The 144,179-nt window shown below is 35.4% G+C and overlaps 4 protein-coding genes and 2 long non-coding RNA genes across 6 annotated transcripts; all 6 read left to right on the top strand.

Moving 5' to 3' along the window:
• Positions 1 to 28,730: 28,730 nt before the first annotated feature.
• Positions 28,731 to 32,889, top strand: LOC146136988 (uncharacterized). Its single transcript, XR_014501563.1, has 4 exons — positions 28,731 to 28,863; positions 30,367 to 30,496; positions 31,094 to 31,161; positions 32,736 to 32,889. It is a non-coding gene; the product is annotated as an uncharacterized LOC146136988 (long non-coding RNA).
• A 1,037-nt stretch (positions 32,890 to 33,926) lies between these two features.
• On the top strand, positions 33,927 to 43,998 carry LOC146136987 (receptor-type tyrosine-protein phosphatase alpha-like). The gene is made up of 13 exons (XM_083396307.1): positions 33,927 to 33,932; positions 34,300 to 34,393; positions 34,465 to 34,529; positions 35,658 to 35,792; positions 36,241 to 36,384; positions 37,461 to 37,609; positions 39,270 to 39,405; positions 40,128 to 40,231; positions 40,781 to 40,887; positions 41,944 to 41,984; positions 42,345 to 42,464; positions 43,062 to 43,199; positions 43,864 to 43,998. Exons 1-13 carry the CDS (start codon positions 33,927 to 33,929, stop codon positions 43,996 to 43,998), a joined length of 1,374 nt encoding a protein of 457 aa, XP_083252433.1.
• A 594-nt stretch (positions 43,999 to 44,592) lies between these two features.
• On the top strand, positions 44,593 to 46,148 carry LOC146136986 (uncharacterized). The gene is made up of 2 exons (XR_014501562.1): positions 44,593 to 44,720; positions 45,942 to 46,148. It is a non-coding gene; the product is annotated as an uncharacterized LOC146136986 (long non-coding RNA).
• Positions 46,149 to 48,331: 2,183 nt separating this feature from the next.
• LOC146136985 (uncharacterized) lies at positions 48,332 to 52,349 on the top strand. Its single transcript, XM_083395162.1, has 7 exons — positions 48,332 to 48,485; positions 49,188 to 49,296; positions 49,926 to 50,072; positions 50,445 to 50,536; positions 50,832 to 50,970; positions 51,509 to 51,574; positions 52,217 to 52,349. Exons 1-7 carry the CDS (start codon positions 48,369 to 48,371, stop codon positions 52,306 to 52,308), a joined length of 762 nt encoding a protein of 253 aa, XP_083251288.1. The 5' UTR covers positions 48,332 to 48,368; the 3' UTR covers positions 52,309 to 52,349.
• A 20,212-nt stretch (positions 52,350 to 72,561) lies between these two features.
• Positions 72,562 to 125,567, top strand: LOC146136984 (uncharacterized). Its single transcript, XM_083396306.1, has 44 exons — positions 72,562 to 72,660; positions 75,318 to 75,384; positions 76,239 to 76,261; positions 76,444 to 76,498; positions 84,593 to 84,781; positions 84,854 to 84,928; positions 85,458 to 85,646; positions 89,224 to 89,367; positions 91,443 to 91,706; positions 93,493 to 93,765; positions 95,314 to 95,580; positions 95,773 to 95,887; positions 96,168 to 96,358; positions 96,439 to 96,553; positions 96,628 to 96,809; positions 97,385 to 97,496; positions 98,496 to 98,680; positions 98,867 to 98,984; positions 99,312 to 99,502; positions 100,343 to 100,454; positions 100,531 to 100,721; positions 102,206 to 102,505; positions 102,890 to 103,063; positions 103,610 to 103,714; positions 104,375 to 104,589; positions 104,824 to 104,991; positions 105,281 to 105,464; positions 106,991 to 107,120; positions 107,720 to 107,787; positions 109,382 to 109,551; positions 111,737 to 111,830; positions 111,903 to 111,967; positions 113,097 to 113,231; positions 113,675 to 113,818; positions 115,137 to 115,285; positions 116,465 to 116,600; positions 117,321 to 117,424; positions 118,470 to 118,576; positions 119,573 to 119,613; positions 120,572 to 120,691; positions 121,055 to 121,192; positions 122,102 to 122,232; positions 123,245 to 123,380; positions 124,639 to 125,567. Exons 1-44 carry the CDS (start codon positions 72,562 to 72,564, stop codon positions 124,714 to 124,716), a joined length of 6,249 nt encoding a protein of 2,082 aa, XP_083252432.1. The 3' UTR covers positions 124,717 to 125,567.
• A 1,145-nt stretch (positions 125,568 to 126,712) lies between these two features.
• LOC146136983 (uncharacterized) lies at positions 126,713 to 131,004 on the top strand. Its single transcript, XM_083395894.1, has 7 exons — positions 126,713 to 126,861; positions 127,563 to 127,671; positions 128,301 to 128,447; positions 129,091 to 129,182; positions 129,470 to 129,608; positions 130,124 to 130,189; positions 130,807 to 131,004. Exons 1-7 carry the CDS (start codon positions 126,745 to 126,747, stop codon positions 130,896 to 130,898), a joined length of 762 nt encoding a protein of 253 aa, XP_083252020.1. The 5' UTR covers positions 126,713 to 126,744; the 3' UTR covers positions 130,899 to 131,004.
• The last annotated feature ends 13,175 nt before the right edge of the window (positions 131,005 to 144,179 follow it).

The following is a 144,179-nucleotide window of genomic DNA, read 5'->3' as shown; positions in this document are numbered from 1 at the left end:
ATTTTCAGAAAACCAGTCTGTTTCTAGTCTCAGCCTTGCTACACCAATCGGAGTTTCTTGTGCAGTAATAATACTAATTGGAATGGCCGTTCTTGTTTACATCAAGAGGTGGGTATTCCAAGCCCCTACAGCCATTTTGTGAAATATATTTGTGTTTTTGTCAAATATATAAGTTAATATATTTGTGCTTTTTTCATTCAGAAACCAAATTTTGGCGAAACTCGAAAAACGGAAAAGTGACAATCGTTCTCCACCCCAAGCAGGTAAATATACTGTAAACATCTTGGTGTCTGATATTAACAAAATATGTCTTGTAATTTGAAAAATTTTCATGTGTATAAAATAAAATCTTGTGCCTAAGAATATTTTATATTTTTTTCAACGCTTTATTTTATTCTAGGTCACGACCCTAAGTCCACCAACTCTGAAGATCAATCTCGAGGACAATGCAACAACTACGTCAACACTAGCTTTGCTGCTCATCCCAGCTATGACGTCACCAACCATCCGTCTGACGACGGTGATTACGTCATTCCTGTTGCCTACGTATCAGCCAATGGCGAGTCGCCTGGTCAAGCTTACAGCGTCCCAAGGTTTGCTGCAAGTGAAGACACAGCATACGAGCAGTTTGGTATTGGTAACGCTGCTGCTGGTCAATCAGTGTACGAGAGAGCTTATTAGGGTTTTTACACAATTAATTTAACAAACACATTTGGATATTGTGCAGTGTGGACAGTACTTTTGTTCACACTGCACAAAATGTCATGCTATGCATGGCACCTTTTTGGTCCTCAAAGAATTAAAATAAACTAGAAACAAAAAAAAAAACTTGAAATATTAAAAACAAGAAAGTAGGAAGTTAACAAATTGCATTAAAACTCTATAGATTGTCTGTTTTGAAGTTCACAATGTTACCCCATGGTAAATATTCCATGATTCCAATATGTTATTTTCTTTTAATCATGACTTACGTGATATAACGCTGCATTTCTTAAACTGGTCAATGGTTCGCCCCAGCGTGAATAATTTTTGCAATGGTCAACCACCACATAGGGTTAAATGGAGGATAAATGATTAAACATACTGATTTTCATGAAGACAAAATGCAGATCGGAATAATTTTTTCAAACTTACTTGAGCAGAAAACGAATAACACGAAAAGCGTTGAATTCTTGCAACTCTTTAACACAGTGGTTGCCAAGCTGTGGGTCGCAAGATGTTTTCTGGGGTTTCCGTGAACTTAGGGCTAAACAAAAAAATTGTCTTTTTATTATGTTGTTCAAGTTCTATTACGAGTTTATGGAAATTAAACTTTCCATTGCTCCGTCGTAAGTGCACATTATATTTTTCTTATTTTCGACTGTCGTTAACAAATCCTTTAAGCGTAACTTTTAGTGTTTGTGCATGCTGAAATCAAATTCCTTTCTTCCATTTTGCATTGTTTTTTATTTCACAAGTTAACGTTCTCCGCAATCATAGGGCATTATAACTTAAAGCATTTTACACATGTGTATAATATTCCACTCGGGTTAGCCATTTGGGAAATCGCAGTAGCTAACCATGACGGCTCAGTGTTAATAAATACCCATCGCCAAGTAGCGTTAGTAACTAAATCGACAGGCTGCAGTATTGCTTCCTGTATTTTCGTGTAGAACCAAGTCAACAGGCTGGCTCCAAAAATATGAAAACAATCGTAAAACACTGCTAAGTTGACTTGTACGTGAATTACATTTGTGTTTTCGCTAAATATTTTCATCGTGAGTTTTGACGTGACATTCGCACTGTAAAGCCCCCATTATGTTTATTTATGGACAATAAATTATATCTAATTCGCCAATTAATCTCATAATAAATGCGAATGGGTAAATACTTGTTTGCTAATTTTTATAAAAATGTTTTAGCATACTTTTCACACTAAAAAATCACAAAAAAGTTTTGCCGACCGATGAGTAATAAATTAAAATTCTTGGTTTCAACTGGGAGAATAAAAATGCCGTTGGACAAAGTGGCATTTTTATGAAAATCCGAATTAAAATAGAACTAGAATTAGAGCACACAAGCAATTCACAAACTACATTAGAATTAAAATTAGCCGCATTTTGGTCTGAATTAATTCAATAAGATAACTAGAATTGTTTATAGTTGTCCAAGCCTGCTTGGGTGCCACTATTAACATGGTCGTTTTCAGTTTAATTAAAATCGCTTGATTTGGAGTGGGAATTGATTCTTCTTCCGAATTTGTTCTAAAAACTTCTTTGAAACAAACGATCACGATCTGATAATACTGGGATAATGATATGCACAACATATGGGCGAAATCTTAACGGAAGCTACGGAAGCTGTGTTGTTTAAAACAGTATGGCAGTTTTCGTTAAGAGGTTGGTCATAAGACGATTATTTTTGTCGTTTGATTCCTACAGCGTGCTAGGCAACATAAGGAGTATTCGATGTTTGTTTGAAGTCTGACAACGAGAATAGCGCAATTTATTACAATGTCGTCCAATATCTTAAAAACATTATACTCTTTCTATTCTATACCTTCGAGGATTGTCTTAATACACAAATCGCCCAAAGATTTTAGTTCGAAAGCAGTTTGAGGAAGTAGAACTAAATTGGTTGAAATTAATTATTTTGCTAACTCGGTGCAGCCTGAGCCATTGCTAAATAACTTAAATGTCCGAAGACAAGCGACGTGTTTCATTCCATATGTCCATCTAATTTTTATGTAGGATTTCTATATTATTGGAAGATCCTTAAAAAATCGTCAAACACGTCATTATATTTGGGACCATAAAGGATATAATCGAGGCCGATAAATAGGAAAAGCAAAAATTATTAACAAAATGTGATGTTTTGTTAAACTAGTCATAGTAAGTGCTTTTTTTACTCATGGTGTGGGTTCACTTTCAAGAAAACAATTTTTTCATCGGTAATTGACGTAACGCTGAAACATTTGATGACTGCTGTTGTTGTGTACACATTTCAGCAAATTAAGTTTGTCGCCGGAGACAATATGACAAATGTCAGCCAGTATTTCACTGACTTTAGTCGATGACTTTTGTAAAGGCTTAAATCAACGCTTTCCATTTATTTGATTTGACTTGGGTTTTTGAGTCAAACGACGTGACTTGCTCCAATTAAGATTTGGCAACTGATGACCTGGACTGGGACTTGACTTGAATTGAGTGGATTTAAGTCATTTCAAATGACTTGTTTGCGAAACTGATGTCAGCTATAAAAAAAAAAAAAAAATGAGACAAGAAAAGCCAGTAGTCAACATTTGTTCCATGCGAGCGTATGGGTTGGATAAAGCTGTAGAAAGGGAAGGAAATACGGATGTAATTCGGTGATTATTATGCGTCATAACACGTTGTCGTTTGGTTAGGTTTCAGAACGGAAAGAAATCTCTATTAAAGATGTTGACTTGCGTTTATGGAAACATCCTTGCCATACGACACGCTTAGCAACTTCTTTCCTGTGTGAAAGCGGCATATTAATGGAATAGCGTGTTTAATTATGTGACTTATCTGGGTAGTTCTAAAGATCTAATTCCTGGTCTCGGTAAATTCCCATTATTTTTGCATTTGGTTAAAACAGTGTAAAACTGAAAAATTAACGTATAAAAAGCATTTTCGTGCCTAAAGAAAGGTGCATCCGCACTTTGACCATTTAAACACTAATCACATGTTACCAGCATTGTACAACCTTCTTCCTGAAGCCGCATGTTATAACCGATAATTAAAAAAAATATATTCAACATCAACCAAATTGCAACGTTTTGTGCTTTTTAAAATGGAGCTGCTAAACACACAACCTTGGCTAAACACGTCTCGCATATTTTGCATAACGAAAACCCGTGACATATGTCGATTAAAAATGATTAACAAACGTGAAAATTCGTTGAAGCAATTGTTCAAATTGCGCGAAATTCAAGCAAATACGTAATCCCGGTAGGTACCATACTGCATCCAATTAAACAAAATCTTGTTTGAAAAGTAAATTTGCTTAGTGTTCAAACCGCTGCAATAAACGTGATATTTAGCAAACTTAATCCAAATGTTGTGTAGGTTATACTCGGCTTGCTGTACGTTGTCTGTGTAAGTGTCCTAATGCCTCATGTAAGAATGTTATGGAAAATGCTGCAATATAACGCAATATTTTGCGAACTTAGGCTCCATTTACGTGGTTAAACAAACTGCAAAAAGCTATTAAACATAAAAGTAGAAATTTTTCCACATGAAATTTTATTTTTACCAAGGCAATGGATTTTACAGTCACGCAGGTTTTTGCCCTATAAATGCTTGGAAACCTTTTAATATACGTCATGAGGTCTTGCGAGAAGTTGCACGCGCGCCATTTGTATTTAACATGCAGACAAAGTACAATGCTGCGTGATGTTTTCAAAATGGCACGATAAAATAATCGACTATATCACACATCACTTGGATAAGCATATTATACATCATTTGGGCAACGAAACCCCGTAACATTTGTCAATTGAGAATAACTCTCAGACGTAAAACTTTAGGTTGTAGCAGCAATTGTTTAGACCTGCTGGATTGCGTGATATACGTGATCCCAGTGCTAAACTGCGTCAAACGTCAGAAAACTTCTCATTGAAAATACAAATGCGTACTGTTAAACTGATACAATGAAGGGGTGAGTGTTATTTCTTCTAACAAATTTTATTCCAAAAAGTTTTTTAAAATATCTCACCATCTGATAGTAGTGGAATAATACGACAAACAACGTATGGACGAAATCTTAACGGAACCATCGGAAGCTCTGTTGTTTAAAACCGTATGGCAGTTTTCTTAGGTTGGTCATAAAACGATTAATTTTGTCTTGTGGTCACCACATTTTGGCGAGTTAAACGACGAAAGGATTATAAGTCTGTAATCGACTGTAGCGCAATGTATTACATCGTCGCCCAATATCTACAACAACGCACTAAATTGTTGCTACTGGATACCTTCGTGGATTCGTGGATGGATTAAAACAGTGGATCCTAACCGTTTTCCTTGCTGCACCCCTTTCAAATCACCAACCAACTCTCGCACCCCTTTCTAGAATTGCTTAAGTAAACAAAAAATTGTAATTGTATTTGTATACAAGTTACTGATAACACAATAATACAATTCCAAAATGTGAGTTAGTTTCATATTTAACTGAGCAAAGAAATAGATTGCAGTAATACAATTTTGACTTGTTTACAATACTGATGTTTGCTATAAAACGGATTGATGAGAAAAGCTCTACACCCCAAACTTATGTAGATTGTCAGCATTTTCTCTAGTGGACAACATGACAAGCGTATGTGCTGAATAAAGCTGTGAAAAGGGAAGGAAATACGGATGTAATTCTGGTGATTATTAAACAGCATAACACATTTTTTTTTGCTTTTTTTATGTAATTCTGGTGATTATTATGCGTCATAACACGTTTGGTCAGGCCTAGAAGGGAAAGAAATCACTAATAAAGATTGTGACTAGCGTTTATGGGAACATTCTTGCCTTACGGCACGCTATGCAACTTCTTAAGTCACCGAGCTAATGCTTAGACCTATAAACAGTACATTAGTGAATTGGTTCAAAACTGTTGTTCACGTCATACGCAAAGAACGCGAGCAGCCTTCAGATTCTATGCGTCGTTTAGGATATTACTGCAAATATATTGCGACTGTCGAAAGTTATATTCTCTCATTGGCGCATTAAGTCGAACTGTAATCGTAAATCTGCGGCTTCCAACGATATTTTTGATTCATGAATTTCGTCATAAACCGAAGAAAAGTTTGAATTAAATGGTTTATTTGTAAATTTTGTGGTAAGCAGCGACAGTAGAAGTGCACTGAGTGGTACGCACCCAGAAAATGTTGACTGAATTCGTGCAAAGGATTTCACCGCAATCGACTCATCCGTAACGACTGTATCGTTGATTTCTCACACTTAAGTCCTTGCTTTTCAGTTTGTGTTAATTCACTGCAACTCACAATGAACTCTAGGCTGCTTTTGGTCGTGCTTTTGATGACTTGTCTGCTTCTGTCGGGGACAGAGGCGGGTAGAAGACGGAGGGTTTTCGGAGGTAGAAGAAGGAGATGGTGCACTGGTACGTGGTGCAGGTAAGTGCAATAACCAAATTATTGGCAACGGAGGGTATTTTAGTTGTATATAATTGTACCAATCAAAGTTGGGTCAATTTCAATAATTCATTTTAATTGCAATTACAATTACTCCCTTAAATGTTTCAATTTCATTACAATTACAATTACATTAAAACATTTAATTAATTACATCAATTACAATTTTCGGCATTGTAACTTCAATTTTCTCAATATCAATTGATTGAGCCAAAATTTTAGCAAATTACCATTACAATTAGAATTACACAGAATGAAAGTGCCACAATTACGTTACAATTACAATTACATTAAAACCTATAATTAATTACATCAATTACAAATTACAATTGATCCAACTCAAGGTGTGCTTCTATGCACTGTAATTAAGGATGTTTGATAATATCGGATGAAAGCCGATACCCGATACCAACTGGTAGTATCGGTAGTTGCCCGATACTAGTGTGGTATCGGTGCCGATCCGATACCAAATTATTGTAACGATTTTACCAATGATTTGCATTCCAATCAAGTCATTTCTACATTTTATGATGCATTTATCAAAAAACAAGAGATTAACAACTCTATGTATTTAACTTGGTAACATTAAAGCAAATTTCAAAAAATAAAACATTTCATCAAATTTGCTTGTTTAAGCATAGAAATGACGTCATTATTGCTATCTAATCGCAATACTTTTTGTCCAAATTATTTGGTATCTGCATCATAATAAATTGTATCCGACAATCCTAGTTGTAGTAATAAAATACACAATCGTTGTTTTAATTTATCTGTTACAAATCAATTGTAATAACACTATATTTTTTTTCAGGGATCAAAGTCAAAATCTCGAAGGTAATGCATGAATTTTGCTTTTTTATTTAAATGTGATTGATAAAAATAATTTATATGTGTACTAGAGTATACCTATTCTGGTTATTTTAATTTAATGTTTATAATGCTAATACCATAAGCCATTTCTTTGGGATAAAAGTTTTAATCAAACTAACCGCGAAGTGCGTTATTATTGTTTTTAGGTTTGGAAGACTTCGATGCAGATGAAGTTGTATTGAATCCAGAGGCTTGAACGCGGTAACAACAAAATAAAATATTTTTTTGTGGGGACAGTAACAAAACTTAAATTTGAACTTTTTCCCACCTGTAACTAAAGCTAAATAAACAAAAAGCCAGTGTTTTTTATAAAATTCGCTAAACCACGTTAACTAATCAACAATGAAATTCAAAGTTTGAAACCCAAGTAACACCAGGATTAGCCATTTTTTGAACGTTACCTTCAGGTCCATTTATTGTTTAAAAAAACAATTTAGCTAAAAAACATAATTTCTGTTCTCCAACGCCGTTAAACGTATTGTTTTTGGACTGTGTTAAATTTGAATTAGGTAATAACTAAAATGCCTATTCCCATTAAATAATCCTATATCGGCTATTATGTAGAGTTGTGTAACTACATAAATAAAGACATTTGGTTACAAACCTTGATTTTTAGGCTTGTCTTTCGCCGGGATGGAAAGTAAATAAAAGATCATACTTGAAAAGAATTTGTGTCTGTTTCTTTATGATTGTATAGGAACAAGTTGCGTTAGCAAGATGGTCAATTCAAAATAACATGCCGAACATTAACCTATTAATAAAATATACTGCGTTAAAAACAAACAACTAAATAAAATATCCTGGCATCTTAGGGAGTCTAACATATAAAATTAAATTTCCAGCACTAAATTTATTTTTCCAATTTATATACATTTTGCTAAAAGCCATTTAATCTAAGCGTGAAAATCAAAAACACTGCAGCTATAATTCTACGTATTTTCCTATATCAGTTTTATGTTGCAGATATTAAGGATGCTTTTAACGAAATATAAATATTTATCTGTTTGGAATTTCCGCTTTATGCGTTACTGTTATTGGTGATGCTTTTAGCTAAATTTATAACAATTATGGAATAGCTGAATATTTTACTAAGCCTAATTGATTTGTATTAAAATCTGGAAACAGAATTGTTTCCGTTGTTTAGCAAAATGTCAATTTATATAAAAATATAAGTTGGTATCAGTCTGCACTTTCTAATATAGGGATATTTGTAAAATATGTATTACGAACTTATTTCAAATATTTAACCTGGGTGCTTAAGTTGGTTACTTTATTCTATTTATGTTATTCAAATAAATTGTAAACTATACATGATTGCAAATTTGATTCAAATACATAACCTTGTATTTTAACCTGATTAACCTTAAGTAAATATCCAAGGAAGCAACCGTAGTGATCAATGGAAATATCGATTTTAGCCGTAAACCTCAAAAACAAACTAGATTTTTTCCATAAATATTTTGGCTTTTTGCATTGTAAGCCGTCAAAATTAAACTTTAATATACAAGGTTGGGAAAATAATGGTTGCAGGTTGTAGTAGGAAGCAATAAGAATATCAAAGCCCATGCGGCAGTAGGTATCATTTTGAACGTTTTAAATATGAATGGTGTTTTCTAATTGTACAGCCATGTTTTTCCAAAGTACTTCAATGCGATTCGCCTAGTTTTTCGCCCTATGGTGTAAATTTTGCTGCATCGGACACAAGACATTTGCAACTGCTATGGCCATTAGTGAGATCGGTTAAAAAACAATTGCGCTTTATTTTGCAACTCTCGGTATGACGGAAGTAAATATATTGAAGCTTATGCCATTTCTTCAATCCGTCACTTCATGTCTGAATTTTAAGCCATATTTGTTGTCGCTTAACGGCCTGTCTCTAACCTCGTGTACAAATATAATTAAATTAACAAACTTTATTATTGAACGCCTGGTTCTCTTCTTGAGCGAATGCGCGAACGCTAGCTGGCTTGCTCCTAAATTAGTGTCCATCTCACACCACAACTAGAACAAGACTGCCCTCGTGTACGCATATAACCAAACTAGGAAACTTTATTATTAGGAAAAGGCAGCGTGGCGCGTCCACAATTTTGAATTAATTCTTAGACTTAAATTGTTATTTTTGTTAAATTAAAAAAATTAGTATTTAGTTAATGCTACTAAATAAAGGCAATTTTTTTTTTGAAAAGTGTTTCTAAAAATTAAATATGGGGAAAAAACTTTTGTTAACGAGTCACCTGACTCAACATACTTTTTTAATTGACGCAAAGCTATTGGCCTCTTAGTATTCATTTGATTTCCTCAAGCTGCATTTTTACCTGCCAACGCTGGCTCTTTTTCGAGCTACTTCAGCTAACAGTAGCTCGCTTGCTCCTAAAATAGTGTCCATCTCACACCACAACTAACACAAGACTGCCTTCGTGCTATAAAACGATTTGCATTGCAAACGATACAATGTTCCTTCAGGGCTAAAACAAAAGTGGAAAACAATGAGTGATTACAAATGAAAACGTAAAGGTGTAACGGCAAGAACCGACATAAGACAACAAGTGAATTTCAATTAAGCAAAGCAAAATTGAACAAAAGGAAACTAATAACAATAGAACAACATAAACATATTATAAGTTTCAAACAAAATTATCGGCAAGAAACGAGAAAAGACGAGACGTGGAGTGCAATCAGCCGAAGCAAAGCGAATCATATTAAACAAAACGAAACCAATAGCAAATTGCACAACATGAACCTATTATGAGTTTCAAACAAAATTATTCCTAAGTGGTTTATTTTACGAAGAAAATTTCGCAAATGCATAACAATTTTAAAACCATCATATTGCCAGTCGTTTAAATTATCTCGCATAGGTTGCATTGTATTTGTATTACAAATTTTACCTTTAGATTTAGCCAGATAAATTTACTTTTTTGAGATAGATTTAAATTTATTTCGGATAACGGTATACATGCAAAACAATGAAATTGAAAAAGCGTCCGTGTTCCCAGGGGGCGGCGAAAAACTGTAACTGTATACATTTCAACAAAAAAACACATCTTTGAAAGCGAGGAGAATCAAAAAGACCTAAAGAAAGCAACCTAGTGTTACTTTATACTTATGCCTGTGCCATTTCAACTGCACGAAATTTTACATATTTTTTCTAAAAAATAATATAGTCTTATTATTACATATCTTATACTGCAGTCTACAATGCTTTTTTGCCTATGTAGTGAACTGCATATTATTTATTAGGCATTTTAAATACCCCTGATGTGTAGTTTACCTTCCAATTTGATCGCTTAACTCTGAACATCAGTCAAAGTAATTAACCGCACTTAACGTAAATACATGTGCTTGTGTATAATGTTATAGTAAAGCAGTGGTCGGCAAATGTGGGCTGCAGAGCCATTTTTAATGGGCCGCAGGAGACTTGTTAATAGCTTAGTTCTATCATGTAGTTGTGGGCTGCGTGATAGCTCTACAAGTGTACATTCATTGCACTTTATTTTAAAAGTTTTTTTTATATTGTCTTAGCGTCGTTCAGACTCACGTGCCAAATGTGGTCCTGAGAGCCTGTCGAACTATAGTTTTGCTAACTTTAAATGAATGTAAACGCAAAACAATTCTTTTATTATAGTATGTTTTTGCATTATGGCGTGGCAATGTTTTGGCCGCCAGACGCCGTGTGATATTTCACCTCAAAAACAAATATCCTGAATCCGCCTGAAAGCCGCTGTTTAGTAATGGTTTGATCTAGTTGGCCTTCAATAGCTCTAAAAAGAGTACTTGGGCCGCGACAAAAAAGTTTGCCAACTACTGTAGTAAACTATACCTTATGTTTCATGTTACCTGCAACCTTCGCAAAAATTTACGAAACCCAATGAGAATTCCCCTTTACAGAAATATAATTTGTGGGTACCAACCGAAAACAAACTTTGTGTGGTTAATACTTTGACTTCTGCGCAATGTGTTTATATTGTATTAGCAATTTTCTTATGTGTTGATTCTCAGAACCAATCTCAAATCATCTGAACTTGTGAACTACCTTCATCGGCGACCAAATCAAAGCTGACGGTCGCCTATGGGTGAAGAAACACCGACTTAGGGAACAACAGAAAATAAATCTTCTTTTACAGTCCTAAGAATAAATGAAAAATGGTCAGAAAATAAATGAAAAATGCTCAGAAAACATTGTTTCAGCAACTAGTGCTTTTCACTTTATTGAAAATCTTATTGTGACGAACACTAAAGGAATTTCAGAGGACAACCTTGGTTGTAGCTATCTTATAAAAATAGGTACCAAGTCAACAAAATATTGGTTGGATATCGGTATTTTCATAATGAAAGGACAACACGTATTTCTGTGCCGCGCATTGTTTCGTGAAGTTGTTTTGTGATTGATAGCCAGCCTATAATAAAACATTTTTTAACGTTCGGCCTGGTTGCAGAAATAAACAACATTATTTAAAAACGGTACTTAAAATGTTATTGATTCTGCCCTCCTATTTAAAATTAGTTCGCCTCCTTCTAATATCTACCAACGTAATGAGACTCCCGTTATAATTATAGGAATGCTATACCAATATAGAACATTGTGTTTGTCTTGTACAATATGTGGGATGTCTAACGTTATGCCAGTATGAAGCCTGCAAAGTCTATTTGTATCCCTGGAACCGTTTTCTGTATGGCTATTTCATAAGTCACAGACCTATGTGAAGTATTATACCAACGAAAACAAAACATGCGTTTTTTCCAAATTTTAATGTTTCTATATCGAAATTATTTATTTATGTTTTGTTTAACTTACTGCTGTTATATTTTCAACAAGTTCGTTGGTGTATAATAGAGGTGGTCGACCAGTAAAGACCAAGAGCAGCATTTATTACTTGGTTAACCTCAAAGAGTCACACCTTACACATTGGCAGAGATAAATATTCCCTGTTTCTTCCTGTCCCTTTTTTCAAATATAGATTTCTTATAAATATTGCACTCTAACAATATTATGTATAGGCTACATTAAGCAATTTTTTTCATTCCTACTGAAGGACTTTTTAAATTAATTCCATAAGGCTGTCAAATTTTATTGTCAACAGAGATGGATCCGGTAATTTTGGAAAGGACGTTGTAAAAACGTTACGCCGTAACATAAGTCTCCTTCAGAAATGTGCAACAAAAAATTCAGCGTTTTATTCTACGGGGATTTCTCAAAACTTTCAAAGACGTGTTGGAAAGTTAAAACGATTTTGGCGATGAAACCTGAACGTAAGATGTGGCTCGCGAGGTGCGTGTTGGCCACCCCAGGTATATAGGATGTCCGTTACTTTACGTTTCATCCCGGTACCTGATTTAAACGTTTGTCCAGCTATTAAGCAAAATTTGTTTTAGTGGCGCATATCTGCTTTAGGAAGCCTAACATTTCGTTAGAAATAAACTCATTTAATCACGAAAAAATGCTGATATGCACAAATTGATTGGTAGGATCGTCACCGATACCATCCATAGTGTCGGACTTGCACCGATTCGGTATTGTTGGACATATCTTATAGTTGATATAGTAAAGTACAACATACTTATGTTTTTACTTATTTTGATTCAACCGATGAAACGCATTAATAGAAGGAGGTTAGGTTTTGCGTAAACGGCTTAGCATTTGTCTGCAAGTTATATATTTCAGCAAACAGGTCTTTAATTGCACGATAATTAGGCGAAGCTAACGTTTTAAAAAAAGGAAACACTACACACGGATTCAGTAATACTATAGCCAAATGTTTTTATAGTAGATCACGAATGTTTTTCTTCGTTCAACAAGATGTTATTTCATTCTAAAAATACAAACCAAGGCGCACAAGCGGGTTCTCCCAAGATTTGTGTTTCTAACAAAGATCAACCAGATGACGGGCACGAGTTTAAGAGTTGAACTTATAATAGTTTATTCAAACAGAAAAGTGTTCTATTTGACAGTTTCGTTTTGACTCCAACTTCAAAAGTTCGTATCTAACTCGCCACAAGACGTTCTGGTGATTAGAATTGCATTAGTTGACAAACGAACAACCAGTTTCAAACTATGGATCGGCGAAACAATCAACGCTGTAAACAGTACAAGTCGATGGCTAAGAAGAAGTTAGTTTTTAAGCGGATAGCGGTCTTACGTACACAAATCCAAATGCTGACCGCACAGAGACAATGCCGAACAAACCGTTAAGCACTTCACACTTTGGTGCGAGTAGACGTAGACAATAATTCTCTCACATAAGCCGATACAGCGTAAATTGAACCGTAAACACAAAAGCTCTTAGCCGGTAATAAATCATCAACTCTGCAAATTGTTTTGTCAGTCTATTTGAAAACCTAACTGTTATAGCACACTTTATGCGTGTTATCTGTACAACCTTGCAGCTGTTGGTTCAACGCGCCCCCACAACTTGTAAATGCCAATATACCGAGTAATTAACATATTTTATCTGTTCGTAGTGCATCACACCTTGGCATTTTAAACCAAATAGCCGCAAATTTTTCTCGCCTTTTCTTAAAATTTGACTTCAGTCACATTTGCGCACATCTACCAACGTAAAAACAAGATTCTTCAGTAAGCTTACTTGTTTTATAGAGCCACAATATGACGTCATATTGGGTGTATTGGAAATCCTGTTTTTTGCCCGGCCGGTCACAACATTTTCTGTTTCTTATGCGGCTCCGTAAAAAATAATTTCCCACCCTGATCTAGTGGGAAGTTATATATTTCCATTGTTTTCCTGTAAATTTGGTTGGCATAAAAGATTGTCTATACGACGATAGGTATACCCTTACTTTAGGAGTGCGGCCCTTAACTATATTGGTACACAAAATTAAAAAAATAGCTTTTTGAGCTAGGGTGTAGCATATGCTTTTTCAGTTTGTTTAGGCAATATGTAATAAGTTGCTGATATTAAAATCGTCCGATGGGTGGTTATAAAAACTGTGGTAAACCAACGTGGTTAACGCCGTTCTTTGTAGGTTTTGCTTTCGTCATAGTCACTTAGAAACACTGTAGGATTCTAAACGCCTCGTTCTTCTACCTACATATTTGTTTATTCGCCTGCTTGCTTGCTTGGCCACCATACGACCTTTATTCATAAGGTTAGTTTGTTTTGGATCAGCAAGGATAGCAGCGCTTAAACTATTCAGGCTTTCTCATCAAACAGTTTCCTTCATGTTTTACCCGATGTTCATCTTATCTTTGATATTGGTAACCGTCGTAGGAATCGACAAATCAGGTTTGTATTATTGTGTTTTTTACTAAAGTTTTAACAACGTTTACATTATTATTTTAATAAAGTGTATTTACCACAGTTGCAAGTCCAATACAGAGTAAACTAAGCATTTTTTTGTTTATCGCGATACAAATTCATGCAATCGAATTAAGCTTGTATGCTATGCAAGAAAAAAAGGTAGGCTCCGACCCATGATGAACCAACATGTCAATCAAATAGTCATAGACGACTCTATTATTTTTGAAAAATACGCACTCTTCATAAAAAACTATCAATGCTTTAAATTGGTGCAGTTTTCCCGCGGAAAACACGTCTACTGCAGTGCTCCGCAACCGGTATGCCTATATGTCAGGTGTGCCGCGACATTCTTGGAGGTGTCAGGAGTATAAATATACAGCCATTGTTTTTAAACTCTACACCAAAGTGGAAAGGGAGATTATTGGCATTTTTATTTGGTGAAATTAATCTTGACTACTGCTGCAAAAAAAAAATGGCAAAAAGTAAGCAGAATTGTCAGGGTCATTTTTCGAATATGCTATAAAAGCCCTCAATGTTTTCTGTTCAGGATTACAAGGGGTACAATTTACAGGACATTCTCCGGGAACACGCAATAGATTTACAAAAGCCGCAGGAATAAGCCTTAAATTCATCGGAATACGGCCTAAATAGGCAAAATACCGTCTGAAACTGTAGAACAAGGGGTATAGGACGATCGGGGGTCATCGGTCAGCATCAGATGTTTTTTTTTGCGGTGCTTTAATTTGGATGCCGTTGGTGCGCCGCTGTTTTGTTATTGGGTTGTTTGTCCTTGTTTGGGGCTAGTGTTTGGTAATGTGTGAGTTTATAAATTAAGTTTAGGTTGGAATTATAGGAGATTTAGAGATAAAGTTAGGAATATGGTTTGTAGTCAGGCAAAAGGTTAATGTAAAACATCCAATTTTCGGCGCCTTTATTCTTAATTAGCTACTTTTTTCTGAGCAGCCTAGGATAGTTGCTTTTTTGTTTATTGTCGATCGTTATATATTTTGTAAGTGTATCACCGAATTTTTTATAGGGCTTTTGGTTTGCCGCAAGTGAAAAAAGGTTGCGGAGCAATGGTTTATCGGCCGAAATGTTGTTGTATTGTATTTTAATATCTGTGATTTGATTTTTTTTATTTCGCGCATTTTGGTTTTGTCAAATGGCATCACATTTTTACCAATCGTCGAACTTAATTTTGGTTAAAACCTTCTATATATAGTTAGATTCGGTTGGCAAATATTCAGGCAAATTCAGCTTAGAGCATTATGTCTTGTTATAGACGCTACAACATGCAAGGGAAGGAACTTTGTGCTTTCAAGTGGCACGGCAAATCAAGCAGCCGCCAAATCGGCTTGTGGAGGTGGTAACTTGGCAAGTATTCCTGACGAAGCAACACAAAACTACCTCAGCACTCTCGCAAGTAACAAGGTTGGAAACGGGTGGACCGGAGGTTCAAATGTTTGTAAGTATACAACAAACATCGACAATTTGGCTGATATTAATTATTGCAACTGTTCAAACAAATATTTGTTTCAGATGCTTTCATCGGCGGGAAAAAGGAGGGAAATGACTTCAAGTGGCCAGATGGGACAATATTTGCAACCGACTCAGGTTTTTACTAAATATTCGCTTCAAACGTTTTCCCGCGGGAGGATTATGTAGCTCGATATGTTAGCCCAACTTGTATGTTACATAAAATTATAATGATATGTTTAATATTACAAAGTTTGGTAATTTACAACAAAATCAACCAGCCTGCTTTCATTTATTTATTCGCAGAAAAACTAGGAAAGAAATTTCTGTTATCCGAATTGAAGTTACATGAGGCAATTAAACAAATAGAACGATTTGCATTAGCTTTGTTACCGTATGGATTTTAAACAGATTCGTTTTTGTCAGGAGTCAAATGTATACTTAAAGAATCATATGATGTCATTATAGTATTTTTATATTAAATAAAGAAATTTTACAAATTACAAATGTATTAACTAAATAAAGTAAAACACAACAAACACTCTACAGAGGATATTTGTGCAAAACAGTGCTTATTTTACTACATTTTTTTTTTGTTCACGAGTTCTGATATTCATTCGAGTGCTCGGATTTTGTAACCCAATTAAACCTCCAGCCTTTGTTTAAACAGGAGGCAGCACCTGGTCAACACCGGGATACAACGGATGGACAGTTGGAAGTGGACCTGGAGGCAGTGGAACATGTATGGTGTTTGCTGGAACACGATCCGGCAGTTACACTTACACTTGGAAGTGGGGAGATGCGGCGTGCACTGGCACACACTACTACATCTGCGAATATCAAGGTAACGTAATTAAAATAAGTGTATAGTCATGTGAAAAAAAATATTGCGGTAATTGATGTTAACCGCTGTATACCTTTTGATGGTTTATAAGCAAAATATAAAGATTATTGGCCTTGTTTTTCCGTTTGAACAGAAATTAAGCTTTGTTGTTTGCAAGTTCAGGTATAGGCATATTTTTCGTACAATTTTGCAAAAAAATATTCAAACATTTTTTTGTTATGTAGAAGCATTTAAAAAATATAAAAAACTTAAAAGTCACGATATGTATGCAGAGAACGTTATAAAAAGTGATGTTATATTATTTACGTTTTTACGGTTACAAAGGGCGTTATCACACGGTTTAGTCCAGTGATGCTAGATATGTAAAGCGTAATTTATGTTTGATAAAATTGATAGTAATCTATCGCATATGGCATTGTTTGCGTAATATCGCCACTGCAGTTTATAAATTAACAACACTATGTAAGCTCATTGCCTCCCAGAGCTAAAAGAGGCGTTTATAGGGATTCTATCAGTCTAAATGTTTATACAAAGGGCCTACACATCATGAAATTTTAGAACCACTTTGCTGAAATCTATTTATCCGACGTTGTCTAAAAGTTTTACATAAACGCATTGTAAAACGTTTAAGAAACAAATATGATTGATTTGAATAGCAGCTTTCTTCCATTGTAGGAATCGACTTAATGCCCAATTTTCATGTGAAATTACTAACATGTAACCTGTAAATCACGAAGCGCTATATTGTGGTTTAAAGTCAACGATCTGTTGTGCATGGAAAATTTAAAAAAGTTTTTTAAAGTGGTTGGAATCACTAGAAATTTGGCAAAGCATGGTAAACGCAGAGTCGCAGATGATGGAAACATTTTCGTAAGGCTGGGGACATTTATTGTGCTTTCAGTGAGTTGTCACAGTCGTAAAACTTGTCTACATTAGCACCAACGTTTGTTAGTTTAATTCCAGCTAGAAATATTCACTGCGATCACCCATTGCGGTGCTTTGTCGCTAAGTCAGAGCTTGTGTTATTTTACGCAGGCGTATATGTCAGTATTTTGATCATGCGGCATCAGTTACTTCATTTTAATACTTGCATGATAATTGCAGACATTGACGTAAAAGAGAACCAAGTTTCGCACTGGTTAATAAACTGCAAACACCTAACTGTTTGTAGATTTTTTTTATCAAAGGTATTCATTTGACAAAAAAATTGTTTTAATCTTCTTAACGCAGTGGACCGCAACTTGGCTGTGACGTCATCAACCAGCAAACCAACAATGGGAAGCAGTTTGACATTCAAAGGAACCATCTCTGGCTTTTACAACGAACCTCTTAACGTGGTTGTTGCTCATGGTGGAACAAACACCAACGTTAAAAGTAATTTCGTTGGAACGAGTTTTACTTACGTCATCAACCCCGTAACCTCGTCACACAACGGAGATTTCGTGTTCACTGCAAGCAATAATGCTGGGACTTGTTCTGGTTCAACAACTGTTCAACTTACAGTCGGTAAGTCGCGTTTTTCAGTTTGAATGAATATATGTTAAAAGTTTAGGTCGCGGTACAAAATCGTATCAAACTCTAACCAATTATAACAACAATTTGATAAGGAAAACGAACAAACGTTTCTATTGCCTCTGCAAAAACGGTAAACATTGTTTCAATAAACGCAATTTCTTTTAAAAGAAAATGTGAAAAAAAGCTTAAAAAAAGGTAGCCCATGTACGCAAATAACTAAATGTTTATTTATCTTATGTTTAAATTAAATATTCTGTTCCCTAAAAATCGTTCAGTTAATCCAACAAGACCGAGTTCCGTGACATTAACCCCTTCAACATCTGGTGGATCATCAGAAATACAAGTGACTTGGACGGCTGTTACCGGTGTGACAGGGTACAGGGTTTACTGGAACCATTTTGGTGCTCAGCAAAGAGACGTTGGCTCTGGCACAACTACAACCACCATCACTGGTTTAACACCTGGACAAACATACACCGTTGATGTGCGATCTAAAGGCGGAACAGCAGTAAGTGGTGCCACTTCAAAAACCACAACAACAGGTTAGTGTAAAATGTATAAAAGACGTTTACAATTTATCATGTAGTGTTTTATACTTTTGTTTGATGTGGAAATCCTCTAAATAAACTATTTTGACCAATTCTGATTAACTATAGACTGAGCTGAGGTAAATTAAAATACAATTTTGTTATTTTTTAATACCTTAATTATACTGTTTCATCCTTTATACTTATAAGCATCCTGTTGGGGCACACGAAAAGCGATTGAAATTATTTAGTTTATTGCCTGGCTTCCTGCTTAACACGGGAAGATCTGCGGTGTCTATAACTGTCATTGATTTTTGGCATAATTGGAATAGTTAGTCGTTTCGTCCATAAGGCTGAACTATTAAGATTGAGGTCACTAATTTATGGTCTGTAGGAAATTTTTTTAACCTTTGTTGCATGTAATTTAGATCCATCCATTCCGAGCACTGTAACACTGATGCCGTCAACCACTGGTACAAGTTCTCAGGTCACAATTACCTGGAGCGCTGTTGCTGGGAATGTAGTGACAGGATACAGAGTGACTTGGAGTCCAACTGGTGGTTCACCCACACAACCTTTAGATGTTGATTCAACTGTTACAACCACAACAGTCAGTTCTTTAAATCCTGGTCAAACTTATACGTTTCAAGTTCTAGCAAAAAGTGGAGCAGCTTTAAGTAGACCTGCCTCGAGCGACACAACAACAGGTATTCTGCTTCAATGGTATTGAATTTAGTGAGTGACATTTCCGTCCGGTTAAACCAGGGGTTGGGAAACTTTTTACACAAGAGAGCCATGTAAGCCAAATATTTTTGGTTGTATTTTCATGAAAGCCATACAGGCCATACTTTCTCAACTTCTAGATAGGTTGGCAAAAAATAGTAAATTGAACAAAGCCGTTCATTTTGTTCTCTTTAAAACGACAACACATGCTACCAAAAACTAATTAGCTAAGTTTGCGCAACTTTTGCAATTAGATCCGTTAAAAGAATAGTGCCTTTTGGATATGGAAAGAGTCCTTCAAACGAGATAACAGTCTCGAAAACAAATAGAGTTCGCGCAAAGCGCCGAAAACTTTTGTGTTAAAAAAGGAAAAATAAAGTTTGGAAACCGTCCGCGTCCGTGGTCGCGTGCAGTTTTATTTGAGATCATGCTGAGAAATGATAGCTTAGATTTTTCTGCAAGCAAGATTTTTTCACAAAAAGAGCCATACGGCGTCACGAAAAGAGCCATATATGGCTCCCTAGTCATAGGTTGCCGACCACAGGTATAAACCGACGAACCAATTATAGGGGAAACTAGAAATTTTTACTTAAATTTGGGGTAATTTCGTGTCAAATTTTATCTCTATTGTAGCGATTCAAACTTAACCTACAATGGCAGTTTACATTTTCATCCTTGACCTAAGGTAGGCCTATTAGTTAACCACGTAAATTATAAAGTGCAACACTATTCCAGCAGTTCATATATTTTAGCAACGATCAAATATACACTTTGGAATTCAATTTCCCTCTGGAATGCCCATTATACTCTGTTATTTTATATATGGGTTATTGAGCAAGAACATCGTTCGTTTAGCAGGCTAAATAGATGTGCTTTTTTAGTGTTATTGCCGCCAAGTTCTCTCACGTTGACCAAATTAACCAGCGGTGGAAAGTCAAAAATCACAGTTAAATGGACAACTGTTAGTGGAGCTACATCTGGATATTCGGTGACGTGGACTCCAAATGGTGGATCCGCCCAGTCTAGAAATGTTGCTGCTGAAACAACTACAACCACCATCAGTGATTTAACACCTGGACAAACATACACCGTTGATGTTAGGGCTAAACGCGGAGCAGCAACTAGTGTCCCTACTACAAAGAGCATAACAACAGGTCAGTCTGGTGTATCGGTAATCGTAGCATCCATACCAAACTGAAACTTGGTAAAATAACTATTTTAGACGCAAATCCATAAAAAGAGGTTTTGACTAAGATAGGTTATGACTAATTCGAGTATTTTTGACTTATAAAGAGTTAAAAAATTCCGAAAATTACACACGTTTAGTCAAAGCTTGATAAAATCATTTCTAAGTGAAAATTACTTGCAAAATGCATTTTAAGGGTGTTGTAGATTCTGCTTAGCCGCGTATGCATTGTGCAAGTTGATTATAGTTTTGATTTGTATAGCCTTGGTTTAAACTCATATTTCGTTTTGCTTAAGGTGTTCGTGAATCGTTAACTTGACCAAATGTTTTGAACATGTTTTGCAGTTTCTTAGCTGCAAATTTTGGTACACTGTTGAAATTACTTAACATTATATTTCAAAATGTGCTATGTCTGTTTTGTATTTTTGTTATTATTTTTACCTTGTATACAGTATTTATTTAAACTGTTTACTCAGCAATTTTCCAAAATATTTTGCCTATCACATTTTCTTAAATTATTTTAATAGCTGTTTGCCTTTTTTTTTCTTTTCAAAAATACCAATTATAAGCATGAAAACTCAGATTTACGTTTCGAAAGAGTTTTGCATATCTTATAATAACAATACATCTGCTACAAGCATTTTGAAGCGGAAGGCGAAAAAACCAAAGAGACTGCCGACATGTAGACACTAATATTTCGTTTTAAAATAAATGTGTTTTAAATAGATCAAAACTTCGCGAAAAAAACGTTTTTTTAAGTTAAATTTGTAACAATAGTTACTTTTTAGATCAAAATGTTTCTTTTTTAGTACAATTATTTTTGAATTTCGAAAGCCGCATTTTATTTTGTGCCTTTAGTTTTACTTGTCCTGCGGGTATGTTGTACATTAATAGGCTCGGGACGCAGTAGTCGTTAAACTGGCAAACGTAAAAAACAATAGACTAGGATTATGGGCATAATATACCTTTTTACAATACCAATCATTACAGTAAAATAAGTTTTTCAATGCGTACAACCGACAACCTTTTTTTACTACCGAATCCGTTCCTAATAAATTTCCTGCCAAATTTAAAAATCCCCCTTTAGGGGCCGAGCTCCTTAAAAAACACTGCCTTGAACCATTTTTTTAACCAAAGTATTTTTTATGTCAATGATTATATTTTTATTTCTGCAGCTCCCTCGCCTCCTAACAATGTGAAGTTGACACCTTCACAAACACAAATCATTATAAATTGGACAAAAGTTCCTGGTGAAGTTGTTACTTCATACTTTGTTTACTGGAGAAAAACAACAACTACTGTAGGATCTGGTTCTTATACAGTTAATTCACCCACAACTATTCATACGATCACTGGGTTGACTTCAATGATAAATTATAAAGTACAAATTACGAGTTTTAGTGGTTCAGCTAGCAGCACAATAGTTTCATTGACGACTTCAACAGGTATATTTTCAGTCGAGTGAAGTTGTTTAAAACAGGGAGTCGAATTGTAGCCGAAGCGGAACTTTACGAACCGGTTCTTGGCTAATTTTATTTCGAAACGTAACCAACCTGAACCACGTCAACAAACTTCAAATAGCAGTTGACATTCGATAATTATGCCCTACATTTATTGACCCACATTTGTAGGTTTAACGCAAATAACATTACATTCGAACTGGAACTTTAAAAACCGGTTTTTGAGAATAAATTTAGTCGAACCGGAACTATTAAATTGCCCCGAACCGAAATCGGAATCGAAATCGGAACTGAACTGGATTTCGAAAAAAATCTTGAACCCGAACCGAACCTGATCCGGAAAAGTTAAATGGTTCGACTCCCTGGTTTGAAATAAATTACAATAATATGTTAGGGAGCTTTACTCTGCTGCTCATTTATATTACGTAAATATTTAAATATTTAACTTTTAACTTAGCTTGTGCAATCATTTTACTATCACAGTGTTTCACATATATACCTGAGTTTAAATTGGATTTCAGGTTCAGTTGCTGTCAGTTTTTCCAGCACTTCACCTCTAACAGTAACTTTTGAAGCGGCCACATCTGTAACTTGCACTTGTTCGGGATATTACGATCCTCAATGCAAATGGTTCAGGTATTACTGATTTTAAGTGCATTATTACCAGTTGCAAATTAATCGTACGACTGTTAATAGCATTAATTTTTTCTGTATTTTAATTTTAAAATCGAAACAAGTGAAATAGTTATCAAAATAAATTGAACCTATCATTTGTCAAATAACTGCAACATATTCATTTATTTGTAAACAATGTGTCATATCGATAAATGGCGCTATAAATAGAAAATTACTGTCTCATTTGAAAACCTAAGTGCATTAAAACACACATTTTGTTGAATTACAACAGAAGCAACGTCGAGCAAACCACAGTTACTTCGGCACAAATTTACCAAACCTCCACCACAGCAAGTGGAAGTACGTCAGGAACATCTACACTTCACATCAACATTGCAGATCCAAGTTACGCGGGTCATTACGAGTGTAAGGCCACCAACTGGGATGGAAGTGGAACGAAAACTAAAACTTTAACCATCTATGGTAAGTAGTAGAAACTATTAATAAATCTGTTTGGTTGTCACGAAACATTTGTTTAAAACGTTGCTTGTTTTTTTCAAACAGTAAGGCCAACTATTGCAACAAGTAGATCCTCTATTGATTTTCCTTCATACAACACTCCACAACAAGTTTACTGCGAATCGCAAGGGCACATTATATAGTGTTACTAAGACTGCTGTCGCCTATTTGATGCTGCTTAGTATAAACAACATACATAACGAAATCAATGCTGAGTATATACATAACGAAAAACAATCTGTCAGCCTTTACTTAAATGTCCGCACCTAAAATGCAAGATTAGAAAAGTGTATGCTCAAGGCGAGATTAAAACTTTTACTCAACGGACATTGCTTTAAATACAGCATCTATTTTTACTTAAAGATTATTTACCTGTTTAAAGCATTTGTAAACAACAAGTACCATAAATCGAATTAAAGTTAAACCATCATTTAAGTTTAATTTGTTTAAAATGTTTGCTTGCTGTTTTTGTTGTAGCTAAGGCCAACATTTCCTTATCGAAGACAACGGTGTCGGTGACACATGGCGCCAGGTCACAAGTTAATTGCACATCGTTCGGATTTCCACAACCAGAAGTATATTGGACAAAGTAAGGCACCCTTAAACTTTGCAGCAAATAGATAACGAGATTAACATACAATAAAACTAAAATGTGATTTTAACAGAAATTCGTTGAACGTATCAACCAATACTGGCGATGGTATATACCAAACAGTCTACAAAAAGACAGCCTTCAAGATTGTGGCGTCTTTGGAATTTTTGAAGCCTTCGCCCAATACAACAGGAAGTTTCGTATGTCACGCCAGCAACACAGTCGGTGAAAACAATTCAACCTCACTGCAAGAAACTTTAACGGTTGCTGGTAAGTTGTACATAATACACACTTTAGCCCCAACCTAATTAAGTGGATATTATGCAGCCGGAATCTTCACGAACGACACTTGAATTAATATGTGTATATTGCAGGTGAACTATAGTTTTGCAAACACCGCGCTGTTTAGCTTTCACAATATTAAAAACATTCAAAAGAAATTCCGTGAGCTGTATTTGTTTGTGTAAAAAAGATGTTATAAGAACTATCTGGTATTACAGTAAAATATGACAATCTAAACAATTGAGCAATGTATACAACATGTGTTATTGTTCAGAGGCCTACACCCAAGCTACGATCAAATCTTTTCTGTCGCACCAAGCCCAATAACAAATGTCCGATCCTTGACACTTTGTTCCGCTACCGAAACCTGATATTATGAACAAAAAGCGATCGGATACTAAGCTATGTCATTACTTCAATCAAACGAGCAAAAAAGACATTACAACGTCCCAAGCGTGTTTTATGTTATTTAGCCACAATTTGCCTTAAAGTTACCTTCAGTTGTTATATTAAAATTAGTTTTTATAAATGTACCGCTTGAGATAGAAATCACGGCGTTTGATCGCAAATTACGACCGAAATTTCGATACCACCCTAGTATCGGGCTAGTACCGATACTACCAGTTGGCATCGGGTATCGTCCTCGATCCAATATTTTATCGGCCCTGTCTAATAACCATATACAAGTCAGATAGGATGCTCTCGGCCACAACAAGTTTACCGGCTTACCAAGGATTTCCGTTCAAGCAAGGTCAGCTCAGAATAACTAGGCTTTACTGATTGTGAGATTCGAACTCACTACCTGGTACGAACATGAACAGGTTGCAACAGACAACGGTGATATAAAATGTCAGTTTTTTCGCATTTAACCTGCGTTTACATAGTTAGTTTGGAGTTCTCAACCTGTTAGACTACACACGAACAGTTTTCCAGTCACATACGATGGCAAAATACAACCGACGCAGGCGTAGTCGTAATACTGTTGCGGCCATATTAAGCTGTAATCAAAAACCAAAACTCCTAGTTCAGTGATTCTTAAACTGTGCGCCTCGATAGATTCTCAAGTGTGTCGTGAATTTGTTTGTAAGTAAGGAATGTAATCTGTTTAACTTAAAAATAGAAACTAAGACAAGTATGCGACACTTGGAACACACTTTAAAGTAGAAAAATGATCACAAAATTTTATTTACTTGATGCTTTGTCGTGTATTAAAAGCGAGTTTCATGTTATGTTATGATATATTTATAAAGTAAGTCGCAAATTGTTTTGTATTTTTGTTGTGTCCCACAAGCTGAAAAAGTTTGAGAAACACTGCTCTTATAGGTGGTACCCAGTCAAAAAAAAGTTTCATAGACTGTCGTTATCCCAATTTTATTGAATGAAATATATCCTGTTGTCATATACCTAACTTTATTGAAATACTTGATGCTGCTCCGTTTAATACAGATGCCATTTTTGAACATTTCAGTTGCCCCAAGGTTTCTTAACGCGTCATCACCAGCTGCAGAATTTAGCCAATCACAAACGTTGAATTGCACGTTTGCCGCCGACCAGTCGACCACCTTTCACTGGACAATCAACGACCAAAACGTCACAATCAACAGCGACGCGTCACCAACCTACGTCACGAACCACAGGACAAACAACATAGTGACGTCACAATTAATCGTCAATGCATCCGTGATATTTGGCGCCAACGCAACTGCGAAGTGTTGGGCAAAAAATGAAGCTGGAAGATCAGAAAATGCAACCATAGTCTTAAACACAGGTAGCGTGTTAGCATCATTTTCTTTCCAATTAAAGAATCATCCTGAATTCGATTGGTGAAAAACGATTTTGATTGCACGTTAATTGATAAAGATCTAACTAAGTGCAAGACTCAGAAAACCGATTACGTTTCCTTGCTTTACGATTTTGTTTCGTGTTTTGTTACTGATGATGCTCATAAAAGTTCAATATATTTATTGCGTAACTTTATAACAGACTAATGTTCGGTTTTAAGTGTTTTACATTTTTTGTTCTCTTATGGGTGGCATACTAGCATTTAACTACTTGCATCTATTTTAGCTACAAACAATGCATATTATGATATTTTACCGCTGTAGTCGTGCTCTTAATTAACATTTTGCCTATTTCACGTTGTTTCACGTAGATATTCAATTTCTTGGCGGTCATTATTACAACACTCCCCCAAGCGAGCTCGACTACCCGAACGCAAACAAGTACTGCACAGATCACGGCGGGGAACTACCATCAGCTACCTACGTCACAAACAACTTTCTCCCTTCCATCATTGCTGCTCTTCCAAATGGAGTTTGGGTTCAAGGTATACGAATCGGGAAGCTAGTCTGTAAACCACCAAACACACAGCGTATGCTATACTTAAACGCCGTGGCTGTTAAAATAGTTGAATTCGCATCTGTATTACCCTTTGAGTTTGTCAATTGTCTAGTGGCGTTACCCTTTATCTGAAAATATACCCCTTTCTGAAAATGGTAAAGGCATAACCTGCAATTAACTATCAGATAAACAGTGTATGATAACCGAATAGTTTTCATTTCAATATTCATTTAAACTTAATGATTTAACAGTATGCTAAACTTTTTTTTATTTTCAGCGATAAAAGATAAGATCCAGGAATACTATCGAACTTACCCCCTTAACATTTATAAATTACCCCTTTAAGATTATTTTCCCATTAAGAAATATTGCTTTATGTCATCATTAAAGGTGTGTAATTTTGGGCTTATGTATAATTAACCTGTTGGCTGTAAGTTCAATAAAACGTTTTGAAGCAAAATATGTACTGGACATGAATCTCCTTAAAGCAGGGCAAATATAGTTTGAGGTGTAACCAATATTTTGCGTGTATTGTGGATTTGGCACAATTTTCACTACAGGCAGTCTGTTGTTTTTTACTTCCAATGCTTATTTTGATCTATGCTGTTCTAAACTTGCCTTAAATTGTCAGGGAACGACTCAGTGGCGACTCACACACCTTGCCTTAAGGCCGATAACACCTCAATTTACGCAGCAGCGTGCATTGGAAACGCTTCCTTCGGCTGCGTTTTTCCAGGTAAAAAAGCTAATAACGTATTTTCAAGGTTATCAGGAGTTTTGTAGGCCGCTCAGTTCTTCAAGTCAATGTGACACATTTTTTGCGTATTTAAACGATTTTATTTTAATTACAATTTGTTGATTGAGTTGCTTCTTATGTGTTACAATTTGCCGTACAGTAATTCTAAGCTGAGGATTTTGCTAGCCACTTAGTTCTCTTCTAAGCCCATGTGACAGATTTTTTTAGCGTATTTAATCGATTTGGACATAATTGCAATTTCTTACTTGAGTTTCTTCTCTTGTATTACAATTTAACGTACAGTAATTCTAAGCTGAGGATTTTGCTCCGACCCAAAATATATATATTTTTACGATGGCCATTGTATGTCGCAAAATGTCCACTTCCTGCCAATCTATTATTTTGGAATATCTTGTGAGAAATGAATTATTTGTTAAAAAAAGGTTATCCTAATAGACCATTTATGAGTGACTGCATATTTTAGTGTATTCGGTTCTATGGGTTTGTATGATAATCTCTATCACCGCCAACGCATTATTTTTTTTCTTTTGGGCACGGAGCTGTTGCAAAACAAGGGTTTAACCCTTAAGCTGTACATGTTTAAGATCAGTATTTTTAAGCAATGCAATGATTTCAGTTATTGAGATTTTGGAGGTAAGCAACTGCCATCCAGACAGCATCGAACTGAAATGGAAAGATAAAGCGAAGCTGCAAGCCGGTATCCCTTACCGCTTCACTGCTAAGAACGGAAACACTGGAGAATCCCACATTGACATTAATACCACTGAACACTCTCCAACCAATTCGTATTCAGCCAAAATTGGAGGCTTAACATCTGACGTTCAATACACATTACAGGTCAGTGCAACGAAATATAGTTTTTCAATTGGTAATTCAATAGGCTCATTAGGGCAACTACAGGCTAAGCCCAATTTTTTATCAAATATAAATGTTGATGCTAAGCCGATTATTAAATCAAATAGAAAGTTTTCGAGATTCGTATAACAGATAAGGGCTGTTGATGTTAACTCCAAACCCTTAAATTTCTTGGTTTGCCTTCTTTCCTTAAAGCGAGCTATTTTCCCGCTTAGTTGGAGCTGTTTCCTGCCATTTCGAAATTTCCAGAAGGTTCAACGACAAACGGTTCGACTTCCAGCATATTCCAAAGTGTCACTGGCGAAATGAATATTCAAGGAGACGAGTGTGTTGTCACAATCACAATTCCTGACAAGCTTCTCACTGATATTACAGATATCAAGGTCAGAACAAGTTATAGAAAAACAATTTGGGCTATAATTTGGGTTAGTTTGACGTAGTACAATCACTGAAGGATATATGTAGTGTACTGCCTTGCAGCAATAGCTTATTTCATAGGATATGTGGTTTGACCTTTTTAACCGCAGTTCCTTGTTTTTGTTTTTTATTTCATTGGTCCTTACACTAAATTAAGTGTACAATAATAAGCTCAACATATGATGGAGATTGCCGTGGTATTTCAACATGCCATATAAATAAAATTACAAAAACATACACTGATATTAAGACCTATGAAAGCATTTCATAACCTAGGAAAAGTTGTATAATTTAATTTTTACTTTACAGCTGGTTATTGAAGGGCCTGGTGCCGAAACCCCGGGAAATGTAACTGAAATTTCTAAATCTCCCGCGTCCTCAGTGGAGCACAGGGTCAAGGTGAACGAAGGAGAGTCCGTCAAGGTCAAATTTCAGCCGGTTACTTCAAAATGTCAAGCAACCAACTTGCAAGTATCTGGAACTTGCCAAAGAGGTATGTTTCACAGAGAGCAAAATATAATGTTCCATAAATTCGTTTTTTACTCACTTTGGTTGATAGCAGGATGAAATATAATGTGTCCCAGTTTTGTAAACAAGTTACTTCAAAATGACTTAAGTCGGGCCATTTAAAAAACAACTAAAGTCAAGTCGTTTGCTGAAATACCACGTCAAGTCTTAAGCAATTGGTTTTGATAGCAAGTCAACTTCAATGCATATAATTGACATAAAAATAAAACGTTAAACGATTAAATTGGGAAATTCGCCCGAGTATGTGAAATAGCTTAACTAAGAATAGCTAAACGCAATATACAGCAAGAAATTTGTATTTTACATGCAGACATTGAAATAAAAATCCATTTTTGGTCAAAGTCATTTTAGTCAAATTACTTAAGTCAAGTCATGTCATTTAAAAAAAATGACTTAAGTGCAATTGAATGAAGTTATTTTACTTAAGTCAATACTAATATCTCCAACTCAGAAAGCTAAGGAATATTTCCTAAGGTAAATGGTTTGGAATAAAACATTAAAAGAACAACGCTAAATAAATACTTGCATATATGATTCTCTACTGATTTTACATGCACCATAGCATAAGGTTAAACTAATACGTCCAACCCTTAAGAAAACCTGTGGTTATTTGTTGAGGCATAATGTTTAATTTATTAACTTAGGAAACGCTGTGAGTCATTATTCGTTGGAGTAACGCTTATTCATGCTTGGCAGCAATTATATAGCGCTGTACCAAACCACAGGCCAGCTTACTTCCTTTATTACACCCACGCAATGCTTTAGTTCCTTGCTCCATTGGTTTTACGCTCTATACAATGGTTTTTGAATTCGAATTGTAGCCGAAGAGCACGAATTACAAATCTTTCCAAAATGGGGGCAAATCTGTATAGGCTTCGAGCAAAGAGTTTAGGGTTTACGAGTAGGCCTCAATTTGACACAACGTGCTACATTTATATAAATCCTGTGTTTTTTGATGCTCAAACGTGCTCACCCAAAAGTGCAATAGACTCAACTTATGCAAACAATGTTTCTAAATAATGTCCCGTAATAAAATGATTTATTATTTTGCTGTTCAGACAGAAAACTTTTTGAAAAAACGTATGGATTTCAATTAGTTCATTGAAAAATGTTGTAATAAAAGAAAAATGTTGTAATAAATTTTCCTTCACTGAGCATTTGTTGCCCGTCCGCTACAAAATTTCAGTTTTAAACCAGTACGCAGTGCAAAAAGGTTGTCGAGCCCTGTAATATCACTAATCAATTCAAAGTTAAACCTTCCGAGTTCAATATTGAATATGTGTTTGTGTACAACTGTACAACAACTTTGCAACAAGAAAAAATATAGAATACACTTTGTCTATATTACAACAAAACAGTTTTTACAGTACGGTTTATTTTGGTTTGGGAATACCGGTATTGCATTCGACCCATATTTGTTAGAAATGATAAAAAAAAAGATTTACTGTATTTTTCTTATTATTTTCAGCAATTTCGGTGACGCCCACCACTGACCAGCCTAATCCACCAAGCAGCTTACCATTAGGCGCCATAGGTGGAGGTGTAGGAGCCTTTGTGTTACTTATCATCGTAGTCGTAGCATTGCTCGTGTTTAACAGGTATGTAGGACTTTTAAATAAACCCATCAGTAATGGTTTTAAAACAACACGATATATTATAAAATAAATACATCAGTACCGGTAATGGTTTCGATCAACGCACTATAAGAGACGTAAGCCAAAATTGGCAGCATTCCTTGGTTTAATTTAGTGAGAGAGAAGATGTTGTTGTCAAAAGAGCCACATATGGCTTAAGTTCCCATGTGCGGCTGAGGACCAATACCGCCCAGGGTTTATGATTCAATTAAACCAAGGAACGTTTTAAAAAGGGACAAACAAAACGTATGCAGCCAGTATATTAGACTAATAAAACATCAAAACTGGTTAAATAAGCAATTCCGCTGCGAGTTTTCACAGATATTTTTCTCTTTGCACACACAAAGGCCTGGTATATTATCATGTTGTTTTGCCTTGTGTTAAATTTAATACCTTGTCACCTTCTTAACGTGTAATGTTTCTATTAATTATGTGAACAAATGCATTGGTTGTTAGCTTATTAAGTTATTGACACTGGTGCTTGTCTTTACTTAATGTGGGTAGGCTACATTACAACACACCGAACAATTTAATACGATGAATATTATGTCATTAAAACAGGTCTACCGTTAGATCGTGGTCAATTCGACGAAGGAAAACTCACGATAATGAACTGCAGCCAATTCAAGGTACATACGCAAATGTATTTTAATTGCTTTAAGTTTTAAGCGGGTTCACGGGTAAAATTAATACTATATCAATGCATACATAACGTTGAACGGTTTGATCTGTATCATAATTGAAAACACAGTTGTTCATTGTATGCAGCTGAATTGTGTTCAGTATATTGGAGTGGTATAACAATACAAGTCAATAACTTGAACTTGCACTTAAGTAACTGTTTTAAAATGACACAACTTGCGTTAAGTAATTTGGGTACTATGACTTACATTGAACTTAAATGTTTTTTACCTGAACTAAAGTCATTTTGTCTTAAATGATTGAAAGGGTTAAGTTACTTCCAAAAAACTTCTTTTCACCTCTACGGTATAGTGTTGTGTTATTATTGGATCATCCCTGCCCAGATTACACTTTATGCTTACACATTACATTGCGCAAACATCCCAAACATAACAAGTGGATGTCGCGACCGGGGTATCTTTGTTGTATTAATAACTATTGCGTGTTAACTATAGCGAGGCGTTTCCGCTCTTGTATTGCCGCGTGCACCACCCACAACTCTTCCAGTTAGTTGCTGTGCATAGTACAGACTTGGACAAGATAATTCGAGTTTTCTTATTCATTGAATGAGAGCAAAATGCGGCTAATTCTAATTCGAATCTAATTCGGATTTAACCAAAAATGCTACTTTGTCCAACGGCATTTTTAGTCTCTCAGTTCAAACACAGAATTTCAATTACATTTTTTTGGTTGGAACGACTTGTATGTAATTTTTTTTACATCTAAAAAGCATAAAAAATAGCACACATAACAATAAACTGCGATTAAAATTTAAATTGGTTGTAAATAATTATATGTGATTCTTGTTCAAATTCTAGTTAAAATTTGTTTTTTTAGCAATTCGGTAATTCTACTCTAGTTTGAGAAAATTCAAAACGATCTAATTCTAATTCTAATCTAATTTGGAGAAACTAAAATGCTCTAATTTTAATTCCAACCTAGTTTTTGAAAAGCTATAATAAATCTAGTTGTCCAAGTCTGACATAGGATTGAACAAGTTGAGTTTTTAACTTTTTCTTCAATATGCTTCATCTGTAAAAACATAATAGTAACAAGTGTGGTAAATAAGTCATTTTTAAATAACCTTAGTCCCAGCTAAGGCATTTGTAAAATAACTTAATTGTTTAAGTCAAGACGTTAATATTCGTTTTCCACAGCCGTGAACAGTAATATAGTTGACCATAAATCTTTTTGACAAAAAATGTGTTATATTTCAACAGTAAAGATGAATTGCTTAATACAAAATTTTACTTGATAATAAATTGTTAAGCCAAATAGTTCGAGTAGATCGACATCATCTTGATTAAGACGTTTCGATACGAGCTTGAATCATCTTCAGTTACTGTCATTAACGAAAAGTTTCAATAATAAATCAAGATGATGTCGATATACTCGACCTTTTTAGGTTTACAATTTATTATTAAGGTTCATTACAGATCCGTGCACAGTGTACTAAAATTTTTCCCTGTATTTCAAAAAGTATTGTATCTCCCAAACAAACTGTTCCCATTTTCCTGTACAGCGAGACGCGAATCCGTCAACAGCTTCAGCGAAGAGGAAAACCCCTACGGTGACGTAGGCGTTGTCAAGGCCCCTGATGACGACACAACCCGCATAGCGGTGACGTCACTGAAGGGAGCGTACCTCGACAGCATCGATTCGAATCACGCGAACCTGAACCAGCAGTTTTCGGTAAGTTTAGGCAGCTCGCCTTTACCTTTAAGTGTAATGCCTTAATCCAGGGATGTTCAACTAAAACACGTCGACGTGTCAGTTTTTATCTTATAACTTCATCCCGTGCCAAAGTTTAGTAACTAATTCTTTCTAATGTTAAAAGCGCTTTTTTACAAAAAATAAAACGGTTTATTTACACAGGAAAATCATTTGTTTATTTAATCAAGCAAACCATTTATGATTGACCAAAACTGCTTCTTTGCAAACGTCTGTTTTCAGCCACACTGTGAAGATTGGCCTTAACTGTGTAGTAGCAATGCGCATTACTGCATCCAAGGTCCGTCGGTGAGCTGAATTTTGCTTCATACCAAGCCACATAAATATGTGAATGTTAGCCTCCACTACAGTATAATGCTTGCGTGCCATTTTTGTTAGGTCGCGTGCCACATTTGGACACCCCTGCCCTAATCCAATGGTATTTCAAACGTGATCCCCTTGTAAAAGTGTGTTGATCTTGCGACGCACCCAGCGATAGGAATTTTATTATTTTGTGTTATAAACACGCACAAGTACCATAGGTTAAGCAGTGGGGTAACCAGCTGTAAATTGAGGGGGGGGGGGTGGCAAAAAGTTTAAACGTTTTTGTTTAGATTCTGCCATTGTATGAACTGTCGTATCGAACAAAAATAAATATGCTAGCAAACCGTTTCGAACAGCAACTGACTGAGTTTTAACGCAATACAAAAAAACATTCAAATAGCAAAATCAAAATGACAAAAAGTCGTAAAACTACATCAATAAGTATAGAAAACTTAATAATACCTACATTGTTTGTTACGTAACAGTGCATGACAATTGAAGATGTGACATGGGGTTACGAAACACTGACTTAACGTATCATGTGACGCAACTACAAGCAAAACAGGGTGAACAGATTAAATCAACAGATAACTGTTTATATGACATTGTATTTCATTGAGCAACAGAGCCAAGCAAAATACGTGAATCAGTTACATCAACATTACAGTTGTAATTCAGGATGCTTGTAGGTTAAAAGTATGTCCAACCATTTACTTACTGCGGGCTAATGCTTTGTGAAAACCTATACGCGGGCCATAATTTACTTTAAGGCAGTCCACGGTGTTCAATAGTAATTCTAGTTATGTTATATTATTTTCAAGTTACCTAGCTGGAATTTTAACTATGCGACCCATAAATGAATTTATCTCCAGTGTTGTTCCGTTAGTTGTTATGCTACCACTAATCGAAAACATTGTGTATTTAACCGAAATATATAATTGTCAACCAACTGTTACTTGATAACGTCAAAACGAACCAAATAATTTTATCGGAATCTTTCACTTTATTTAAGCCGTTCGAATTTATGATTTGCATTATATTTCAATGTACAGGTGATCAAAACCTCGACAGTCGATCTCTCTAGCAAATCAGTCGCAAAAAAAGAGGAAAACGCCAAGCGAAATCGGTACAAGAACATCATTCCGTGTATGTCACATATTGCCATTTTTCATTTTTACCATTTTAGATGTATTTAAGTCTATATATTTTTTTCGCAGATGACAACAACTTCGTACACCTGCAAAATACTGACAACTCTTACATAAACGGTTCTTTCATAAAGGTGAGGCATTGCTCATCCATATTTTGGTTGCAATGGCAGCTTTCACTTTATTGTTTGTTTGGAATTCGCCAAACAACAGCGTTCCCTAAAACGTGTATTTACCCTATCTATTTTTTAATTAGCATCACGTTTATATGTAACTTTAAAATGCATGCGTTGCAGCCTTCGTGACTCTATTAAAAAAAGCTTATAAAAATAATAAAACTTGATGTATAGACTTATTCAGGGAACATTAACGCAAATTGACAAAAAAGGCAGTCATGAATTTTTCCTTAATGCAGCGTTTCTCAACCGGTGCGCCGCGAGCGAAAGAAAAAAACATGTCGAAATAAGTCCAAAATTAATCGGATTAAGATTTTAATGGACAAAATAACGTTTTCAGTCTTATAGGCTGGAAGTCATTTTAAAGATATGCAACTATAAAACCCATATAATAAAAAATGCAGGCAATTTAAGAGAAGTACCGATACACCTAAAAATTTCGCTTCGCTTCTCTCACAAGGTGCGCCGCCACGTTTTCATACGTCTTTAGGTGCGCCCCTAAGTAAAAAAGGTTAAGAAACACAACCTCAATGAATAAAAAGTTTAAGGAAAAGTATATTTTAAACCATATAGTTTGAGCTTTGTACAGTTGCAATTTGTCCAATTCCCCAAAGTACTTTTGTTCCTTTCTATTGTATTCCCGTTTATTTAAGTTAGGTTTTCTAAATCTTTTTTCGCTAACCGTAAATATAACGCAAATTTCAGCGAGCCCATTTGTTTCACTGAATCATTTATAGGTGAGCAAAATATGATAAAATAAATGGCATAAATTAATTTGAATTTGATCAATATGAGCCGTGTCTTTGTATTTCTCTAACAAGAGTTTTGTAAAATAGTAAAGAATTCCTGTTTTAGATCTACCCTTCTAATAAATCTGACCATATGTAAACTACTGCAATCAAAACAAATTAAATAGCCACTAAATTTTGGATCACGGCCCATGGGTTAAAAACAGTGATTTAAGCAATACGACGTAACTAGTTTACTTAACCAATGTGGACTTTACCCCCTATAACCAGTTAACCACCTGCAATGAATGTCGCGTTTTCCAAATAAAAATTTACCATTTTATTCTGCTTGTTTTAGGATTACCAAAAAAGGAATAAATGGATTGCTACCCAAGGCCCGACTCAAAACACAGTGAATGACTTTTGGATGATGATTTGGCAACAAAAGACTGGAGTTATTGTCATGTTAGCTAATCTCTTCGAAAAAGGAAAGGTGAGTGTTATCCTTAATATTTCAGTTCTGTTTCACCGTGTCTGTTAATTAAACTATTTTAAACGTCCTTTTTACGAGTTCTCAATATGAGATCATTCATTATACGAAGCAGCTTCTGTCAGAGTTGTAATATTTGTTTGTGAGAATGGCGCCTATTAGCATGGTTTGTTTGCTGTTTAGCTTCAAATCTAAATAATAACCTAAAATAAGACCATATCTTGGTCAACAGCACAAGTTTCATATTTCTTTTTTTTTCAAGAAAAACAGTTGACCGTTATTTGAAATGGTATATAAATTCATAGATTTCAGTCCCTCTATATTCTTTATTGAATTCAAGTTTTGTTATGCAGCCAAATGCCACGGATCATATTATTCTTTCCTAAAAACTTAAGTTAAAAAAATCATTCTGAGAAATGTTAAGAAAAAAGAGTTTTATCATTCTTTGCAGAGTAAATGTGCTCAATACTGGCCTGAGCTCAGCGAATCCAGCGAATACGGGGAATTCACCGTCAAAACTACTGACGTCTTAAACAAGGGCTGTTACGTCATCAGAAGGATAACCCTGGAGCAGTCGGAAAACGCCTATGCAAATGTAAGGAGTTTTAACTGTTCGTTGTTTTGTGACTCTGTCACTTTTTTAGGGTTGATCAGTTCCAAACAGAGTGTAAATATAAAAATATATTGGACATAAGGATTCGATAATATTGCAGCGAAAACGATATACAATTTTCAGTTGTACTATCAATACTCGTTCGATCCTCGGGCCATCTCACTACCGATCCGAACTGTTTAAATTAAAGCATTTAAACTGTATTATTTGCGATCTATTTGAGCGTTTCCAATTTTGAAAGGTATTTGGGTACACCATGCACGGATTTATAATGTATCTTGATGATGAATTGCAGAGCAAGATAGGTCGAGTAGATCGACATCATCTTGATTAAGACATTTCGCTACGAGCTTGTATCATCTTCAGTTACTGTGACTGAGAAGCAATTCAAACATTACCTATAAAAGGTTCGCGTCCCACCTTTTATAAGTGAAGCTTGAATTACTTTTTAGTCACATTAACTGAAGATTATAAACGGTAATTGTTTTTATGAAATTGCATAAAGTCAAAGTTTTCAAAGCATTTTTTCTTAACAACCCGGAAAATTTCACGTTTACAAATATGATTTAATTAGCGGTATCAAAATAAATGAAACGTCCGCATTCAGTCCATAAATTTGTTAGTATTTACAGCCATTTTAAAGCTAATTGAAAAAAAAATGTCAGTAATGTGCATGCTCCAATAGTAATCTTTGCCTTCCGACAGTTTTAAGCAGTGTTTTAATGACTCGGAGTGTTTTAATGACTTGACTTATGTGCAATTAAGTCACTGTTTTTAAATGACTTGACTTAAGTCTTTCGGGAAAATTACTTGATATGACTGAAGTCTTTTTCGGGGGTTTAAATGAAGGGTTTTCAGTGGGCATTTTTTTACAAAATTTGATTGCTTGTCTAAAAATGTAGGACAGAACAGGAAACAACTTTTTGTTCGGAGATGTCTGATATAGGAATTTGCATAGTGCTCCTAATATTGTTCCCAATTTCGGTCCGCGAAAACAAAGTTTTTTCGATTTCTCATGATATAAACCTGTGGTAAATCCAATTCCTACTTTACTGCAGGAACTTCGCACAATCACCCAGTTCCACTTCACAGCCTGGCCTGACCACGGGGTACCAGCCACGACCAGCGGATTACTGCGTCTTCACCAAGACGTCAATGACCAGTTGAAGGACTTTGAAGAGATTCGGCCGACCGCCGTACATTGCAGGTTAACTGCTGGAGAGCGCGTACAGTCGTATAGTCATAGTAGTCTGCTATTTTTATAAAGGAAACGCCCACGGGACCCATGGTCTGTTTTTAACTGGATATACGTACTACGTTTGTGAATCGTCGGCAGTTGCTGATGGCTGTATTTCCGTACAACCATAAAGCCTACTCTGCGATTAACTTTTTTGCTGCGTTGTAGATGGGATACGCAGGACAATAGGACATGTCCACCACCTCTTTATTAATAACGCCTACTACCTTTAATTAAACTTTTTTGTCTTTGGGCGTCAGACAACAATATATTGCAAACCTCTTACTCACAATGTTAGGTGGTTTACTGTAATGTCACAAACAAATAATTGCACACCTAATGTGCACGCTGTTATATATTGTTTGATTTATTGGACTCTTACTGTAGAAATCAAGCTTTGCAATAAGAAGCACTTCTTTCTATTATTGCTTGCGTCTACAAGGACAATAGCGAACGTACAATTTTCGCACGGTACAAATCAAAACAGTAGAGAAATCGGTGCAGGTTTTCTGTAAGGCGAAAGAGGAAATTGTTTAGCGTAAAATACTTCATAGACAAACAAAAAAGGTTACGAAATAAAACATACCAAAGTTTGATGTCTGGCGTGTATAGTGTCTTCAGTAATGATGCTGGTGGTGACTGCACCAAGCACCGCAAAACAAAATTTTTATATATCAACTAAATTGGCCCCAAAGGCTAGAAGCTAGTTGCATTCTTTACGTGAGAGGCGCGCACTACCACGCCTAATTAAGTGAGTGTGCGTATGCGATGCGTCGCGCCATTATGCGCGCGCAAAAACAAGAAATGGAGCAATAGCGAAAGGCAAAAAACTAACACCTACCATACAACAAAACAACAATATTTATGAGCTGAACAACTAAATTAGAATCTTGAAGACCAAAAATCATAGTTTGCAATCCTTGTCCGTTAGAAACAGTTGGTAACCATTGCCCTAAGGAAATATATAAATTGCAACTTTAGTTTACCAAGGCGTTAAAATTAATGTTTTTTATAAAACTATTTTTCTCGTGAGTACAAGACTAACAACAACATCCAAGGGAATTTTAATATATCTGCAAGGCAAATTCCGTTTGGCAAAAATAAAACTACTTTATTTAACATTTTATTTTGCAAATGCTTCATAAAGCCGCGGTATCGTTGCTGATGACATGTTTCCCATAAACCTACGCTTTACTGCTGATTAATCGAAATTGGGCTCTGCAGTGCATCTTGTGGTCATTTTAACCAGATTCTGTAGGATAACTTATAACTCGTAAAACAGAAAATGCCTGAAGTGTGGGCTGAAAAGTGTTACGACAGTTGTCAGCAGTGTTCTATTGACTTAATTCAATGACTTGACGTAGGGATCTGGGGCAATATACTAGGTCTAGTATATACATTACACAAGAATGTTATTGACGATATGTTTTTATTTTCTAAATAATGTGTAAATTCGTAAATTGCAGTTATCTAAAAGTATAAAAATTGTGTAGTTTACTCCTGTTCATATTTTTAATTGCCAAAATATATACAGCGCCACGGAATTCTTGTATGTGCTTTGTGGGTCTTAGAAAACACTGAAGTTTTTTTAAACCATTTTAAAAGTGGATTGTTGCTTATTTTCTTCCAGTGCCGGAGCGGGGAGAACAGGGACCTTCATCGGACTCGATTACTTGCTGGAGGAGATGAAGACCACATCAAGCATCGACGTCTACCAAGCTGTCTTGGAAATGAGAGATCAGAGGATGGAAATGGTTCAGACTGTGGTAAGATATTCACTTGAGCTTGAATACGAAAACATAGTAACCGAAAACTAGCCTAAATCCTACAGTTGGAAGCTGCAGATAGATTGAGTTTCTCGTGCTAAAAATGTCCTATTTTCACTCTAAAAGCAAACAAATCGCAGCAAAAATAGCTTATTCATTAATGTCATATTCATTTTATAAAAGTTAAATAAAACTAGACTAAGATTTGAACTCACGACCTTTGCCAATTTGATACCGTTACGTTATTAAATTGGCATTTCAAGCTGAGTGGTGACGGATAACCAACCTTTGTGTATGTCTTCTCTTTCATGTCAGCAGGGTGAAGATAAAAAATAACTAAGATTTAAACCTACACCAAGCATTTGCTGCAGGTGAATTATTATGTTTTAATTAGCATTGATTAATGAACTTCAAAAAGGCAAAAACACAGATATACAGTTACTCGCATTAGTTCCCCCACAAATAGCCTAAGTATATATTTGTGTTGACCTTAGACTGTAAACAAAAAGCTGCCAAATTATTTGAAGGACGTATGATAGATTTCATTTCAAAAATATGCTTATAAATGTTATGCTGTTTTTTTCGGCTTGTTGGTTTCAAAATAATACAGCTTTCAACCAAATAAAAGAAATCCCTTTTAATTTCAATGAGACTCCAGATCAACACTTGACAGTGCATTTAACTTCAAATTAAATGTTATTACTAGCTTGTTTCTTTTTCAGCTTCAGTACGTCTTTCTGCACAAGCTTCTCTACGAAACCCAAGTGCTGGGAGTTTCCGACAAGGATGTACCTGCCTTTATGGAAGAATACAACGAAATGGAAGAGTAATTTGTATAGGACATGAAATATAATAATTACTTAAATTTTAATGTCATATGAGTGAGGCAACAGCCAAGCATAGTACACATGGAAGTTTAAATTCGTTTAAATTGGGTGATGCACGATATGAACCTTTGTTTTTTTTGTAGATCAAATTATATTTAATTATTTTAATGTTGTTGCCACGTAACGAATTTGGACCATGAGTTCAACATTTTAAAGTAATTTGTGAGCCTGTGTGATACTCCATATTTTTATCATATTACGAGACTCTAACGAATTATAATCTTATTATTAAATATAATGCTTAATTTACCTCTACTAAATAAAATGCATTACATATCGTTTAAACCTAAATCGACGCTTTACATATAGTTTAAATCCTACTTTGGTTCGCTAATGTTGCTTGACATGTTTCATAGTGAACGTTATTTCGTATTTTGCCTACTAAAAATCACCTAAACTGCTTTATTTGGCAGTAAACTGGACACCCATGCCGTTCATTCAATTCGTTTTCCATTTAAAGTTGCAAATGCTTTTTACTTATTACACAGATCGCTGAAAAACAACGCGATCGACAACGAATTTAAGAAGCTTGAATTGGCCAAGAGCGACCGCCCAAACCAGCCACTCTTAGTGAAGAATCAGCGCCTTGCCCGATGTAAGTAAAGGACTTTTACACTACAGCTGCGCTGAGCTAAGCTGGTTGTTAAAATTGCGTTTTTACTATGGCTGCGTTGAGCCTAATGTTTATAATAGTCACATGATTTATCAGCTGTTTATTTTAACTTTAATTTGATTGGAGCCTGGTACATTAAATATTAAAATAACTGGCATAGGAAATAAACAACCGTCCAAACTCCAAACCAAACCATATTAGTAACGTATAAGCGCCTTTCCCGATGTGAGTAAGAGAACGTTTATTAGGGTCGCCTTTATTTCACTAAACATTCTTCGGTTACACTGTTAATGAAAAAGTTCAGTGTTTTTTAAACACAACATGTTACTAGTGTTTAGTGTTTTTTGTTTATATCGTTTGGTTGCCTATAGCATTCTACAGAAGTTTCACCATGAAACATTAGCCGTGAAAAGCACAGCAAACATGTATTTCGGTAGGAGAGTAAGCTTTGTAGATATGCCCAGAGCATTCCTTAGGTTCCAAAGTAATACATATTATATAGGTTTTGGCCCTAAAGTGTCAATATAGATTGGGCGAAAGTCGACACCCTTTTCTGGGGATTGTGTATTGTTTCGCTTTGCTTTCAGTGAAACTTCATTTGATTTGTTTCTGCTTATTGTAAATCATGCATATTCTATAGCTAACGGTGATTTAAAAGCGACAATAGGAGTTTCATTCTCAGTTTCTTACTATTCTAAATGTTGTTAATTGAAGGCAACGTTATGCATTAAAGGACTTTTTGTTTCCCAAATTAATATTTTACATTCTACTGCTAAAGGTATTTCAGTAAAACAATACAGGACTTTTACTTTTACTTATGTGCTATTCTTAATGGCTTAGTTAAATCTTAAATGGTTTAGCAAAATAAAAAAGCAACTTCATTCGTAGTAACACTGACACCGTGCGACAAAAGCAGTTCAACAAATTTTCACTTTCGTTTTCGTGTTTTCCGGAAAGATAATTTAATGATATGTTCCTATAATGCTAGTTAACAAACATTTTAAAATCCACCATTAAATATAAACCCTTCTGTCACAGATGCACCGAACGCAGACGTCCTTTCTGCATATGCTGTCGAGGTAAGAATTAAGCGGTTACTCACCTAAATCAATGTTGTATAGTGACTCAAGTGAATGAATTGACTTAGGTGCACTTAAATCACTGTTCTTAAATACTGTGACTTGGTTCAAGTCTTTCCCCAGAATTATGTTACTTAGACTTAAATCATTGTGTCAAACGCCTTGTATGTATATATACTTCAGTGATTTGATTTAATTATGGTTAAATTTTAGGTAGTTATCTCTTAATTCCTGCTTGTAAAACTGAATTTCATTAAAGTTAACTATTATATAATTTGATATGATTTGTTGCAAATTACTTATGACTTGTTTGGAATGCGTGAATTTTGAATCATACACTTTATCTGTTAACAATTTCAGGCGTACAACAGTGTGGACGAACTCATTGTTTCTACTCAGCCCAACAAGGAAACAGCGGAGGAATTCTGGTCGATGATAGTCGAGAAGAAAATATCGACTATCATTATGTTGAAATCAAAGGTGTATTTTTCACTGAGATGCCCTTTATTTTTTGTGTTTCAATCTTAACAATTGATATTTTTTATTCTTGTGTAATGAAGAGGATATATCATCTCTATGGTAAACATACATAAGCGTTTTTTTTTTCAAAATATTTATTTCGGTTTAATGTTCTGGAAAAGCAGTAAGCCCAATTCACTAATTTAGCATTGTTGGTGGTCTACGTGACACTTGTCCGGTAACTTTAGTAAACGATACATGAAGTAAATGATAAACTACATTATACTAGCTGTTTATTTTTAGGCTCTTTCGGCTTGTGTTAGAGCCATAAGGGGTTGCCAAATAAGGGAAATAATTAAGGGAAAAATAAGGGAAATAATTATTCAAAATAAGGGAAATAATTATTCAAATCACTAAGCTAACAATTTTGATGGCACCAATGATTCTACGCGAGGCTTGATGACATATACGCCTCAAAAATTGTTTTTCTCCAGTTTTGATTTTCACGGAAAGGCTTGAATTCAAAGCAAATTTCAATCGAGGGCCAAAAATTAATAGTTTTATGAAAAAGCTTATTTTTTCTGTTAAATAAATCTTTAACCCAGTCGTAATTTGCAGAACGATTACTGCTACTGGCCCACGTCGTTGGACGAGGAAGATTACGGCGACATGGGGGTCGCAAAAACTTCGGAGAACATCGGACATCCGGTAACACAAAGAAACTTCACCATAGGTTCCAAACGTGGTTCTTTCAAGGTAAAATTATTTACTGAATAAAATTATTCTGAATTCTTTTGCATGCTTCTGTACATTTTTATGTAGAAAAAGGTCGCTCGAAGGCTTTCTGTTTTTACAGGGTATGCAACCTACCGCCCACAGAGCGAAAATTCAAACCCAGCGATAGCCTCTATTTTAGATCCGTGACTCACAGGGCAGGATAGACAGGGACAGGGCCCTAAGCACCTTTAAGACTTTGGTGCCGCATGTGTGTCAATCAAAATATAAACACAATCACAAAGATATTATCCATCTGAATAAATTAAAACTAACAGTAAGAAATAAAAACAGGGTATTTTTTAGAGGTTTGAGTGGTCTGAGACCAACTCGAATTATTTCATTGAATCATAATAAAATCACCATTGAAAATTCAAGTGGCGCCCTCTTTCCTTGGTTCCCTAAGCTCATAGTTATCTTGCTTTATGATAAATTCAGACCTGCTGACATGAATATTCTGGCTGGTAGTTTTCAAGCCTATTTTTTTAAAAACGAAGTAACCGAATTAGTAGGTAAGATTATAATCCAAGATATTTTGCAAATACACCGCGAAGAATGACACTTTACTAATGGTGTTTGATATGCGGTCGCTCAGTTCAAAACTGCTTTGATATATGGCCCTTGTGACTATTTGTTATTTGTTTAGGTTTTTCAACTGGAATTAAGTGACTGGTCAGAGAATGACGTGCCGAAAGAAGATTTAATCACTGAACTATTATCGGTCATCGACCTACACCTGACCGATAGCACAAACAAGAATATGGTCGTACTAGCCAAGTAAGTATAATAGGTATACTTGTCTATTTAGTAAAGGTCCTGGAAACGTTCAAATCACGTTTAAAGTGCTTAGTATTTTGTAGATTCGGCCAACACAAAACCCATTGTTGTAGACCAAGTAGATACTCACAGGAATCATTGCAATGCACTGCGTTTCACATCTAAGATGTTCTGTCAGTAGGCCTAATGCAATTTCAAGCAGTTTGGTGCAGTTGTACAAAATTATAGGCTCTTGTAAATAGCGAACTCTAAATAAAATGTTACAGTCGACCTAAAATAAAATTAGGTATTCATACATAAACACATTTAGGTTAATTTTCGGCGCTCTCGCATAAGGGGAGGACCCAGGATTTTTTTGCGGGCCTATTAGTCACAGGGCGCATGAATCCATAGTAACCACATAACGCCTTTGGACTAATTGTTTTTTTTAAACGGACAAAAACATTAAAGCACACAATAAAAATCGCGCTTTGACCAGTTGACAAATATAGTCTAGGGCTGCATGGGCCCATGGTACTGTCCGTTCTCACCTCTTTCTACCCTTTATTTAAATGGTATTAACGATCTTGTGTTGTATTTTCTGTGCGTAGATCTGATCTCACTCGTCCTGCCATGTTTTGTATCTACTGGAACTTGGTGGCTAGGTACAAAGCTGAGATGATGGTGGACGTTTATCGGGCATTCAAAGACACTAAGGATTGCTTGCCAGGAGTTGATTTTACAAAGGTAAAAAAACTGTAACGTTTTTGACATGGTGCGGGGAAAAATGTAATTTCGATACCTATCCTCAGGACTGGATTATGCTTTGTTGAGGGTGCTCTATAATATTATTCCTACAAACACTTAGAGGAGTTTAAAGATGACACTTGACAAAGAAAACCAGACACATTAACCAGATCTTAAAAGATATATAATTTATTTTAAGATCTGGTTAATGTGTCTGACCTGAATTGTTAGCTTTGCAACATTATTTTGCTGTTACTGATCAGAAATTAAGGTCGATATTTATCTTGCAAGGGTCAAGGTGATTTCTATTACTCACATATTTAGTGCAATGTTGACATAGAAAATATGCAAAAGTTTATTTCGTCTGGCCCGTTATTTAGGTCTGAGTCTGGCCTATAGTTGAAATATTTCATTAAACACTGCATTTAGAAAAAACATGCATTAGAAAATTCGGCTATGAAAATTTCTATGTTGCCTCCCTTCGATCGGTGTCCTAAGCACGTGCTTGTTTTGCCTAATTGTTAATCCAGCTCTGTCTATACCTTATACTTTGAGTACAAAACTATAGCTGACAGATCAAATACCAAATGGCGTCAATGCTGCGGTCATATAAGCATATCTGTTTTAAAACCAAACGTTTCAAGGTCACACCTCACCGCGCATGATGCCAAATTTTGCTCACTACGTTCTATCGTTCCTATAGCTGCCTTAAATCGTTATATACCATTTTTTTAAATTCAACGTTTAAGGCAGAAACGCACCTTAAAATCACAAGGTATTACTGAAATGCCTAATTTTGTCAGTTCAGTTTCGCATAGACATAGCACCGGCAGCAATTTAGTATTAGACGAATATACCGATACTCTCACCAACGATCGGTTATCGGTTTAAATTTGATAATATCGAACGTATACCGTAATTGCGAGTGGCAGATTTCGTGGTTCCAACAAAACATACTTCAAACGTTGTTTTTCTCCAAAATTAATTACAAATAATACGGTAATAAATTTAAAACTACTTTTCTAGTCTTAAAACGACCTTCACCATTAAACCTTTTTTTAATCAAAAGGAAAGGCGTAAGTACGATATGTGTTCCATTTTCCTTGTGTTAAACATGAGGAAATAACAAACAGCTTTACGTAGAAGCATAAAGGCTGCAGTTTAATAAATTTTAATGCTTCTTATTGTGGGTCATTTTAATGACATTGTTTTGTTGTTCAGGCTCTTTACAAATCCAGCTACGATTTGATGAAGCATTACATCGGCTTATTTTCCAACTACGCCAATGTTACCAATTAAAACTGGGGTTTGGTAACGGTTAATAAAAGTCCATTTAGCGTGACTAATTCTAAAGAAAATAATTATTCTTTTCATATTGTCAATTTTTTGCTGAGATGTTTGTATCACATGTATGTGTGGATTAAAGTATTTTGCTTTTTATTTTATTATTTTTACGTATGATATTACTTGTGTTGTTTCATTTGTGTTTTTAAAATTAGTAGTTTGAAGTTAATTTTTTTAAAGACTAGGGATTTATAACTTGGTGTTCATGGACCCCTAACTGTCCATATAAAAGGTCCATAAGATTTTAGTTTAAAATATTGCTTGTTATTCTGAGCCGTGATAAAAGTTATGCTGTTTATAAAACAGCTACTGTTTATTTCCTTGCTTGTCTATAAATCAATGTGCAGTTTTGGTATTCGCATTAGCCTACATATGTTGCTCTGGGTATATTGGTTCTATTTCTATATGTTGTGACTTAAGTAGGCCGGCAGGGTTATATCTGACCCAACTTGGCGACCCACGAATGATAATTTTATTTGATATATACCCTGCACTATATATCAATAATAGTTTTTTTGTCGTATTTAATGAAATTTGCTTTAGGCTATGTGCTGCTTTATTACTCTTCATTTCTTTAAACATTGTTTTAAAACGTAGCTCATTGAATCTCAGGTTCCGAAGTTCTAATTTCATTACTTGCACTTAGCTTAATTGCTGTCATTTATTCCCCAAAATTACCTTTATATTCGCTACTTTAGATTGTAAAGGTCTATGCACTTGTTTATTTTTTAGAAATTTGTTTGATTTTAGCACACATCCTATACAAGTTTCGGCGAATTTGTTCGCTTTAAAATCCACTGTTATTTTGCTACTTTATAAATGCTTTTCTTAAATTTGTGTTATTTAGCACTTTTCTGTGAGTTATATACACAAAATACAATCAACATTATATAAAAAAGAAGTTTTGCTAAAAATAAGCGTCCACTTAAGTACTTAATACTAAAATATCAAACTATGAACTTTACCCGTTTAAAAAAATATTCCACGGTCCATTGAACAGTTGCTACGTTCCAGTTTAGGGGAAGCCACTTGATAAAATTAACTTTAAAGTATTTTGTTTGTTGAGGCTAATTGCGTTCTTTACCAATTATAGTCTTGGTTTACACGCTACGAAGCTCTTAATTGTGGTTTTGCAGAAATAAACCTTTGTGTGTCAGTGCTAGTAGATATGTGTACTAAATATTGTTATCCAAAAACAAAAATAGCGATTTCTTTTAGGAAAGGAAATTTGACCGAAACGCTCTTTTACGCTTGCTGAAAAAACACGTGATAATTTATTGATTACGGTTAGGTTCGGGGTCTTGTTTTATTCGAGTTTTACGGAATTACCTTTGAATTACTTCGTTAGCCGGGTAAATAGCCTCTGCGGTATGCATCTCAGTGTTGTCCTACTTAACTAAAGGCCCGTTTACACTACAGCTGCACTGAGCTGCGCATTGTGGCGAGCGTTTCACGCTTAGCTAAACTCAAGCCCCGTGCAGCTGGAAATAAATACGCTTTGGAGCGATTTCCACGCTTAGCTAAACTCAAGCCCCGTGCAGCTGGAAAAAAATACGCTTTGGAGCGATTTCCACGCTTTGCTAAACTCAAGCCCTGTGCAGCTATAGAAAAACATCACGTCGCGATTTTTACGCCCAGCGCAGCTCACTGCAGCTGTAGTGAAAACAATTTCACGCCCGGTGCAGCTCAGCTCAGTGCAGCTGTAGTGTAAACGGGCCTTAAGTGTTTGTAAAATAATTAATCAGACTTTATTCGTTCAGACAAATGACTTTACCTGGACTTAAGTCTTAGCGGTGTCGTTATTTCGTTAAATCATTACATTTTTGGTAAAATTCAGTAGGATTTCAATCAGATAGCTGCAACCTTGACAAACAAATTGTCGCTGTATTAAAAGTCATTCACAAAGGACTTATTTACAATATCAATATTTCCAACCTGTGTGACACAGACACATGTTAAACAATTTATGTTGATTTGTTGGGGTTAAAGTTTGGGTGGACATAATTATTAAATTAAACTTTCTGAGTTGAAACTAGTTTGTTAGTTCTCATTTATCTCGTCAGTGAGAAAGAAGACATTTTATTTGTGTTAAATTGATAGGTTGAGTTGTTATTAAAAAGACAAAGACTAGTAAAACTAGTTTGACTTGGCCAATTAAGTTAGTTTCGCTTGTTTATTTAATGATGGATATTTGTTACATAATTACTATTACTTAATTTAAACTTCATTGATTTTCCTTCATTTCATTTTACAAATGAAAGGTTTAGTTGAATTTCATTTGACTTTAATTTCCAATCATAAGTGATGGAATTTCAAAGTAGTAGAGAGCGTTTAAAGAAAAACAGTCAATCTGTACGAAGATCTTCAAAACTGCCACTGAATGAAGAGAGTAAAAAAAGACCAATTAGCAAGAAAGAAAAGGTAATCTCACTTAAACAGGTTAACTGCCAAGCCTAACTAAAAATTTACCAGGTAAAATCGTGATGTTTTAATCAAGTGTATTTTAGATGCAAAACATTTGGTTAAATTGCCTTTGTAGACTGCTCACTATCAAGCCAAAAACTTGTGTTTTTTTTGTCAAAATACATTTGTTAATTACTTTAGACAATGTTTTCGAAATCTCTAGCAGAGTGATACAGCTTTTAGACAAATAATAACCTTTTTTCTAAAAATGACTTGCTAAATCAACTGTAATTTCATGGCGGCTAAATGTTTAGTGTAGTGGCTCGGATAAATATTATTGACTTTCATGCACGGAATAGAAAAAATGGCAATATTACTGTGTAGTAATTAGATGGCTAATCGTATTAGTACTAGTCCGATTGGATTGTGGTATCGGTGCCAATCCGATCCCAATAATTTGTAAATTCAAGCTTTGTATTAATTAACGGTATTTTAAATGCATTGCATTTAATTATAGACTGCTTACTGTAAAGTCAAAAACTTATTTTACATTAAAATTACTTTTTTTGTACATAAGACACTTATCGGAAAGCTTCAGTAGTTGGCATATGTTTAGGTTGATATAATACAGATTTTAGACAACTAATAACTGGTTTTCTGAACAAAATTTTCTAAAAAAGAAAGCTTATTTGTATTGATACATGCTTTTATTTTTTCTAGGCTACTGCAGACATCAAATCATTGATTAAATCGCGTCAGCAAGCCGTCTACCATAAATCTGGGTTTACTGTTTCAAGCCTAAATGAAACAAACCAAGTAGCTGCCATATGTAAGCCATATATAATATTTATTGTAGAATTTATTTATTAAATATAACTTTTTATTATATTGATCTTTGTCAGGCATTAACATTAGCATATCATAAATAGTTGGTTTGACCCAGTGGTTCCTAAACTGGACACAGCAATATAAAATTAAAAAAACAGTGGTTTTGTCAAACGTAGAGTACAGCATAGAAATTGTGACTTTATGTCAAACTTACTATACTATATTTAGGTCACACTGTTTTAGTTTTGATTGTAGTTTTGTGTTATGTACTAAACAATAAAGGCCTGAATTGAATTTTTGTTTTAGAGTGTAAATGCATCATATTGACCTTTTAAATGTTGGTTCATATTAAACAAAATGATATGTCAGAATAAACCCTATGCTATAGTATTTTGGAAAACTTAAGGCGCACAAAACTATAATGCTCACCCTTGAAACTTAAAAGCAAATGTTAGCTTTTCTTTGTTACATCTCGAAAAAAGGCTGCCTTTAATATTAGACCAGTACAGTAATTCAACATAATTTAAATGTTATCAATTCCGCATTTGTTTTTATCTTAAAAGCATTTTAGTTAGTTGATCCATGACATTTTTTCAACATCATTCAGTTGAAATGTTGCTAATTCTGTAGGTGAAGAGTCAACAATGTGTCGTATTTGCCAATCGACCGGTGACTCATTGGACAACCAGCAGGTTACACCATGTGCGTGTTCCGGATCACTACGTTTTGTTCATATGCAGTGCCTCAGACAATGGAGACAAACAAAAAAAGCTAAGGGTGAGTTTGTATTTATAATTATACTGCTAACTGACCTTTTTCCAAAAGAATTTAATATTTTTTACATGGAAATAGCATCAATTTTTGTCTCTTTTTATTTGTATTGAAACTTTGTACACATATAAATGTAATATTGCCAAGTTTTGTGTAGTTGGGCTTGTTTAGGGTCCGCAAAGAAATTTTATCTTAAATCTAGCTGCCGTTTATCTGCCGTAGTTGCACAAGTAGGCTATATTTTTGAAGACCGTTGGAAAAAAAGCTTATAGACTGTTTGTTTGCTCATATTGTCTTGAAAAGAACTGTTTTTTACCACATGCAGCTAAGTCTTTAAAGTTGTTTTTATGTGTTTTTAAAGTTGTTTTTCTGTGCCAGGTGCTGATGTTTCATGTTGCGAGCTCTGTAAGCAGCCTTACAATGTACAACTGCTTGGTTCAACAGATGTTACTGCAGACAGAATTTTAAAGGTACTACATAACGGCTTTCTACTACTTATATTATGGAACCACTTAAATTTGTTTTACTGAACAGTTGTTGATTTGTAGACTATTTTCTTATGGCCAATTTTTAAAAGTAGTGTTAAATAGAAAACACATTTTGGCTTGAAAACCTACGAAAATTTCTAGGAAAGTTTCAAATTCATCTTGTTTCGCTTGGTCCTACATAGTACTTTTGGTCCGAAATTTTGGGTATCGTTATCAAAATAAAATGTCAAGTGTCGGACATTCCTATTCGAAGTGGTACAAACGTGTGATTTCTCAGATGCAGGAAGACTTACGTCAACTTGTGCGTTCCGGCATCTACCTCATGCTTTTGATGCGATCTTGGAAGAACGAGATGGCACAGAGCAGCAATCCACAGCCACCGGATGTTAGCAAAATATCTGCAGCGAACAACAAGTGTAAGTTTTAAGTGTGATTACAGGGCCTTTGAATGTTAAGCTTACTGGCTCGAATACATTTTTTTGACTACAGTGCACGAGACAAAAAAGCTGTCAATATCCCTGGGTTGTAATTATATGCCTCAGTACATGCCCGATACTACGGTGGTATCGGTGCCGATCCGATACCGAGTATTTTGTGAATTTCAGTGTTGTTTTGCTGTCCAGAGTAGACGTACTATCTTGAAAGTTTAATTTTATAGAAGATGTTACACTAAAAATAAAAGATAGATCAACGTTTTAAAGCAGTAGCAAATTTTAATAAAATATTCAAAAAACAACACCAATACCATGTCATTTCACGATGATGCCGGAAATTGTATATAAAAAAGTGGATTGTCGGGTATATTTATAGCAGAGTAAGTAAAAAGACGAATTTCAAGGTTTTATCGGGAATTCTGTATATTGTAAATCTATACCAATTTTAGAAATGCCAGCTTTGAAGTTTCTTTGTGTATTTACCAAACACAATTGAAGTAATCTCAAAATGTGATTTCAGCCAATCTTGAAGGAATCAATCCAAGAATAACATTGCGAGGAGAATCCAGCAGTTCTTCTTGCGACGGTAAGTTGAAATAAAATTAAGTTATAAATAAAATTTCACAAACGGTAAAAATTCATACCTCGGTAAAATGTAACGTTTATTTTTAGCTTCAGACATTTTTTTACTCTGTACCATGTCGTTTGTTTCCATGCCATAACATATAACTATCACTATCGTTGAATCAATCCTTTAGCAAATTACTGCCATCCGATAAGACCTCTAACCATTTACTTTACTAATTAATTCACCCTGTTAAAGGCGATCTGCAGTATTATAATGACTTAAGTTAATGACTTGAATTAAGTGCACTTAAGTCACTGTTTTCAAATGTCTTGACTTGACTTAAGTTTTTTCTTCAAATGACGTTTTTTTTTATTGTTTCCATAAAATATTTTTGATCAAAATCAGGTTATATATTTGTACGTAAAACAATTTGTATCCTGTATACTGCATTTTTGCTAGTTGAGGTTTAGCTCATAATCGGGGATGAGTTTACCAATTTTATTAGTTTGACGTTTAAGTTTTATGTCCATGACTTGACTTGAAGTTGACTTTCTCTTGCAATGACTTGACTGGGGCTTGACGTGGGAAACTGATGATTTGGGCTTGCAAGCGTCATAGTAAAAGTTGTTTATCCTTCCTATACTTTTCGTTTTTGGTCAGAAAGCAGCAGCGAAAATGACGAATACGTTTCACGCCAGAGCCTCAAACAAAAAAGCAAATCTTTGAAATCGAGGAGAATCAAAAAGACGTGAAGGAAGCAACCTTCTGTTACTTTATACTTATGCTTGTGCCACTGAACGAAATTTTCCACATTTTTTTTTAAGAAAAAATAATTTAGTCTTATTATTACCTATCTTATGTTGCAGTGTGCAATGTTTTTTGCCTAGCAAATGTGCATAATATTTATTAGCCCTTTTACATCCCCATGATGTATAGTTCAAGTTCCAATTTGATCGCCTAATTCTAAAGACTAGTCAAAGTAATCGGCTGCGCTTACGTAATTACAAGTGCTTGTGTATAATGTTATAGTAAAGTATAATTAATGTTTCATGTTACCTGCAACCTCTGCAAAAACCCAATGAGAATTGGTTTTCACAGAAATAATTTCCCGGTGCCAACCGAAATATACTTTGTGTGGTTTATTAAACGCAAACGTATAGTCTCTGTTTCTATACTTTATCTTAAGTTTAAGAATGAACTGCATGTTGATTCCTTATATGCGTACGTTGACGCTATTTCATCAACTCGGTATCCTTTTTATAGCAACCGGCATTATCGTGTTAACAAATATAAAATGGTTAGAAATCAGTGTTTCAGCAATTCGTGTTTTTTTACTTTATCAAAAATATTACGGTGACGAACACTGGAGGAAATTCAGGGCACATCCTTACGTAGCTTTCTTATCTATATTTAACCCAAGTCCGCCAAATATTGGTGGGATTCAGTTATTCTATTATTTGATTTGTGAAGCCTACCTCCACCAACGGTCATTTCATTCCTCTATTTCCCTATAGGCTTTTGCAACCCTTAATCACAATATTAACCCTATATTTGCCTTTGTGGTATATGCGTTTAAAAAAAACAAACACGTGAGCTACTAAAATCAAAGTATGGAGTAAGATGCAAAAATCTATTGACAGTAACCAGTAATGCTAACCGGTTCGCTGATCTTATAAAATTCCGCGAGACGGTTTTACAGAACCGGTGCGAACCGGCTGAATCCCACCACTGGATATAAGGTATGTCACTTCGTTGTTAAAAGATTTGCCATAAAATACCTTACCGACAGTGTTGTAAATACGGCAGAATGAAATGGTTCAAGTCCCAGTCAAGTATTTCCCAAACAACGGTGGTTCATGTCGAATCATACCGTGCCTATCTATTGCGACGCTAGCAGTGACCGTAAATGAAAGTGTCTTCATCTGGATCAAGAAAAATGATGGCGATCTTTCGTCCAATCTTAACTAATTTAGTGTGTAGCGGGTTTTTGGGAAGTTTTATTTTTTTTCTTCTATTACTTAGTATGTTTTATAAAAAGTGAAGTTGTTTTGTGATTGATAGCTATAATAAAACTATTGTTTACGTTCGGCCGGGTTGCAGAAATGAACAAAACAAACAGTATTTAAAAGCTATTTAAAATGTTATTAGTTCCGCCCTCCTATTTAAAATTAGTTCGCCTCCTTCTAATATCAACCAACGTACTGAGACTCCCGTTACAATTATAGGAATGCTATACCAATATAGAACATTGTGTTTGTCTTGTACAATGTGTAGGATGAATAACGTTATGCCAGTATGAAGCCTGCAAAGTATATTTGTATCCCTGAATGACTATTTCATCAGTCAAAGACCCAAGCGAAGTATTATATAATAATGAAACAACTTACATGCGTTTTTTCCCATTTTAATGTTTCTAAATCGAAATTATTTATTTATTTATGTTTTGCTTTAATTAACTGCTGTTATATTTTCAACAATTTCGTTGGTATATAGTAGAGGTGGGCGACCAGTAAGAGACCAAGAGCCGCATAAGTCACTTGGTTAACCCCAAAGAGCCACACTTTACACATTGGCAGAGACATACATCCCCTGTCTCTTCCTACCCACTTTTTCATATATAGATTTATTATATGTTGCACACTAACAGTATTATGTAGTCTACATTAGGCGATTTTTTATTTGAACTGCAGGACTTTTACAGTCAGCAGAGATGGATCCGGTAATTTTGTGAAGGACGTGGCGAAAACCAGGATTTATAGTTACTGATATTAAAATGGTATGAGGGGCAAATACTTGCTAGAAGCCATTCTTCAGTTTTGTTCGAGTCATACAAGACACTTTAAAACAATATTTAAAACGCCTCGTTTGTCTACCTACGTATCCTCACCTGCTATATGCTTGGCCCACATTAACCGGTGGTCAGAAGTTTAGTTTGTTTCGGATCTGCAAGGATCGTCAGGGATTAAAGAATTCAAGCTTTCTCGTCAAACGTTTCATGTTTTACCCGATGTTTATCTTATCTTTGATATTGGTAATTGCCGTTGGAATCGACAAAACAGGTTTGTAGAATTGTGTTTTTTACCAAATTTTTTAACAAATTATTTAAATAACTATTGCTGCCATGCCTAATATATATAACCGGTTGTTGCTCATCTAGCAGTACTATATAATTAATCGACATTGTTTTTATAAGGAATCTGTTTTGCGTGATATGCCAGTATCCTGATGAAGACGTTCTGTATAGGACGTCGAAACGTCGATTGTTTATGCAATACTGCTGGATTAACAACACTCGGTTTAAATTATTTTAATAAGTTATCATTTATCACAGTTGCAAGTTTAATACAGAGTGAACTAAACATTTTTTTGTTTATCGCGATAAAAATTCATACAATCGAAATAAGTTGGTTTGGTACGCAATAAAAAAATTAAGTTGGTTTGGTACGCAATAATATATAAAGGTACGACAATGCTAAACCAACATGACAATAAGCAGTTTTATAGACTAGGGCAGGGGTGGGCAAACTGCGGCTCGCGAGACACATGCGGCTCTCCGACATCTGTTTTGTGGCTCTTTTAGTCAAACCGCAATATTCCAAAATAATTGCAAAGGCTACCAAGAATACCGTTTATGAAAGTTTACCTGTTTTTATTTTCGTTATTTAGACAAGCATTTCGTTTATAGACATAGAATCTGAAGAAGAAGGGAACAAAAGACTGATATTGATAAATACTATGCGTAGTATTTTGTTATTATCGTTATTACTATTGTGTTAATTATTACCGTTTTAACAGTTTTGAGGCTCTCTGGTACTTGTTATTTCTGTCTATGGCTCTTCCATTGAATAGATTTGCCAACCCCTGAACAAAGGTTTTCCAAACTGTGGTCCGCGACAATATGTCAAGAAATTAAAAATTCAAACATATACGTTGTACCTATCATTTCAATAACCGCAGTTATTCACAACTTAATGCTTTCGAATGCTTCTGCTCTCCAGTATCGTAAATCTTACTTGTTGCGGGTAGATTGGTGAGTAAAAAGTTTGTTGTGTGAGGCAGAGTTGAGAAAGGAAGTGAAGTTATAGGATAATTTAATTGTGTAAATACACTGCCATTAAATTAGTTGTTAAGTTCAGCAACTTAACTGTAATTATATTGCGGTCCGCGAAAATAACAATTTTACAAATACTGGTCCGTGATCCAAAAAAGTTTGAGGTGCCAGGAGTATAAATAGACAGCAATTATTTTGTTAATATCTAAAGATTAATAGTATCAAGACCACAAACATTATAAAGCTATAAATATGCAGTAATATCAGTGACAGAATGACATCTAAAATTGTCTCAAACAGACATACACCTGACGGAATAAGCCTTAAATTCATCAGAATATGGCCTCAATAGGCAAAATATCGCTTTTGATGCCGTGGGAGCTTCGCTGTTTTGGCATTGGGTTGTTTGCCCCTGTTTGCGGTTAAATTTTGGGTAATCTGTGGGGTTAGAAATTAAGTTATGGTTGGAATTATAGGGGATTTAGTGATAAAGTTATTGTTTTGAAGTGATAAAGATATTGTTTGAAGTGATAAAGATATTGTTTGAAGTTAGGTAATAGGTCCTATAAACCTTAGGTTATATAAAACGTCAAATTTCGGGCGCCTTTAATCATAATTAGCTATTTTTTCCTGAGCAGCCTAGGATATTTGCTTTTTTGTCTATTGTCGACCGTCATAAGGTTAGGTCTACCATATTTTCTCTTTTAGGAGGATTTGTCCTCTTTTTTTGGGGAAAAGTGAATGGTCCTCCGAGGACGCTCAAAAATGTTCAAATGTCCTCTTTTTTCGCATTTCGAGTTAGTTGCTTATACTTTTAACAAGAATTTTAGGCGAGACGTTGTATTTATTTCCGAAAAAAATCGGTAGCCATAAAACATGTTAAACTGCTGGGAAAAAAGTTTTTCGACTTGCCCTACCAGCCCTAACTTCTTGATTGTTATTGCAAAATTGTTGCCTTTATTGCGCAACAAAAACTGTTAGAATCGCGCAATTTTTCTTTATCTTTGATGCAGCTACGATGGTGCAAAGAAAGAGACAGTCCAGTGTAGTTGGATCAGTTTCGAGCATTTTGACAGTCGTTATATAATTTCAATAACATATCGTGTAAATAGTTTCACTATCTTGTTAAAAGTGATCATTCCTTATCAAAAATTTAGGGAACCCAAAGTATTCATGGGCTGAATCTGACCAATAAATTTAATCTGTTGTTTTGGTGTCTGTTTTTGTAACTTTTGCTTTTCTTTGTTTTTGTAACTTTTGCCTGCAATAACAAGGAATTGTAAAACATCATTCAACTCATACGTTACAATTCTCATTTCGTTTTACTTGCCGGCAAAAAATGTATTCTTTTGGGTGCTGAAAATATGGTAGCCCTACATAAGGTGTGTTTTTATAGGTCTGTTGGCTCGCCGCAAGTGAAAAAAGGTTGCGAAGCACTTGTTTATCGGTCAATATGCTGCAGTTGTATTTTAATGTATGTGGTTCGATTTTGGTATTTCGCGCATTTTGTTGATGGTTTTATCAAATGGCATCACAATTTTGACGATCATCGTGTATCCATTTTGGTTAAATGCTTTTATATATAGTTAAGTTCAGTCGAAAAACGTGAATGCAAATTCAGCTTAGAGAATTACGTGTTACTTTAGGCGCTACCACATGTAAAGGAAGGAACTTCGTGCTTTCAAGCAGCAAGGCAAAACAACCAACCGCCAAGTCAGCTTGCATTAGTGGAGGTGGCAACTTGGTAAGTATTCCTGACGAAGCAACACAAAATCACCTCAGCACTCTCGCAAGCAACAAGGTTGGAAACGGATGGACTGGAGATTTAAACGTTTGTAAGTATATAACAAACATCGACATTGTGCCTAAATTGTTTATTGGAACTGTTAGAACAAATATTGTGTCAGATGCTTACATCGGTGGGGAACGTACGGGAAACGACTTCAAGTGGCCAGATGGAACGACATTTTCAAGCTATTCAGGTAATTGTGTTACCATAAGAAAGTCAACCCACAATTGTCGCACGCTTTAACTTTACTTATCGGTTGAGCATGTTATTTAAGGATGATGTGTTTTACATAAAATCGTGAAACATTGTTTCTTTTTAAATCCAAAGTCTGAACAACCTACTCAAGTCTGTATTTTAAGGGTTACATAAACCGAATGCTGTAACGTACAATGTGTAAAATGAAGAAACGTTGAACAAAAATAACTACTAGTGGAGCTATTTGTTTAATATTATGCGAAAGTTTACATATAACTTGTCATTGAAGGTCGTCGCAACTATTGGTTTTATTACGGGGAAATTTGCACGCTAAAATATATTATGTTGAAATATATATTTTGTTGTAATGGTTGTGTATACAAAAGTCTGGAACGTTGCGGTAAAAGAAGTATGTCGTATAAAATAGTTAATTTATCTACTGTGTTGACAGTTCATTATACAGGATACCGTAGGCGTAGCACATCAACAAAGACTTTGCCGACGCTATCTGTATTGATCTTTATGTTCAAACTTGAGGACAATATGATAAATTCAGAATGTATATGCATCAAATGCTTGACATTTCCAATTTAGAAGTCAGTTGGGCCGGCTTTGTGTAACCCATGGTTTACCAAATCACTGACCGCGACTTTTTGCGAAAATAGAGTTCAAATACGATTGGAATTTTGCAAAATACAACCTTTATATAATAGAACTATTAAACTGAGAGATAATTTCATAAGGTTTATGACAATTTTTATTAAATTATATAGATATATATTTTTTTCTAAATTGTTAAAGTATGAAAAAATTATGCTCGGCCTCGATGCTCAGGCAATACAGTTCTTTCTCCAGAAAAAAGTGTATAGTTATCCCTGATTCCAACCTGTCGCTCTTTAAAAGTGGGCTTTGTTTTCCTCCTCAGTCATTCTATGTTGTTTATGTTGGTTTAGTCAAATGAGAAAGCGATGGTGGTAAGATGTCATGGGTGCAGCGTTTTCTCGGTAAACAAAATTCTGTCAAGAGCAAAAAAACACAAACTTGGAAAAAAACAGGCAACAAACGATACCGATATGCTTACATGCATGCGAAATATGAAATAATTTGTTGTGGCATTAAATCGCTTAAAACAGGAGGTACCTGGTCCACACCGGGATACAACGGGTGGATAAGTGGAAGTGGACCATCAGGCAGTGGAACATGTATGGTGTTAACTGGAACACGATCCGGTTCACCAGGAAGTTATACTTACACTTGGAAGTGGGGAGATGCGTCGTACTTTGCTTCATTGTACTACATCTGCGAATATCAAGGTGAATTGCTCTGATCGGAATAACTACAAACTAAGGAAAGTATCTCTTGCACCTCTCTTTTAGAATTTGAGAGCTTCTAATATTCTGCGTGATGTGTTTACTGCAAAAAAGCTTTTTCACTCCACCCCCGTTCGGTGTCCAATTTAACAACATTAGTACTTGAAAACAATAAAACAGTTTTGATGAGCAATTAGTTTAAACTTTAATAAAATTTTGCCAGAAAGACAATTGTACAATTGAAACAATGCCTGGCAATAGCATATTCGATTAGTTTAAAGTTATTGAACATAAAACTGACGGCTCTACAAGACTATTGATTTCTGTATACGACAGTGGTTCTAAATAAAGTAGCATTTTAGGCCATCGGTGGTCGGCAAACTTTTTTTGTCGCGGCCTAAAGTGGTCTATTCAGAGCTATTGAAGGCTCACTACGTGAAACCACTACGAAAACAATAGCAGATTAAGGATATTTGATTTTAAACTAAAATATTACACGGCTCCTTGATTGCCAAAACACTGCCATGCCATATAAACAACATATTATAGAATGAAGAATATACGCGCGCTGTTTTAGGCCCTCATCCAAACATAAGGGTTCGCTAGAGGTAAAATTGGTTTGCGCAGCTTCAATTTAAATTTGACAAACTATTTGACTGTGGTAAATATATATACGATTGCATCAAACACACTTCTTTGGTTTTGTCTTATTGAATTGAACTATTGCTTTATTGATATTTTTTTAGAAGGATATGCATGAATTGAAATAAAATTTATATTTCATTTCAAGCCAACATTTGTTTAAGACCAAATTGAATAAAAATCAATATAATTTACACTTTGTTTCCGTGTTCGATAGGTGTTCACAAAATATAAATTTATGTCGCGCATATAGAAGTTTACGAACCAGTGATATGTAACATAGACGGTTTTAGAAGTTGTACCATACTTTATCCAGCGATGGTAGTTAAGATTCACAATTTCGTATGCCATTACATTGATTCTGCAAGGGCAAATTTGGATTTGAGTTTTACAGCCCCTTTGATAAACATTTAATTCGTAAATTTAAGATCATACAAATAAAAACAAACAATACGGCAGAACTAAGCTAAAGATAAATTTTATAACCAATAGAAAATGAATAATGCTGTTATGATGACATGCTGGATTTTTAACGCAGTTTCCCGCACCTTTAATGTGATGTCATCAACCAGCACACCAACATTGGGAAGCAGTTTGACATTCACAGGAATCATCTCTGGCTTTTACAACGAACCTCTTAACGTGGTTGTTGCTCATGGTGGAACAAACACCAACATTAAAAGTAATTTCGTTGGAAAGAGATTTACTTACGTCATCAACTCTGTCGCCTCGTCACACAACGGAGAATTCGTGTTCACTGCAAGCAATAGTACTGGAACCTGTACTTCCGTTGCCACGATCAAGATTGTAGTTGGTAATAAATTTAGCTTTTTGATAAGTCAAATAAACGCCCACCTAAAACAGATTTTTAAAAATTATGGGAAAATGATGCCATTTTTCTCATTAGGTTCAACTAAAATAGAATCATATTCAAAATTATGAAAATAAACAATATAGTATTCAAAGTTATGAAATAAATTTTTGTTGGCCCGTAAAGCCTTGAAGAACTTTTCCGATGCTTATTACTGAAGATTTTTTTTTGTGAATCAGTAGTTGGTATGTAATAGGTTCCGTGTAAGTTGTTGGGTAGTTTCTTGTTTACAATTTATTTTTGCTTTTAGGTTCTCCTGCATTGCATCTCACATCTACAACACTAGCATTGAGCATCAACGCAGTGACATCTGTAAAATGCACATGTTCGGGGTATTACCAGCCTCAGTGCAAGTGGTTCAGGTAGGATGGGTTTCTATCTGACTTTTTCGATTTGATGTTCTTTAAAATTAAACATGGGGTTAAAATAAAGAAATGTTTTAACCGTATGTCTAATTAAACTTCTAACTTTCGAGTTGTTGGTAATTTTTTACCATACCAATTTAAATGAATAATTAAAATCAAAATAATATTGTTTCGCCATTTTCATAAACATACCCAATTACTTTGTGTGAAATTAGGGAGATTTTGTGAAGTCTGAGCATTTGGAACTTATCAACTAAAATATAAATTAGTCAAACAGAAAAACAAAGACGTCAAATATTTTGAATAACAAAAGCATTTAGAATAATAGAAACCCCGCCCTATTAAACGAAAAATAAATTAAACTAATGGCAGAACAAACAATATATTTTGAATAAAACAACAGTTTTAAAATAGGCGCAATTCATCGCAGACAAAAAAAATTGCTCATAATTGTACGGCCTTATACTTTCAAGGAACAACGCTGAGGTATCTTTGAGTTCATCAACTGTAGTTTATCAAGTTTCAACTACAACAAGCGGAGGATCAACTGGCAACTCTGTTCTACACATTACAATCAACAACGACCCTGGAAACGGGGGAGTGTACGAATGTAGGACGACCAACTGGGCTGGAAGTGGCGTGAAAAGCAAGACTCTAACTATCCGTGGTAAGTAGAAACTAGAAATTTTATGTAGAGTGAAATAAAATACATATTAAATACCATACAGTTGTTCCAATTCCGATAAGCTTACTACATTAGAAGCCTCAGATACTATATTAATAATATCGCCTTGACAGTTCCAAGCACAAAGTACTGTTCATCCACTGAAGAAGCCGCAGGTAATGTATCGCATAGCTTGCCTTTTTTGATTTAAAATTTACAGTTATATGTGAGCGACAAGCTGATAGGTATATTTTAAATGTTTTTTTAAGTGTTCACGTTTTATATGTATTTTCTTGGGCATCGTTATAAATGTTGCTTTAACGCCGCTTAACCTCACTTATTGGCCCTCCTATTATTATTTTACGGTTTCAGTAACGCCAACTATATCAATGTTACCCACCGCTGTTGACCTTGCTCATGGAGCAACACAACAAGTTATTTGCGAATCGAGAGGAAATCCAAAACCACAAGTTGATTGGATGAGGTCGGTTTAATATGATTGCTGCAGTTTATCTATAATGGAAAACTGTATTGTATGTTTAGAATTGACACATATATTATTAATGATGCAAAAAGTCCGTTTGACTGCTTAAAGTTTTGTTATTTTAGGTTTTAAACGTTTCTCCTAAAATAGGACGTGCAGCCATAGGCGCCAAACGTGGATGTGTAGAGCGTGTTTAGACGCTCTGAATTTCTGGCAGGACATCAAAACGCCTTGTGACCTGGCCAAAACGCCTCAAAACGCCTTAGTGTGCAAAATTACTTCATATAGGTCAGATGGTCAGTTCGCCAGAAGTGTTCAAACCCTTTCCGTGCAACACCCTCTATGGTTTATATAGTACATATATATGTATCCAGTTTAAGGTTATGTTTACCATCTCAACATTCATTTTATATATCATATTAGAATTTAAAGATTGGTTACCGGTCACGTTTGGGATTGACACATATATAATACTGTCATAAAGTCCATTTGACTGCGTAAAGTTTTGTTGTTTAACGAACTAAAACGTTTTTTTATTCCTCCTAAAATAAATAGTGCGTGTAACCATAGGCGGCGCGAACGTGGGTGTGTACATTTTTTTCGACGCTCAGAGTTTCTAACAGTGCGTCTAAACCAGGGGTCGGCAACCTACGGAATTTCATCGATCCGGCCCGCCGCCTCCTTGACAATTTAGACACGAGTCCGTTCCACATACTTTTTGACTATTGTAACTACGTAAGTGCAAACAATTTTCCGCGCGACATCGTTTACGTTTTGATGTTGTCTTTTCACCAAGATCAGCGCATCTTTACTGTTGCGCCGTGGAAGGCAGCCAAGTACGTCACGGAAAACGTATTCTAACTGTTGGACGTATATTTTTTAACATGTTTTTTTTTCGGCAATGTGCAAGAAATTTAAAAGAAATGCCGGTATACCAAAAAATCGCGCTTGCTTCGCTCGTCAGGTGTGCCAACACTCAGTTAGATTAACTTTAAATGTTAGCGCGTTCCCTCAAAGTAGTTTAATTACTTTTCAGTAGTAGTATGGATGGCGACGTGTCAACTCGAATTTTGAACCAAACAAACGCTGTTTTTCGCTCTTTGCGCCAATACTTTACAGCCTTCTCAAATGTTATTACGATCCGAGGCCCGGCTGATTCACAGTTGTTCTAAGGTTTTAACACCATAACTTTTTGTGCAGCCCACAGAGATCTTTCTAAGTTTGGTTTTGGCCCGCGACTAGAAAAAGGTTGCCGACCCTTGGTCTAAACGCTCGGAGATTTGACCAAGTTATGCGGGCAATTTGTGTGCGAAATTACCTCATGTAGTTTTATTTCACCAAAATTGTTCAATACATTTCCTGAATAACAACTTGAATCCCAAACTATATCTTAACTTTACGAAAAAGCATTTTTTATTTTTTATTAAAAATTATATTTAATTGGTTAGAAAAACCACCCTTGGATTTTGAAAGTTCGACAATTTTGCGTGTAGCACCGTCAATAGTTTTCAATGTACGTTTGTATATCCTATTTAGGGTTACGTTGCTTTCTCAACGATAATTTTATACATTCTACCTTCATTTAGGGGCGGTTCATTAGTTACTACGGACACAACCCGCCACGTTTACCAATCCACATATTTAAGTGGCTATTACGTGAAACGATTCCTGCACATCAGACATGTGAACGTTCTTGATGGTGGAAGTTATGTTTGCAAAGTTGCAGCAAACTCAGCTGGAGGCGAACAAACAAAAACGTTAACTGTTACAGGTGACGGGCTTATTTATATTGCGCAATTTATAACAATTAAGGTTTTAAGTCAGTTGGAGACAGATTGTTGGCCGCGGCCTAAAAGTGGGCCTTCGAGCCATATTTAGTGGAGCGCGACCAACCGTTTATTATTTCAATTTATCATGTAGTTGTGGGATGCGTGATAGTAGTACCGTACATTCATCGTACTTTATTAATGGCGCGACTGAGTTTTCATTTAGGCTCATTTTTGCATCATAGGGCCACAAGGTGATGGATCCCCAAACTATACCCTTAGCCAAGTTTATGAGTGTAAATTTTTTTTCCCCTGGTGTTTAAATATATTCAGCCCATAAGCACTATATATGGTTGGTACATCATGTTGCGCCGTGTAACTTAATTATGAACGCTACAAAGTCTACTTTTTGTTAAGTTAGGGCCAACTATAAATGGCGTTATTTTGAGAAATAGTTTAATGCATTTTATGTGTTTCATGGCTTACATATTTTAAAAATATAGGTAACGAAATTCCTTTTGTGTTGCGCCCGATTAGGCTAAGTACAAACTCAATATCCGCGCTCAAAAACAACAGGTTTTTAGGGTTAATTGTTTTATGGCGTAACTTTGTGAGTTTTTTTAGTTTTTCACGCCCTCCTAAACAAAACTCTGGATCAGCCCCCGTTGTCGTAGTGGTTTAACGTAGTGGGCTTTGAATGCCTCTTGAAAAAATACTTTGGGCCTCGATAAATATAGTTTGCCTTAAGATTAATTTCATTTTAAACAACAGTTAATATAGGTTATATAGCTTTTCTTCGCACTTCAACCCAAAAATATGGAATCGGCTTTAAAAATACAAATTAACGCACGCAAACAATGTTGGGCACAACAATCATATTAATGAAAGTCCTGTAATAAATCCAATGTTGAAAAGACGTCCTGCTTAAACTTAACAACCCATAATTAAAAAAATCTTTAGTTTTACGCATGTTCTCTGTTTTGTGTCAAATCCTCTGTAAACAACTTTGCAGTGCAACCGAACATGACATTATCAACACCGACCTCGATCACCGCGAATTATGGCGATACATCGATAACATCAAGATGCACTAGTTACGGTTATCCCACACCTAACATATATTGGAAGAGGTTGGTTTTGGTTTGTTGGTGTTGGTGTGTCTCAATGAAACAAAATGTACTGACGCAATTAAATTTAGACCGAACGATGTGGTGGTTTCTTCCAACAACAACGATCCGTATTATCAAACTAATTTGACTGAAGTTACTAAATACAAATCAACTGCAACACTCCACATTCCAAAAGCAATGGTTGAAGTGGGAGGAAGATATAATTGCACCGCTCAAAACGGAGGAAAAATGAAGTTTGCTGTACTGGAAATGTTAAGTAAGTATAGCGTACTGAAACTAATGATGAATATCAAGATCACTGTATACAGGGTATCTTTTAATTATAATTGTAAAAACCGTAATCTTGTCATTTTGCATTTTAAATACCAAAAAAATATTTTTAGTTAGAGCCAATGTTTCACTTTCCCCATCATCGCCTTGGAAGATCCCAGTGTTTCCAGCTAGTTTTTACGTGGATTGCGTGTCTTATGGATGGCGGGCCCCAACAGTTGCATGGAGCATGTAATTATTTATTAAAAAATTAAAAGAAAATATTGCTGTTGCAAAAATTGTAATTATATGTTTTTTACAGAAACGCTAAAACTGTCAGCTCCAATCCGGCATCTCATATACATGAAATGACGACGATCAACAATCCAAATACCCATCAGATTGTTCGTCTCCAGTTTAACGCATCAAGCATCGAACAAGTTGGAGTTTACAAATGCACAGCAAGCAATAACAACGACAACGCTCATGCTGTTCAAACCGCCTTTCAACTGCAAGGTAAGCGTTATAAATGTGGACAGAGTAGCAAGACGAAAAGTTACACTTGCTAATGTGATTCATCTTGTTTGTAGCGAAGGCCAACATATCTCTTTCTTCCTCAACAACTTCCTTAAATGACGGTGAACAGCAACAAATCAACTGCACATCGTACGGCTTTCCAACACCGGAAGTTTACTGGACAAAGTGGGCAAAAATAACAAACTTTAAGCAGGCGATATGCATGATTTTAAAGTGCAATTCATTAGGAATAAAAAAACTAATTAATATATTGGATGTCAAAATCGATTTAAAACAATCCAGAGACTTTCATTGTACAGCCTATCAACGTGCAAATCAACGTGCAAATCCAAACGTGCAAATGCGCAGGCGTGCGTTGGACTAGGAAGTATGGTCTTACTCGAGTCCCGAGTTCGACCCGACTCCGCAGCACTGCTTGTAAAACTGAGAACAATACGATTTTAATACATTTGATTGATGCGTGAAATCCTTAAACGACTAAATGAAATTTAGGTGGTGCTTATAGTCTTAACATTAAAAGCATAATTTCTTTGGAAAATATAATTGGTTTATAGTGAACCTGCAATTCAAAAAGTTCTTGATATAGTGTATTTTAAGGCACTGATATCTACAAAAGGGCAAGTGTGGAAGGTTAATAACGTGTATATTTATGCCTAGTCGGGACTTGACGGGCTCGGTTTGTTTTGCTGGAGTCGTACTCGGGACTCGACTGAGACCATGTTTTGCGGTTGGATGAGTGGGTTGCTGAATATACACTTTAATTTGTTACGTAAATGGATGACATACAGACTGTAGAGTCAGAGTCGGAATCGGGACTCGACCAGATCCCACATTTTGCCGGATTCGGACTCAGGTTAACACTTTTTAACCGATTCCACAGCCTGGTTCTTAACTGAGCACTATCAATATGTATGTTCTGAAGTTATATCTACCAAGTATATATGCCTTGAGCGCGTGTAAATTTTAATTTACTTACAGAGCTTCACAAAATGTATCGGCAAGCAGTGGTGCTAAAGTACATCAGACTATACTTCATGAGATGATCTACAAGACTGTGGCTGTTATCACATTTAAAGCAACTTATTCACCAGCGGACGGTGGAAGTTACGTTTGCCATGCAAGCAACAGAGTGGGCGACAGCGTAATAACCGCAATAACAAAAACATTGGTTGTGAGAGGTAAGAGCCCAAACAAACATAACAAAATATTTTAATGGTTTACACTTTGTTGAAGAAACAAAGTATAAAGACTCATTTAAATGAATATTACTTTGTTTATTTGAAGCTAAACCTAAGTTACTCAACGCATGCTAAGCCAGGGACTCGGGGGTTCGAACCGGCGACCTTCGGGGCCCAGATTGTGAATGTATGTTTGGGCAAATGTTTGACACACTTTCTGGTTTAATTTTTTTAAATAAGGTTGCGATTTTTGAACATTTTCAGTTGCCCCAAGGTTTCTTAACGCGTCATCACCAGCTGCAGAATTCAGCCAATCACAATCGTTGAATTGTACGTTTGCCGCCGACCAGTCGACCTCTTTTCACTGGACAATCAACGACCAAAACGTCACAATCAACAGCGACGCGTCACCAACCTACGTCACAATCCACAGTACAATCAACACAGTGACGTCACAACTAACAATAGAAGCTTCCGCGGTATTTGGCGCCAACGCAACTGTTAAGTGTTCGGCAGAAAATGAATTCGGTGCTACAGAGAATGTTTTTGCAATGATTAACCAAGGTAATAAATCTATTTTATTTTCTGTGTAACAACACTATTTTGTGGCCTATGCAACGTTTGTAATACCTCAGTGTTGTTTTGTGTAACATTGCAATATTGTAACGGTGAGTTTACACCCAAAATACTCTACACGGAGAAAATATACAATTATAGGAATTTCGCACGACATTTCGTATGGGTTATCGTTTTAGGTCCGCAAAAAATACACAAATAATAGTTTGAAACAATATGCTGGGTATGTAAGGCCACTCTGGTTTGTTATAAACAGCGGGAGAGCGTAAGTGCGACCGCGTTTACAATTAAATTCTAACTCATACAAGCGAGTATTTTACAAAAACCTAAAAAATACTGTTTTCACAGATTTACTGTTCGACAATGGACTGTTTTACGTCAGCTATAACACGAGTAGAAAATACACGGATGCCAAACTCCACTGTAAGAACCGCGGAGGCAAGTTACCGTCGTCGGAATATCTTAACGGAAGCTCGCTTGCAAAACTGGCGGTTTGGACCCAAAGTAATTTAACCAAATTGTTTGACTTTAGTAAATGAACCTCAATTAATTGCTTATTTTTAACTCAGGTACTGAGAATGCAACTTTAGATGCAGACAAATGCCCTTCATTTGCGAAGGGAACATCACAAATCAAGAATTGCAACTTCCTGTCAACCACTCTCTGTGTTTTTGCCAGTAAGCATAATGTAATAATCTAGTTTACAAAATAAACGGAAATTACTGTTTTTTGCATTTCCATATTCATAACTGTTTGCTGAAACAATTATTCTCTTTTTTATGTTTCAGTTGTTCGTTTTACTGAAGCTACTTGGTGCCATAGCGACAAAATAATTGTGAAGTGGGTTGATGAAACCAAGTATTCCCGGGATTTTAACTTTCAGCTGACTGCACAAAGTTCAGACAAGCTTACTAACATCGTAAAAAATTACAAAACGACGCCTTCTAAAAACTATTTTTACTCCACGGAATTTCGAAACCTGCCTGGAAATGAAGATTACAAGATTCAAGTAAGTTCAACACCATTAATTTTCGTTCTTTTTTAGACAACTAATTAGGACACTGTGTGTTGCATTGTTTCAAAAATCAAAAAAATGTATTATAGCTAAAATAATGTAATTTAGATTAAGCTGTTTCCTGAGATTTGGAAAGTCCCCCAAACCCCAACTGTTTCTGGATCAACTTCAAACGTTTTCGCAGGAATCGTTTCAAAACTCACCCTTCAAAACAAAATTTGCCAAATTAAAGTCACAATTCCATCCACGTCTGTTTCAGTTATAACAAGTGCAAAGGTATGTCATTTGTATTATTGATTTTCCCAAGTATATTTTTCTGAAATCGTCGTTTGTATGTAGCTGAAAATTAAGAGAACCAGCAAAAACAACAAAACCACAACCTCCGAAATAACACTGACGCCTTCCATTACACTGACTTATGATGTCACGTTGAACGAGGGAGACACGGTGACGTCAGATTTTCACCCAATTACGTCATTATGCAGAAATACAATTCTTCCATCGAATGGCGTATGTTACTTGCCAATAGGTGACTATACAACTTCATTTAAATGCTTTACAGTAAATCATGCTAGACTCCACAATGTTTTTATTAAATACTAGCTCATATAAAAGTGTAGATGTTGCTTTGTAAATCTATATTTACGCAAGGCAACTTTATTGTTATATTCAGCTTTTACGTAATGTACAACTTTAAGCTCTTTGGTTAAGTTGCCCCAAATTTCGTGTATACTGAAAATTTGAATCACATCTTAAGCTAAAACTTTTAAACATAAATATACTAACAGGCTAGCTAACAGTATTTTATTTTCAGAAAACCAGTCTGTTTCTAGTCTCAGCCTTGCTACACCAATAGGAGTTTCTTGTGCAGTAATAATACTACTTGGAGTGGCCGTTCTTGTTTACATCAAGAGGTGGGTATTGTAAGCCCCGACAGCCATTTTGTGAAATATATTTGTGTTTTTGTCAATTATATAAGTTAATATATTTGTGTTTTTTTCATAAAGAAATCAAATTTTGGCGAAACTGGAAAAACGGAAAAGTGACAATCGTTCTCCACCCCAAGCAGGTAAATATACTGTGAACATTTTGATGTCTGATAATGACAAAATATGTCCTGTAATTTGAAGAATTTTCATGTGTATAAATAAAATTTTGTGCCGTTTTATTTTATTCTAGGTCACGACGCTAAGTCCATCAACGCTGAAGATCAATCTCGAGGACAATGTAACAACTACGTCAACACTAGCTTTGCTGCTCATCCCAGCTATGACGTCACCAACCATCCGTCTGACGACAGTGATTACGTCATTCCTGTTGCCTACGTATCAGCCAATGGCGAGTCGCCTGGTCAAGCTTACAACGTCCCAAGGATTGCTGCAAGTGAAGACACAGCATACGAGCAGTTTGGGATCGGCAACGCTGCTGTTGGCCAATCAGTGTACGAGAGAGCTTATTAGGGTTTGTACACAATTAATTTAACAAACACATTTGAATATTGTGCAGTGTGGACAGTTTTTTATTTCACACTGCACAAAAAGTCATACTGTGCTTGGCACCTTTTTGGTCCTCAAAGAATTAAGATAAACTAGAAACAAAACAAAAAAAACTTGAAATATTAAAAACAAGAAAGAAGGAAGTTAACAAATTGCATTAAACACTATAGATTGTCTGTTTTGATTTTCACAATGTCACCCCCTGGTAAATATTCCATGATTCCAATATGATATTTTCCTGTAGTCATGTCTTACATGATATAACGCTGCATTTCTTAAACTGTGGTCAATGGTTCGCCCCAGCGTGAATAATTTTTTCCATAGTGAACTAACACATAGAATTAAATGGAGGGTGAATGATTAGTTTAAACATATTGATTTCCATGCAAACATAATACAGTTCAGAATAAATTTTTCAAACTTCTTTGAGCAGAAAACGAATAACACGAAAAGCGTTGAATTCTTGCAACTCTTTAATGAATTGTTGGTCGCAAAATGTTTTCTGGGGTTTCCGTGAACTTTGTGCTAAACAAAAAAAATATCTTTATTTATGTGCTGTTCAAGTTCTATTACGAGTTTATGGAAATTAAACTCTCCATTGCTACGTCGTAAGTGCACATTATATTTTTCTTTATGCGACTGTCGTTATTGAATCCTTAAAACCATAACTTCCAGTACTTGTGTATGCTTAAATCAAAGTCGTTTCTTCCATTATGTCATGTTTTTTATTTTACAAGTTAACATTCTTCGCGCAATGAAAGGGCATTACAACTTAAATGCATTGCTCACATTTGTATGTTATTCCACTCGGGTTAGCCATTCGGGAAATCGCAGTAGCCAACCATAACGGCTCCGTGTTGTTAAATAACCGATCGCCAAGTAGCGTTACTAACAATCTATTGCTTCCTGCAGTTTCGTGTAGAACCAAGTCAACAGACTATCTCCAAAAATATGAAAACAATCGTAAAACTTTGCTAAGTTGACTTGTACGTGAATTCCATTTGTGTTTTCGCTATATATTTTTATCGTCAGTTTTGGCGTGACGTTTCGAATCGTGTCCGACATTTTAAGGCCCCCATTACGTTTATTTATTGACAATAAATTATATCTCATTCGCCAATTATTCTCATAATAAATGCGAATGGGTAAATATTTGTCAGCTAAATTTTATAATGATGTTTTAGCATACTTGTCACACTATAAAGGCCGGTTTACACTACAGCTGCAGTGAGCTGCGCTAGGCGTAAAAATCGCGACAAAACATAACGTTTTTCTATAGCTGCACTGGGCTTGAGTTTAGCAAAGCGTGAAAATTGCTCAAAACCGTATTTTTTCAGCTGCTCGGGGTTTGAGTTTAGCAAAGCGTAACTTTAAGCTAGCTGCAGCTGCTGCACGGGGCTTGAGTTTAGCAAAGCTTGAAACGCTCGCCACAAATTAATTTAAATGCAAATTACGCTTTGCTCAGCTTAGTGCAGCTGTAGTGTAAACTTAAAATGACAAAAAAGTTGTTCCGACCGAAGAGTATTAAATTCAAATTCTTTGTTTCCTCTGAGAGAATAAAAATGCCGTTGGACAAATTGGCATTTTTATGAAAATCCGAATTAAAGTAGAACTAGAATTAGAGCACACAAGCAATTCACAAACTATATTAGAATTAAAATTAGTCGCATTTTGCTCTTAATTCAATGCATGTGATAACTAGAATTGCTTATAGTTGTCCAAACCCGCTTGGGTGCCACTATTAACATGGTCGTTTTCAGTTTAATTAAAATCGCTTGGTTTGGAGTGGGAATTGATTCTTCTTCCGATTTGTTCTAAAAGCTTCTTTGAAAGAAATGATCAGTATCTGATAATACTGGGAAAATGCTATAAACAACACATGGACGAAATCTTAACGGAAGCTACGGAAGCTGTGTTGTTTAAAACAGTATGGCAGTTTTCTGAGGTTGGTCCTAAAACGATTGATTTTGTCTTTTGATTTCCACAGCGTGCTAGGCAACATAAGGGGTATTCGATGTTTGTTTAAAGTCTGTCAACGAGAATAGAGCAATTTATTACAATATCGTCCAATATCTTAAAAACATTATACTCTTTCTATGCTATACCTTCAAGGATTGTCTTAATACACAAATCGCCCAAAGATTTTAGTTCGAAAGTAGTTTGAGGAAGTAGAACTAAATTGGTTGTGATAACTTATTTCTTATTTTGCTAACTCGGTGCAGCTTAATAGCCCTTTGCTAAAATAACTTGAATCAAGGCCAATAAATCGGGGAAAAGCAAAAATTATTAACAAATTGTAATGTTTTGTTAAACTAGTCATAGTAAGTGTTTTTTTTACTCATGGTGCGGGTTCACTTTTAATAAAACAAGTTTCTCATCAGTATTTTACTTAACGCTGAGACATTTGATGACTGCTGTTGCTTTGAACACATTTCAGAAAATTAAATTTTTCGCCGGAGAAAATATGACATATGTCAGGGCTGACGTTAGTCGATGGCTTTTGCGTAGGCTTAAATCAACGCTTTTCATTTATTTGATTTGACTTGGGGTTTTTGAGCCAAATGACGTGGCTTGCGCCAATTAAGATTTGGCAACTGATGACCTGGACTTGGACTTGACTTGACTTGAGTGGACTTAAGTCATTCCAAGTGACTTGTTTACAACACTGATGTCAGCTATAAAAACAAATGAATGAGACAAGAAAGCCAGTAGTCAACATTTGTTCCATGCAAGCGTATGGGTTGGGTAAAGCGGTAGAAAGGGAAGGAAAAGCGGATGTGATGCTGGTGATATTAAGCAGCATAACACGTTTGGTCAGGCATAGAAAGGAAGGAAGTCTCTAGTAAAGATGGTGACTTGCGTTTATAAGAAACATCCTTGCCATACGGCAAGCTAAGCAACTTCTTCTCCATGTGAAAGCGGCATTAATGGAATGGCGTGTTTAATTATGTGACTTTTCGGCTTATAGTTCTAAAGATCTAATTCCTGGTCTCGGTAAATTCCCATTATATTCGTATTTGGTTAAAACAGTGTAAAAGTGAAAAATTAACGTATAAAAAGCCGTATCGAGTCTGAAATAGGTCACTAAAGGAAAGGCGCGACCACACTTTGATCATTTAATCACTAATCACGTGTTACCAGCATTGTATAACCTTCTTCCTGAAGCCGCATGTTATTCCCGATAATTTAAAAATATATATTTAACAACAAACCAAATGGCAACGTTGCGTGTTTTTAAAAATGGAGCTGCTAAACACACAACCTAGACTAAACACGTCTCGCATATTTTACATAACGAAAACCCGTGACATATGTCGATCAAAAATTACTAACAAACGTAAAAAAGTCGTAGCACAAATTGGTCAATTGCGCGAAATTTAAGCAAATACGTAATCCCGGCAGGAGCCATACTGCATCCAATTAAACAAAATTTTGTTTGAAAAGTAAATTTGCTTAGTGTTCAAACCGCTCCAATAAACGCGATATTTAGCAAACTTAGTCCAAATGTTGCGTAGTTTATACTCGGCTAGGGATGCTGTACGTATTCCGTGTAAGTTTCTTAATGCCTAATCAAAGAATGTTAAGGAAAATGCTGCAATAAACGCAATATTTTTAGAACTTAGGCTCCATTTACGTGGTTAAACAAACTGCAAACAGCTATTAAACATAAAAGTAGAAATTTTGCCACATGAAATTTTATTTTTACCAAGGCAATGGATTTTACAGTCACGCAGGTTATTGCCCTATAAATGCTTGGAAACCTTTTAATATACGTCATGAGGTCTTGCGAGAAGTTGCACGCGCGCCATTTGTATTTAACATGCAGACAAAGTACAATGCTGCGTGATGTTTTCAAAATGGCACGATAAAATAATCGACTATATCACACATCACTTGGATAAGGATATTATACATCTTTTAGGCAACGAAACCCCGTAACATTTGTCAATTGAGAATAACTCTCAGACGTAAAACTTTAGGTTGTAGCAGCAATTGTTTAGACCTGCTTGATAGCGTGATATACGTGATCCCAGTGCTAAACTGCGTCAAACGTCAGAAAACTCCTCATTGAAAATACAAATGCGTACTTAAACTGATGCAATGAAGGGGTGAGTGTTATTTCTTCTAACAAATTTTATTCCAAAAAGGTTCTTTCACGGAAGCATCGGAAGCTCTGTTGTTTAAAACCGTATGGCAGTTTTCTTAGGTTGGTCATAAAACGATTTATTTTGTCTTGTGATTACCACATTTTGGCGAGTTAAACGACGAAAGGATTATAAGTCTGTAATCGACTGTAGCGCAATGTATTACATCGTCGCCCAATATCTACAACAACGAACTATATTGTTGCTACTGGATACCTTCGTGGATGGTTTAAAACAGTGGATCCTAACCGTTTTCCTTGCTGCACCCCTTTCAAATCACCAACCAACTCTCGCACCCATTTCTAGAATTGCTTAAGTAAACAAAAAATTGTAATTGTATTTGTATACAAGTAACTGATAACACAATAATACAATTCCAAAATGTGAGTTAGTTTCGCATTTAACTAAGCAAAGAAATAGATTGCAGTAGTACATTTTGTGATTTGTTTACTGATGACAATACTGATGTTAGCTATAAAACGGATAGACGAGAGAAAAGCTCTACTCCCCAAACTTATGTGGATTGTCAACATTTTCTCCAAGGGACATGATGAAAAGCGTATGTGCTAAATAAAGCTGTGAAAAAGGAAGGAAATACGGATGTAATTCTGGAGATTATTAAGCAGCATAACACTTTTTTGTTTGCTATTTTTTATGTAATTTTGCTGATTATTATGCGTCATAACACGTTTGGTCAGGCCTAGAAGGGAAAGAAATCACTAATAAAGATTGTGATTTGCGTTTATGTGAACATTCTTGCCTTACGGCACGCTATGCAACTTCTTAAGTCACCGAGGTTATGCTTAAAGCTATAGACAGTACATTAGTGAATTGGTTCTAAACTGTTGTTCACGTCATACGTAAAGAACGCGAGCAGCCTTCAGATTCTATTCGTCGTTTAGGATATTACTGCAAATATATTGCGACTGTGGAAAGTTATATTCTCTCTTTGGCGCATTAAGTCGAACTGTAATCGGAAATCTGCGGCTTCCAACGATATTTTTTATTCATTAATTCCGTGATAAACCTAAGAAAAGTTTGAATTAAATGTTTTATTTGTAAAGTTTGTGGAAAGTAGCGGCAGTAGAAATGCACTGAGTGGTACGCACCCAGAAAATGTTGACTGAATTCGTGCAAAGGATTTCGCCGCAGTCGACTCATCCGTAACGACTGTATCGTTGATTTCTCACACTTAAGTCCTTGCTTTTCAGTTTGTGTTAATTCACTGCAACTCACAATGAACTCTAGGCTGCTTTTGGTCGTGCTTTTGATGACTTGTCTGCTGCTGTCGGCGACAGAGGCGGGTAGAAGACGGAGGGTTTTCGGAGGTAGAAGAAGGAGATGGTGCACTGGAACGTGGTGCGGGTAAGTGCAATAACAAACTTATATTGGCAACGGAGGGTATTTTAGTTGTATATTATTGTACCAATCAAAGTTGGATCAAATTCAATATTTCATTTTAATTGCAACGATAATTAATCCCTTAAATGTTTCAATTACATTACAATTACATTAAAACATTTAATTAATTCCACCAATTACAATTTTCGGCATTGTAACTTCAATTTTCTCAATATCAATTGATTGAGCCAAAATTTTAGCAAATTACCATTACAATTAGAATTACACAGAATGAAAGTTCTACAATTACGTAACAATTACAATTACATTAAAACCTATAATTAATTACATCAATTACAAATTACAATTGATCCAACTCTGGTACCACCGCGATGCAGTGTAATAAGGTGTGCTTCTATGCACTGTAGTAATTAAGGATGTTTGATAATATCGGATGAAAGTCGATACCCGATACCAAGTGGTAGTATCGGTAGTTGTCCGATACTAGGTAGGTGTCGGTACCGATCCGATAACAAATTATTGTAACGATTTTACCCATGATTCGAATCCCAATCAACCCATTGCTACATTTAATGATACATTTATCAAAAAACAAGAGATTAATAACTCTATGTATTTAAACGTGGTAACATTAAAGCAAATTTCAAAAATAAAACATTTCATCAAATTTGCTTTTATAAGCATAGAAATGACGTCATTATTGCTATCTAATCGCAATACTTTTTGTCCAAATTATTTGGTATCTGCATCATAATAAATTGTATCCGACAATCCTATAGTTGAAGTAATAAAATACACAATCGTTATTTTAATTTATTTGTTACAAATCAATTGTAATAACACTAAATTTTTTTCAGGGATGAAAGGCAAAATCTCGAAGGTATTGCACGAATTTTGCTTTTTTATTTAAATGAATGATTGATTAAAATATTTTATATGTGTACTAGAGTACCTATTCTGGTTATTTTAATTTAATGTTTATAATGCTAATATCATCAGCCATTTATTTTGGATAAAAGTTTTAATCAAACTAACCACGAAGTGCAATATTATTGTTTTTAGGATTGGAAGACTTCGATGCAGATGAAGTTGGATGGAATCCAGAGGCTTGAAAGCGGTAACAACAAAATAAAATATTTTTTATGGGGACAGTGGCAAAAAGCTAAATAAACAAAAACAGTGACCCAAATAAAACCAGGATCAGACATTTTTTAAACGTTACCTTATGCAATTGGGGCGAGTGCTTCAGGGACATTTATTGTTTAAAAAAACAATTTAGCCAAAAAACATAATTTCTGTTCTCCACCGACGTTAAACTTATTGATTCCTATTCCCATTAAATAATCCTAGATGGGCTATTATGTAGAGTTGCATAACTATACAATTGAAGACATTTGATTACAAACCTTGATTTTTAGGCTTGTCTTTCGCCGGGATGGAAAGTAAATAAAAGATCATACTTGGAAAGAATTTGTGTCTGTTTCTTTATGATTCTATAGGAACAAGTTGCGTTAGCATGAACGTGAATTCAAAATGTCATGCCGAACATTAACCTATTAAGAAAGTACACTGTGTTAAAAACAACGACAAATAATTAAAATATGCATATTAGGGGGACTAACATATAAAATTAGATTTCCAGCACTAAATTTATTTTTCCAATTTATAGACATTTTGCTAAAAGCAATTTAATGCAAACGTGTGAATCAAAAACACTGTAGCTATAATTCTACGTTTTTTTCTATTTCAGTTTTATGTTGCAGATATTAAGGATGTTTTTAACAAAATATAAATATTTATCTCTTTTGAATTTCCGCTTTATGCGTTACTGTTATTGGTGATGCTTTTAGCTAAATTTATAACAATTATAGAATAGCTGAATATTTTACTAAGCCTTAGTGATGTGTTTCATAATCTGGAAACACAATTGTTTCCATTATTAAGCAAAATGTCAATTTATAAAAAAATATAAGTTGGTATCAGTCTGCACTTTCTAATATAGGGATATTTGTAAAATATGTATTACGAACTTATTTCAAATATTTAACCTGGGTGCTTAAGTTGGTTACTTTATTCTATTTATGTTATTCAAATAAATTGTAAACTATACATGATTGCAAATTTGATTAAAATATCTAACCTTGTACTTCAACCTGATGCTTAAAGTAAATAGTAACAATCAAGGAATTAAGCGTTGTAATCTTGAATGGAAATCACGATTTTAGCAGAAAACCTCAAAAACAAACTAAAGTTTTTCCATAAATATTTTTGATTTTTTTGCAATGTAAGTCTTCAAAATAAAACTTCAAAATACAAGGTGTTTTCTAATACAACCAGTCCAAGTTTCAGAGGACGTTCTTGCCGAACCCTTGAAACAGCTGTGTCGAACCCCAAGGGTTCGATGGGTCGCTAGTTAAGAACCACGGCCCTATGGTATAAATATTCTTGCATCCTTCCCAAGACATTTGCAATTGCTATGGCCATTAGTGAGATCGGTTAAAAACCAATTGCGCTTTGATTTGCAACTCTCGGTATGATGGAAGTAAATATATTGAAGCTTATGCCATTTATTCAATCCGTCACTTCATGTCTGAATTTTAAGCCATATTTTGTTCTTGCTTAAATGCCTGTCTCTGATCTGGTGTACGCATGCAACTAAATTAGCAAACCTAATATTGAACGGTGGGCTCTTTTATTGAGCGAACGCGCGAACGCTAGCTGGCTTGCTTCTAAAATAGTGTCCATCTCACAAAACAACTAAAACAAGACTGCCCTCGTGCTATAAAACGGTTTGCGTTGCAAAAGAAGAAATGTTCCTTCAGGGTCAAAACAAAAGTGCAAAACAATGAGTTATTACAAGCGAAAACGTAAAGGTGTAACGGCAAGAAACGAAATAAGACAACAAGTGAATTTCAATTAAGCAAAGCAAAATTAAACAAAAGAAAACTAATAACAATAGAACAACATAAACATGTTATAAGTTTCAGATAAAATTCTTCTTTAAAACTTTATTTTGCGGAGAGACATTTCGCAAAAACATAAAAATTTAAAAAGTATCATATGGCAACTTGTTTAAATTATCTCGTATAGGTTGCATTATAATTGTATTGGAAATTTTACCTATAGATGACCTTAATGTCAGCTTTGTTCAAAATTATCAGCTGTTTTGGTGCCGGCCAACAGCCCAATAATTTTTATCTATGGATTGCTTACCCATTATCAAAAAAAATTGACAGCGCGTTCAATTGAAAGGAAACTGAAATAAAAACGCCGATTAGACGTTGATAGTCTAAGCCTGCGATAAATTGGATGAAAACGAGCGCTCGCTATATAAGTAAAAAAAGGAAAACAGCCGCCATCGGTAGCCTATAAAACCATGTTCGTAGAATTGAAAGGGTTGTTTACTGTTTGATCAATCATAACACACTTATGATGTCACTTCCTTCGCTAAACGTCAGTTTATGAATTTGGTTCGCACGCGGCATTGTATTTAGGGGACAAAGGCACGCTAGGTTACTGGTATGTGCAGCAAAAGTTCATCCCTTCAGCCTTTGATTTTCTATCAAGCGTGGATCTTTTATCTTGGACGCTTCATTTTATAGCATATTACATTCAATATAAACGATCGATTGACGTTATAAAAACACTTAATTTCACCCATTGCATTTGTCTTAACGACTTAAGTCAAGCCAAGGTATTTAAAAACAGTGTCTTAAGTGCACTTAATTCAAGTCATTGACTTAAGTCATTACAACAATGTTTTTAACCTATACCTATACTTTTCGTTTTTGGTCAAAAAGCAGCAGCGAAAATGACGAATACGTTTCGCGTCAGAGCCTCAAGCAAAAAAGCAAATCTTTGAAAGCGAGGAGAATCAAAAAGACTTGAAGGAAGCAACCTACTGTTACTTTATACTTATGCTTGTGCCGTTTCAACTGCCCGAAAATTTAAAAGTTTATTTTTAAGAAAAAAAAATTTAGTCATATTATTACTTATCTTATATATTGCGTGCAATATCTTATATTTATATTGCAGCGTGCAATGTTTTTTGCCTGTAGTGAATTTGCATAATATTTATTAGGCCCTTTACATCCCCATGATGTATAAGTTCCAATTTTATCGCCTAATTCTAAACACTTGTCAAAGTAATCGGCTGCGCTTGCGTAATTACAAGTACTTGTGTATAATAATAATAAAAATAAGTTCTTCTGGTATGTAATTGTTAAACCAACGTTTCAGCTTACCCTTCGGAAAGCCTTCATCGGGAAATGACACACATGGCCAACAGGACGCAAAAATAGAATGACACAAAGAAAAAAGGAGATAAAATGTGTGAGACAACGTTCACAAATACAAAGCGACAAGACAACACACAACTTAGTATTACAAGTGCTTGCGTATAATGTTATAGTAAAGTATATGTTTCATGTTACCTGCAACCTCTGCAAAAATTTACGAAACCCAATGAGAATTGCCCTTTACAGAAATAATTTCCCGGTGCCAACCGAAATATACTTGGTGTGGTTTATTAAATGCAAAAGTATCGTCTCTGTTTCTATACTTTATCTTAAGTTTAAGAATAAGTTGCATGTTGATTCCTTAATGCGTACGTTGACCAGATTCCATAGACTCGGTATTCTTTAGTTATAATAACCAGCTTTATCGCGTTAACAAATAAAAAATGTTTCAAAACTCATCGTTTTTTTACTTTATTAAAAATCTTATCGTGACGAACACTGGAGGAATTTCAGGGGACAACCTTGGGTGTAGCTATCTTATAAAAATAGATACCAAGTCCACAAAATATTGGTTTGATATGGGTATTTTCATAATGAAAGGACAACACGTATTTTTATGCCACGTGTTGTTTCGTGAAGTTGTTTTGTGATTGATAGCCAGCCTATAATAAACTATTGTTTACGTTCGACCGGGTTGCAGAAATGAACAAAACAACAATATTTAAAATGTTATTCATCCGCCCTCCTATTTAAAATTATTTCGCCTCCTTCTAACATCTACCAACGTAATGAGACTCCCGTTACAATTATAGGAATGTCATGCCAATATAGAACATTGTGTTTGTCTTGTACAATATGTGGGATGTTTAACATTATGCCAGTATGAAGCCTGCAAAGTCTATTTGTATCCCTGATACCGTTTTCTGTATGACTATTTCATTAGTCACATACCTATACGAAGTATTATACCAATGAAACAACTTATATGCGTTTTTTCCCAAATTTTAATGTCCTATATCAAATTTATTTGTTTATTTTTGGTTTTAACTTACTGCTGTTCCTAGTTTTAACAAATTCTTGATGCCAACTGATGACACAACTTTTTTACAAATTTTAATGTTGCTATATCGAAACTATTTATTTTTGTTTTGTTTTAATTTACTGCTGTTCTATTTCCATCAATTGATTTATGCTAACTGATTGATTTTGTTTTAGTTAAATTATATTGATAAAGTAACTCGTTGATACCGTGGTATGTAGGATGTTCGATATTTTACGTTTTATTCCGATAACCAGTCGAAAACATTTGTCAGGTGGTGAAGTAAAATCTGTTTTAGTGACGCATATCTGCGTTAGGAAGCTTACTTATCTTTTATTTTTTGGTATGCTAACATTGCGTCAAAATTTACTTTCCAAATTAGAAGAGTAATTTGATCACAAAAATGCTAATATGCAAACATTCGGCACCGATATCACCCAGAGTATATCGGACTTGTGCCGATACTATCGGTTCCAATTCGATATTATCGGACATCTTGTAGTTGTTGTAATGAAGAGAAACATTTTATTTTTATTTTTTGCATATTTTAACGCACGGTAGGAGCAGATTAGGCTTTACGTAAACAGTTAATTGTACTTTATTAATTTCAGCCATCAAGGCGTTGTATTGCACGTTAATTAGCGTAGTTTATTACGTAGCGTTTCACAAACGTGCTTTATTGTTCATTCCAATGTTATTTCATTTCAAAGAAATAATTGCGCATAAGCAAATCAACCTGATGTTCCGTTAATTCTTTTTGCTAGGAAGTTAAATGTTTTCATCCAGTTTAGCCTCTAAATTTGTTCCCATTTATTAAATGGCCACCCTTCATAACGCTTTTAGCGACTAACAGTTCGACAATTACTATATAATTCTAGAAGAAGGGCTGCGGAGTTAAGACTATTCGAGTTCCACGTCCGACGTGCGCATGCGCATTACCAGCTTTCGTAACTAATAAGAACACAAACTGCTATTTGGTAAAAGTGTAATAGCATATTGTGAAACATTTTTCGACCATGTATTTTTAAGTGAAAAATTATACGACACTCCTATGAGTGAACTGCACAGTATCCACTTTAGTTACGTAAATGGGTCTGTATGGCTGGACCCTGGCTATAGGTATCATATTTGATTATTAGCTATTACATCCGCACCATAGTTGTGTATAGGATTATAGACCTTACTTAATATGTAGGCCTATAATAAGTCATAATAAGTTAATGATATTAAAACGATATGAGGGGCAACTACTTGTTGGGCGCCGTTCTTCGGTTTTGTTCGAGTCATACCAAACACTTTAAAACATTTATACATAAAACGCCTCGTTTTCTACCTACGTATCCTCACCTGCTATATGCTTGGCCAAATTAACCGATGGTCAGAAGTTTAGTTTGTTTCGGATCAGCAAGGATAGCGGCGCTTAAAGAATTCAAGTTTTCTCTTTAAAAAATTTCTTAATGTTTTACCCGATGTTTGTCTTATCTTTGATATTGCTAACGGCCGTTGGAATCGACAAAACAGGTTTGTATTATTGTGTTTTCTAAGTTTTGAACAACGTTTAAATTATTGAAATAAGCTATTGCTGCCATGCCTAATATATAAATTGTTGCTCATCTAGCAGTAATATATAATCAATCGACGTTTTTTTTAAGGAATCTGTTTTGCGTGATATGTCAGTATCCTGATGAAGGCGTTCTGTATAGGAAGTCGAAACGTCGATTGTTTATGTAATACTGCTGGATGAGTAACACTCGGTTTAAATTAGTATTTTAATAAGTTATCATTTATCACAGTTGCAAGTTTAATACAGAGTGAACTATACATTTGATGTTTATTACGATACAAATTCATGCAATCGAAATAAATTGATTTGGTATGCAACAAAAAAGGTAGGCTACGCCCCATGCTAAACCAACATGACAATCAAATAATTTTGGCGACACTATTTGGCTATGAAAAATACGCACTCTTCATAAAAAACTATAAATGCTTTAAACTGGTGTAATTTTCCCCCGCGGAAAACACTGGTCTATCGTAGTGCTCCGCAACCGGTGTGCCCATGCCAGGTGTGCCGCGACATTCTTGGAGGTGTCAGGAGTATAAATACACAGCAATTATTTTTAAACTCTACACCAAAGTGGAAAGGAAGATTATTGGCATTTTTATTTGATGAAATAAATCTTTGCTGCATCTCCGAAAAAAACTGCCAAAAAGTAAGCAGAATCGTCAGGGTCATTTTTCGAATATGCTGGAAATAGCCTCAATGTTTTCATAACAAGGGGTATGATTTACAGGACATTGCCCGGGAACACACAATAGAACTTATACAATGTAGCAATATCTAAAGAAGATTAATCTGCAGTGCCCTAGAATCAAGACCGCAAACATTATAAAGCCAAATACGCAGTAATATCAGTGACAGAATAAGATCTAAATTGTCCCAAAAGACATGAACCCCACGGAATAAGCCTAAATTCATCGGAATACGGCCTAAATAGGCAAAATGTCGCCTGAAACTGTAGAACAAGGGGTATGGGTCAGTAGAAGGCATGATTTATTACCGACTAATAGCTTTTGTGTTTACCGTATGTTTATGATGTTTCTGCTTATGTGACAGTATTATTGCCTATGCGAAGCAACGCTAACTCTCAGCAAAGTGTAAAATGCTATTATTATCACTGCGGTCAGCATTGGATTGTCTGTAGCTACTTAAGACCGCTATCAGCTTGAAAACTATCTTTTCTTACCTATCGACTTGTGCTGTTAACAGCGTTGATTGTTTGGCCGCTCTATAGTTTTTAACTGGTTGTTCGTTGACTAATACAATTCTAATCACCAGAACATCTTGTGGCGGCTTGCGAGTTAGATACGCACCTTGAAGTTGCAGTTCAGAACAAAAGCGTCAATTAGAACGCAATGCGGTTGAATAAAGTATTATAAGTTGAACAGCTAAACTCGTGCCCCACAGCACGATCGGGGGTCATCGATCTGCATCAGACGTTTTGGTATCGAGGTTTCGGAGCTTTAGTTCGGAGGCGTTGGGGCGCCGCTGTTTTGGCATTGGGTTGTTTGTTCTTGTTTGGGGCTAGTGTTGTTAAGGTTGGAATATTAGGGCATTTAGTGATAAAGTCTGTGGTTCGATTTTTGTATTTCGCGCATTTTGTTGATGGTTTTGTCAAATGGCATCACATTTTTGACAATCGTCGAACTTAATTTTGGTTAAAACGTTCTATATATAGTTAGATTCGGTTGAAGAAATTAACGCAAACCCAGCTAGAACAGTGGTTCTCAAAGGGAGCCACTTGGCTCACGTCTACTTGATTAAAACACTTTGTTAATACGTAATGTAAATTTCGTTCGGTAAAATTGTACTTTGCATTTTTGTATTGTTTTTCAATTGTACCCTGCTTTTGTAATGTTCACTCTTATCTCTGAGATAAATAAAAAAATGCACCTTGCTCATTATATCCATACACTGTGAAAATTTGGAGGAATATGAAAAAACTTTGAGAACCACTGGGCTAGAAAAAACAGAACCGGCCCGCGATGGAAGCGGCACGCAGACAGTTTCCGGTTTTACATGATAATGTGGCCCGTGTCAGAGTCTGCCGCAATCCCTCACTACTTGCTTACTACGTCAAATAATAGTGATTGTTAGTTGTTGTTTAGAGCATCTAGGTGTCGTTATAGGCGCTACAGCATGCAAGGGAATACACTCTGTGCTTTCAAACAGCAAAGTAGCTTAAGCCACCGCCAAGTCAGCTTGCATTGCTGGGGGTGGTAACGAAACCAATATTCGAATCTATTTAATTGCCTCATGCTTCACGTTTCCTTTTAATGGAAGTTTTGCAACTTGAAACACAAAACGCATTTATTTCGCGCTGCGCGTGATTACACTGAAAAACGTTTGTCGACCACTGCTGTATTGCTTTAGACGCTACAACATGCAAGGGCAGGAACTTTGTTCTTTCAAGTAGCAAGGTAAATCAAGCAACCGCCAAGTCAGCTTGCAATAATGGAGGTGGTGTTTTGGCAAGTATTCCTGACGAAGCAACACAAAACTACCTCAGCACTCTCGCAAGCAACAAGGTTGAAAACGGGTGGACTGGAGGTTCAAACGTTTGTAAGTATATAACAAACATCGACACTGTGCCTAAATTGTTTATTGCAACTGTTAAAACAAATATTGTGTCAGATGCTTTCATCGGCGGGGAACGAACTGGAAACGGCTTCAAGTGGCCAGATGGAACAACATTTGCAACCTACTCAGGTTTTTACTAAATATTCGCTTAAAACGTTTTCCCGCGGGAGGATTATGTAGCTCGATATGTTAGCTCAACTTGTATGTTACATGAAATTATAATGACATGTTTAATATTACAAAGTTTGGTAATTTACAACAAAATCAACCAGCCTGCTTTGATTTATTTATTCGTAGAAAAACTAGACAAGAAAGTACTTTTATCAGAATTGAAGTTACATGAGGCAATTAAACAAATAGAACGATTTGCATTAGCTTTGTTACCGTATGGATTTTAAACAGATTCGTTTTTGTCAGGAGTCAAATGCATTCTTGACGAGTCATGTGACGTCATTATAATATTTTTATATTAAATACAGAAATTTTAGAATTTACAAAATGTAAGTCTTAAATAAAATGAAAACAATAAACACTCTACAGAGGATATTTGCGCAAAATAGTGATTATTTTACTAAATTTGGTTTTTGTTCACGAGTCCTGATATTCATTCGGGTGCTCGGATGTTGTAACCCAATTAAACCTCCAGCCTTTGTTTTAGCAGGCGGCAGCACCTGGTCAACACCGGGATACAACGGATGGATAGGAGGTGGAAGCGGACCATCAGGTGCTGGAAAATGTATGGTGTTTACTGGAACACGATCAGGCTCACCAGGCAGTTATACTTACACTTGGAAGTGGGGAGATGCGGGGTGTTTTGGCACATACTACTACATATGTGAATATCAAGGTATTGTTACTGGAATAAGTTAAAGTTTGCATCGAATCAATAACTGCGATAAGTTACGTATTCTGAAGCATCGTGTTATCGATCGTTATAAATAAAAAGAAACACCTATCGACTAAATCAGTCGACAAACTTTTTTTTGTCGCGGACCAAAATATTCCTTTCAGAACTATTAAAGGCGCACTGCGCAAAACCAGTACGAAAAAATAGGAGGATCAAGGACTTTTGCTTTGATTTGGAACATGAAAATTTTGACAATGATGTCACCGAGTTACATCGTAATAAAATTAATCCTAAAAATAATTCAAATTTGGCAGCTGGAGTTCAGTTTTAATTGCGTTAATTTGTTTCAAATTGGCAAAATTAATATAATGGGCCTATGTGACGCATGAGGCACCTAAACAGATTTTTATTTTAATTCGAGTAACCGCGTTTATAGACTATAATTTAACAGAATGTGAGTCACACGACACAAGATGCCATAAAATGCATATCGCCTTTATGCTGAATAGATTTAAGTAAAAACGAATAAACTTTTGCGCGAAACACAAAAATAATTGTATTTCAATTGTTAAACTTGGCTAAAAGTATAGTTTAGAGAGGCCATGTACTGAACGCCCTGTGATGCAACATTAAACATGATAAAAACGTTAGCAATACCAACTTTTAAAATACAGCACAACGAATGTCCGGTATAGCGCGACCCACAATTATACCTGATAAAATTATGCTATTTAAAAATAGCTCGCGGCCCGCTAAAATGTTTAAAGGCCCTAATGTGGGCCGCGACCCACAGTTTGCCGACCACTAGACTAAATAATCACGAATGGTGCTTTGCTATTTACACAGTTGCCGCACACTTAGCACAATTTTTAAAAACAACATATATTACAACTTTTTTTATTTTAAAATGACCAGACCAACCTAAATGTACATTTTGGATAGGTATTGTTTTTTTAACATACACAACAGTAAAAAGAGTTACGTCTTCCCTGACGTATATTGATATATGCCAAAGTACAACGAACTTCGACACCCCCTCGTTTTATTAATAACGTAGACTAATAGGAAATATATTGTAATGTATTGTAAGAATAGTTAGAAGGGCAAAATGGCTCAAACTGGATCACAGGACATATAACATCCTAATTAAAGAACAAAGGAAGTCTACCGCAGATTAATCGAATCAGTAAATTAATGATGGACTTTAGATACCCTTCAATATGAATTTGATAGTAGTAACAGGATGCAGAAGGCTAGCGAGACACTTAATACTAACATTATTGGTTAACTATGTGTTTTTAAAATGTAGGTTTATGAAAGAACAACGCTTGTTTAAGTCATTTTTTAAAACCTTACTGCAAGACACGACAATATTACTACCGGTGTGTCTCGTCTTTTGTGACCCAGATGTGAGAAACACTCTGAGTTGAACACATACAAATCAGGGAGATGGCTTGATTAAACAATAAAGAGCTGCACTACCATTGAAGGCAAATTAGTAAACGACATGGCTATATGACCAGTGGTTCCCAACCTTTTATTGTTGCGACCCCTATACACTTTTCGAAATCCTACGCGACCCACAAATTTTGGTGTAATACACATAAGCCATATTACAATAATGTACGATTTTGTTTTTCACATACTGTTTTAATATTTGAGTAAAATGTGGGAAGTTAAGCACTAAGCATGTACACGTAATTAAAGTTGCTGTAGAAATGTATTTGAGTGATTTATGACTCAAAAAATGAAGTGTGCTTATGTCGTAAAAATGCAAAATTGACTGCCGTACAAAATTAATTAATTTATTAAAATAAATTTAATTTAAGTTTTAAAGTCTAAAATTTGTGATCTTAATAAAGACTATAAAAATTGACTGTAGAGCAGAATTTTTCATCTACACGTTTGTTTTAACCCTTTTTGCCGAATATCTTAAGTAACAAGTGTCGAAAAACGGGCCTTTGCTGTTTGAATGGTCGCGAGTAATTGCGACGTCATAACTGATGGAATTTTTTGTCATCTAAACTTTTGTAAGTCAAAATTACTGCCCACCTCTTAAGGACTCGAATACATTTGCATAGGCGATGTTAGTTTTAGTCTTTGTGAAAAGATTTATTGCGACCAGGTCTACACGTATTCTTATTTTTCGCAGTTGGATTTACAGTTGGATTTACCGTAATTTGCATTTACATTATATTGTGGCGAGCGTTTCACGCTTTGCTAAACTCAAGCCCCGTGCAGCAGCTGCAGCTGCAGCTGCAGCTAGCTTAAAAATACGCTTTGGAGCGATTTTCACGCTTTGCTAAACTCAAGCCCTGTGCAGCTATAGAAAAACGTTACGTTTGGAGAGATTTTTACGCCCAGAGCAGCTGAGTGCAGCTGTAGGGTAAACGGGCCTTTAAAGTCTAAAATTTGTGATCTCAATAAAGACTATTAAAAATAACTGTAAAGCAGACCTTTTTTCATCTACATTTTTGTTTTATCGTTTTTTGCCGAACATTTTAAGTGAAGAAAAACGTTGTTACAATGAAATCGATAGTGCATAACGCTTTTACATAGAATTTTAACAAGTGTCGCAAAACGGGGCCTTAGCTGTTTGAATGGTCGCGAGTAATTGTGACATCATTAGTCAAGGTTACATTTTAGGCATATAAACTTTTGCAATTTAAAATTACTGCCCACCTCTTAAGGAAGCGAATGCATTTGCATCGGCGTTGTTAGTTTTAGTTTTTTATTGATTTAACGACAATCAGGTGGCAGTCTTACGACTGAAGAAAACCTTTTGTCGCGACACCAATTACAGCGAGTAACAAACAATTTTAAGGAACAAAACGTAATAAATTAATACTGGACACTGGAAAGAAATTGCATCAAAATCTACGAGAAGCTAACAAAAAGTCATGTACAGCGTTAAATAAAATGAGAGATTCAGAGCAAATTAAATCAGGATGTCCAAACAGAATGTAATTCAACAAAGTAGCATTAGACAAGGAAAACAACGCAGTCGGTGACATTACAGAATTATCGACAAACAGAGAACAAATTGCGCTCATTAAAACGGACCTTTCGGCGGTTAATAGTGGACACTCAAAAAACAAATGTATTGGAGTTTCAGAAGCTCCGCAAATACAAGTACGAAACGTATATGTTATATTCAGTGGACTGTGGCCTAATCTCAACATGCAAAGGACAGCAGTAATTTTAGGATTCTTTCCGTAAAGGTGGTGTGTATTGGTCGATTTATAGAAAAAATGATGTTTCATATTTTTTAAAAATATTGAAACTGAAGATACAGCCCGTAATTTCGCCGGGAGACTATTTTAGCCTTTGTGAAAAGATTTATTGCGACCAGGTCTACACGTATTCTAATTTTTTGCAGTTGGATATTTCGGTCTCATTTACGTGCGATATTAGTTACCCCCAACATTAAAACTTATTGCGAGGCAGCCTAACTGCTAAAAAGAAGGAAGACCAAAACATGTAACTGGTTAATAAACCGCGAAGAACTAACCGTTTGTAAATTTTTCGTCAAATTTAAAATTATATAACAAACAGTGTTTTTTTTTTATTAATGCAGTTTCCCGCAACTTGGCTGTGACGTCATCAACCAGCACACCAACAATGGGAAACAGTTTGACATTCACAGGAACCATCTCTGGCGTTTACAACGAACCTCTTAACGTGGTTGTTGCTCATGGTGGAACATCCACCAGCGTTGCAAGTAATCTCGTTGGAACCAGCTTTACTTACGTCATCAACTCTGTCTCCTTGTCTCATACTGGAAATGTCGTGTTCACTGCAAGCAATAGTGCTGGGACTTGTTCTGGTTCAACAACAATTTCAATTACAGTCGGTAAATCGCTTTATTTTATTTGTCGAATCAAAAGCTTTGTGGCAGGAAACAGTATTTAATCATCAAGTATGACATAATTTAAACTTAAAAATCAAACTTATAACCACAGTAAGTAGTGTTAAAAATGTTTTATTGTATCGTTTAAAATTTAAAACATTAGTAAGCCACGTCAAATACAAAAATTAGTATTAGAGAGCTTTGCCATCAGAGTAATAACATCCTAAAGTTAATAACCTATTTAGATATGTTTTAATAACCTTCACAGTATATAAAGTGAGGTTGTATAACGTAAGTGTACACTGGATAATGTTAACAGTCAGGGGCGCCCGCAGAAAATTTTCCAGGGGGGGCAATCAGGGGTCCTGAATTTTCACTTTAGGGAATTCCCCTATTTTTCGCATGTTGTTAATGAATAATGACGTCATTAAAACAGTGAAAGTATGGCGTCATAGAATGGTGATTGCAAGACGTGATAGAAAAAACCCAGAAACACCAATTTACTTCCAGCAAAAGCGAGCACATGCGTCGTCGACAATCCTGTCAGGCGCCAGCTGCGAAATCGCAGTGTACAATCGTTAACTTTAGGCAAAAAATAAACCAATACCTTAAAATATGTGTGTTTAATTGTGGTAGAATCATACATAATTCGACTATCAGCAGCGCAGTTTTCAAGTTCCATGAACGAAACTAGCGCTGAATTACAAGCAAGCTTTCACCACGTGCAATACTAAACGAAGATCGTTTTTACCGGGTGTTATTATGCAACGATTAGCGCAAAATCTGCGCCGAGCTGTGTGCCAAGTCAGCTAAATTACAAGCTGTGGTTGAGGGGAAATAAGTCGTGTCCATTGCACACTTAGCACGTGGTCTTAGAGTATGCATAAATAGCATAATTTTGCGTTAACTATCATTACTTAAAAATTTATACTTTAAAACGCGCACGACAGTCACCATTATACCTCCTTTTAATAATCTGCTTCATTTAAACAAATGTCGATGTTACACCAACATCGGACATTAGCGCAGAGACTGAACAGCGCGAAACATAGTGCGTATAACTTGACGTTTTTTTAGCGAGAAAAAATAAATAAGGTTTGACTTAGCGAAATTGTCAATTGTCGAATACTTGCTAATCACTAATCAGTCAACCTAAACCAGCGCTTCTCAACCTGTGGGGGCCATAAGAACATTTGACAGACCAATTTAAAAAGCTAGATTTAGTTTCATTTGCGTCATTATATTTTATTTTAAAGGAATAATGGTTTGGGAGGAATTAAAAAGGAATACAAATTTATTGTTCAATCGCAAGTATCTCACTAATGCACGGTTGATTAAATAATCTGTTTTGAAATATGTTCTGCTGCTGTGTTTTTTTTTTTTTCTTTCATAAAAATTCTATTGGGCCACAGAATTTTTTTGCAAGATAAATGGGCCACGAAAGAAAAAGGGTTGAGAATCACTGACCTAAACAAATAACGAAAGAGAAAAACTATCCAGCGTTTACGGTAGACCAAACTAAAGACGAAAAACTGCGTTTTGCGCTCGATTTTGGCTTTGAATTAGATTAAGACGCGTGACCCAATTACTTAAAAAGCACGCCGCATCGAACAGTTTGTTAAACCATGACAAAAACGAACAAAAAACGATAATATATATTACAAAAAGGGGTGGTAAGAACTCCCGTCCCCACTGGATACGCCACTGGGGGCAATGGATAGTGTATATTATTTTTAACCTTCATAAGTAATAACATATTACACTTACAAATAATACTAATGATCACATTTTGAAATTCCAGGGGGGGCAAGTTCCCCCCCCCCCTTTCCCCCCCCTGCGGGCGCCCATGCTCACAGTATATAAAGTGAGATTGTATAACGTAAGTGTACACTGGACAATGTTCCTTATCCTTTACTATTTGTTTATACTTTTCTTCTGAAACCAAGTACCAACGCAACCGACTTCCGTGATATTAACCCCTTCAACAACTGGTGGATCTTCACAAATACAAGTTGCTTGGACGGCTGTTAGCGGTGTGACGGGGTACAGAGTGAGCTGGAACCATGGTGGTGCTCAGCAAAAAGACGTTAGCTCTGGCACAACAACAACCACCATCACAGGTTTAACACCTGGACAAGCCTACACCGTTCAAGTTCGATCGAAAAGTGGAGGGTTTGTAAGTGGACCTGCTTTAAGTACCGCAACAACAGGTTAGTTTTAAATGTATAGAGTGGAAATCATGGGGAAATTATTATATTCAGGTGGTCGTACGAAAAACAGAAAAAAACAGTTTGAAGGGCGGGTACAAAAGATTGACAAATGCACAATGCGACTTAAAATTATATTTGTTTATGAAGATAGTAGCTTCAACAGCATTGTGTCAGAGGCACATTCAGGATAGTTATTTTAGTTGGGCAGTATATTTTTATAGATGACGTCAAAAGATATGTCAAATAACTAGTACCCCAAAACCTATTATGCGCCAATGTGCCACATAAATCGGCTTTATTAATTTAATTAAAAGGCGACTTTTGAGTGAAAGTTTAAGGGAGAACTATGTCGCACAGATTAAAAAAATGTTGCAACAGTTAAACGGTTAATTATGGAAACGCGGTACGCATCATTATGCACATCTTAAAAACAATGGTCTTTATTCTAGAAATTATGACTTTTATCAACTTATATTTAACAAAACTACAAGTTGTATGACTCAATAAAGCAAATAAGTAAAACCTTTGCCGAAGCACAACAATAAATACGGCTCGTCTATATTGCTTGATCTTATAGTTTGACATGTGCTGTACTTGTGATACAATGTCATATTGCAGGGACGGTAGACTTCCAATAAGGGTCAATATGTAATATGCCAATATGGCCGGTATATTCTTGAATATTTGGTTAATTTAATAACCAATACATTTACTCGAAGTGCCAAAAAATAAAAATATGCAGATTTAGTTTGCCAAATCACCTTTGATAGGCTGTCAAACTATGCCATGCGTTTTTTCTTAATATATTAAATAAAGTGAATAAATGCATTTAACGAGTTTAACTGGGATGACGTTTGGAGGATATGTTTAAGTTTGATCCTTGAAAAAATAGTTAATATTCCTTTATGAAAAAGCTTTTCCAGATGCATTGGCGCTAAATTTGAAAAAAGCGCAGCCATAATGAAACTAAAAACCTTGCGGCAGACGTTTTTTCTGGTGTGCATAACGAAGCGCCCGAGTACTCCCTTATATACTAATGGATGGACGCTTTCCTAACAATTGACACTTTTGTCTGGTAGACCGCCTTTTACGTTTCCTAACTTTAAATAAAGTTTAAATTATAGAAAATCTGTAGTTTACCGACCTTTTAACCGTTTGACACGTGTGCTATGTCAACATTGTTAGGTAATGCATCGTTTTAAGCCTTGTCTTGCTTGAGCAATTTTTATTTACTTTCTTTTTACAATATTTTTTCATATGGAATTACAAGCTTTTTAATATAAGTATGTATTTTTTTTAGTTGTAGTGCGAGATATAAGCGAACATGCTCTTAAAATCTAAAAATTCTAAACCACACCAACTTTGAAAAAAATACGTCGCGGCCCACAATGATTTTGGAATAAACTAGAATATTTATTGTTGGTTATTAACAAATTCGAGTTGGTCCTTTACACAAATACTACATCAACTATAATTGTATTATTTTCGATATACAAAACATAAATTCAACGCAAAAACCTAATCCTTGGGAGCGCATATGGTTTTAACAACTACGGACCAAACCGAACAACCGAACATATTTTAATAATTACTGTAAAACGTAAATTAACGCGAACACTTTTATTGGATTTAAAGCATTCTCAGACGGAAAACTTTCTTTCGACAGATATGAGAATGCTGATTTTTAGCAACAAGCCAGTTTTCTCCCTTCAACGCTTGTATATGCCAAACTTTATTAGGCTACTTAAAAATTGTTTAAGTTACCTTCGAAATTTTACGCTTCTAGCATCATCTCTTACACCACCTACTGTCACTTTGACCTCGTCCACCAGCGGTGGAAAGTCCCAAATAACAGTTCAATTGTCGACTGTTGGTGGAGCTACATCTGGACATTCGGTGACGTGGACTCCAAATGGTGGATCCGCCCAGCCTAAAATCGTTGCAACTGGAACTACAACCACCATCAGTGATTTAACTCCTGGACAAACATACACGGTGGATGTTAGGGCTAAGAGTGGAACAGCAACAAGTAACCCTACTACAAAGAGCATAACAACAGGTTAGTTTGATGAATCGTTAATTATAGATCCATACCAAATTATTTTTTTTAGTATTTATTAGTTCATGATTTACTGCGTTAGGTTTAACTCGTATTTAGTTTTGCTTCAGGTGGTCGTGTATCGTTAATTTGACCCAATGTTTTGAACAGGTTTTGCAGTTTCTTAGCTGCAAAAATGAGTTATGTCTGTTTTATATTTTTGTTATTATTTTTACCTTGTATACAGTATTTATTTAAACTGTTTACTTAGCAGTTTTCCAGAATATTTTGCCTATCACATTTTCTTAAATTATTTTAATAGCTGCTTGGTGTTTTTTTTTTCATTTCAAAAATACCAATTATAAGCATGAAAACTCAGATTTACGTTTCAAAATGTTTTGAATATCCTATAACAGGGGTGGGCAACGTGCGGCCCGCGGGCGTCCCTTTTCCATTTTTTGTGCGACCCTTCACCTTCTTCCAGCTATTTTTCCCTAAATAAGGCTATTGGTGTGCACCATGTTGGGACTTTTGCTCCATCAGTTTCTTGTTTGAAGTGCGATGTAACCCATAGGCTAAACCGCTACACTAATGCAGTTGAAATCAAATGGGAAGCATCTACAACAAAGCAATCTTCATTCATAAAGTTTTACTTGTGAAAAAAGAGTTTTACAAGAACTGTTTCGCAACAATTAAACTTGTCTAGTACGGTCAAGGTGTAGCAGACTTTTTCCACGCATATTGACTGAGCTGGTTTTGAATTAAGGCTGTTAATTAAATTGTACTGGGCCGGTCCGTACGAATTGTAGGAGAAAGTATTTCCCAATCCACAAGTAGACAGTAATAACAAAACAGCCGTAGTTGCAGCCTGGTAGCTCATTAGTTTTTGTAGTAAAAGCTGAAAATATAAATTAGCGTTTATTTGATGTGCGGCCCTCATGTAAACATTATATTTTCTAACTGGCCCTTTTGTTAAAAAGGTTGCCCACTCTTGTCCTACAACAACGATAAAGCTGCTATAAGCATTTTGAAGTGGAAGGCGATAAAAACAAAGAGACTGGCATTAATAATGCGCTTTAAAATAAATATATTTAAAATAAATAAATATTTCGTCGAGAAAAATGTTTTTTAAACTCAATTTAATAAAATATTTACTTTTTGAATTAAGATAATTCTTTTCGGTAAATTTCATTTTTGCAGCCGCTTTTTATTGTGTGCCCTTAGTTTTCATTTATGTATTTCAATGTCAACATAAGAAAGAAGAATACAAAGGTGTTTGCAGTGTTGCAAACTAATCATTTCTGAAGTAACTTAAGTCCAAGTCAAGTCATTTCGAAAAAATAACAAGTCAAGTCCCAGTCCAAGCCATTAGTTGCCCAAATCATTATGAGTACAATCTCCAAGACAATTTTACTAATAATAATGCTAAAGATTTATGATTGTTCATTACTTGTAATATAAGTATTTAGAGCAAAAACACCATTTACGCAGAAATATTCGTTAGTCTATTTTTGCCATTTTCTTTAGATATAGTGTTTTGTCAACAACCATTGAATTAAATTTCTGCAGCTCCTTCGCCACCAAGCAATGTGAAGTTGACACCTTCACAAACACAAATCATAATAAGCTGGAAAAATGTTCCTGGGGAAGTTGTTACTTCATACTTTGTTTATGGGACACCAGTTGATGGTTCCTCCTCAACCTCAACTACAGTTAGTTCAACCACAACAAGTTACTCATTTACTGGGTTGATTACGATGAAAAAATACGAAGTACAAATTAGATGCTTAAGTGGTTCAGTCAGCAGCACAACTGTTACAAAAACAACTTCAACAGGTTTGTTATATTTTTTTTGAGTAAAATTTTGTCAGAAAAAGTTAAATTAATCTATCGGTTAACGTTGATTTATGGCTTTACATGCAAATAACGCCCGATTTTCATAGTTCTACTTTTCTGTTGAGATTGTGCAAGTAAGATTTGTTTGAATGAAGGTAGGATTAAATCTTTAATGTTTTAAATAAATTTCAGGTTCGGTCCTTGTCAGTTTTTCCAGCAATTCACCTCTAACAGTAAATTTTCGAGCGGACAAATCTGTAACTTGCAATTGTTCGGGATATTACGAACCACAATGCAGATGGTTCAGGTATTACTGATTTCAAGCACTTTATCAACTGCTGCGTGTTCACCGTACCACCGTTAAATAACCGACCTAATGTTTTTATCTTTATTTTAATTTTTTAATCAAAACGAGTAAAATACAGTATAGTTATTAAAAGAAAATTAAATCCATCTTTGTCAAATTAGCACCGCACATATTCATTTAATTGTAACGATTGCTTTATATAGGCCTAATTGGAACCCTACAAGACAATGACTGACCGAATGCAGTAAAACACACATTCTTTTGTTTTTTTTACAATTAGAAACAACGTGGAACAAACTACAGTTACTTCGGCACAAGTTTACCAAACCTCCACCACAGCAAGTGGAAGTACGTCAGGAACATCTACACTTCACATCAACATTTCAGATCCAAGTTACGCGGGTCATTACGAATGTAAGGCGACCAACTGGGATGGAAGTGGAACAAAAACTAAAACTTTAACCATATTTGGTAAGTGCTAGAAACTAATAACAAGTCGTTTTGGTTGTCACGAATCATTTGTTTAAAACTTGCTTGATTTTTTCACACAGTAAGGCCAACCATTGCAACAAGTACGTCCGCTATTGATTTTCTTTCATACAACACTCCACAACAAGTTTACTGCGAATCACGAGGTCACCCTAAGCCTACAGTTGATTGGGCGAGGTATTGTATAACCAGTGAAGTCTTAATCGCTGCAAAACGGAAGTTATTAAAGAAAACGTTTGCCGGGTTTTTAGGTCTGGCTCTTCGGTTGCTACAAGTAACGGTTTGAAAATCCGTCAATATGAAGCAAGCTCAACTGCTTTCTACGTAAATCAAACCCTCAACATCAGTCTTCAGAATGTTCTCGAATGTGGGGAGTACGTTTGCAAAGTTACAAACTCAGTTGGAAGCCAACAAAAGTCTGTAACTGTAACAGGTAAGTTTTAAACAGTCGGTATTATGTGAGAACATTTGTCAAGCGTTTTCCGCATTTTGTAAATTAATTATTGAACCCCTTGAAATTTGTTTACTTATTCGTCGTCCATTTCAATAAGAATACCCTGAAAAAGAAAACGTTAATATGTTAAACTAAAAATCGAAAAAAAGTATAAAAGCAAGAATAAATAAATGTATCCAAAATATAGTAAAGTTGAATAAAACGTTTTACTTGTAACTTCTCTTCAATCAATTGTCTTATGTTGGGTTTGGCTTAGGGACAATAAACTTTTAATCGTAGCTCCATAACCTGCTTTTCTACGTAACCAACTTTGGGCGTCCATACTGTTGATATTGTCCAAGTGGCTGTTTAATTATGTTATGACGTAGTGTTATATCGGATTGGAAAAAGGAAGCACATTAAAACGCCCTGCTCGCCATCTGCCGTACCGCGCCATTAGTGCCACAACCTATACGTGGGCTTTTATAACTTTATCAGTGAACGGTTTGGTAGATTCCTTCGCAGGTTTATAATTTCACTAAACAACGTTTTTTGCATTTCTTAATGTAATACAGTTCAACCGAACGTAACATTATCCACCAATGAGTTGACTGCAAGTCATGGAGAATCAAAAACTGTTACTTGTACCAGCTACGGTTTTCCAATCCCAAAGATCACGTGGAAAAAGTAAGCAAGCCTATAGTATAGAGTTTTGTCATATGTCGTCGCGCAGTGTTGAAAAGTTCGGGCCGAGCAATACTTTATCTATAGCTAGTTTGTTAACCTGTGCTGTTTACCTAGATAAGTTTATTCCTAATGCTTTAGGTCATACAGGGGCTTACTAAACATTTTCGTTATGCGACTCATTATAAGTTATTAAAACCCTTAACGTCAGTAGCGCACAGAAAAATCCTTGTGGCCTGCTTTTGAACATGTTTGTTTAAAAACGTTTGTAACTCATAAAGGTTTTTTGTTTTGATTTAGTTTTCACATTTTGCTGACAACCACTGCTAAGAAGGGCCGCCACCCTTTAGATTAGTAGGCTCTGGATGATATAACGTGTAACTTTCAGAAAATGGCGCCTATTGTATTTTTCTGTGGCCAGCTGATGCATTTTTAGTACGATATTGTCATCCAATATTTTCTCAAAGTTTGAAAACGTTTTGCGTTGTCAACTGACGTCATTACTGTTTTGAAACAAGCAAAATAGATGAAGTTGAAACGTAAATATTATTTTTACTAGGTTTGTAGACCAAAATTTGCTTACATGTAAGGACCCCTAGAGACCTTTGTTTTAACCTAATATTGTTTTAATAAATTTACCCTTCGTGCTAGAAATCGTTTGGTCGATTCGCAAATCATTGCTGTAATGCAGAAATCCATTTTGTATCGGATCGGTAGCGATGCCAATCTAGATCGGAAGAGTTTAGTCTACCGATGATGTCACTTGGAAGTCGCTATTTCCTACGCTCCGTTAACATTGATCATTTTTTTTCTTACATCTACATCTTTGTTTCTTAACAAACAATTTGTTTTCCTAATAAGGATGCAATAGGTTATTATTTGTTACCAAAGTAGCTTAAACGTGAAATACGTAATTTAAATAAGGGCGAAATGTCACGACAATAGTCTGTCAACCGCTGCTAACAATAATAACTACAAAACTAAGTTAACATTTACTTTTAGGTCAACGTTATTGGTTTCCTCCGACACCGGCCAACAATATTATCAGACCATTACCACCGACAGCACAAACTATGGGAAAACAGCAAATCTACATCTAACAAATATTGACGTTGCTTTAGCAGGGCGATATCATTGCGAAGCAAATAACACAGAAGAAGTCCATAGTGAAATATTTAAACTTCTGGGTATGTATATACTTCTATACTGGGTATGACTATTTTTTAAATATACCAGGAGCCTTTAAAAGATTAACGAATCAGTAGATCTGTTGAAGGCTCCTAAAGTGCGTAAACCGTTATAGTTCATCAAAAATCGTTGTACTTCAATGTGTATACTACATCTTTATATTCTTAAAATATTCGTATTTTTAGTTCGAGCAAATATAGCTCTTTCACCATCATCGACTTGGAGAGTTACACAATTTCCTGAGTCATTCTACGTCGACTGCGTGTCTTTCGGATGGCGCCAGCCTAACGTTGACTGGTTAAGGTACAGTTGATATGATGACTACTCAATTGACACATATGAACCTTTTGATAGTTGAATGAGAGTCTTGGTACATTTTAAAATTGGCCAAATGTTTAATAGAATTAGAGAGTGAATTTCGCTTGCAAGACGACTATAGGACGATAATAAAAGACTTGGTGCTTACCAAACATAATTTAAAGCATTTTATCGTATAGTCAAATAAAACTAAACTTCAGCACCTGTACCTTTCAATATTTTAGTCGGTATGCTTATATCAACCGTTTTCTAAAATAGCTATTTTTTAATAAATGTTGAAGTTTTAAACTAAACGCGCATTTATTCATACAGAAATGGCCACAAAATAACCAATATATCGTCGTCGGTTGGAGTGCACCAAGTTGCTACAGCAGTTTCCCACACCCAAGTGAAGTCCCGTCTCCACTTCACAGCCACAAGCATCGAACAAGTTGGAGCTTACAAATGCACAGCAAGCAACAATAATCCCCCTTCCGTTGTTAACACCACGTTCTATTTACAAGGTAGTTCGAAAAGTGATTATTTTTAGTTTGACTTGATAAAGGTTTTCGTATGTTTCGAACACTCCAAATGCAGTGACGTTTTTATTTTTCGCAGCAAATTTATTGCGAAATATCACTGTCTGGTTATACAGTGCAGATTATTATCCATCGTAATTTAACCCACAAATGACAAAATACTGATAGTGATTTAACGAAAAATATAGACTACTGGTTTTCGTTTATAGTTTGACTTTATAAAGGTTTTGTATTATCCAAAAAGTCTAATTATTACTTCTTTAAGTTACCTAGAATTTATTGCGCAATAACACCGCTATGATCATAGCTGTTTATGCATGAATTGCTTGTAGATATGGATAAACAAAATTTTAATAGGCAGTTATGTTGGTTTAATGTTATACAACAAAAAAATGATTCAGGATGTTGGTTTACAAAAAGGCAGGTGTAACGTAATGGCTTAAGGCTGGCTTTAACAGCAGGCGTGTGTCTATTTTACCGACATTATATAGTGCGACTAAAACTGCTGTCGCCTATTTGATGCTGCTTAGTATAAACAATATACATAATGAAATCAATGCTGAGTATATACATAACGAAAAACAATCTGTCAGCCTTTACTTAAATGTCCGCACCTAAAATGCAAGATTAGAAAAGTGTATGCTCAAGGCGAGATTAAAACTTTTACTCAACGGACATTGCTTTAAATACAGCATCTATTTTTACTTAAAGATTATTTACCTGTTTAAAACATTTGTAAACAACAAGTACCATAAATCGAATTAAAGTTAAACCATCATTTAAGTTTAATTTGTTTAAAATGTTTGATTGCTGTTTTTGTTGTAGCTAAGGCCAACATTTCCTTATCGAAGACAACAGTGTCGGTGACACATGGCGCAAGGTCACAAGTTAATTGCACATCGTTCGGGTTTCCGCAACCAGAGGTTTATTGGACAAAGTAAGACACTCTTACACTTTGCAGCAAAATTTTTGCGGGAGCAACATACTTTAAAACTAAAATGTGATTTAAACAGAAATTCGGTGAACGTATCAACCAATACTGGCGAAGGTATATACCAAACAGTCCACAAAGAGACAGCCTACAAGATTGTGGCGTCTTTGGATTTTGTAAATCCTTCGCCCACTACAACAGGAAGTTTCGTATGTCACGCCAGCAACACAGTCGGTGAAAACAATTCAACCTCACTGCAAGAAACTTTAGCTGGTAAGTTGTACATAATACACACTTTAGCCCCAACCTAATTAAGTGGATATTATGCAGCCGGAATCTTCCCGAACGACACTTGAATTAATATGTGTATATTGCAAGTAAACTAGTTTTGCAAACACCACGCTGTTTAGCTTTCACAATATTAAAAACATTCAAAAGAAATTCCGTGAGCTGTATTTGTTTGTGTAAAAAATATGTTATAAGAACTATCTGGTATGACAGTAAAATATGACAATCTAAACAATTGAGCAATGTATACAACATGTGCTATTGTTCAGAGGCCTACACCCAAGCTACGATCAAATCTTTTCTGTAGCACCAAGCCCAATAACAAATGTCCGATCCTTGACACTTTGTTCCGCTACCGATGCCTGATATTATGAACAAAAAGCGATCGGATACTAAGCTATGTCATTACTCCAATCAAACGAGCAAAAAAAGACATTACAACGTCCCAAGTGTGTTTTTAGGTTATTTAGCCACAATTTGCCTTAAAGTTACCTTTAGTTGTTATATTAAAATTAGTTTTTATAAACGTACCGCTTGAGATAGAAATCACGGCGTTTGATCGCAAATTACGACCGAAATTTCGATACCACCCTAGTATCGGACTAGTACCGATACTACCAGTTGGCATCGGGTATCGTCCTCGATCCAATATTTTATCGGCCCTGTCTAACAACCATATACAAGTCAGATATACATAGGATGCTCTCGGCCGCAACAAGTTTACCAGCTTACCAAGGATTTCCGTTCAAGCAAGGTCAGCTCAGAATAACTATAGGCTTTACTGATTGTGAGATTCGAACTCACTACCTGGTACGAGCATGAACAGGTTGCAACAGACAACGGTGATATAAAATGTCAGTGTCTTGCATTTAACCTGCGTTTACCTAGTTAGTTTGGAGTTCTCAACCTGTTGGACTACACACGAGCAGTTTTCCAGTCACATACGATGGTAAAATACAACCGATGCAGGCGTAGTCGTAATACTGTTGCGGCCATATTAAGCTGTAATCAAAATCCAAAACTCCTAGTTCAGTGATTCTTAAACTGTGCGCCTCGATAGATTCTCAAGTGTGTCGTGAATTTGTTTGTAAGTAAGGAATGTAATCTGTTTAACTTAAAAATAGACACTAAGACAAGTATGCGACACTTGGAACACACTTTAAAGTAGAAAAATGATCACAATATTTTATTTACGTGATGCCTTGTCGTGTATTAAAAGCGAGTTTCGAGTTATGTTATGATAGATTTATAAAGTAAGTCGCAAATTGTTTTGTATTTTTGTTGTGTCCAACAAGCTGAAAAAGTTTGAGAAACACTGCTCGAGGTGGTACCCAGTCAACAAAAGGTTTCATATTTAGTCGTTATCCCAGTTTTATTGAATTAAATATATCCTGTTGTCATATACCTAACTTTATTGAAATACTTGATGCTGCTCCGTTTAATACGGATGCCATTTTTGAACATTTCAGTTGCCCCAAGGTTTCTTAACGCGTCATCACCAGCTGCAGAATTTAGCCAATTACAAACGTTGAATTGCACGTTTACCGCCGACCAGTCGACCACCTTTCACTGGACCATAAACGACCAAAACGTCACAATCAACAGCGACGCGTCGCCAACCTACGTCACGAACCACAGGACAGACAACATAGTGACGTCACAATTAATCGTCAATGCATCCGTGATATTTGGCGCCAACGCAACTGCGAAGTGCTGGGCAAAAAATAAAGCTGGAACATCAGAAAATGCGACCATAGTCTTAAACACAGGTAGCGTGTTAGCATCATTTTCTTTCCAATTAAAGAATCATCCTGAATTCGATTGGTGAAAAACGATTTTGATTGCACGTTAATTGATAAAGATCTAACTAAGTGCAAGACTCAGAAAACCGATTACGTTTCCTTGCTTTACGATTTTGTTTCGTGTTTTGTTACTGATGATGCTCATAAAAGTTTAATATATTTGTTGCGTAACTTTATAACAGACTAATGTTCGGTTTTAAGTGTTTTACATTTTTTGTTCTCTTATGGGTGGCATACTAGCATTTAACTACTTGCATCTATTTTAGCTACAAACAATGCATATTATGATACTTTACCGCTGTAGTCGTGCTCTTTATTAACATTTTGCCTATTTCACGATGTTTCACGTAGATATTCAATTTCTTGGCGGTCATTATTACAACACTCACCAAAGCGAGCTCGACTACCCGAATGCAGAAAAGTACTGCACAGATCACGGCGGGGAACTACCATCAGCTACCTACGTCACAAACAACTTTCTCCCTTCCATCATTGCTGCTCTTCCAAATGGAGTTTGGGTTCAAGGTATACGAATCGGGAAGCTAATTGTCTAGTGGCGTTACCCCTTTATCTGAAAATATACCCCTTTCTGAAAATGGTAAAGGTATAACCTGCAATTAACTATTAGATAAACAGTGTATGATAACCGAATAGTTTTCTTTTCAATATTCATTTAAACTTAATGATTTAACAGTATGCTATACTTTTTTTTATTTTCGGCGATAAAAGATCAGATCCAAGAGTACTATCGAACTTACCCCATTAAAATTTATAAATTACCCCACTAAGATTATTTTGCCATTAAGAACCACTGCTTTTACTGAAAGTGTGTCGTTTTGGGCTGAGGTAACCTGTTGGCTGGAAGTTCCAAAAACCGTTTTGAGGCAAAATATGTACTGGACATGAATTTCCTTAAAGCAGGACAAATATAGTTTGAGGTGTAATCAATATTTGGCGTGCGTTGTCGATTAGGAACAATTTTCGCTAAAACCAAACCGAAAAAAAGCAGAATTTTTTTTTTCAAATGCTTATTTTGATCTATGCTGTTCTAAACTTGACTTAAATTGTCAGGGAACGACTCAGTGACAAATCACACACCTTGCCTTAAAGCCGATAACACCTCAATTTACCCAGCAGCGTGCATTGGAAATGCTTCGTTCGCCTGCGTTTTTCCAGGTAAAAGTTACTCATAACGTATTTTTAATTTTTGGGTGTTTTGCTAGCCTTAGTTCACTAAGTCAATGTGACAGATATTTTTAGCGTATTTAATCGATTTTTGTCATAATTGCAATTTCTTGCTTGAGTTTCTTCTATTGTGTTACAATTTACGATACAGCAACTACTTAATAATGGTATCGCTCCGAGTTGACATTATTTTTTTTATCATGGCCATTTATGACATAAAATGTCCATTTTATACGAATCTATTAGTTCTAAATTTCTTGGCTCGAAATATTTTTATTCATCTGTGACTCGTATGGTGTGTATGTTTCGTTGAATGATATGGCACTACAAATCCCTTTTAATGTGAAGTTGCTTGTACTAACAGATTGTAGCAAGTTATGGCATCATGGTTGTTTATCGAGCTCCGTAGGTAGAGCAACGGTCCCTCTATGGCCGCAACCTCACTGCAGGCTAGGTTTTTTCTAGCCTTTAATAAGCAATTTGTGACTGCAGTTTTTTGTTTATTCGGTTATATGAGGATATAATATGTATGATGGTATGATGATTCATGCCATCGCCAAAAGATCAATTTCTTGTTTTTTAAGCTGACATTGGTGCAAGTTTGCTGTGTTTTCTTAAGCACAGTATTTTAAAGCAAAGCAATGTTTTCAGTTATTGAGATTTTGGAGGTAAGCAACTGCCATCCAGACAGCATCGAAGTGAAATGGAAAGATAAAGCGAAGCTCCAAGGCGGCATTCCTTACCGCTTTACTGCTAACAACACTGGAGAATCCCACATTGACATGAATACCACTGAATACTCTCCAACCAATTCGTACTCAGCCAAAATTGGAGGCTTAACATCTGACGTTCAATACACATTACAGGTCAGTGCAACAAAATATATAGTTTTTCAATTAGTAATTCAATAGGCTCATTAGGGCAACTACAGGTTAAGCCCAATTTTTTATCAAATATAAATGTTGATGTTAAGCCGATTATTAAATCAAATAGAAAGTTTTCGAGATTCGTATAACAGATAAGGGCTGTTGATGTTAACTCCAAACCCTTAAATTTCTTGGTTTGCCTTCTTTCCTTAAAACGAGCTATTTTCCGCTTAGTTGGAGCTGTTTACTGCCATATCGAAACTTCCAGAAGCTTCAGCGATAAACGGTTCTACTTCAAGCATATTCCAAAGTGTCACTAGCGAAATGAATATTCAAGGAGACGAGTGTGTTGTCACAATCACAATTCCTGACAAGCTTCTCACCGATATTACAGATATCAAGGTCAGAACAAGTTATAGAAAAACAATTAGGGCTATAATTTAGTTTGTTTGACGTATTACAACCACTATAGGATGAACGGTCTGACCGTTTTAACCTCAGGGGATATTTATTTTTATTTCATTGGTCCTTACACTAAATTAAGTGTACAGTAATAAGCTCAACATATAATAGAGATTGTTGTGCTATGTTCATGCATATAAATCAAATCACAAAAACATAAATTGATATTAAGACCTATAAAAGCACTTAAAAACCCACAAAAGTTATATAAATCATTTTTACTTTACAGCTGGTTATTGAAGGGCCTAGTGCCGAACCCCCCGGAAATGTAACTCAAATTTCCAAATCTGCCGCGTCCTCTGTGGTGCACAAGGTCAAGTTGAACGAAGGAGAGTCTGTCAAGGTCAAATTTCAGCCGGTTACTTCACAATGTCAAGCAACCAACTTGCAAGTATCTGGAACTTGCCAAAGAGGTGAGTTGCACAGAGAACAAGACATAATTTCCCATATAGTAAGAAAAATGATGGCAAGTAGTAGTTGTTTAAAGTTTAAATTCGTTTTCAATGATTTTGGTTGATATTAAGATGAAATATATTGTCCAAGTGTTGTTGTAAACAAGTTACTTCAAAATTACTTAAGTCGGGCCATTTAAAAAACAACTAAAGTTAAGTCGTTTGCTGAAATACCACGTCAAGTCCCCCCGCAATTGGTTTTGATAGCAAGTCAACTTCAATGCATATAATTGACATAAAAATAAAACGTTAAACGATTAAATTGGGAAATTCGCCCGAGTATGTGAAATAGCTTAACTAAGAATAGCTAAACGCAATATACAGAAGAAATTTGTATTTTACATGCAGACATTGAGATGAAAATCCATATTTGGTCAAAGTTGTTTTAATCAAATTACTTAAGTCAAGTCAGGTCATTTTAAAAAAATGACTTAAGTGCAATTAAATGAAGTTATTTTACTTAAGTCAATACTAATATCTCCAACACAGAAAGCTAAGGATTATTTCCTAAGGCAAATGGTTTGGAATAAAACAATAAAAGAACAACGCTAAATAAATCTTTGCATATATGATTCTCTACTGATTTTACATGCACCATAGCATAAGGTTAAACTAATACGTCCAACCCTTAAGAAAACCTGTGGTTATTTGTTGAGGCATAATGTTTAATTTATTAACTTAGGAAACGCTGTGAGTCATTATTCGTTGCAGTAGCGCTTATTCATGCTTGGCGGCAATTATATAGCGCTGTACCAAACCACAGGCCGGCTTATTTCCTTTATTACACCCCCACACTGCTTTAGTTCCTTGCTCCATTGGTTTTAAGCTTTATGCATTCGCTTTTAAATTCGAATCATAGCCGAATAGACTGAATTAAAACAGATCTTTCCCAAAAGGGTTCGGAGAATCTCTATAGGTTCAAGCAAAGAGCTTGGGTTTCACGAGTAGGCCTAGATCATTTTGACACAACGTGCTACATTTATATAAATCCTGTGTGTTTTTATGTTAAAGCGTGCAGTGCAATAGACTTAAATGATGCAAACAATGTTTATCAACGATGTCCCGCGATAAAATGTTTAATTATTTTGCTGTTCAGACATTAAAGTTTTCGAAAAAACGTATGCATTTCAATTAGTTCATTCAAAAAAATTGTGATAAAATTCCTTTACTGAGCATTTGTTGCCCGTCCGCTACAAAATTTCAGTTTTAAACCGGTTCGCAGTGCAAAAAAGGGTTGCCGACTCCTGTAAAATCATATATCAATTCAAAGTTGAACCGTCCGAGTGCAATATTGAATATGTGTTTGTGTACAACTGTACAACAATTTTACGACAAGAAAAAATATAGAATACACTTTTTCTATCTTACAACAACACAGTTTTTACAGCACGGTTTATTTTGGTTTGGGAATACCGGTATTGCATTCGACCCATATTTGTTAGAAATGATAAAAAAAAGGTTTACTGTATTTTTCTTATTATTTTCAGCAATTTCGGTGACGACCACCACTGACCAGACTAATCCACCAAGCAGCTTACCATTAGGCGCCATAGGTGGAGGTGCAGGAGCCTTTGTGTTACTTATCATCGTAGTCGTAGCATTGGTCGTGTTTAACAGGTATGTAAGACTTTTAAATAAACCCATCACTAATGGTTTTGAAAAACCACAATATATTATAAAAGAAATACATCAGTACCGGTAATGGTTTTGATCAACGCACTATAAGAGACCTAAGCCAAAATTGGCAGCATTCCTTGGTTTAATTTAGTGAGAGAGAAGATGTTGTTGTCAAAAGAGCCACATATGGCTTAAGTTCCCATGTGCGGCTGTGGACCAATACCACCCAGGGTTTATAAATTCAATTAAACCAAGGAACGTTTTAAAAAGGGACAAACAAAACGTATGCAGCCAGTATATTAGACTAATAAAACATCAAAACTGGTTAAATAAGCATTTCCGCTGCGAGTTTTCACAGATATTTTTCTCTTTGCACACACAAAGGCTTGGTATATTATCATGTTGTTTTGCCTTGTGTTAAATTTAATACCTTGTCACCTGCTTAATGTGCAATGTTTCTATTAATTATGTGAACAAATGCATTGGTTGTTAGCTTATTAAGTTATTGACACTGGTGCTTTGTCTTTGCTTAATGTGGGTAGGCTACATTACAACACACCGAACAATTTAATAAGATGAATATTATGTCATTAAAACAGGTCTACCGTTAGATCGTGGTCAATTCGACGAAGGAAAACTCACGATAATGAACTGCAGCCAATTCAAGGTACTTCATACGCAAATGTATTTTAATTGCTTTAAGTTTTAAGCGGATTCACGGGTAAAATTAATACTATATAAATGCATACATAACCTTGGACGGTTTGATCTGAATCATAATTGAAAACACAGTTGTTTATTGTATGCAGCTGAATTGTGTTCAGTATATTGGAGTGGTATAACAATACAAGTCAATAACTTGAACTTGCACTTAAGTAACCGTTTTAAAATGACACGACTTGCGTTAAGTAATTTGGGTAGTATGACTTACATTGAACTTAAATGTTTTTTACCTGAACTAAAGTCATTTTGTCTTAAATGATTGAAAGGGTTAAGTTACTTCCAAAAAACTTCTTTTCACCTCTACGGTATAGTGTTATGTTATTATTGGATCATCCCTTCCCAGATTACACTTTATTATTACATTGTACAAACATCCCAAACAAAACAAGTGGATGTCGCGACCGGGGTATCTTCGTTGTATTAATAACTATTGCGTGTTAACTATGGCGAGGCGTTTCCGCTCTTGTATTGCCGCGTGCACCACCCACAACTCTTCCAGTTAGTTGCTGTGCATAGTACAGACTTGGACAACTAGCTGTATAGTTTTCTTATTCATTGAATGAGAGAAAAAGGCGTCAAATTCTAATTCGAATCTAATTCGGATTTTACCAAAAATCCTACTTTGTCCAACGACATTTTTTAGTCTCTCAGTTCAAACGAAGAATTTCAATTAAATTTTTTTGGTTGGAACGACTTGTATGTAATTTTTACATCTAAAAAGCATAATAAGACATAAAAATTAGAACCCACAACAATAAATGGCGATTAAAATTTAAATTGGTTGTAAATAATTATATGTGATTCTTGTTCAAATTCTAGTTAAAATTTGATTTTTGTAGGAATTCGGTAATTCTAATTCTACTCTAGTTTGAGAAAACTCAAAACGATCTAATTCTAATTCTAATCTAATTTGGAGAAACTAAAATGATCTAATCTTAATTCTAATCTAGTTTTGAAAAGCTAAAATAAATCTAGTTGTCCAAGTCTGACATAAGATTGAACAAGTTGAGTTTTTAACTTTCATCTTCAATATGCTTCATCTGTAAAAACATAATAGTAACAAGTGTGGTAAACAAGACATTTTTAAATAACCTTAGTCCCAGCTAAGGCATTTGTAAAATAACTTAATTGTTTAAGTCAAGACGTTAATATTCGTTTTCAACAGCCGTGAACAGTAATCTAGTTGACCAAAAATATTTTTGACCAAAAATGTGTTATATTTCAACAGTAAAGATGAATTGCTTAATACAAAATGTTACTTGATAATAAATTGTTAAGCCAAAAAGTTGGAGTAGATCGACATCATCTTGATTAAGACGTTTCGATACGAGCTTGTATCATCTTCAGTTAATGTCATTAACGAAAAGTTTTCATAATAAATCAAGATGATGTCGATCTGCTCGACCTTTTTGGCTTTACAATTTGTTATTAAGGTACATTACAGATCCGTGCACAGTGTACAAAAATTATTCCCTGTATTTCAAAAAGTATTGTATCTCCCAAACAAACTTTTTACGTTATCCCATTTTCCTGTACAGCGAGACGCGAATCCGTCAACAGCTTCAGCGAAGAGGAAAACCCCTACGGTGACGTAGGCGTTGTCAAGGCCCCTGATGACGACACAACCCGCATAGCGGTGACGTCACTGAAGGAAGCGTACCTCGACAGCATCGAATCAAATCACGCGAACCTGAACCAGCAGTTTGCGGTAAGTTTAGGCAGCTCGCCTATACCAGGGATGTCCAACATTTTATTATAGTGGGCCGCATTAACACTTGAAACAATTTAATGGGCCGCAGAATCTAGCAAGTTTCAAGATTAAGTATTGCTCTTTAGAGTTATATATAAATATTTTTTACCCATACTATACTGTTAGTTACCCATACTATACCCCTAAAAGCTGACTGGTACATTCTAATTAGGCTAATATTGAACGTTTAAAATACTACTTGGGGGTGAAAATGACTAGCGGGCCGTACAAATATTTCAGACGGGCCGCAATGTGGCCCGCGGGCCGCAGGTTGGACATCCCTGGCCTATACCTTTAAGTGTAATGCCTTAATCCAGGGGTGTTCAATTAAAACATGCCGACGTGTCAGTTTTTATCTTATAACTTCATCCTGTGCCAAAGTTTAGTAACTAATTCTTTCTAATGTTAAAAGCGCTTTTTTACAAAAAATAAAACGGTTTATTTACACAGGAAAAACATTTGTTTATTTAATCAAGCAAACCATTTGTGATTGACCAAAACTGCTTCTTTGCAAACGTTTGTTTTCAGCCAAACTATGAAGATTGGCCTTAACTGTGTAGTAGCAATGCGCATTACTGCATCTAAGGTCCGTCGGTGAGCTGAAGTTTGCTTCATACCAAGCCACATAAATATGTGAATGTTAGCCTCCACTACAGTATAATGCTTGCGTGCCATTTTTGGTAGGTCGCGTGCCACATTTGGACACCCCTGCCCTAATCCAATGGTATCTCAAACGTGATCCCCGTGTAAAAGTGTGTTGATCTTGCGACGCACCCAGCGATAGGAATTTTATTATTTTGTGTTATAAACACGCACAAGTACTATAGGTTAAGCAGTAGGGTAACCAGCTGAAAATTGAGGGGGGGGGGAGTTTGAACTTTTTTGTTTAGATTCTGCCATTGTATTAACTGTCGTATCGAACAAAAATAAATATGCTAGCAAACCGTTTCGAACAGCAACTGACTGAGTTTTAACGCAATACAAAAAAAACATTCAAATAGCAAAATCAAAATGACAAAAATTCGTAAAACTACATCAATAAGTGTAGAAAACTTAATAATAATTACATTGTTTGTTACGTAACAGTGCATGACAATTGAAGATGTGACATGGGGTTACGAAACACTGACTTAACGTATCATGTGACGCAACTACAAGCAAAACAGGGTGAACAGATTAAATCAACAGATAACTGTTTATACTGCATTGTATTTCATCTGAGCCACAGGGTCAAGCAAAATACGTGAATCAGTTACATCAACATAACATTTGGAATTCAGGATGCTTGTAGGTTAAACGCCTGTCCAACCATTTACTTACTGTGGGCTAATGCTTTGCTAAAAGCCTACGCGGGCCACAATTTACTTTAAGGCGGTGCGCGGCGTTTCAATAGTAATTTTAGTTATGTCATATTATTTTCAAGTTACTTAGCCAGAATGCTAACGATGCGACCCATAAATGAATTAATCGGCTTTGCTGTTCCGTTAGTTGTTATGTCCGACAAAAGCTTTGCTTCAGACGTAAGACTGACTGCCTTCTGATTGTCATTAAATCAATAAAAAACAGAAAAAATGCCAAAATCCAGTTTATAAACTAGGCCTTGGTTAGAACACAATCAGATCTTCTGGTATCGCATTAATTTATCACCTACCGGTATCCTTGCAATCTCTAGCCCAGGGGTTGCTAACCAATCAGATACCAAGAGCCGCATTTATTACTTGGTTAACCATTACGAGCCACACCTTACAGCTTACACAAATGGAACGAAATGAATGGCCTATCAATCCATTTCTTACTCAACCCACAAAACGATCGCGCGAAGCGCAATAAAAGTGCCTTTCATTTTAATTTAAAAGAAAAAAATACATATTTCTCGATATAATGTTGTATATCAATATTATCTGGGTATATGTTTTGTGGTAATCTTGGTTCAAAGGTGTTACTCAACATCAATGGCCTGAGTCGAAACCAGCAATAATCCATAACTTAACCAAAGGAAATCAAAATCAAATCATAAGTGCAACATGAACGTAAGAGCCGCATATAACAGAGTGAAGAGCCGCATGCGGCTCGCGAGTCTCGTGTTGGTCATCCCTGCTCTAGCCGACCGAATTTATGATTTGCATTTTGTTTCAATGTACAGGTGGTCAAAACCTCGACAATCGATCTCTCTAGCAAGTCAGTTGCGAAAAAAGAGGAAAACGCCAAGCGAAATCGGTACAAGAACATCATTCCGTGTAAGTAACATATTGCCATTTTTCAATTTGGATTATTTTAGATGTATTTAAGTCTATATATTTCTCTCGCAGATGACAACAACTTCGTACACCTGCAAAATACTGACAACTCTTACATAAACGGTTCTTTCATAAAGGTGAGGCATTGCTCATCCATATTTCGGTTGCAATGACAGCTTTCACTTTATTGTTTGTTTGGAATTCGACAAACAACAGCGTTCCCTAAAACGTTTATTTACCCTATCTATCTTTTAATTAGCATCACGTTTATATGTAACTTTAATATGCATGCGTTGCAGCCTTCGTGACTCTATTAAAAAAGCTTATAAAAATAATAAAACTTGATGTATAGAGTTATTCAGGGAACATTAACGCAAATTGACAAAAAAAGGCAGTCATGAATTTTCCCTTAATGCAGCGTTTCTCAACCGGTGCGCCGCGAGCGAAAGAAAAAAAAATATGTCGAAATAAGTCCAAAATTAATCGGATTAAGACTTTATTGGACAAAATAACGTTTTCAGTCTCATAGGCTGGAAGTCATTTTAAAGCAATGCAACTATAAACCCATATAATAAATAATGCAGGCAATTTAAGAGAAATATCGGTACACCTAAAAAATTCCGTGCTCGCTTCTCTCACAAGGTGCGCCGCCACGTTTTCATACGTCTTTAGGTGCGCCCCCAAGTAAAAAAGGTTAAGAAACACAGCCTCAATGAATAAAAAGTTTAAGGAAAAGTATATTTTAAACCATATAGTTTGAGCTTTGTACAGTTGCAATTTGTCCAATTCCCCAAAGTACTTTTGTTCCTTACTATTGTATTCCCGTTAATTTAAGTTAGGTTTTCTAAATCTTTTTTCGCTAACCGTAAATATAACAAATTTCAGCGAGCCCATTTGTTTCACTGAATCATTTATAGGTGAGCAAAATATGATAAGATAAATGGCATAAATTAATTTGAATTTGAATAATATGAGCCGTGTCTTTGTATTTCTCTCACAAGAGTTTTGTAAAATAGTAAAGAATTTCTGTTTTAGATCTACCCTTCTAATAAATCTGACCATATGTAAACTACTGCAATCAAAATAAATTAAATAGCCACTAAATTTTGGATCACGGCCCATGGGTTAAAAACAGTGATTTAAGCAATTCGACGTAACTAGTTTACTTCACCAATATGGCCTGTACCCCATATAACCAGTTAACCACCTACAAAGCATGTCGCGTTTTCCAAATAAAAATTTACCATTTTATTCTGTTTGTTTTAGGATTACCAAAAAAGGAATAAATGGATTGCCACCCAAGGCCCGACTCAAAACACAGTGAATGACTTTTGGATGATGATTTGGCAACAAAATACTGGAGTTATCGTCATGTTAGCTAATCTCTTCGAAAAAGGAAAGGTGAGTGTTATCCTTAATATTTTAGTTTTGTTTCACCGTGTCTGTTAATTAAACTATTTTAAACGTCCTTTTTACGAGTTCTCAATGTTGATCATTCATTATACGAAGCAGCTTCTGTCAGAGTTGTAATATTTGTTTGTGGGAATGGCGCCTATTAGCATGGTTTGTTTGTTGTTTAGCTTCAAATCTAAATAATAACCTAAAATAAGACCACATCTTGGTCAACAGCACAAGTTTCATATTTCTTTTTTTTTTCAAGAAAAACAGTTGACCGTTATTTGAAATGGTATATAAATTCATAGATTTCAGTCCCTCTATATTCTTTATAAAATTCAAGTTTTGTTATGCAGCCAAATGCCACGAATCATATTATTCTTTCCTAAAAAATTAAGTTAAAAAAATCATTCTGAGCAATGTTAAAACAGTTTCATCATTCTTTGCAGAGTAAATGTGCTCAATACTGGCCTGAGCTCAGCGAATCCAGCGAATACGGGGAATTCACCGTCAAAACTACTGACGTCTTAAACAAGGGCTGTTACGTCATCAGAAGGATAACCCTGGAGCAGTCGGAAAACGCCTATGCAAATGTAAGGAGTTTTAACGGTTCTTTGTTTTGTGATAGTTTGGAACTGATCAACCCTAAAAAAGTGACAGAGTGTAAATATAAAAATATATTGGACATAAAGATTCGATAATATCGCAGCGAAAACGATATACAATTTTCAGTTGTACTATCAATACTCGTTCGATCCTCGGGCCATCTCACTACCGATCCGAACTGTTTAAATTAAAGAATTTAAACTGTATTATTTGCGATCTATTTGAGCGTTTCCAATTTTGAAAGGTATTTGGGTACACCATGCACGGATTTATAATGTATCTTGATGATGAATTGCAGAGCAAGATAGGTCGAGTAGATGGACATCATCTTGATTAAGACGTTTCGATACGAGCTTGTATCATCTTCAGTTAATGTGACTGAGAAGTATTTCAAGCATCACTTTTAAAAGGTTCGCGTCCCACCTTTCATAAGTGATGCTTGAATTATTCTCAGTTACAGTAACTGAAGTTAATGAAAGGTAATTGTTTTTATAAAATTGCATAAAGTCAAAAATGTTTTCCAACCTTAACGCATTTTTGCTTAACAACCCGGAAAATTTCACGTTTACAAATATGATTTAATTAGCGGTATTAAAATAAATGAAACGTTCGCATTCAGTCCATAAATTTGTTAGTATTTACAGCCATTTTAAAGCTAATTGAAAAAAAATGTCGGTAATTTGCGTGCTCCAATAATCTTTGCCTTCCGTGAATTTTTTTTGTTAAAGCAGATTGAAGTCCTATCTATACAACTGGAATTGAGGTTAGGGTAACCTTATGTCGTGACTATTTATAACGCCATTAGTTATTACCCGCTTCCATCACTTGCAATTGGTGTCAACAACTAAATAATCGAAATTGGGCTCTGTAGCGCATCTTGTGATCATTTTAAACCGATACTGTGGAATTCTCAATGCTCGTAGAACCGAATATGCCTAAAGTGTAGGCCGAAAAGGTGTAACAAAAGTTGTAATCAGTGTTGTAATGATAATGACTTTACTTAAGGGAATTTCAGTCACTGTTTTTGGGGGACTTGACTTAAGTCTCCTGGACAAATGACTTGACTTGACTAAAGTCTTTTTTTGGGGTTTAAGTGAAGTGTTCAATAGGCATTTTTTTTACAAAATTTGGTTACTTGTCTGAAAATCTGGGACAGAACAGGTAACAACTTTTTGTTCGGAGATGTCTGTTATGGGAATTTGCATTGCGCTCCTAATATTGTTCCCAGTGTTGTTCCGCGGAACAAAGTTTTTCGATTTCTCGTGATATAAACCTGTGGTAAAACGAATTGCTCTTTCACTGCAGGAACTTCGCACGATCACACAGTTCCACTTCACAGCCTGGCCCGACCACGGGGTCCCAGCCACGACCAGTGGTCTACTGCGTCTTCATCAAGACGTCAACGACCAGTTGAAAGACTTGGAAGAGATTCGGCCGACCGCCGTACATTGCAGGTTAACTGCTGGAGAACGCGCACAGTCGTTTAGTCATAGTAGACTGCTATCTTTATAAAGGAAACGCCCACGGGACCCATGGTCTGTTTTTAACTGGATATACGTACTACGTTTGTGAATCGTCGGCAGTTGCTGATGGCTGTATTTCCGTACAAACATAAAGCCTACTCTTCGATTAACTTTTTTGCTGAGTTGTAGGTGGGAAACACTTCTTTGTAAATGATGTTTACTACCTTTAATTGAACTTTTTTGTCTTTGGGCGTCAGACAATAATATATTGCAAACCTCTTACTCACAAAATTAGGTAGTTTACTGTAATGTCACAAATCAAATAAATGCACACCTAATGTGCACGCTGTTATATATTGTTTGATTTATTGGACTCTTACCATACAACAAAACCAACAATATATATGAGCTGAACAACTAAATTAGAATCTTGAAGACCAAAAATTATAATTTGTCCTCATTTTCCTTTAGAAATAGTTGGTAACCACTGCCCTAAGGAAATATATAAATTGCAACTTTAGCTTACCAAGGCGTTAAAATTAATGTTTTTTAAAAAAACTATTTTTCTCGTGAGTACCAGACTAACAACAACATCCAAGTAAATTTTAATATATCTGCAAGGCAATGCCGTTTGGCAAAAATCAAACTACTTTATTTTACGTTTTATTTTGCAAATACTTCATAAAGCCGCGGTATCGTTGCTGATGACATGTTTCCCATAAACCTACGCTTTACTGCTAATTAATCGAATTTGGGCTCTGCAGCGCATCTTGTGGTCATTTTAACCAGATACTGTCGGATAACTTATAACTCGTAGAACAGAAAATGCCTGAAGTGTGGGCTGAAAAGTGTTACGACAGTTGTCAGCAGTGTTCTATTGACCTAATTCAATGACTTGACGTAGGGATCTAGGGCAATATACTAGGTCTAGTATATACATTACACAAGAATGTTATTGACGATATGTTTTTATTTTCTAAATAATGTGTAAATTCGTAATTTGCAGTTCTCTAAAAGTATAAAACTTGTGTAGTTTACTCCTGTTCATATTTTTAATTGCCAAAATATATACAGCGCCACGGAATTCTTGTATGTGCTTTGTGGGTCTTAGCAAACACTGAAGTTTTTTTAAACCATTTTAAAAGTGGATTGTTGCTTATTTTCTTCCAGTGCCGGAGCGGGGAGAACAGGGACCTTCATCGGACTCGATTACTTGCTGGAGGAGATGAAGACGAGATCAAGCATCGACGTCTACCAAGCTGTCTTGGAAATGAGAGATCAGAGGATGGAAATGGTTCAAACTGTGGTAAGATATTCACTTGAGCTTGAATACGAAAACATAGTAACCGAAAACTAGCCTAAATCCTACAGTGGGAAGCTGGAGATAGATTTAGTTTCTCGTGCTAAAAATGTCCTATTTTCACTCTAAAAGCAAACAAATCGCAGCAAAAATAGTTCATTCATTAATGTCATATTCATTTTATAAAAGTTAAATAAAACTAGACTAAGATTTGAACTCACGACCTTTGCCAATTTGATACCGTTACGTTATTAAATTGGCATTTCAAGCTAAGTGGTGACGGATAACCAACCTTTGTGTATGTCTTCTCTTTCATGTCAGCAGGGTGAAGATAAAAAATAACTAAGATTTAAACCTACACCAAGCATTTGCTGCAGGTGAATTATTATGCTTTAATTAGCATTGATTAATAAACTTCAAAATGGCAAAAACACAGATATACAGCTACTCGTATTAGTCCACCCACAAATAGCCTAAGTATATATTTGTGTTGACCTTAGACTGTAAACAAAAAAGCTGTAAAATTATTAGTTCGTATCAATCATTTGATTTCAAAAGTATGCTTACAAAAGTTATGCTGTTTTCTTCGGCTTGTTGGTTTCAAAATAATACAGCTTTCAACCAAATAAAAGAAATATTTTTTAATTTCAATGAGACTCCAGATCAACACTTGTCAGTGCATTTAACTTCAAATTAAATGTTATTACAAGTTTGTTTCTTTTTCAGCTTCAGTACGTCTTTCTGCACAAGCTTCTCTACGAAACCCAAGTGCTGGGAGTTTCCGACAAGGATGCACCTGCCTTTATGGAAGAATACAACGAAATGGAAGAGTAATTTATATATGACATGAAATATAATAACTACTTAGATTTTGATGTCAAATGGGTGAGGCAACAGCCAAGCATAGCATACTTGGAAAATTCGTAAATTGTTTTGATGTTCGATATAAAACTTTGTTGTTTAGTTTTTATTTTGGTAAATCAAATCATATCTTATAACTCCCTTTAATGGCACAAGTGAAGAATTCTGATTATGAATTTAGCATTTGAAGTATGAGACATATTTTATGTGTGATACTCCATACGCCAAATTGCGCGTCGTACGAAGAATTTCAATTATCGTATAAGTCTAAACAGGTTTAGTTCGTGTTTCAACAACAACAAAATCTTGCCCTCCAACAGAACACGCAAAGCCGACGATAAAGTTCTAAAATTAATAATAGCTTGAAAATGGCACCGCTGCGAACAACAATCAGTCAGCAAGCTCTGAAACTTTTTAACGGCCCAGGAGGAAGCGGTGTGTTAATCAGTGACGTCACGAAACACGGTAGATAAGGAAATCGGATGGCGAGCAGACGGTGAACAGGCAAAACAAGCAACAGATTAGCAAGAAAACAACATACAACTCACAACCCGAAAATAGAGCTGTGCAACGCACAATGAAAACCGAAAAACAGAGAAAAACAAACCAAACAACAAAACGCAAAAAAGCAAAAAATCTACCGAATTTTGAGTAATGGCTCCTTAAAGAAATTACCCGTAAAACTAAACAAATATGCGGGTGTTTCTGTATTTTCTTGCAATGGTAGGTTGAATATTGGTGGAGCAGCGCTGCGTTGTCGTTGAAATCGTAACTGGCAAGTAATATGGTTTAAACCAAAATCGATGTTACCATTTAAAAGCAATTCAAATACTAGATTTGCTTCGCTAATGTGGGTAGGCATGTTTCATAGTGAACGTTAATTCTTATTTTGACTACTAAAGTTCACGTACCATGCTTACTTTGACAGCAAACTGGACCACTTTAAAAAATAAATGTTGTTCATTTAATTCGTTTTCCATTTAAAGTTGCAAATGCTTTTTACTTATTACACAGATCGCTGAAAAACAACGCAATCGACAACGAATTTAAGAAGCTTGAATTGGCCAAGAGCGACCGTCCTAACCAACCACTCCTAGTGAAGAATCAGCGCCTTGCACGATGTAAGTAAAGGACTTTTACACTACAGCTGCACTGAGCTAAGCTGGGATTTAAAATTGCGTATGCACTATGGCTGCGTTGAGCCTATTGTTTACAATAGTCACATGATTTATCAGCTGTTTATTTTAACTTTTAATTTGATTGTAGCCTGGTACATTAAATATTAAAATAACTGGCATAGGAAATAAACAACCGTCCAAACTCCAAACCAAACCATCTTAGTAACGTATTAGCGCCTTTCCCGATGTAAGTAAGACAACGTTTATTAGGGTAGCCTTTATTTTACTAAATTTTTTTCGGTTACACTGTTAATGAAAAATTTAAGTGTTTTGTACACATAACACGTTACTAGTATTTTGTTTATATCGTTTGGTTGCCTATAGCATTCTACAGAAATTTCACCATGAAACATTATCCGTGAAAAGCACAGCAAACATGTATTCCGGTAGGAGAGTAAGCTGTTTAGATGTGCCATAGCATTCCTTTTCCAAAGCAATACATATTATATAGGTTAAGTGTCAATATAGATTGAGCAAAAGCCGAAACCATTTTCCGGGTTTGTGTATTGTTTCGCTTTGCTTCCAGTGAAACTTCATTTGATTGGTTTCTGCTTATTGTAAATCAAGCATATTCTATAGCTAATGGTGATTTAAAGCGAAAATTGGAGTTTCATTTTCAGTTTCTTAAATGTTGTTAATTGAAGGCAACGTAATCATTAAAGGACTTTTTGTTTCCCAATTTAATGTTTTACATTCTACTGCTAAAGGGGACTTCAATAAAACAATGTAGAACTTTTACTTTCACTTATGTGCTTATCTTAATGGCTTAGGTCAAAAGAAAATTTGTAGTAACACTGACACCGTGCGACAAAAGCAGTTCAACAAATTTTCACTTTCGTTTTCGTGTTTTCCGGGAAGATAATTCAATAATATGTTCTTATAATGCTTGTTAACACACATTTTAAAACTCACATTTAAATACAAACCTTTCTGTCACAGATGCACCGAATTCTGAAGTCCTTTCTGCATATGCTGTTGAGGTAAGAATTAAGTCAGTGGTCGGCAAACTTTTTTTGTCGCTGCCCAAAGTACTCTTTTTAGAGATATTTAAGGCCCACTACGTAAAACCATTACAAAACAGTGGCGGATTCAGGATATTTGATGTTAGGGTGAAAAATAAGACAGCCCCTTGTTGACTAAAACACTGCCATGGCATAAAAGAAACATACTATAAAACAAAGAATATATGAAAATCTTTCGTTTTCCTATAGTTAGTTAAAGTTGGCAAAAAATATAGTTTCATAGACTCTCAGAACCACATTTGGCACGTAGGCCTTTCCAAGCTGAGCTAGTTTTATGCCAGAAAAATTCTGTTATTTTTTTAATAAAGTGCAATGAATGTACGACTATCACGCGGCCCATAACCTAACCCTAAACTATTCAAAAGTAACTCGCGGCCCACTAAAATGGCTATGCGGCCCACAGGTTGCCGACCACTGAATTAAGCGGTTACTCATTTCAAGCAATGTTGTACCGACTCAGGTCAATGAATTGACTTCATTGCACAAAAGTCGCTGTTCTTAAATGCCATAATTTGACTTAAGTCTTTCGAACCAATTAGCTGTGGCAAACAACCTTCACCTATAAGTGTTTTTATTAAATTATATCACTGTTTGGTTGTTGTTAACCCTAATTCTACGTGTAAACAGTTTTCCCGCTCTATGTTAGGTTGTTTTATGTTGTTCGTTTTTTTACAATTAATGCGTTAAAAATGACTTAACTTGCTAGGCCCATGTCAATTACCACAAATGGGACTTAACTTGGATTTAAGTTATTTTGCAAATAACTCAACTTGGACTTGACTGGTAATGACAATAAAAAAAATGATATTACTTAAGCTGATAACTTTTTCCAATGACTTGCCTGGAGTCATTGCGAAATTACGTGTTTATAGCACGTAATATTGTGGTATTAATTGTAACCCACTAAATATTTCAGGCGTACAACAGTGTGGACGAACTCATCGTTTCAACTCAGCCCAACAAGGAAACAGAGGCGGAATTCTGGTTGATGATAGTCGAGAAGAAAATATCGACTATCGTCATGTTGAAATCAAAGGTATGTTTTTTACTTCGATGTCTTTCATTTTTTTAGGTGAAATATAAACAATTAATAGGTTACTTATTTTTGTATAATGAAGAGGATATAACAGCTGTCTGGTAAACATCCACAAGCGTTTTTTTCTGAAATTTTTATTTAGGTTTACTCGTTTGGAACAGCGGTAAACCCAATTCACTATTTTTGCAAAGTTGGTATCTCCACGTTAAACGATATGGTACTGGTTAGGATTTTTGGATTAGAAATTACCAAACAAGAATATTAATCAAAACTCTCATAAGCTAATATAGAATTTGAAAAGCATCAAAGATGCTACCCGCGGCTTTCTGATACCTTAATCTTTAATCCATTCGCCATTTGCAGAACGATCACTGCTACTGGCCAACGTCGATTGACGAAAAAGATTACGGGGACACAGGGGTCGCAAAAACTTCGGAGAACGTCGGTCATCCGGTGACACAAAGAAATTTCACCCTACGTTCTAAGAGTGGTTCTTCCAAGGTAAAACTACCTATTTAGCAAAATAATTCTTAAACGCTTCCCATACTTTTATATATTTCCTTGTTTCAAACAATGGCGTATCTACAAAGGATTTCGCTCTACAGAGTGGGCCAAAAGTAGGCTTACAGCATAAAAAGTAGGTTTCGGTCTAAAAGTAAATTTATTGTTTTGGGGTTCTTCTCATACACCTTGTTCTTACAACACCCTCCCAAAAATAAATTCATTGGTGTCAGGTCAGGTGAGCGTGGTGGCTATTCAATGCTACCTAAAAAAAGTTTAATAACTGTAAGCCTACTATTGGCCCACCCTGTATATTACAGGGGTGTGCAACCTGCGTCCGAAAGAGCGAAAATTCAAACCCGGCGACAGCCTCTATTTTAGGTCCGTGACACACTGGGCGGAATCATGCCTTTTTGAAAGCCCTAGGCTATTTTAAGACTTTGGTTCCCCATGTATGTTATTCAAAATATAAACCCAATAAACCACCAAAAAATATTATCAATCGAAATTAATTAAGAATCTATAGAAATTAATCAAACTATAACAATAAGATAGGTAAACCGGGCCACTATTGAGGTCTGAGTCGTCTGACCAACTTGAATTATTTCAATAAATAATGAGGCACCATTGAAAATTCAACTTTAAAAATTTTTGTGGCGCCCAAAGCTCGTATTTTATTTGCTTTTTGATAAATTTAGACCTGCTGACACGAATACTATGGCTGGTAGTTTTCTGGCGTATTTTTTTTTTTAAAACGAAGTAACCGAATTAGTAGGTAAGATTATAATCCAAGATATTTTGCAAATACACCAGGAATAATTGCACTTTAATAATTCTGTTTGATAGGCGGTCGCTCAGTTCAAAACTGCTTAGATATATGGCCCTTGTGACTATTTGTTATTTGTTTAGGTTTTTCAACTGGAATTAAGTGACTGGTCAGAGAATGACGTGCCGAAAGAAGATTTAATCATTGAACTCTTGTCGGTCATCGACCTACATCTGACCGACAGCACGAACAAGAATATGGTCGTACTGGCCAAGTAAGTGTAGCAAGTATTGTGTATTCAGCAGAGTTTAACACTACATGTAAAGTGCTTAGGATTCTGTAGAATCGGCCCACATGAATAAACCCCTTATTGTAGATCAAGTACTACGTATTTAAAACCTATACCGCAACTAGACTTTACTATTGCTTTGAAATAGAAACATAAATTATTGCATTGAGTTGCGTTGTGTTCGTAATGCAATCTCAAGCAGTTTGGTGACGATTGAAAGTTAAAATAATGTCCCAAACTTACGGACTCCTTTTTTTAATTTTCCAAGACAGTTTTACAAAACTATAAGCTCGAATTTATAGTAAATAGCGAACTCTAAAGTCTAAATGCAATACTATAGTCGACTTAAAATAAAATTAGGTCTTCATACATTCAACACATCAAAAACACATTAAAGTTTCCAGCGCTCTCGCGGAAAGAGGCGGATCCTATTTTTTTTGGAAGGCCATGAGAAATTGGACGTTGTATAGAGTTTTTTTAGCCACACAGCACAACATGTCATAAAATGCATAACGCCTTTGGGCTAAATCGATTCTTAAAACGGACAAAAACATTAAAAAAATAACGCTTTCAACAAACAATAGTTTAGGGGGTCATGGCCAGGTACCCACAGGATCCGCCCCTGCTTGAGGACCCCCTGCTACCTTTTTACGAACTTCGGGTTGGTAACCACTCAATTTAATGGTAGTAAAAAAACTGTACGGTTATTATCCGAGTACTACCAATCGAATGATACCTATATATACACCAAATTGATACAATGCACTTTAGACCTTCTTGTCTGTGTCAAAATCAGTCATTTATAATTTCTAGTTATTAATAGAGAAATATATTGCGCCAATCTGGCATCATTAGTCTCTGAACAAAGTATATTGCTACCATTTGAAGTCATTGTCGTCATTAACGTGCTTTAGGGCGAGGGGATATCTTCTTTTTTACATATTCAGTTTGCAAATTGATACAAGTTATGATCTTGTGTTGTATTTTCTGTGCGTAGATCTGATCTCACTCGTCCTGCCATGTTTTGTATCTACTGGAACTTGGTGGCTAGGTACAAGGCTGAGATGATGGTGGACGTTTCTAGGGCCTTCAAAGACACCAAGGATTGCTTGCCAGAAGTTGCTTTTACAAAGGTAAAAAAACTGTAACGTTTTCGACATAGTGTGGGGAAAAATGTAATTTCGATACCTATCCTCAGGACTGGATTATGCTTTGTTGAGGGTGCCCTATAATATCATTCCTACAAACACTTATAGAGGAGTTTAAAGATGATACTTGACAAAGAAAGCAGCAAAATAATCTAGCAATTCAGGTCAGACACATTAACCAGGTCTTAAAAGATATATATATTATATTATATACCTTTCAAGATCTGGTTAATGTGTCTGACCTGAATTTCTCGCTTTGCTAAAGTATTCTGTTGTTACTGATCAGGAATTAAGGTCGACATTTATCTTGCAAGGGTCAAGGTGATTTCTATTACTCACATATTTAGTGCAACATTGACATAGAAAAAAATATATAGGTTATTTCGACTGGCCCGTTATTTAGGTCTGAGCCTGGCCTAGTTTAAATATTTCATTAATCACTGCATTTAGAAAAAAAAATGCATTAGAAAATTCGGCTATGAAAATTTCTATGTTGCCTCCCTTCGATCGGTGTCCTAAGTACGTGTTTATTTTGCCTAATTGTTAATCCAGCCCTGTCTTTACCTTTTACTTTGAGTAGCCTGCAAAACTATAGCCGACGGACCAAACAGCAAATGGCGTCAATGCTGCGGTCATATAAGCGTATCTGTTTTGAAATCAAACGTTTTAAGGTCTCACCTCACCGCGCATGATGCCAAATTTTGCACACTACGTTCTATGGTTCCTGCTTTAAACCGTTATATGCCATTTTTTTAAATTTAACGTTTAAGGCAGAAACGCACCTTAAAATCACAAGGTATTACTAAAATGCCTAATTTTGTCAGTTCAGTTTCGCATAGACATAGCACCGGCAGCATTCTATTATTAGACGAATATACCGATACTCTCACCAACGATCGGTTATCGGTTTAAATTTGATAATATCGAACATATACCGTAATTGCAGGTGGTAGATTTCATGGTTCCAACAAAACATACTTCAAACGTTGTTTTCCTCCAAAATTAATTATAAATAATACGGGATTAAAATTCAAAACTACTTTTCTAGTCTTAAAACGACCTTCACCATTAAACCTTTTTTTAATCAAAAGGAAAGGCGTAAGTACGATATGTGTTCCATTTTCCTTGTGTTAAACATGAGGAAATAACAAACAGCTTTACGTAGAAGCATAAAGGCTGCGGTTTAATAAATTTTAATGCTGCTTACTGTGGGTCATTTTAATGACATTGTTTTGTTGTTCAGGCTCTTTACAAATCCAGCTACGCTTTGATGAAGCATTACATCGGCTTATTTTCCAACTACGCCAATGTTACCAATTAAAACTGGGGTTTGGTAACGGTTAATAAATGTCCATTTAGCGTGACTAATTCTAAAGAAAACAATTATTCTTTTCATATTGTCAATTTTTTGCTGAGATGTTTGTATCACATGTATGTGTGGATTAAAGTTTTTTGCTTTTTATTTTATTATTTTTACGTAAGATATTACTTGTGTTGTTTCATTTGTGCTTTTAAAATTAGTAGTTTGAAGTTGATTTTTTTAAAGACTAGAGATTTATAACTTGGTGTTCATGGACCCCTAACTGTCCATATAAAAGGTCTATAAGATTTTCGTATAAAATATTGCTTGTTATTCTGAGCCGTGCTAAAAGTCATGCTGTTTATAAAACAGCTAATGTTTATTTCCTTGCTTGTCTATAATCAATGTGCAGTTTTGGTATTCGCATAAGCCTACATATGTTGCTCTGGGTATATTGGTTCTATTTCTATATGTTGTGATTTAAGTAGGCCGACAGGGTTATATCTGACCCAATTCTGCGACCCACGAATGATAATTTTAGTTGATATATGCCCTGCACTATACATCAATAATAGTTTTTTGTCGTATTTATTGAAATTTGCTTTAGGCTATGTGCTGCTTTATTACTCTTCAATTCTTTACACATTGTTTTAAAACGTAGCTTGTTGAATCTCAGGTTCCGAAGTTATAATTCCATTGCTTGCACTTAGCTTAATTGCCAGCTGTCATTTATTCTCCAAAATTACCTTTATATTCGCTACTTTAGATTGTAAAGGTCTATGCACTTGTTTTTTTAGAAATTTGTTTGATTTTTAGCACACATCCTATACAAGTTTTGGCGAATATGTTCGCTTTGAAAACCACTGTTATTTTGCTACTTTATAAATGCTCTTCTTAAATTTGTGTTATTTAGAGCCTTTCTGTGAGTTATATACACAAAATACAATCAACATTATATTAAAAAAAATGTTTGGTTAAAAACAAGCGTCCACTTAAGTACTTACTACTAAAATATCAAACTATGAACTTAACCCGACTAAGAAAATATTCCACGGTTCATTGAACAGTTGCTACGTTCCAGTTTAGGGGAAGCCAATTGATAAAATTAACTTTAAAGTATTTTGTTTGTTGATGCTAATTGCGTTCTTTACCAATTATAGTCTTGGTTTACACGCTACGAAGCTCTTAATTATGGTTTTGCAGAAATAAACCTTTGTGTGTCAGTGCTAGTAGATATGTGTACTAAATATTGTTATCCAAAAACAAAAATAGCGATTTCTTTTAGGAAAGGAAATTTGACCGAAACGCTCTTTTACGCTTGCTGAAAAAACACGTGATAATTTATTGATTACGGTTAGGTTCGGGGTGTTGTTTTATTCGAATTTTACGGAATTACCTTTGAATTGCTTTGTTAGCTGGGTAAATAGCCTCTGCGGTATGCATGTCAGTGTTGTCCTACTTAACTAAGTGTTTGTAAAATAATTAATGAGACTTTACTCGTTCAGACAAATGACTTTACCTGGACTTAAGTCTTAGCGGTGTCGTGATTTCGTTAAATCATTACATTTTTGGTAAAATTCAGTAGGATTTCAATCAGATAGCTGCAACCTTGACAAACAAATTGTTGCTGTGTTAAAAGTCATTCACAACTAACTTATTTACAATATCAATATTTCCAACCTGTGTTACACATACACATGTTAAACAATTTATGTTGATTTGTTGGGGTTAAAGTTTGGGTGGACATAATTCTTAAATTAAACTTTCCGAGTTGAAACTAGTTTGTTAGTTCTCATTTATCTCTTCAGTAAGAAATAAGACATTTTATTTGTGTTAAATTGATAGGTTGAGTTGTTATTAAAAAGACAAAGACTAGTAAAACTAGTTTGACTTGGACAATTGAATTAGTTTCGATTGTTTATTAAATGATGGACATTTGTTACACAATTACTATTACTTAATTTAAACTTAATTGATTTTCCTTCATTTCATTTTACAAATGAAAGGTTTAGTTGAATTTCATTTGACTTTAATTTCCAATCATAAGTGATGGAATTTCAAAGTAGTAGAGAGCGTTTAAAGAAAAACAGTCAATCTGTACGAAGATCTTCAAAACTGCCACTGAATGAAGAGTGCAAAAAAAGACCAATTAGCAAGAAAGAAAAGGTAATTTTGCTTAAACATGTTAACTGCCAAGCCTAGCTAAAAATATACCAGGTAAAATCGTGATGTTTTAATCAAGTGTATTTTAGATGCAAAACATTTGGTTAAATTGCCTTTGTAGACTGCTCACTATCAAGTCAAAAACTTGTGTTTTTTTCGTCAAAATTCATTTGTTAAGTACTTTAGACAATCTTTTAGAAATCTCTAGCAGAGTGATACAGTTTTTAGACAAATAATAACCTTTTTTCTAAAAATGACTTGCTAAATCAACTGTAATTTCATGGCGGCTAAATGTTTAGTGTAGTGGCTCGAATAAATATTATGGACTTTCATGCACGGAATACAAAAATGGCAATATTACTGTGTAGTAATTAGATGGCTAATCATATTAGTAATAGTCCGATGGGATTGTGGTATCGGTGCCAATCTGATACCAATAATTTGTAAATTCAAGCTTTGTATTAATTAAGGGTATTTTAAATGCATTGCATTTAATTATAGACTGCTTACTGTAAAGTCAAAAACTTATTTTACATTAAAATTACTTTTTTTGTACATAAGACACTTATCGGAAAGCTTCAGTAGTTGGCATATGTTTAGGTTGATATAATACAGATTTTAGACAAATAATAACTGGTTTTCTGAACAAAATTTTCTAAAAAACAAAGCTTATTTGTATTGATACATGCTTTTATTTTTTCTAGGCTACTGCAGACATCAAATCATTGATAAAATCCCGTCAGCAAGCCGTCTACCATAAATCTGGGTTTACTGTTTCAAGCCTGAATGAAACAAACCAAGTAGCTGCCATATGTAAGCCGTATATAATATTTATTGTAAAATTTATTTATTAAATATTACTTTTTATTATATTGATCTTTGTCAGTCATTAACATTAGCATATCATAAATAGTTGGTTTAACCCAGTGATTCCCAAACTGGACACTGCAATATAAAATTAAAAAAACAGTGGTTTTGTCAAACGTAGAGTACAGCATAGAAATTGTGACTTTATGCTAAACTTACTAAATTATATTTAGGTCACACTGTTTCATTTTTGATTGTAGTTTTGCGTTATGTACTAAACAATAAGGCCTGAATTGAATTTTTGTTTTAGAGTGTAAATGCATCATATTGACCTTTCAATTGTTGATTCATAGTAAACAAAATGATATGTCAGAATAAACCCTATGCTATAGTATATTGGAAAACTTAAGGTCTACAAAACTATAATGCTCACCCTTGAAACTTAAAAGCAAATGTTGGCTTTTCTTTGTTACATCTCGAAAAAAGGCTGGCTTTAATATTAGACCAGTACAGTAATTCAACATAATTTAAATGTTATCAATACCGCATTTGTTTTTGTCTAAAAAGCGTTTTTATTTAGTTGATCCATGACGTTTTTTCAACATTAATGAGTTGAAATGTATGTAATTCTGCAGGTGAAGAGTCAACAATGTGTCGTATTTGCCAATCGACCAGTGACTCATTGGACAACCAGCAAGTTACACCGTGTGCGTGTTCCGGATCACTACGTTTTGTTCATATGCAGTGCCTCAGACAATGGAGACAAACTAAAAAAGCCAAGGGTCAGTTTGAGTTTTACAGTTTTACAATTATTTACAATGCTAAAATATTGATTGCTGACTTCTTATAGAATTTGGATTTTTTGCATGGAAATAGCATCCATTTTTTCTCTTTTTTTGTTTTGAAACTTTGCACACATGTAAAGGAATTTAACATTTGTGTATATTTTGAATTGACAGACAACATATCCACCACACTATAGTTATTAACATTATGATATTACCTATCAAAGCTCACACTGTTACCCAGTTTAAGCTTAGCTTTTTTGCGACTGCTGAGTAAGTTTAAAGGACTGCAACTATGTCATCCACAAACCAGCTGCCATTTTTAGTATTCAGTTAATGACAATCAGGTGGCTGTCATACAACTGAAAAAATCTTTTGTCAGGACACCATATACAACGAATAACAAACGTTTTCAGGAAAAACATTTTGTTGACTGTAGCATTTATTATTTGCTAAAAACAATACCTCAATAGTGTACACCAGCTGACATTTATTTGCTTTAGTTAATGAAGGCTATATTTTTTTATTGAGAGACTATTGGAAACATTTGAAAGACTGTTTCGTTCTCTTATATCACCTTAAAATCACTGTTGTTTACCACAGTTGAGTTTTTAAAGTTGTTTTTCTCTGTTTTTGCCAGGTGCTGATGTTTCATGTTGTGAGCTCTGTAAGCAACCTTACAATGTACAACTACTTGGTTCAACAGATGTTACTGCAGACAGAATTTTAAAGGTGCTATATAACAGCTTTCTACTACTTATATTAGGAGACCACTTAAATTTGTAATATTAAAGCAGTTGGTGATTTGTTGACTATTTTCTTATGTCAAATTTTTAAAAGTAGTGTTAAATAAAAAACACATTTTGGCTTAAAAAACTACTAAAATATCTAGGAAAGTTTCAAATTCATGTTGTTTTGCTTGGTCCTACATAGTACTTTTGGTCCGAAATATAGGTTATCGTTATCAAAATAAAATGTCAAGTGCTGGACATAGTGGTACAAACTTGTGATTTTCTCAGATGCAGGAAGATTTACGTCAACTTGTGCGTTCCGGCATCTACCTTATGCTTTTGATGCGGTCTTGGAAGAATGAGATGGCACAGAGCAGCAATCCACAGCCACCGGGTGTTAGCAAAATATCTGCAGCGAACAACAAGTGTAAGTTTTAAGTGTGATTACAGGGCCTTTGAATGTTAAGCGCACCGACTCGCATAAATTTTTTTGACTACAGTGCACGAGACAAAAAACTTGTCAATATCTCTGGGTAGAAATTAAATGCCTCAGTACATGCCCGATACTACGGTGGTATCGGTGCCGATCCGATACCGAATATTTTGTGAATTTCAGTGTTGTTTTGCTGTCCAGAGTAGACTTACTGTCTTGAAAGTTTAATTTTATAGAAGATATTACACTAAAAATAAAAGATAGATCAACGTTTTAAAGCAGTAGCAAATTTACAATACCATGTCATTTCACGATGATGCCGGAAATTATATATTAAAAAGTGGACTGTTAGGTATATTTATAGCAGAGTAAGTGAAAGAGACGAATTTCAAGGTTTTATCGGGAATTCTGTATATTGTAAATCTATACCAATTTTAGAAATGCCAGCTTTGAAGTTTCTTTGTGTATTTACCAAACACAATTGAAGTAATCTCAAAATGTGATTTCAGCCAATCTTGAAGGAATCAATCCAAGAATAACATTGCGAGAAGAATCCAGCAGTTCTTCTTGCGACGGTAAGTTGAAATTTAAAATTAAGTTATAAACAAAATTTCACAAACGGTAAAAATTCATACCTCGGTAAAATGTAACGTTTATTATTAGCTTCAGACATTTTTTTACTCTGTACTATGTCGTTTGTTTCCATGCCATAACATATAGCTATCACTATCGTTGAATCAATCCTTTAGCAAATTACTGCCATCCGATAAGACCTCTAACCATTTACTTTACTAATTAATTCACCCTGTTAAAGGCGATCTGCAGTGTTATAATGACTTAAGTTAATGACTTGAATTAAGTGCACTTAAGTCACTGTTTTCAAATGTCTTGACTTGACTTAAGTTTTTTCTACAAATGACGTTTTTTTTATTGCTTCCATAAAATGTTTTTGATCAAAATCAGGTTATATATTTGTACGTAAAACAATTTTTATTCTGTATATTGCGTTTTTGCTAGTTGAGGTTTAGCTCATAATCGGGTACCAGTTTACCAATTTTATTAGTTTTATTAGACTTTTAAGTTTTATGTCAATGACTTGACCGGGACTTGACGTGAGCAACTGATGCTTGGACTTGCAAGCGTGATAGTAAAAATTGTTTATCCTTCCCTATACTTTTCGTTTTTTGAGCAGAAAGCAGCAGCGAAAATGACGAATACGTTTCACGCCAGAGCCTCAAGCAAAAAAGCAAATCTTTGAAAGCGAGAAGAATCAAAAAGACTTGAAGGCAGCAACCTTCTGTTACTTTATACTTATGCTTGTGCCATTTCAACTCCAAGAAATTTTCCACCTTTTTTTTAGGAAAAAATAATTTAGTCATATTATTACCTATCTTATGTTGCAGCGTGCAATGTTTTTTGCCTATATAGTGAATTTGCATAATATTTATTAGGCCCTTTACATGCCCCTGATGTATAAGTTCCAATTTGATCGCCTAATTCTAAAGACTATAGTCAAAGCAATCGGCTGCGCTTACGTAATTACAAGTGCTTGTCTATAATAATAATAAAAATAAGTTCTTCTTGTATATAATTGTTAAACTAGCATTTCAGCTTACCATACGGCAAGCCTTCATCAGGGAATGACACACATGGCCAACAGGACACAAAATGGAATGACACAAAGAAAAAATTAGATAAAATGTGCGAGACAACGTTCACAAATACAAAGCGACATGACAACTCACAACTCTGTATTACAAGTGCTTGCGTATAATGTTATAGTAAAGTATATGTTTTATGTTACCTGCAACCTCTGCAAAATTTACAAAACCCAATGAGAATTGCCCTTTACAGAAATAATTTCCCGCTGCCAACCGAAATATACTTTGTGTGGTTCATTAAACGCAAACGTATAGTCTCGGCTTCTATACTTTATCTTAAGTTTAAGAATAAGTTGCATGTTGATTCCTTAAATGCGTACGTTGACCAGATTCCATATACTCGGTATTCTTTAGTTTATAATAACCAGCTTTATCGCGTTAACAAATAAAAAATTGCTTCAACAGCTCATGCTTTTTTACTTTATTAAAAATCTTATCGTGACGAACACTGAAGGAATTTCAGGGGACAACCTTGGGTGTAGCTATCTTATAAAAATAGGTACCAAGTCCACAAAATATTGGTTGGATATGGGTATTTTCATAATGAAAGGACAACACGTAGTTTTATGCCACGTGTTGTTTCGTGAAGTTGTTGTGTGATTGATAGCCAGCCTATAATAAAACATTTTTTTACGTTCGACCGGGTTGCAGAAATGAACAAAACAACAATATTTAAAATGTTATTCATTCCGCCCTCCTATTTAAAATTAGTTCGCCTCCTTCTAATATCCGCCAACGTAATGAGACTCCCGTTACAATTATAGGAATGCCATGCCAATATAGAACATTGTGTTTGTCTTGTACAATATGTGGGATGTTTAACGTTATGCCAGTATGAAGCCTGCACGCGTCTATTTGTATCCCTGATACCGTTTTCTGTATGACTATTGTATAAGTCACAGACCTATGCGAAGTATTGCACTAATGACACAACTTGTTTTCAAGTGTTTCTATATCAAATTTTTTTTTTTTTTTTTTAATTTACTGCTGTCCTAGTTTCAACAATATATTTATGCTAACTGATTGATTTTGTTTAAGTTAAATTATATTGATAAAGTAACTCGTTGTTACATGCGATGTCCGATATTTTAAGTTTTATTCTGATACCCAAACAAAATCGTCTGTGAGGTTATTAAGCAAAATTAGTTTTAGTGGCGCATATCTGCGTTGTGAAGCTTATTTATCTTCGATTTTTTTAAGCCTAACATTTCGTTAGAAATAAACTCATTTAATCACGAAAAAATGCTGATAAGCACAAATTGATTGGTAGCGGATCGGCAGCGATACCATCCATAGTGTCGGACTTGTACCGATTCGGTATTGTCGGACATATCTTATAGTTGATATAGTAAAGTGCAACATTCTCATGTTTTTATATATTTTTTCATTCAACCCGTTGAAACGTATGAATAGAAGATTAGGTTTTGCGTAAACGGCGTAGCATTAGTCTTCAAGTTATTTATTTCAGCAAACAAGTCTTGCACGATAATTAGGCGTAGCTAATATTTTAATAAAAGGAAACACTACACACGGATTCAGCCATAATTTAGCCAAATGTTTTTATAGTAGATCACGAATGTTTTTCTTCTATCAACAAGATGTTATTTCATTCTAAAAATACAAACACAGGCGCACAAGCGGGTTCGCCCACGGTTTGTGTTTCTAAAAGAGATCAACCAGATGACATTGTGGGCCACGAGTTTAAGAGTTGAACTTATAATAGTTTATTCAACAGAAGTGTGTTCTAATTGACACTTTCGTTCTGACTCCAACTTCAAAAGTTCGTATCTAAATCGCCACAAGACGTACTGGTGATTAGAATTGTATTAGTTGACAAACGAACAACCAGTTTCAAACTATGGATCGGCGAAACAATCAACGCTGTAAAGAGTTCAAGTCGATGGCTAAGAAGAAGTTAGTTTTTAAGCGGATAGCGGTCTTACGTACACAAATCCAAATGCTGACCGCACAGAGAAAATGCCAAACAAACCGTTAAGCACTTTACACTTTGGTGCGAGTAGACGTAGACAATAATTCTGTCAAACAAGCCGATACAGCGTAAATTGAACCGTACTCAGAAAAGCTCTTAGTCGGTAATAAATCGTGTCCTCTACATTATCAACTCGGCAGATTGTTTTGTCAGTCTATTTGAAAACCTAACTGATAAAGCAAACTTTATGCGTGTTATCTGTGAACATTTGCAGCTGTTGGGTCAACGCGCCCCCACAACTTGTAAATGCCAATATACCGAGTAACATATTTTATCTGTTCGTGGTGCGTCACACCTTTGCATTTTAAACGAAACAGCCGCATTTTTTCTCGCCTTTTCTTGAAATTTTTCTTCAGTCACATTTGCGCACATCTACCAACGTAAAAACAGGTTTCTTAAGTAAGCTTACTTGTTTTATAGTGCCACAATATGACGTCATATTGGGTGTATTTGAAATCCTGTTTTTGACCCGGCCCGTCACAACATTTTCTGTTCCTTATGCGGCTCAGTAAAAAATAATTTCCCACCCCTGATCTACTGGGAAGTTATATATTTCCATTGTTTTCTTGTAAATTTGGTTGACGACATAAAAGATTGTCTATACGACGATAGGTATACCCTGACTCATGGAGTGTGGCCCAACCAAAAAAATAGCTTTTTGAGCTAGGTTGTAGCCTATGCTTTTTCAATTTGTTTAGGCAACATGTAGTAGTTGCTGATATTAAAATCGTACGAGGGGTAGTTATATATACTGTGATAAACCTACGTGGTTAACGCCGTTCTTTGTAGGTTTTGCTTTCGTCATAGTCACTTAGAAACTCTGTAGGATTTCAAACGCCTCGTTCTTATACTTACATATTTATTTATTCGCCTGCTGGCTTGCTTGGCCACATTAACCGACAATAACATGCTTAGTTTGTTTCGGATCAGCAAGGATAGCCAGCGCTTAAACGATTCAAGCTTTCTCGTCCAAAAGTTTCTTCATGTTTTACCCGGTGTTTATCTTATCCTTGATATTGTTAATTTCCGTTGGAATCGACAAAACTGGTTTGTAGTATTGTGCTTTTTACCAAAGTGTTAAACAAAGTTTTATTTGTTATTTCGTCCAATATTCAGTAAAAAATTGTAAATTCGATACAGTCTGAACTAAACAAGTATACTGGCTTAGTTGTACAAAACCATGCAGTCGAAATATATTGCAATAAAGCCAATATAGGAGGTAGTTTAGTTTGAGAAGAAGACAGAAAATTTACGAGCCATGCTAAACCTACACTACATGACAATCAGTTGTTTTCAAGACAATAATAACTTGTTGCAATCAATACGCACTCTTATTAAAAACTCAAATGCTTTGAATTAACCCAATAGTTTCCCCTTGAAAATAATGGATTATATCGGCCAATGGGCCTTTGCGTTAGTTGGGTTTGACATCGTTTTCCTTTCTATTTCGCGCATTTTTTTTAAGGATTTTGTCCAAGGCATCACATTTTTGATACTCTTCGGGTATTTAGTGTTGTGCAAAGCTTTTATGTAGTTTAACAAAGTGAATAAAAATTCAGCGATGAGCATTTTACTTGTTTCAGATGCTGCGTTATGTCAGGGAAGGAACTTTGTTCTTTCAAGCAGCAAGGTAAATCAAGCAACCGCCAAGTCAGCTTGCAACAATGGAGGTGGTAACTTGGCAAGTATTCCTGACGAAGCAACACAAAACCACCTCAACAACCTCGCAAGCAACAAGGTTGGAAACGGGTGGACTGTGGATAGAGAAGTTTGTAAGTATATAACAAACATAACCATTGTGCCTGATGTTGTTTATTGCGAGTGTTGAAACAAATTTTGTCAGATGCTTTTATCGGCGGGGAGCGTACTGGAAGCGGCTTTAAGTGGCCAGATGGAACGACATTTTCAAGCTATTCAGGTAATATTCTTACAATAAGAAAGTCAACCCACAATTGTTGCACGTTTAAACTTTCTTATCGGTTGAGCATGTTATTTAAGGATGATGTGTTTTACATAAAATCGTGAAATATTATTTTTTTAAATCTAAAGTTTTGACCACCTACCAAAGTCTGTATTTTAAGGGTTACATAAACCTAATACTTTATCGTACAATGTGTAAAATGTAGAAACGTTGAACAAAAATAACTACTAGTGGGGCTATTTTTTTAATATTATACAAAAATTTACATATAACTAGCCATTTAACGTCATCGCAACATATATCTGTTTTGTTACAGGGAAATTTGTATACCAAAAATATTATGTTGAAATATTTATTTCGATGTAATATGGTTGATTGGTTGTGCATAGTCGAGGTCTGAAACAATGTTTCGGTAAAAGAAGAACGTCGAATAAAGTTGTTGATTTATTTACTTTGTGGACGGTTTATTATACAAAATTCCGTAGGCGTAGCACATCAACAAAGGCTTTGCCGACGCTGTCTGTATTGATATTTATGTTTAAAGCAATAAAACACTCAGAATGTTTATGCATTAAATGCTGGAAACTTGCAACTTGAAAAGTTAGTTAGATAAAAGAACTATTAAGCTGAACGATAATTTCATAAAGTTCAATTGTTTTAAATCATATACATTTTTATTAAAATAATTTACATATAGATTCTTCGTTTAATATAAACTTTTGAAATGGTATGAAAAAATATATCGGGCCCGCGATGTTCAGGCCTTACAGTTTTTCGGAAAATAGTTTAGTGACCGTTTTACCAACCTGTCGCTCTTTAAAAGGAGAATTTGTTTACCTCTTTTGTCTTCCTATTTTGTCCATGGTGGCTCAGTAAAAAGAAACTAATGGTGTAAGATTTCATGGGTATCAACGTTTTCTCTTTGTAAACATAATTCTGTCAAAAATAAAAGAAACACAAATTTTGACAAAACAGACAACAAACGATACCGATAAGCTTGCATAACACATACGAAATATAAAACAATTTACTGTGGCATTAAATCGTTAAAATCAGGCAGCACCTGGTCAACACCCGGATACAACGGATGGACAGTTGGAAGTGGACCTTGGGGAAGTGGATCATGTATGGTGTTTAGTGGAACACGATCCGGCTCACCAGGCAGTTATACTTACACATGGAAGTGGCATGATGCGTTGTGTACTGGCTCATTCTACTACATCTGCGAATACCAAGGTGAATTGCTCTGATCGGCCTAACTTCACAAACTAAAAGGGGAAAGTATCTGTTGCACCTCTCTTTAACAATTTAAGAGCTTCTAATATTCTGCGGGTTGAGTTTACTGCAAAAAATCTTTTTTACTCCACCTCCTGTCGGTGATTAATTTAACATTAGTACTTGAAAACAATAAAACAGTTTTGATGAGCAATTAGTTTAAACTTTAATAAAATTTTGCCGAAATTTTGCCGCAAAGACAATGGTGCAATTGAAACACTGCCTGGAAGCAGCAACATATTCAATTAGTTTAAAGTTATTGACCATAGCTTGATTTAAGATGGTCCAGAAGTAATAAACTGACGCCTCTGCAAGACTGTTTATTTCCGTATACGACGGTGGTTCTAAATAAAGTAGCCTTTAGACCAGTGCTCCGCAACCTTTTTTCACCTACGGCACACCAACAGAGTTAAAACAATTTGGCGGCACACCTAGGAAATATATGAAGATCAACAATACACAAAAAGGCAAACATACTAGGCAGCCTATAGATAAAGGAGCGATTAATGATTTGACGCGCCGGAAAGTTGATGTTTTACATTTTGTTTATGTTTCGATTTTGCTATTTTACGGTCTTCCTAAAACAGGGGTCGGGAACCTTTTCAGCCAAGGGAGCCATGAAAGCCAAATATTCTTGGTTGTATTTTCATGAGAGCCATATATAACACTTCTTTAACATCTAGCGAAAATAGCAAACTGAGCAGGGCCGTTTATTTTGTTCTCATTTAAAGGACAGAACATGCTATGCAACAAAATTGAATTAGCTAAGTTTGTACAACTTTGATTACAAGGTTTAGTTGAAAAAATAGGGGCTTTTGGATATTAAGAAACACCTTCAAACGGGATAACAGTCTCTAAAACAATTAAAATTCGCGCAAAGCGCCGAAAATTTGCTACTATGTGCAAAAAAATGATAATATAAGGTTAGGAAAGCCGCCGTGGCCGCATCCAGTTTTAGTTGAGATCATGCTAAGAAATAATGGCTTAGATTTTTCTGCAAGCAAATTTTTTTCATAAAAAGAGCAATATGGCGTCACGAAAAGAGCCATATATGGCTCGCGAGCCATAGGTTCCCGACCCCTGTCCTATATATCTTAAGAAGGCCAATAATCCAGCCATAAAACGAACAACACTAATACCTCGAGATAAAACACAGTTCGCAATGAGACCAAGATAATATCAAATTGTCGTAAAAACGTCTAAATCGGAAAGTCCTGTGGGAATTATACCTTAATGGCTATAAAAAGGCCTAAACAATATTTTACCTGACTTTAAACCCCACCCCTAATTCCATCACTAACTTCACCTATCTCCAGCTATATACCTTAATTTCTAACCCAACCCATAACCCACCAATAACACCAAACAGGGGCAAACAAGCCAATGCATATTTAAATTTAAGGAGTCGAAACGTCGACTCCAAATCATCCGATGCCAGACCAATGGCCCCCGGTCGTCTAATACACTCTCACTACAGTTCAAGCGTTATTTTGTCCATTTAGGCCGTATTCCCATGAACTTAGGACATTCGACTGATTATAATTATTGAAGAGTGTTCTTAAAAACGCAAGTAACACACTTCCGGGAACGTCGCGGCACACCTGGCATGGTCTCGCGGCACACCGGCTGCGGAGCACTGATTTATACCATCAGTGGTCGGCAAACTTTTTTTGTCGCGGCCTAAAGTAGTCTATTCAGAGCTATTGAAGGCCACTACGTAAAACCACTACGAAAACAGTGGTGAATTATGATTTTAAGGTGAAATATTACATGGCTCCTTGCTTGCTTTTAAAATAACGTGCAATGAATGTCATGCTATCACGGGGCCCACAACTACAGGATAATACTATGCTATTTAAAAGTAACTCGCTGCCCACTAAAAATGGCTCTTCGGTCCGCATTTCGGCCGCGGCCCACAGTTTGCCGACCACTGCTTTAGGCCCTCATCCACATAAGGGGTTCACTAAGGGTAAAATTGGGTCGCGCAAGTTCAATTTGAATTTGACAAATATTTGACTGTTGTAAATTTATATATGATTGCATTAAACACACTTCTTTGGTTTTTTCTTATTGAATTGAATTATTGCATCATTAATATATTGGGATATTCAAGTGTCTTCCTTTAATAAACCATGTATAAATGGAAAAAAATTATAGTTCATTACAGGGCATTACTTGTTTAAGACCAAATTCACTAAAAATCAATATAATTTATACTATGTTTCCGTGTCTTAATCGGGTCGCGAGGTGTTCACAAAATATAAATTTATGTCGCGCATATAGAAGTTTACGAACCAGTGATGTGTAACATAGACGGTTTTAGAAGTGGTACCATACTTTATCCAGCGATGGTAGTTAAGATTCACAATTTTGTATGCCATTGATTCTGCAAGGACCAATATGGATTTAAGTTTTACAGCCCCTTTGATAAACATTCAATTCGTAAATTTAAGATCATACAAATAAAAACAAACATTACGGCAGAACTAAGCTAAAAGAGAAATTTTATAATCAAAAGAAAGTGAATAATGCTGTTATGATGAAATGCTGGATTTTTAACGCAGTTTCCCGCACCTTTAATGTGACGTCATCAACCAGCACACCAATATTGGGAAGCAGTTTGACATTCACAGGAACCATCTCTGGCTTTTTCACCGTACCTCTTAACGTGGTTGTTTCTCATGGTGGAACAAACACCAACGTTATAAGTAATTTCATTGGAACGAGCTTTACTTATGTCATCAACCCCGTCACCTTGTCACACAACGGAGATTTCGTGTTCACTTTAAGCAATAGTACTGGAACTTGTACTTCCGTTGCCACGATCAAGATTGTAGTTGGTAATAAATTTAGCTTTTTAATAAGTCAAATAAACGCCCACCTAAAACAGATTTCCAAAAATCATTGGAAAATGATGCCACTGGTTTACAAACTTTGGTATGCAAGAAAGTTTTGAAAAGTCCTTGCAACATCTTTTAAATTGACTTATAGATTATTATGTCGGCGAACATTTTTCTCATTAGGTTCAACTAAAATAGAATCATATTCAAAATTATGAAAATAAACAATTTAGTATTCAAAGTTATGAAATAAATTTTTGCTGGCCCGTAAAGCCTTGAAGAACTTTTCCGATGCTTATTACTAAAGATTTGTTGTCAATCAGTAGTTGGTATGTAATAGGTTCCGTGTAAGTTGTTGGGTAGTTTCTTGTTTACAATTTATTTTTGCTGTTAGGTTCCTCTGCATTGCATCTCACATCTACATCACTGACAGTTAGTATCAACGCAGTTACTTCTGTGACATGCACTTGTTCGGGGTATCACCAACCTCAGTGCAAGTGGTTCAGGTAGGATGGGTTTCTATCTGACTTTTTCGATTTGATGTTCTTTAAAATTAAACATGGGGTTAAAATAAAGACCTGTTTTAACCGTATGTCTAATTAAACTTTTAACTTTCATGTTGTTGGTAATTTTTTACCATACCAATTTAAATGAATAATTAAAATCAAAATAATATTGTTTCGCCATTTTCATAAACATACCTTACTTTGTGTGAAATTAGGGAGATTTTGTGAAGTCTAAGCATTTGGAACTTATCAACTAAAATATAAATTAGTCAAACAGAAAAACAAAAACGTGAAATATTTTGGAAAACAAAAGCATTTAGAATAAAAGAAAACCTCGCCTTATTAAACGAAAAATAAATTAAACTAATGACAGAACAAAGAATATATCTAAAATTGAAGAACAGTTTTAACATAGGCGCAATTCATTGCAGACAACAAATTGATTACTATTTTACGTCCATATACTTTCAAGGAACGATGCTGAGATATCTTTCAGTTCATCAACTGTAGTTTACCAAGCACCAACCACAACAAGCGGACGATCAACTGGCAACTCTGCTCTTTACATCAGAATCAACTACGACGCTGGAAACGGGGGATTGTACGAATGTAGAACGACCAACTGGGCTGGAAGTGGCGTGAAAAATAAAACTCTTACTATCCGTGGTAAGTAGAAACCAGAAATTTTATGTAGAGTGAAATAAAATACATATAAAATACCATATAGTTGTTCCAATTTCGATAAGCTTAGTAAGTTAGAGACCTCCTATACTATAATACCAATATCGCCTTGACAGTTCCAAGTGCAAAGTACTGGTTATCCACTGAAGAAGCCGCAGGTAATGTATCGCATAGCTTACCTTTATTGCTTTATAATTTACTTTAATATGTGAGCGACAAACTGATAGGTATATTTTAAATGTATTTTTAAGCGGTCACGTTTTATATGTATTTTCTTGGGCATCGGTATAAATGTTGCTTTAACGCCGCCTAACCTCACTTATTGGCCCTCCTATTATTATTTTCCGGTTTTAGTAACGTCAACAATAGCAATTTCTCCCACCGCTATTGACCTTGCGCATGGAACAACACAACAAGTTATTTGCGAATCGAGAGGAAATCCAAAACCACACGTTGATTGGATGAGGTTGGTTTAGCCTGTTGCTGCAGATTATTTATGGAAAACTATATTGTATGTTTGGGATTGACACACATATCAACTAATACTGCCAAAAGTTTGTTTAACTGCGTATACTTTTGTTATTTTATGTCTTTAAACGTTTCTACTAAAATGGTGCGTGCAGCCATAGGCGCCATACATGGGTATGCAGGGCGTTTTTCGACGCTCTGAATTTCTGGCAGGACTTCAAAACGCCTTGTGATCTGGTCAAGTTACCAGCAATTAGTGGACAAACTTAGTTCATGATTTCAACACAAGAGTTCAAACCCTTTAAGGATAGCATCCTCTATTGTTGATATAGTACGTTTGTTTATTCAGTTTAAGGTTATGTTTACCTTCTCAACATTAATTTTATATATTATATTAGAATTTAAAGATTGGTTACCTGTCACGTTTGGGATTGACACATATATTAACTTATACTGCCAAAAGTTTATTTAACTGCATATCATTTTGTTATTTTAGGTTTTTAAACGTTTGTCCCAAAAATAGTGCGTGCAGCCATAGGCGCCACATACGTGGGTGTGCAGGGCGTTTTTCGACGCTCTGCATTTAGAACAGTGCGTCTAAACGCTCGAAAATTTGACCAAGTTATGCGGGCAATTAGTGTGCGAAATTACCTCATGTAGCTTAGTTTTATTTCACCAAATTTGTTCAATACATTTCCTGAATAACAACGTAGGCACGAGCCCATTGAATCCCAAACTATATTTTCTTTACGAAAAAGCTTTTTTTACTTTTTCATTAAAAATTATGTTTAATTGGTGAGAAAAAATGCCCTGGGATTTTGAAAGTTCGACACTTTTGCGTGTAGCACCGTCAATAGTTGACAAAGTACGTTTGTCAATCCAGTTTAGGGTTTAGTTACTTTCTTAACAATAATTTTATATATTATATTTTCATTTAGGGGCGGTTCTTTAGTTTCTACCGACACAACCCGCCACGTTTACCAATCCAAATATTCAAGTGGATACTACGTGAAGCGAACCCTTCACATCAGGTTTGTAAGCGTTTTTGATGGTGGAAGCTACGTTTGCAAAGTTGCAGCAAACTCAGCTGGAGGTCAACAAACAAAAACGTTAACTGTTACAGGTAAAGGTCGTACTTTTATTACGCAATTTATAACGATTATATAAAGGTTTTAAGCCAGTGGTGGGCAAACTGTTGGCCGCGGCCCATAAGCTATTCAGCGCATGAGCATATGCTTACTACGGCAAATAACGCCTTGTAACTTATGAACGCTACAAAGTCTAATTTTTGTGAAGTTAGAGTAGACTATAAATGGCGTTATTTTGACAAATATTTCAATGCATTTGATGTGTTTCATGGGTTAAATATCCTTTTATTTGACGTTTTACCATTTTAAAACCATTGACGAGTTGACGACATATTTCGTGTTAAACGCGATTAGGCTGGATTAAAGCTCCTTATACGCACTCAAAATAACAGCTTTTTAGGATAAATTGTTTTAAGACGTAGATTTGTGTGATTTTTTTTACATTCCCCTAAACACAATTTCTGGATCTGCTGTCGTAGTGGTTTTCACGTAGTGAGTTAATTAACAAAACATAGATTTTCTTCGCACTTCAATCCAAAAAAAGAGAAATTGGTTTTGTGAATACAAATCAAACGCACGCAAACAATGTTGGGCTCAACAACTACTTTGATGAAAGCCCTATATAAAAGATGCAATGTTGAAAACACATTCTGCTTAAACCAATGATACTATATAGTTTCATTTCTCAAAACTATACTATATTGAAGAAAATCTTTAGTTTTACGCATGTCATTTGTTTTTTGTCAAATCATCTGTTAACAACTTTGCAGTGCAACCGAACATGACATTATCAACACCGAGCCAAATCACAGCAAACTACAGCGCTAAATCTATCACATCAATCTGCACCAGTTATGGTTATCCCACGCCCAACGTATTTTGGAAGAGGTGGGTCTTCAGTTTATTAGTGTCGGTGTCTCAATGAAACTAAATATATCGACGCTAATAAATTTAGAACAAACGATGTGGGGGTTTCTTCCAACAACAACGATCCGAATTATCAAACTAATTTGACTGAAGTTACTAAATACAAATCAACTGCAACACTCCACATTCCAATTGCTATGTTAGAAGTGGGAGGAAGATATAATTGCACCGCCCAAAACGGAGAAAAAGAGAAGTTTACTATTCTGGAACTGTTAAGTGAGTAATCGTACTGAAAATACTGAATACCAAAAAACATTGTATATACTTCATTCTAGCATTGTTTTAAAAAGTGTAAAATCGTAAACCCTAAAAAAGTACGAAACGAACGGTTATTTTTTTATTTGCATTACTAATGTTTAAACTTTAGAATAATTTTACTTTACCGTTTCATCATGGTGTACTACATTGCAGTTGTTAACACAAAAACGTGTTAAACACAAAGTTGTTATTTTTTAATACATGTTGTGAACTAATTTTATACATAAATCTACTGTTGTTTTGTTGTTGGCGCATTCATAATTATTGCACCGAATTTCGCAGTTGAAAATATTAAAGTATTGGTAATTTAAACATTTAAAACATTTTTAGTTCGACCTAACATTTCACTTTCCCCGTCATCGCCGTGGAAGATTCCAGCATTTCCAGCTAGTTTCCACGTGGATTGCGTGTCGTATGGATGGCGCCAACCAACAGTTACCTGGAGCAGGTAATGACATATTTAACTAAAATATTAATGGTGAAAATAACGGCCCAAATAGGCGTAAAAAACTACATACTTTATTGTTCAAACGTTTCGGCAAATGCTCATGCCATCATCAGTGATATGAAGACAACATCAGTTACACCCGTTTATATGCACTTTAGTCGTAGCTTCTTCTTTATTACAATACCGTAACGGTTGTAACTGATGTGGCCTTCTTATCACTGATGATGGCATGAGCAATTTTTCCAAACGTTTGCAAAATAAAGCATGTCGCTTTTTACGTCAATTTGGGCCGTTATTTTCACCATTAAACTTATGAACAGATCCGTATATATATAGTGTTCCAAAATAAAATATTATTGTTGCAAAAGTTGTAATTATATACTTTTTACAGAAACGATCAAACCGTCGGCTCCAATACGGCATCTCAAGTATCTCAAATAACAACCATCACTACACATAATAAGCAGATTGGTCGTCTCCAATTTAAGGCAGCTAGCATCGA

Source organism: Ascidiella aspersa, chromosome 8 (assembly GCF_963924565.1).
Source record: "Ascidiella aspersa chromosome 8, kaAscAspe10.2, whole genome shotgun sequence".
Classification (NCBI taxonomy): Eukaryota; Metazoa; Chordata; class Ascidiacea; order Phlebobranchia; family Ascidiidae; genus Ascidiella; species Ascidiella aspersa.
Note: the sequence above shows the minus strand (reverse complement) of the source record. Positions and strands in the feature narration are given on the sequence as shown.

Bases quoted from the DNA above. Each gene is read 5' to 3' on its own strand.
- LOC146136987 (XM_083396307.1), top strand. The intron at 35,793-36,240 runs GTGAGTGTTATC...CATTCTTTGCAG, and splicing joins ATCTCTTCGAAAAAGGAAAG to AGTAAATGTGCTCAATACTG. The intron at 40,888-41,943 runs GTAAGTAAAGGA...CTTCTGTCACAG, and splicing joins GAATCAGCGCCTTGCCCGAT to ATGCACCGAACGCAGACGTC.
- LOC146136985 (XM_083395162.1), top strand. From the start codon at position 48,369: ATGGAATTTCAAAGTAGTAGAGAGCGTTTAAAGAAAAACAGTCAATCT. The intron at 48,486-49,187 runs GTAATCTCACTT...TATTTTTTCTAG, and splicing joins CAATTAGCAAGAAAGAAAAG to GCTACTGCAGACATCAAATC. The intron at 50,073-50,444 runs GTGAGTTTGTAT...TTTCTGTGCCAG, and splicing joins ACAAACAAAAAAAGCTAAGG to GTGCTGATGTTTCATGTTGC.
- LOC146136984 (XM_083396306.1), top strand. From the start codon at position 72,562: ATGAATGAGACAAGAAAGCCAGTAGTCAACATTTGTTCCATGCAAGCG. The intron at 89,368-91,442 runs GTAATCTCGTTG...TCTGAAACCAAG, and splicing joins AACATCCACCAGCGTTGCAA to TACCAACGCAACCGACTTCC. The intron at 115,286-116,464 runs GTTAACTGCTGG...ATTTTCTTCCAG, and splicing joins CCGACCGCCGTACATTGCAG to TGCCGGAGCGGGGAGAACAG.
- LOC146136983 (XM_083395894.1), top strand. From the start codon at position 126,745: ATGGAATTTCAAAGTAGTAGAGAGCGTTTAAAGAAAAACAGTCAATCT. The intron at 129,183-129,469 runs GTGCTATATAAC...TGATTTTCTCAG, and splicing joins CTGCAGACAGAATTTTAAAG to ATGCAGGAAGATTTACGTCA. The intron at 130,190-130,806 runs GTAAGTTGAAAT...TTTTTTGAGCAG, and splicing joins CAGCAGTTCTTCTTGCGACG to AAAGCAGCAGCGAAAATGAC.